The sequence below is a fragment of the Mobula hypostoma genome, chromosome 18 (genome assembly GCF_963921235.1).
Source record: "Mobula hypostoma chromosome 18, sMobHyp1.1, whole genome shotgun sequence".
Taxonomy (NCBI): Eukaryota; Metazoa; Chordata; class Chondrichthyes; order Myliobatiformes; family Myliobatidae; genus Mobula; species Mobula hypostoma.
Window position 1 is genome coordinate 52,210,850 of NC_086114.1, and position 135,871 is coordinate 52,346,720.

Sequence of the window (135,871 nt, forward strand, 5' to 3'; positions counted from 1 at the left end):
TCTAAACTTTGACAAACTTCCATAAATGTGTGGTGTAAAGTATAGTGACTGGTTGCATCACAGTCTGGGATGGAAATACTAATGCCCTTGAATGGAAAATCCTACAAAAAGTACTGGATACGGCCTATAGTCTATCAAGGGTAATGCCCTCTACATGAGCACATCTACATGAAGTGTTGATGCAGGACAGGAGCATCCCATTATCAGGGACCCCCGCCATCCACGTCATGTTCTCTTCCTGCTGCTGCTATCAGAAAAAAGGTACAGGAGCCTCAGGATTCAAAACACCAGCTTCAGGAATAGATATTACCCCTCAAATATTAGACTATTGAACCAAATTGGATACTTCACTCAACTTCACATGACCCATCATAGAAATTTGTTAGAGTTCTTTGAGAAAGTAACAAGCAGGGTGGACAAAGGAGAGACAGTAGATATCAGTTACTTGGATTTTTAGAGGGATTTGTGAAGGTGCCACACGAGACTGCTTAACAAGAAAAAAATCGATGGTGTGACAGGAAAGATACTGGCATGGATAGAGGAATGGCTGACAGGCAGGAGGCAGTGAGCGGGAATAAAAGGGGCCTTTTCTGGTTGGCTGCCAGTAACTAGTGGAGTTCTTCAGGGATCAGTATTGGAACCTCTACCTTTCACATTGTCTGTCAATGATTTCGATAATGGAATGGTTGGCTTTGTAGCAAAGTTTTGTGGATGATATGAAGAGAGGTGGATCACAACGGAACTTCGACAAGTTGCAAGAATAGACAAAAAAGTGACAGATAGGTTGTGCTGTTGGGAAATGTATGATAATGCATTTTGGTAAAAGGAACAATCGTGCAGACTATTATCTAAATGGGGAGAAAATTCAAACATCAGAGGTGCAGAGGGACTTAGGAATCCTTGTGCAAAACCCCCAAAAGGTTAATTTACAGGTTGAGTCTGAAGTAAAGAAGGTAAATGCAATGTTGGCATTCATTTCAAGGGGAATAGAATATAAAATCAAAGAGATAATGCTGAGGCTTTATAAGACATTAGTCAGGCCACACAATTGTCAACAATTTTGGGCCCCGTATCTCAGAAAGAATGTGTCGTCATTGGAAAGGGTCCAAAGGAGGTTCATTAGGATGATTCCGGGAATGAAGGAGTTAACATATGAGGAGCATTTGTCAGCTTTGGACCTGTATTCACCGGAATTTGGAAGAATGCTAAGGGGATCTCATTGAAACCTATCGAATGTTGAAAGGACTAGATAAGTGGATGTGGAGAGGATGTTTCCTAGGGTGGGGGTATCCAAAACTAGAGGGCACAACCTCAAAATTGAGAGGTGACCTTTTACTACAGACAGTAGTGAATCTGCAGAATGCTCTGCCACAGACTGTGGTGGAGGCCAAGTTCATGGTTATATTTAAAGCGGAAGTTGATCGTTTCCTGATTGGTCAGGGCATCAAAGGATATGGTGAGAAGGCAGGGGCATTGGGTTGAGTGGGATCCAGGATCAGCCATGATAGAATGGCAGAGCAGACTTGAGGGACTGAATGACCTAATTCTGCTCTTATGGTCATATGGGGCCTCCTAACAAGATAAGAGCTCATGGTGTTACAGGGAAGTACCAGCATGGATAGAAGATTAGCTGACAGGCAGGAGAAAAAGCTAGGCTGCCGGTGACTAGTGTTGTTCAACAGGAGTTGGTATCGGGACTGTTCCTTTTCACATTATATGTCAATGATTTGTATGGTGGAATTGATAGCTTGGTGGCTGAGTTTGCTTATGATACAAAGATAGGTGGAGTGGCAGATAGTGTTGAGGAAGTAGGGGTCTGCAGAAGGACTGAGACAGACTGGGAGAATGGGCAAAGAAGTGGCTGATGGAATAAAGTGCAGGAATGTATGGTCATACACTTTGGAGAAGGAATAAATGTGTAGACTATTTTGTAAATGGGGAGAAAATTCAAAAATCATTGGGGCAAAGGAACTTGGGAGTCCTTGTGCAGGATTCCCTAAAGGGTAACTTGCAGGTTGAGTCGCTGGTAAGGAAGGCAAATGCATTATTAACATTCCTTTCAGGTGGACTAGAATATAGGAGTAGGGTTGTAATGCTGAGGCTTTATAAGGCATTGGTCAGACTGCACATGGAGCATTATGAGCGGCCGCTTATCTAAGAAAAGATGTGCTGACATTAGAAAGGGTCCAGAGGAAGTTCATCAGAACAATTCTGGGAATGAAAGGGTTAATGTATGAGGAGTATTTAATGTCTCTGGGTCTGTACTCACTGGAGTTTAAAAGAATGGGAGGGGAACTGATTGAAACCTATCATGGGTGAGTCTAGGACCAGAAGCCACAGGCTCAGAATTAGACGGATGTTGATTTGAAACAGAGCTGAGAAGGAATTTCTTTACCAGAGGTTGATGAATCTGTGGAATTCATTGCCATGGACGGCTGTGGAGGCCAAGTCATTGAGTATACTTAAATTTGGAGGTTGATATTTTCTTGTTGAGTAAGGTATCAAAGGTTACAGAGAGAAGGCAAAAGAATGGGATTGAGGGGGATAATAAATCAGCCATGATGGAATGGGGGATCAGCCTTGATGGGCTGAATGGCCTAACTCTGCTCCTATGTCTAATGATTTTACGGTCTTAGTGCATTACCACTTCCTCATGTGCAGCTAAGAGTAGGAAATAAATTTTAGTTTTGCCAGTAACACCCAGATTCCCAGAATTAACACATACAAGAAAAAAGTCATGTTCAAGTGTCGCTTAAAGAGAGAGAGAGAGAGACAGAGAGAGAGATAAGCTTTATTTGTCACATGTACTTCAAAACATATAGTGAAATGACTCATTTCCACCAGCAACCAGCACAGTCTGAGATTTGCTGGGGTCATCATGCCTCTGGCACCCACAGAGAATGCCCACAACACACTAACCCCAAACTATTCACATCTTTGGAATTTGGAAGGCAAGCAGGGCATCCGGAAGAAACCTGCCCTGTCAAGGAATGTAAAATCTCCTTACAAACAGTGGCTGGAATTCAACTCCAGTCGTATAGCTGGAGCTGTAAACCATTATGCTAACCACTCTGCCACCGTGCCATCACTTGCTTGTCAGTCAGTTTGACAACAATCTACTTTTATTGTAACTGTTAAAAACTAGCCTCACTTCCATGGACCCTGTCTACATTTTGCACAGCCTTAGGAAAACAGCCAACATTGTCAAAGGTCCCTCCCACCCCAGTCACTTCCCCATTGGGCAAAAGTTTGGAACACCTACCACCAGCCCAAGGACATCTTCCACCCCTCTGTTAAAAGACTCTTGAACAGGTCTTTTATACGATAAAAACAAACTCTTCATCAGTCAGTCTTCCTCATCATGGCCTTGCAACAAAAACCAGCCTCCAGACTAATTCCAAATTTAACTTATAAGCAGTAATCAGTTTTTAAATTATAAAGATGTCGACCAAAAAAATATCTGTCAGTACGTATGAATACTCACAATGGATTTTACATAAAGCTATCGGTTAACTGATTGGACGTCAATCAATAAATGAAGTCTTGGGTTTTAGAACCAGGCATTGGGACTTGTAAACTACAGATATGAGACTTAGTATTCAGGTACTGTGTCTCTCCACATTTGTAATTCCTGCACATTTTGTTTTGTCATTTCCACTATTTGGGAAATTTTCAGTGTGCTCTCAAAAGGCAGACTGGCCACTAATGGAAACTGTCTCTGAATTCAGACATCACTGATTCTATGTCTGTTCCTATCATGCGACAGATATGTGTTGAGTTAACCACTATCTTGTGATAACTTCCTAAATTCAGCCATTTTTTATTAGGGTTTTCTTAGGAGGAGGGAGGGAACATGAGAGGCCTGCGTCAGGTGTTTTCATGCCTTACAAGGCGCAGTTTTCTTAACCATCAATTAAACTTATATAAGTAACTTACTTATTAACATTAACTTAACTTAGATAATTAACAAATTTATATAATAAACCAAAAACAGTAACTTAATCCTGCCGAAATGTCTTGGTCCAAAATATTGCCTGTTCACTCTTTTCCACAGATGCTGCCCGGCCTGTGAGTTCCTCCAGCATTTTGTGTGTTAGCCTTGGATTTCCAGCATCTGCAGATTTTCTCACGTTTGTGACTTAAAACTTCTGCACGGCTTGGCTTGGCTTTGGGTGAAACTGTTTATTTAACAGATCTACTAATTCCTTAATATTTATATTGAGAAGCTTCTCTGAAGTTTCAGGGGATGATGTGAGAAGAGGGGGGAATAGCTGGAAGAGGTAAAGTGCTCTCCTAGTATCTTACTTCACTCCCTGTCACCCATTTCTCACCTTCCCCCTCACCTTGTCTCACCTATCACCTGCCAGCTCATCCCCCCCCCCCCAACACCTTCTTACTCAGGTTTCGGCTCCCTTCCTTACCGGATCTGATTTAGGATCTCGGCCCAAAATATTAACTGTGTATCTCCCTCCATAGGTGCTGCCTGACCCGCTAAGCTCCTTATGACAGTCCACATTGATTAAATTTACCTAAACACGTCTGGCCAGGAGCCTTAACTTAAAAGCAGCTCATTTTCACTATGGTGGGGATAGTAGGCTCCCAGCTCATCTCGGTGAAGGTCCCAGCATTTTTTTTCAGCTTGGAACTTACTTTTCGTTCCTTCTGATACCAGCATCATGCCCAGCAGGCAGCTGGCTGCAATATGTCCATGTGCTTCACCGTCCCTTTGGAGGCTTCGGTATCAGTTTCCCAGCATTAAACCCCCACATTCCAAATGTGCACAGAGACAGAGACAGACTCCACTGCTCTTTCCTTCCACAGACACCTTCTCAGAAGGGATGACCCCTTAAGATACTGTGGTGACCACTGCTCCCTCTAAGCTGCGTGGGTGCACAGTCGCGCAGTTACTGAAATGCTCCCATGCACATAGCCTTTGTTGCCATACAGCTGGACTTTTCCTTTATATAATGTTAATATAAAGTGCCGTGCAGTTTTCAGGCCATGTAATTGATCCACAAAGCTGTAAAAAAAGAATTAGGAACATTGGTGGCGATAAACTGACACCAAATAAGTTTATTGTAAGGAGGTCAACTGACTGAGCTCATCTTCCCTTTAAGATGTCCTGACTAAAACACTTCCTATATTAATAATCTTTAGCTATCTAACTAAATTGACTGAGGTAATTGTCCATGAATACTTTGGACGTCTTATGAAGAGATATGTGTAAAATACAGCCAAATCATAATGATATTGTCCATCACTACAGCTCTGGTGAGCTAAATTTCACAACTATTTGTAAGTACTTCTAGGTAAGCGACAGAAGCGTTTAATAATTAATCAGCAAAGCGTGGCCCATGCAGTATGTTACATTGCTTATGCTTTTGTGATTCAACCTACGAACCAAAACAGATGATATTGTCCTGCTGTTGTGGGAGACAGCTGTAAGTTTTCTTGCATTACAACAGGGAGGATGGATGAATGAACGCTTAATTGATTGTTGGATTACCGTATGTTCTGAGAACCACTGTAAGCTGATGTTTACCTTTTTTTATAACTGCTGTAGTCTGCTGTGATTATGACAATTAATGTCTTCTGATAGCCTTTGAGTTACCAAATCAGCTAAATATTTATTTTTCTGTTTGCTGAGAATCTGTCTCACCTTGTCATTTAAGCCAAAAGGCAGCATTTCTGTTCCTTCTATGTGGGACACACTTTACACATGGAGAGGATGCAAGCTCACCTTGTTACATACACCTGTTAGGTTGCATTTTCCAGTTACCTTATAAGGTAACCATAGCCTTCAGCCAGGAGCAGATGTCATCAGGTGGTTCCCAACCTTCACAGAGTGTTTCGACCCTTAACCATGACACTCTCCAGTTGGTGGGCCGGCGGTGGTGGCCAAATCACTGCCCATCTACTCCTGGCTTCCAGCTCCCCTCCTCTCGCCTACTCCAAATCCAACAAGAGGCTCGTTCTGCCTTTTCCACCATCCTACAAGCTGCTTGTTTTTTGCTCCTTTCATCCAGGCCCAGATCAGACAACAACCGCCATGCTGATTTGGCTGGGAAACCTCTGCAGCCGCTCTCCACAGGGAGCAACCATGCCTGCCATCCCTCGTCTTTACACTCTTGCACTAAGGGCCAGATTAGAGTGGTGCAATTAATGAGCATTTCCTGAGGTTTTGTCCAGATAGTCACTCTGGTTCGATGGTATTCAAGGTTTCCTGGTTTTCAGTGAGAAGCTCAGATTCCAATGTCAGGTTAATGCTTTCAAAACTCTGTTTAGAGCTTTTGCCATGGATTACAGTCCTGACTGGCTCTGTTACCAGAGCTTTGTGTAGAGGATTCCTGGAATAGTGGGCTTGTCCCACAAGGAGATACCAACCACACTAAACCTTACTCTTTAGAGATTGGAAGAATGAGAGAGCATCTCATCAAAAGGTATGACGTTCTTCAGGGGCTTGGAGGGGTAGATGTGGATTTAGTGTTTCTCTGGCTGGTTTGACTAGAACCAAGAATCAATGCCCAAAAAAAAGGGATGCCCAGATGAGGAAGCATTTCCTCCATCAAAGAGTGAAGAACCTTTGGAACTTTTTGTCCAAAGGGGCTATGGGAAATCAGTCATGGCATAGATTGATAGACCTCCATACATAAGGGGTTAGTGCAGGGAACCTATACAGAGGTCAAAGATCAGCTACAATCTCAATAAATTACTTAAGGGGCCGAATGTCTGACTCCTGCTGCCACTTTTGTGTTTTTATCCATGGGTTCTGACCTAATGGGGTCACTTTGCATCGTTTCATAAAGGAAGTGGAATGAAACAGCTTTTACCAATGGGAAGGTCATTAACCAAAAAGTGCAGTTGACAACAATTGAGAAAAGAACCTGAGGCAAAATGTAAAGTATTATCTTTGTGAAGGGTTAATTAGAATCTGGATGGAGGTTTATTGGCAAAAGAATTGGATGTCTACTTGTTATCATGAATGTAAGAGAAGTGTATGCGAGTTGGGATTCATTAGAACTTTCAAAGAGTCAGGATCAGCACAATGTAAGGAATAGCTAAGGGAATCATTGAATCTATAAATTGGAATCTGTCCAGTATATAGAAGATCACTCCTCACTCCATCCGAAAAAAAGGAGGGGGAGCTTGCTATTCCTCCAGGAGTAAATCGCAACTTTCCGGTGTGCTCGACAAAGAGTCATTGGTCTTTTTATGGGATACCCTTTACTGTCTGGACTCCCATCTCTCATCCTCTACATCTAGTCATTCAGCTGCCTGCCCTTGACTCAATTACGGGGCTTTCCGTCTATTCATTGACTGTCTGGATGTGGGGAGTGGGGATTGCTGCTGGAGTCAGCATTTATTGCCTGTCCCCAAGGAAACAGAGCGGCTTGCTAGGACATTTCAGGGTGCATTTAAGATCCAACCACGTTGGTGGTCTCGTGTGCCGTATGAGCCAGACCAGGTGAGTGCGGTAGATTTCCTCCCTCAATGGACGTTAGTGAGCCAGGTGGGTTTTAATGACACCCAGTCTATATTGCAAGTTCAAGTTTAAATTTATTGTTGTCATAGGCAGGGTGTAACTGTCAGGAAAATTGAATGGGATGAGAGAGAGTGGGTTGAGTTTGACATCCATTTCAAGGACAATGCTGCCTTATCAGAACCATGGAGAACCTGAGTTTTATTTCTGAAGGAATAACAATTCGTTAATTAGGTGTTGGGGGAAAGGAGAGAATAAACTCACTGTGAACAAACAGACCATTATCAAAATGCAAATTCAAGCCCAGCTTTCCTGGAATTCACTAAATTTTGGCTCTTGGAACTTGAATTTTCAGACCCTGAGATGCCAGGAGATCATTACAGCAAGATCACATGGTTCTCTTAGGGGTGGGCGTTAACAGTTTTGTTAGCAGGCATTCCAAAAATGGACTGATTCCTGAGATAAGTAGTTCTCCCAGAGAGACGTTGAACGGAATGGGCTTTTATGAAGGTGATGTAGCCTATGGGAGGTCATTAACATTATAAAAGTGGCTGTGATTGTGAGGAACGAGGCTACATTCTCAGGAGAAGTCAGTCATTTCATTCTGGGTGAAGAAGAATTTCACGGGTAAGTGTTATTAAACTGAGAAACTGATTAACCCAAACTAAATGAATTCCCAGCAGAGGTTAATGGAAGTTTAGTGGCTTCGACTGAGTGGATTGTATGGAATCTGAGAGAAAAGATTGCCCATAATGCTGTAGAGCAGGGCAGGCTGATGGGCTAAGTGGTCTCCTCTTTCCTCTATAATTCTTCTATGCAAAATCTGATTCCATGAAATTGTGAGGCAGCGAACTAAAATGAAAATAGTTAACGTACAAAGATTTGCATTCTGTCAGTGTGCATGCTGTGGCAAGATTATAATGAATAATAAACCCAGCCAGTCTGATGATTGTAACAAACTGTACAAGCCACTTCATCTTTACATGGCTCAGAAGACTGGACCACTTCCAGTGGTGCAGTGAATTTGAAGTAATTAGGTGACACTCCAGGCACAGCCTCGCATCTGCTGACTATCAGCTACCTCATTTTGCACTAATGCTATCCTAGCCTATTTTGTTCTTCCCACATTCTCAACAACTATTGTACCTCCATTTTCCTCACTCACCTCACACATTCAGGGCAATTAATCTACCAACCAGCATATCTTTGGGATGTGAGAGGAAACTAAAACACCCACAGGAAACCTGTGGGGTCACATGGAGAATATGCAAACTCCACGCAGACGGCATCACTATATTTCAGTACATGCGACAATGATAAGCCAATACCTGGGCTCAGGATCGAACCCAGCTAGAGCTACTCTGGCATGCCACCCGGCAGCTGGTGGCAGACAGGGAGGACTTCGGCCTCTTTAACTCCTTTGTAAGATTTGGCTCACAGATGCTGCTGGAGTAAAGAGCAAGTATAATCCCATGCCATCACTCCGTTCCCAATTCTGCTCTAATCCACTCCAGTATCTGTAATCTCTCCTCATAATTCGCACCCAGTGCCCAGGTATCAGTCTAACTAATCAGGGCCGACATACTCTCTGCATTTGGACAGGTTGTATGGATAGGAAAGGTTTAGAGGGATTTGGGACAATTAGGGACAGATGGGACTAACTTCATTGGGCATGTTGGTCAGCATAGACAAGTTGGGCCGAAGGGCCTTTTTCCTTGCTATTACTCTTCCATTCCCTGTCTCTATGACCCTATGACCACGACTCTATCTCCTTTCTAAGGAATACTCAGGAGTGCTCACAGTACTTCCACTTATCCATCGAATTTGTCTAACTTTCCTGTCACCCATTTACCCTGTTGGAAGTTTACAGTAGCAACTTAACCTACCCATATGTATTTGCAATTGAGAAAAAAATCCACATAGTTACAAGAAGAGCAAGTAAAATCCAGAGAAACAGTGACAGAGATCAGGATGGAAGCCGAACCACGCACTTATAACATTATACAGTAAATGGCAGGAGTATTGAGATAGTGTATTGATGAATCGAGGCAGTGGGGCCCAGACCGAGAGTGAGGAATGAGCCAATGCTGGAAAGGGCCCAGAGCCAACTATAAGCAGCAAGTACAAGGTGAGGCAGAGTTCAAGTGACAGGGCCTGGGTTCAAGAGTGTGGAACAAGCCAATAATTGACCGGCCAGATTGGAAAGATCAGGTGTGGGCCGAATCAAGGTGGCAGAGCCTGGGCCCGAGAATATATCGAAGCAGCAGGGCCCTGATCTGAGAGCAAGGAACAACCCGAGGTTTGGCCAATTTAAGCACTGGGCCAGATTGAAGAGGTCAGGCGAGAGATGGGCCAGTGTTCAGCTTGCTACGTGGCGGGGTTTACTCATCTCTGCACTGAACTGAGGCTGTGACTAGCAGCTAACAGGCCCACGACTGTGCAGCAATACACAGCTCGAATCACATCATCAAGTTGGCCGATGATACGACCACAGTGGGTCTCATCAGCAAGAACGACGAGTCAGAGAGGAGGTGCAGCGGCTAACGGACTGGTGCAGAGCCACAACCTGTCTCTGAATGTGAACAAAACAAAAGAGATGGTTGTTGACTTCAGGAGAGCTCGGAGTGACCACTCTCCGCTGAACATTGACGGCTCCTCCGTTGAGATCGTTATAAGCACCAAATTTCTTGGTGTTCACCTGGCGGAGAATCTCACCTGGTCCCTCAACATCAGCTTCATAGCCAAGAAAGCCCAGCAGCGTCTCTACTTTCTGCGAAGGCTGAGAAAAACCCATCTCCCACCACCCCCCATCCTCACCACATTCTACAGAGGTTGTATTGAGAGCATCCTGAGCAGCTGCATCACGGCCTGGTTCAGGAATTGCACCGTCTCGGATCGCAAGACCCTGCAGCAGATAGTGAGGTCAGCTGAGAAGATCATCGGGGTCTCTCTTCCCGCCATTACAGACATTTACACCACACGCTGCACCCGTAAAGCCAACAGTATTGTGAAGGACCCCACGCACCCCTCATATAAACCCTTCTCCCTCCTGCCATCTGGCAAAAGGTACCGAAGCATTCGGGCTGTCACGACCAGACTGTGCAACAGTTTCTTCCCCCAAGCCATCAGACTCCTCAATACTCAGAGTCTAGACTGACATCTACATCATTTATTATTATATTGTAATTTGTCCTCTATTGTGCCTATTATCTTGTTTATTATTTATTGTACTGCCCTGCACTGTTTTGTGCACTTTATGTAGTCCTGTGTAGGTCTGTAGTCTAGTGTAGTTTTTGTGTTGTTTTACATAGTCTAGTGTAGCCTTGTGCTGTCTCACATAGTCTAGTGTAGTTTTGTGTTGTTTCATGTAGCACCATGGTCCTGGAGAAATATTATTTCGTTTTTACTCTGTACTATACCAGCAACTTATGGTCGAAATGACAATAAAAAGCGTCTTGACTTGACTTGACTTAACTGGACTTGACTGTCTTCATGGCTGTGAACTCACTTTCATGAACTTCAGTTCTGAGCATAATTTGCTTACTTTTAATTGTTTGTATGATTTTATTTTTTCTGCACATTGGGTGTTTGATGGTCTTTTTTAATGGGTTCTATTGGGTTTCCTTGTTTCATGGCTGTCTGTAAGGAGTCAAATCTCAAGGTTGTATATAGTACACATATTTTAATAATAAGTATACTTTCAGCTTTGAATTTTGAGAGGGATCTTGGAGTCTAAGTTCATAGCTCGCTGAAAGTGGCCAAGCAAGTGGGTAGGATGGTAAAGAAGACAGAGACCATACTTGCCTTCATCAGTTAAGAATTTGAGTATAAAAATTGTGTGTTATGTTGCAACTCTATTTAAAACTTTGGTGAGACCACATTTCACATGCTGTGTGCAGTTCTGGTTGCCACACTACAGGAAGGATGCAGAAGCTTTGGAGAGGGTGCCGAAGAGCCTCTCCAGGATGTTTCCTGGATTAGAGAGAGTAAGGTACAAGGAGAGGATGGACAGACTTGGGTTGTTTACTCTGGACCATCACCGCCTGAGGCATTACCTGATAGAAGACGACAAAATTGTGAGAGGCGATAAGTAGTCAGAGTCCTTTCCCAAGGTTGCAATTGTCAAGTGCTAGTGAGCACAGGTTCAAAGCGAGAGGGGAAATGTTTAAAGGGGATTTATGAGGCAACATTTTTACACAGAGAGTGGTAGGTGGAGCAAGCAGGAATGATAACCGTGCTTTAGGTGGACAGATGAGCAGGCAGGCAATGGAGGGTTAGAGGAATATAGACCATGTGCAGGCAGGTTTACAGTTTAAGTCAGCATCATGGTCAGCACGGACATCATGGGCAGAAAGGCCTGTTCCTGTGTTGTATTGTTCTGTGTCCTTCTGTATGTCTCTGATTTATCCTGAAGTGCATCATTGCCTGGTAGAAGATGCATTTGTATTTCTGTGTTATATTGACTATCCTGTTGAACATAATATTTATTTTAAATTACCATAAATTGCACATTGCACATTTAGACAGAGATGTAACATAAAGATTTTTACTCATGTATATGAAGGACGTAAGTAATAAAGTCAATCTAATTCAATTCAGTTTCATCATCGACATGCATACACAGTCCATCAGCTTCTGACACATCTTCAGCCTCCTCTGGAACTTGTTTCCAACACTTCCAAGTCATATGCAAATCTGCACAGCCAGGAATAAATCATTAACTCATTAACTTATATTAACAAAACCAGTGTTGCTGACACTGACCAAATATTCTCTAGTGTGGAAAACAGTCATTAACTACAACCCTCTCCTTTCTGCACCTGAACTTGGTCCTCACCAGGTTGCTGCTGGTCTTTGAATTCCACAGGCCGCAGTATTACCAACCTCATTTTGGTCTGGAACTTTAGCAATATGCTGCTTTCTCGGTGTCACATCTTCACCTCTGTTACTTTGCTATTTTGATGAGACGTTGGTTCGTATTAGCTCTCTGGGGAAGTGCGAGATGATCTGCTGTAACCTCTGATGAAAAGCAAATATGCCCAACCTTTTCAAAGTGCAGTCTCACTCACAACAGCCCATAAGACATTTAGGAGCAGAATTAGGCCATTCAGCCCATCGAGTCTGATCCGCTATTGTATCAGGACTGATTTATTATCCCTCTCAACCCTTTTCTTCTGTCTTTTCCCTGTAAACCCTTGACACGCTTACTGATCAAAAACCTAACAACCTCTACTGAGGCAATGAATTCCACAGATTTTCCATCCTCTGGTAAAAAAGAAATCCTCCTCACTTCTGTTCTAAAGGGATGTGCTTCTATTCTGAGGCTCTGGTTCTAGACTCTCCCCCACTATAGGAAACATCTTCTCCACGTATACACTATCTAGGCCTTTCAATTTTCAATAGGTGCCAATGACAACCGCACCACCACCACCCCCCCGCCACCTCAACCTTCATTCTTCAAAACACCAATGAGTACAATCCAAGAGCCATCAAATGCTCCTCATGCATTAATCGTTTAATTCCAGGGATCATAAGACCATAAGATATAGGAGCAGAAGTAGACCATTTGGCCCATCGAGTCTATTCTGCCATTCAAACATGGGCTGATCCTATTCTTCCAGTCATCCCCACTCCCCTGCTTTCACCCCATACCCTTTGATGCCCTGGCTAATCAAGAACCTATCTATCTCTGCCTTAAATACACCCAATGACTTGACCTGCACAGCCGCTCATGGCAACAAATTCCACAGATTTACCACCCTCTGACTAAAGTAATTTCTCCATGTCTCAGTTCTAAAAGGACGTCCTTCAGTCCTGAAGTCATGCCCTCTTGTCCTAGAATCCCCTACCATGGGAAATAACTTTGCCATATCTAATCTGTTCAGGCCTTTTAATATTTGGAATGTTTATATGAGATCCACCCTTATTCTCCTGAACTCCAGGGAATACAGCCCAAGAGCTGCCAGACGTTCCTCATACGGTAACCCTTTCATTCCTGGAATCATTCTCGTGAATCTTCTCAGAACTCTCTCCAGTGTCAGTATATCCTTTCTAAAATAAGGAGCTCAAAACTGCACACAATACTCCAAGTGTGGTCTCACGAGTGCCTTATAGAGCCTCAACATCACATCCCTGCTCTTATATTCTATACCTCTAGAAATGAATGCCAACATTGCATTCGCCTTCTTCACCACTGACTCAACCTGGAGGTTAACCTTTAGTGTATCCTGCACAAGGACTCCCAAGTCCCTTTGCATCTCTGTATTTTGAATTCTCTCCCCATCTAAATAATAGTCTGCCCATTTATTTCTTCCAGCAAAGTGCATGACCATACACTTTCCAACATCTGTATTTCATTTGCCACTTCTTTGCCCATTCCCCTAAACTATCTAAGTCTCTCTGCAGGCTCTCTGTTTCCTCAACGCTACCCACTCCTTGCCCTATCTTTGTACCATTGGCAAATTTAGCCACAGATCCATTAATATCGTTGTCCAAATCATTGACATATATCGTAAAAAGCAGTGGTCCGAACACCGACCCTATGGAACTCCATTGGTAACCAGCAGCCATCCAGAATAGGATCCTTTTATTCCCACTCTCTGTTTTCTGCCGACCAGCCAATGCTTCACCCACGCTAGTAACTTCCCTGCAATTCCATGTGCTCCTATCTTGCTAAGCAGCCTCATGTACGGCACCTTATCAAAAGCTTTCTGAAAATTCAAGTACACAACATCTACTGTATCTCCTTTGTCTACCCTGCTTGTAATTTCCTAAAAGAATTGCAGTAGGTTTGTCAGGTAGGATTTTCCTCTCAGGAAACCATGCTGGCTTTGGCCTATCTTGTCATGTGCTCCATAATCCAGGTACTCCATAATCTCATCCCTAACAATCGATTCCAACAACTTCCCAACCACTGATGTCAGGTTAACAGGTCTATAGTTTCCTTTCTGCTGTCTCCCACCCTTCTTAAATAGTGGAGTAAGATTTGCAATTTTCCAGTCACCCAGTCCAATGTCAAAATCTATCGATTCCTTAAAGATCATTGTTAATGCCTCTGCAATCTCTCCAGCTACTTCCTTCAGAACCCAAGGGTGCATTCCATCAGGTCCAGGAGATTTATCCACCCTCAGACCATTAAGCTTCCTGAGCACCTTCTCAGTCATAATTTTCACTGTACAAACTTCACTCCCCTGACACTCTTGAATGTCCGGTATACTACAGACATCTTCCACTGTGAAGACTGATGCAAAATACGCATTCAGTTCCTCTGCCATCTCTGCATCTCTCATTACAATATCTCCAGTGTCATTTTATCTATATCTACATCTACATCATACCTAGATCATTCTGTTAAACCTACTCTACCAGTAATTCTTTAAGGAGTCCAAAACTACTCACAATACTCCAGTAAAGGGTAATGTAGCAACCTTTTTAATCCACAGTGAGATAATGGCAAAAGCTGGTCAGTGGCGTTGGTCGAGGGCTAATCACTCCTGCTCCTTTGGCATATTATACCTCAACAGTGGAATGAGAGGAATTTTCTTCATTCAGAAGGTGGTGTGCCTTTGGAATTCTCTATCCTGAAGGTTTTTGGAGACCCCATAATTGAATGCGGTGCTTGGCGGGTTTCTGGATATTGATGGGTCAACGACATTGAGGAGGTTCACAATGCTCCTGATGAGAGGCAGAACAGATCAAAGGAGCTGAATGGCCTCCCCTCCTACTGCTTGTTCTTACAATGAATGCGAAAGGCAGCACTCTTCCAGACCAACATGAATGTACCGGCCCGGATTACAGTGCATGTCACTGATGCAGTATCTTAAAATACACAGGGGATTGCAACGGCTTGCCCAAGCCCTAACAGACAGAGTAGCAAAGGGTCTCAGTGACAGTCAATGCTGCAAGGTTCAATTCAGTGGAAGGCCAGTGTAATTCTCCAAAAGCATGGCACAGGCAGATGGACAGTTTAGCCATCAGTGGAGGTGGGTCTATCCCAGGGAGTCCCAGGATACCTCTCAGAGTCCAGGACTTCAGTTCCATTTCACTGCTGTGCTCTGGGTACCAGGGGTACTGACATTGACCGTTGTCAACCATTCTCCTGGCTACAGCAACCAGTGACCACAACTGGAGACACAGGAGGCTGGAGCTGCTGAAATCTGGAGCAACACAAAGAGCACTGGAGGAACTCAGCAGGCCAGGCACCATCTATAGAGGGAGATGAGTTGTCTGCTTACCTCTGTAGATGTTGCCTGATCTGATGAGGTCTCCCAGTATTGCATTAAATACGACTCTGTCCTTTCTCTGTGAGAGCTACTTCCTTTCCAGGCTGATCCTCGTACTTTGATTCCATGGATCCTGAGGTTGCCCACCATTGGCAACCAAGGCTCTGGTTCTGGGAGGGCAGAAACCATATTGTGGGAAGTGAAAGCAGACTCCCTTCCCCCCCCCCACCCCACCGGAAAAGGATACCTCACATCCCATAAGCCAAGTGACCTCAGGCAGTTCCCTTCCATATTACTCTCTGTAGAGTCACACAGCACACAAGCAGGCCCTTCAGCCCTTTGTGCCCATGCTAACCATCATGCACCTACCTGTACTAATCCCATTTGCCCATCATCTTCAATGCCTTGGCGATAGAAGTGATCAACGAGATGCCTATGAAATATTGAGAGAATCTCTGCCTCCATCACCTTCTCAAGCAGTGAGTTCCAGTTTGCTATACCCCCCCAGGTAAAAAAATATTCTTCCTCAGGTCTTCTCTAAGCTTTTCACTCCTCCTCTCAAACTCTGCTCTCTGGTCTTGGATGCCTGTGGCATGGAGAGAAGTTTTTTTTTCCTGTCTAGCCATCTATGCCCCTCGCAAAATTTCTATATCTCCATCAAGTCCCATTCTGGGCCTCTTTCACTCCAGGGAAAATAAACCTGGCTTAACCAGTCTCTTCTTGTAACTGTAACATTCCTTCCCAGGCAACATCCTGATGAATCTCTCTACATCAGAGGTTCCCAAACTGGGGTTCACAGGCCCCTTGCTTAACGGTATTGGCCCATGGCATAAAAATGGTTGGGACCTCCTGCTCTACACCCTTTCCAATGTAACCACATCTGTCCTCTAATGTATTAAGCAGGCTGCATTCCATTCTCCAGCTGAAGCCTAAACAATGTTTTATAAAGTTGTAGCAAGACCTCCTTGCTCTTCTACACTATTCCCTGGCTAATCAAACCATAAAACATAGGAGGAGAATTAAGCCACTCTGAGTCTGATCTGCCATTCCACCTTGGCTGATCCCAGATCCCACTCAACCACATAATGAAGGCAAGCATCCCGTATGCCTCCTTCACCACTCTGTCTACAAATGTTGCCATCTTCTGGACCCTTGGACCGATGCTGTGTGATCTATCACTGGGCTGAAAGTTGGCCTGGCTTTATCTGGTGCACTTTACTGGGTGGAGGACCAAAAATGGCCTTCGTCAAAGGAACACCCAAATTTCAACTCTGTCAAACAAAACGTGATGCATTGCTATGCTATATATTTTTTTCGCTGTGGCTCATTGGTAAATGTACTAATTCAACTGAGGGTGTGGACTGGCATCCAAAAAATAGAAGGACAAATATCAAGTAGATTACAGCCGACACATATCCATTCCAGGAAATGATCATTGGATCTTGATATGAGTTTGGAGATAATTCTGGAAAAAAGGAAAAGAAAAAAATTACCTTTTTTAAAGTAACTTTTACCAAGGAGGGGAGAATAAAGAGTGGGATTGGTGTAGCATTAATGTACACACAGTGGCACTTTATTAGGTACACCTGCTGGTTAATGCAAATATCTAATCAGCAAATCATGTGGCAGCAACTCAGTGCATAAGGACATGCAAGCAAGGTCAAGAGGTTCAGTTGTTGTCAGACCAAACATCTGAATGGGGAAGAAATGAGATCTAAGTGACTTTGATCGTGGAATGATTGCTGGTGCCAGATGGGATGGTTTGAGTATCTCAGAAACTTCTGATCTCCCGGGATTTTCACACACAGCAGATCTAGAGTTTATGGAGAATGGTGCGAGAAACAAAAAGCATCCAGTGAGCAGCAGTTCTGTAGGTGAAAGTACCTTGCTAATGAGAGGTCTGAGGAGAATGGACAGACTGGTTCAAGCTGACAGGAAGGTGACATGGCAGAAGTATTAATAAGTTAAGGAAGCTGATGACCATTTTAAACACAGCAATCCCCCATGAGCAAAATTTAAGCAACACACATCAAAGTTGCTGGTGAACGCAGCAGGCCAAGCAGCATCTATAGGAAGAGGCGCAGTCGACGTTTCAGGCCGAGACCCTTCGTCAGGACTAACTGAAGGAAGAGTGAGTAAGGGATTTGAAAGCTGGAGGGGGAGGGGGAGATGCAAAATGATAGGAGAAGACAGGAGGGGGAGGGATAGAGCCGAGAGCTGGACAGGTGATAGGCAAAAGGGGATACGAGAGGATCATGGGACAGGAGATCCGGGAAGAAAGACGGGGGGGGGTGACCCAGAGGATGGGCAAGAGGTATATTCAGAGGGACAGAGGGAGAAAAAGGAGAGTGAGAGAAAGAATGTGTGCATAAAAATGAGTAACAGATGGGGTACGAGGGGGAGGTGGGGCCTAGCGGAAGTTAGAGAAGTCAATGTTCATGCCATCAGGTTGGAGGCTACCCAGACGGAATATAAGGTGTTGTTCCTCCAACCTGAGTGTGGTTTCATCTTTACAGTAGAGGAGGCCGTGGATAGACATGTCAGAATGGGAATGGGATGTGGAATTAAAATGTGTGGCCACTGGGAGATCCTGCTTTCTCTGGCGGACAGAGCGTAGATGTTCAGCAAAGCGGTCTCCCAGTCTGCGTCGGGTCTCACCAATATATAAAAGGCCACATCGGGAGCACCGGACGCAGTATATCACCCCAGTCGACTCACAGGTGAAGTGATGCCTCACCTGGAAGGACTGTTTGGGGCCCTGAATGGTGGTAAGGGAGGAAGTGTAAGGGCATGTGTAGCACTTGTTCCGCTTACACGGATAAGTGCCAGGAGGGAGATCAGTGGGGAGGGATGGGGGGGACGAATGGACAAGGGAGTTGTGTAGGGAGCGATCCCTGCGGAATGCAGAGAGAGGGGGGAGGGAAAGATGTGCTTGGTGGTGGGATCCCGTTGGAGGTGGCGGAAGTTACGGAGAATAATATGTTGGACCCGGAGGCTGGTGGGGTGGTAGGTGAGGACCAGGGGAACCCTATTCCTAGTGGGGTGGTGGGAGGATGGAGTGAGAGCAGATGTACGTGAAATGGGGGAGATGCGTTTAAGAGCAGAGTTGATAGTGGAGGAAGGGAAGCCCCTTTCTTTAAAAAATGAAGGCATCTCCCTCGTCCTAGAATGAAAAGCCTCATCCTGAGAGCAGATGCGGCGGAGACAGAGGAATTGCGAGAAGGGGATGGCGTTTTTGCAAGAGACAGGGTGAGAAGAGGAATAGTCCAGATAGCTGTGAGAGTCAGTAGGCTTATAGTAGACATCAGTGGATAAGCTGTCTCCAGAGACAGAGACAGAAGGATCTAGAAAGGGGAGGGAGGTGTCGGAAATGGACCAGGTAAACTTGAGGGCAGGGTGAAAGTTGGAGGCAAAGTTAATAAAGTCAACGAGTTCTGCATGCGTGCAGGAAGCAGCGCCAATGCAGTCGTCGATGTAGCGAAGGAAAAGTGGGGGACAGATACCAGAATAGGCACGGAACATAGATTGTTCCACAAACCCAACAAAAAGGCAGGCATAGCTAGGACCCATACGGGTGCCCATAGCTACACCTTTAGTTTGGAGGAAGTGGGAGGAGCCAAAGGAGAAATTATTAAGAGTAAGGACTAATTCCGCTAGACAGAGCAGAGTGGTGGTAGAGGGGAACTGATTAGGTCTGGAATCCAAAAAGAAGCGTAGAGCTTTGAGACCTTCCTGATGGGGGATGGAAGTATATAAGGACTGGACATCCATGGTGAAAATAAAGCGGTGGGGGCCAGGGAACTTAAAATCATCGAAAAGTTTAAGAGCGTGAGCAAAATTTACATCACAGCGAGGTGATCTATTTGAGTGAATCTCTACTGGGAGAGCACTTGACAAGACATCAACAGCTTTTGCCCTTCTTTGGGAAAATTTTATACACACTTGAGATCCTAACTCATAAGCACAGTGGCAGAGCTGACAGAGCCATTGCCTTACAGTGCCAGAGACCTGGGTTCAAACCTGACTTCTGTTGCTGAGATTGCGCAGTTTCCACTTTCTCCCTGTGACCACATAGGTTTTCCTTGGGTCCTCCAGTCTCCCCCACATACAAAGAAAGACATGGAGACTTGTAGATTAATTGGCTGCTGTAATTTCCACCCTTGCGTTTAGGTGAGTGGTCGAGTCTGGGGGGAAGTGATGAGAATAAAAATGGGATTGACATAAGATTTGGAGTTAATGGGCGGTTGATAGTCAGCATGGGCTCAGTGAGCTAAAGGTCCTATTTCTGTGCTGGATCCCTCTATGAAGAGGCAGCCCCTCCAACAGTGAGAAATTGAGATAGGTGAATAAAGTGGCCACAATTTTGGACATCCCCAATTGTAGTGCATGTCGAAAGTTGTTCTACTGGACCTCATCAGACCCCAGGGACATTCTCCCCGGACCATCCATGAAAAGCTGGTGGAACTAGTCTACAAGCTTCTGCACACCAGCTGGGCCAAGAGCTGTAGAATTGTGGGCTAATTGCATGCTCAGGTCTCTGTGGTGGGACAATCAATTCTTCCACCAACCAAAACCACAGGAGACGCTGAGCCGATTGAATTCTAATTAAACAATAAGCAATGTCAATCTAATCACTGCTGGGTTAGTGAGATTATCATAGACCACAGAATGACACATATCAGGAAAGAGTAATTGCTTCTGTATCTAATGATATTTGTATATCAAACAACATTAGCAACAAGTGAAAGCCCATTTGAATTGGAAGTGGCTGGGAAATGTACATTGAATAAACAAATGTATTCATTTATTCTTTGACAGGATGTTTACTGTTGTTTTAAAGGGCCTGGAAACTGGTTGAGAAGTTTTTTTGATCAGGTTAATTATTGGCTAGGATGGCTTCCACTGTTGTAAAAAGTTTAAAGTGCAGGGTTTGAAATCTGGTCCTCCACTCTCCAGGAACCAGGATCAGAATCAGGTTTAATATCACCAGCATATGCCCTGAAATTTGCTGTCTTTGCAGCAGCAGTACAATGCAATACATAATATTAGAAAAGAAAAACTGTGGATTACTGTAAGTATATATATATTAAATAGTTAAATTATATAAGTAGTGCAAAACAAATAAACATTGCAGTAGCGTTCACGGGTTCAATGTTCATTCAGAGATCGGATGGCAGAGGCGAAGAAGCTGTTCCTGAATTGCTGAGTGTGTGCCACCAGGCTTCTGTACCTCCTTCCTGATGTAGAAATGAGAAGAGGGGACATCCTGGGTGATGGGGTCCTGAATGATGGATGCCTCCTTTTTGAGATAATGGTCTTTGAAGATATCCTAAATGCTGAGGAGGGTGGTGCCTATGTTGAAGCTGACTGAGTTCACAACTTTCTGAGTTTCTTTCAATTCTGCTCAGTATACACCCACCCCCAACCACCACCCCCCCCATACCAGATGGTGATGCAGCCAGTTAAAATGCTCTCCACAGTATATCTGTAGAGATTTATGAGTGTCTTTGGTGATATACCAAATCTCCTCAAACTCCTAATGAAATATGCAGTGCCTTCTTCGCTACTGCATCGATAGTTGGGCCCAGGATAGTTCCCCAGAGATGTTGACACCCAGGAACTTGAAATTGCTCATTCTTTCCATTTCTGACCCCTCGATGAGGATTGGTGTGTCTTCCCTCATCTTACCCTTTGTAAAGTCCATAATCAGCTCATTGGTTTTACTGGCGTTGAGTGCATTGTTGTTGTTGCTGTGACACAGCTCAACCAGCTGATATATTGTGCTCCTGTACGCCCTCTCATCATCTTCTTAAATTCTGCCAACAATAGTTGTGTCATCAGCAAATCTATAGATGGCATTTGAGCTGTGCCTAGCCACACAGTCGTGGGTGTAGAGAGAGTCGAGCAGTGGGCTAAGCACACATCCCTGAGGTGCGCCAGTGTTGATCGTCAGTGAGGTGGAGATGTTATTCCTGATCTGCACAGATTGTGGCCTTCCAGTGAGGAAGTCATCAATCCAGTTTCAAAGGGAGATACAGAGGCCCCGGCTGTGAAGCCTTTTAATTAGAACTGGCTGTATGATTGTGTTGAATGTTGAGTTGTATCCCAAGATAAGTATTAATATTATCCAGGTGATCCAAGGCTGTGTGGAGCATTGAGATCACATCCGTTGTAGACCTACTGTGTGATAGGCACATTGCAGTGGGTCCATATCCTTGTTGAGAGAGAGGAGTTATTTCTATTCATAACCAACCTCTCAAAGCACTTCATCACATTAGATGCGAGTGCGACTGGACTATAGTTGTTAAGGCAGCTTACCCTGCTCTTCTTGGGCACTGGTATGATGGCCATTGGGCCCTGAAAGGAAAGTAAGAAATTCCTGGGTATCTGCTGCTGAGCCTCCCCAACTCACACCACCTACCTCAATCTCCCTCCTCCCACCCCAATTCACATCACCTTGCCTGAAATATTCAATTCCGGGAGGGGGTTTGAGGTGGGGGGGGGAGAGGAAGTGAAGTTTATGGAAGTGGGGTGACGGGAGTATCTGAAAAAGCTGAGTCACATGGGGCAGTTTACGGAACATGCCCTTCCTGAATTGATCGGGTGGAGCAACACACGAGGCAGCTCTTATAAACAGGGGATCCAGGCATCTTGGAGAACCAAAGGGGGAAATCCCCATGCTCAGAGACAGCTGCGACGACCATGTGCCACGACTGGACTCGTGGCACGTTAGTGAGACCGGAACTGAATTGTTCCCCACCACATTGGCAAATGAAAGCTTGGATCTTCCACTTAGATGGACACCAAAAGGACCACAACAATGAAGTCACTCCCTGTGCAATGTTCCATTTGAAGCAATGGAAGGATCTGTGTACTGTGTTATCTGAGAGATGATGGTTATGAGGCACAGCTGGGGTAACATGGCCTTCATATTGCAACACAGAGCTAGAAGGCCTTTGAAGTGAATGAAATACATCTAAGTCCCTGTCTCACCCTTACCACACATTAAATGTCCCCAATATCCTCTATCTCTAAGTAATTCCATCAGGACCCTGTCAGCCTGCAGGACTCTCCAACCTACAATTTCCCCCCATCCCAGGATTCCTATTGGGTCCCAGTTGAGGAATCCCTTTAGCCCCATTTCCCTTTTCATCTCTCTCCAGCCCTGCAACTTACTCTCTCTCTCACACACATGCCTATCATCTCCCCTTTGGTTCTTTTTGGTTCTTTAGTCATCGGAGAAACAGAAGCACCCAGTGGAAGTTTGGGGGGTGGGAAGACTATGCAAACTCTACATCTCCAACACCCACCGCTCCCCCCATTATCCCCAGCCTCCAGCTGCTTCCTCCACCAGCCACAAATGCTGGTCGCTAAGGAACCAAGTCAAGTTGATAGTCACGTGAGGTGCAGGTGAAAAATGTGCTTGCAGCATCATCCCAGGCACTAGATAAAGGTGACTCACCAAATATGAATTGTACAGTACGTAGGTTATACATGAAGTCATCCCATCCAGTGAAAAACATGTTTATGCAAAAGCAGATAAAGAAACAAGGACACAGAGCCAAGTCTGTGGTGGTGAAAGAGGTGGTCCATGGTGTCCCGTTGCTGAGGTAGGGTTAGGGTTACACAAGTCAGTTCAAGAACCTGATGGTTGCAGGGTATTAACTGTTCCTGCACACAGTGGCATGGAACTTTAGACTTCTGTAGCTCCTGACCAATGGTCGCAGTGAGAAGAGGGTGCTGAGGATCCTTCTTTATAAATGCCACCTTTTTGAGGCAGTGCCTCCAGTAGATGCTGTCAGTGGTGGAGAGGGATTTGCCCATGATGGACCAGGATGTGACCATTACTCTCTGCAGCCTCTTGCATTCCTGTGCAGTGGGATTTCTGTTCCAAGCCACAATGGAACCATTCCAACCCTCTCCATCACACCCACCCCACCAACGCCACCATCTCCGCTCCAAACTATCTGGGCCTCCAACACACAGCCCCACCTGGAGACCAAAAGAGAAATGTGAATCACTCTTCTCATTGGCAATGCTAACCTCTGATGGAACAAGAGAATGACCCAAGTAATTGTCCCACCACATCTGCACCATAATGAATCCTTTGGAGAACATCAGAACCCCAGCATCATTAAAGTCACCACTGTTCCATTTTGTAGCTTCAAAACATTAAATTAATTAGAAGAAAAAACAAGAGAGCCGGGAGATAAGCTGTGTGCCTCATTTCCACTTTAAGCAAGGGACACACATATCACATGGTAGCTGCATGATGTATGGAATTCATGTATTTTTACACATAACCCATAATAAATTATTTAAAAAAAACAAGAGTGCTTAAAGAAATATTTACAATATTACCAAATTATGATTCAAATATTGTTAAAATATTAAATGCACAACACTCCTCCCTGCTTAGCTATAAAATCCAACTCAACAGAGAATGTATCTCAACAATATACACGATATACTATACAATACAACTACTATACAACCGTCCTCAGCATTATACATTTTAAACAGTAGTTTTGTACCATCAAAGTCAATCCTATGGCCAATATTCTGCTACCACCGATTTCTCTGGGTAACCCAAACCTCCTGTCCTTTTTGATGCAGGGTTCTATCATGCGTCCTATCTGGCTGATACAAACTGCTCTGCATTCACAGGGAATCCTGTAAACTATAGCCACCCTGAGTCCCAGGTCATCTTTGACCCTCATAAGCTGTGATTTGAGCTTCCTTACAGGTTTGTGGATGGTATCAATACATTAGATTCTAAAAGCACTAGACCCTTTTGCTTTCTCAGATATGTTACCAACAAAAACTGTTGTAACTTGACCAATGTTTCTTTCACTTTCACGATTCCTCTGAGCATCATGGTCCTTTCTTGGTCCAATATGCTTTCCAACCTGATGGCACCAATACCTGTTCGCCCTCTGTTGGGCAATGGTTCATGGTGTACAGCATAGAGACAGTTGTGGCATCATCCAGTATCTCTCTTAATTCACTTTCAGTTAACTTTATTGCAGGGGATGTGATATTCAAATGATGGTTGGATTTCCAATCAAGTTGTTGTCTCGGCCACTCATGCCCCACAATGCCGGCTCTCCTGTTTTTACCACATACAAGCTCAATTTGGCTTGTCAGCTGCTGTATTTCACTGTTACAAATCTCATTCCCACAGGAGTTATCTTTTCTACAGTATAAGTTCTTAGCTGGATATCTGCAGCCTTCAGTTTATTATGTTTGAAATACTGTTCAATTTCATTTTGTGGAATGACTGAAACAGCCAAGCCAGTGTCCAATTCCATTTTAATTAATTTGCTGTTCACTTGTGGTGTAAGCCTCACTGCTTGTCTATTGTTAGCTTTCTCATTGTAAATTTCAAGGCTAGCCAGTTCTGTGGTACTCTCATCATTATCTGATTTTTCATCAACAGCATGCAGATTCATGCTGTTTGAAACTGCAACGTGACTTTTTATCGTTTTCTCTTCCATGTGAAGTCCATTTATTTTTGTCTGCCTGACATGCTCTTTGTGTGAGTCCTATTTTGTTGTATTTTCTGCAGTTTCGGCTTTAAACCTGCATTGGTCTGGTGTCACAACGGTAACAAATGTCTTTGGCCAGGCTGGTTTACAATTTTGTTCATGAACACTTTCATTGCTGACTGCAACTCCATTGCATCTGTCTGCTGTTTCCATTGACACAGCTATTTCCACGGCTTTTTTTAATTGTAATTTGCACATCAGTTAGAAGCAATTTTTTAATGCTTTCTTGTAGGATTCCAAAACTAAACATTCTCTCAGTGCATCAGAAAGCCCATTACCGAACTGACAATTCTCAGACAATCACTTCAATTCAGCCTTTTGATTCCACTTATGAAACCTAAAGTGTTCGGCATTCAACAATAGCTTTGTTTCTAAATGTTTCTGCTGGCTTGGTTGGAGAAATCAATCTTTGAAGCAAACCATATGTCTTTAAACCCAAATGTACTCAGCAAAATTGATATTCGTTTCTCATTGGCCATTTCATTTGCCTCAAAATACTGTTCAATTAGCTCAATATACATGAGCCAGTTACTTATTGAGCAATGAAACATTCAGTCCTTCTGATGTTGCCAGCCATTTCTGCCTTTTTTAAACAATTATTATCATCTGGTACCCACTGTTTATGAACCCATGAATTTATCTGTTTTCTGTCTTTTTTTAACTTGACCGTGTCCTCCCTTCTGAAAAACACATGCTGCACTGCTTTTTTTTTAAACTCGATTGTTCCTCACTGCACTTTCTTTAATCGAATACTTTGCTACAACAGGTCGGTAGGCGTCACGGGTTTGTTTCAAAATCAATTCATTGCCACTGTTAAATTTTGTAATGTCAAAAAACATTAAACTAATTAGAAGAGAAACAAGAGAGCCAGGAGATAAATCGTGTACTTCATATCCACTTTAAGCAAGGCTTGCACATGTCATGTGGTAGCATCATGACATATGCAATTCACGTTTTTTACATATAACCCATAATGAAATATTCAGATAAAGAATGCTTAATCAAACAACATATTTACAATATTACTTAAATATTAAATACACAACACCCTACCCTGGAGAAAAGACTGTGACCACCTCATTTATGCCCTTCATGATTTTATGAAACTCTGTAAGTTCCATTCATTGATGATTTAAAACAGATGATCTGGCCGTGGTCATGCTGATATTTGTGGGAGTTTGTTTTAAACAAATTAGCCACTGTGTTTTCTATACTGCAACAGTAACTTCACTTCAGAACTAAGTGATCTTTGCAAAGTTTTTTTGGGGACAATCCAAGACTGTGGAAGGGGAAACATAATTTCAAATCTCTTCCCTCTTCAGCTCCTAACATGATTTAGCAACACCAGTCATGAATCATAAAGACACAAATCTTGTTCAGTCATTTGATTATGTAATCACCAAACTTGGCATAAGACTCAGGATAAGACTGGCAGGTAAATAATCCTGGTTATCTATACCTGAAGAAATAATTACTCATGTGCCGGAAGTGAATGTGGAGTTACCCTTTGAGAAGGACAGAGGCAGGTTGTTTTCAGAGGTGACGACAAGAGGACGGTCACATTATCTCAAACCAAGTAAGTACTGTGAGAAAGCGTTCCTGCCTTTTTGCTTTTGTACCTGTTTGAACAGGGATGCAGCCAGCTCGTGCTTAAGCAGAGCCACAGAGCACAACTTCACAGAAACTATTAAATCTTCCTGCTCTGGAATGGCTTTGTACATTGGCAGGAGAGGCTTTGATGAAGCTGACACTCCAGGTAAGTAAAGGCCCGTGGCCTAACGGTGACTAGAGCTGTTCCAGAGGGGTCTGTGTTGGGACCGCTTCTTTTTACAGAATGTCACTGACTTGGATGACAAATAGAATTGTTGGCTTTATGGCTAGCTTTGCGGACGATAGCAAGATAGGTGGAGGGGCAGGTAGTTTTGAGGAGGCAGACAGGCTGCAGAAAAACTTAGACAAATTAAGAGAATGGGCAAAGAAGGGAAATACTGTGTCAAGAGGTGTATGGTCATGCACTTTGGCAGGAGAAGTAAAAGGGTAGACTATTTTCTAAACGTTCAAAGTTCAAAGTAAAATTTATTATCAGAGTACATACATGTCACCACATACAGCCCTGAGCTTCTTTTTCTCCAGGCATAGTTAGCAAATATATAGAACAGTAACTGTAAACTGTAAACATCAGGAACTGTAAACTAAGCAAACTTTGCAAATGCAAATAAAAATCAATAGCAATAAATGCCAAGCACTGTCATGCTTTCTTCGCAATAATGTTTATAAGATGGATCCAGGACAGGTCCTCTGAGATAGTGACACCCAGGAATTTATAGCTACTGATCCTCTCCACTTCTGACTCTCCAATGATTACTGGCTTATGGACCCCTGGTTTCCCTCTCCTGAAGTCTACTATCAGTTCCTTGGTCTTATTGACATTGAGTGAGAGGTTGTTGTAATTACATCACTTAACCAAGTTTTCAGTCTCCCTCCTGTATGCTGATTCATCACTCCTTTTGATAGCCCATAACAGTGGTTTCATCAGCAAACTTGTATATAGTGTTGGTGCTGTACTTAGCCAATTCAAAAATTCTAAAATCTGAGGTGCAAAGGGACCTGCGAGTCCTCGCGCAGATTCCCTAAAGGTTAAATTGCCGGTTGAGTCGGTGTAGAGGAAGGTGTGCCTCAGGGATCTGTACTGGGTCCAATGTAATATATATTAATGATCTGGATGATGGGGTGGTAAATTGGATTAGTAAGTATGCAGATGATACTAAGATAGGTGGTGTTGTGGATGATGAGGTAGGTTTTCAAAACTTGCAGAGAGATTTAGATCAGTTTGAAGAGTGGGCTGAAAGATGGCAGATGGAGTTTAATGCTGAAAAATGTGAGGTGCTACATTTTGGTAGAACTAATCAAAATAGGACATACATGGTAAATGGCAGGGCATTAGAGAATGCTTTAGAACAGAGGGATCTAGGAATAATGGTGCATAGTTCCCTGAAGATGGAATCTCATGTGGACAGGGTGATGAAGAAAGCTTTTGGTTTGCTGACCTTTATTAATCACAGCATTGAGTATAGGAGTTGGGATGTAATGCTGAATTTGTATAAGGCATTGGTAAGGCCAAACCTGGAGTACTGTGTACAGTTCTGGTCACCGAATTATAGGAAGGATACCAATAAAATTGAGAGAGTACAGAGTAGGTTTACTAAACTGTTGCCTGGGTTTCATCTCCTAAGTTACAGAGAAAGGTCGAACAAGTTAGGTCTTTATTCTTTGGAGCGTAGGAGGTTGAGGGGAGACTTGATTGAGGTGTTTAAAATTATGAGGGGGATTCATAGAGTTGACGTGGTTAGACTTTTTCCACTGAGAGTGGGGAAGATTCAAACAAGAGGACATGGGTTGAGAATTGGAGGACAAAAGTTTAGGGGTAACATGAGGGGGAACTTCTTTACTCAGAGAGTGGTAGTTGTATGGAATGAGCTTCCAGCAGAAGTGGTTGAGGCAGGTTCTATGTTGTCGTTTAAAGTTAAATTAGATAGATATATGGACAGGAAAGGAATGGAGGGTTATGGGCTGAGTGCAGGTCGGTGGGAATAGGATAGGGTAAGAGTTCGGCACGGACTAGAAGGGCCGAGATGGCCTGTTTCTGTGCTGTAATTGTTATATGGTTATATGGTTAAATGCAATGTTGGCATTCATTTTGAGAGGGCTAGAATCTAAAACCAAGGATGCAATGTTGAAGCTTTATAAAGCACTGGTGAGGTCTCACTTGGAGTATGGTGAGCAGTTTTGGGCCCGTTACCTAAGAAAGGATGTGCTGACATTGGAGAGGGTTTAAAGGAGGTTTACAAAAATGAATCCAGGATTGAAAGGCTTGTCACATGGGGAGTGTTTGATAGCTCTGGGGCTCTGCTCACTGGAGTTCAATTGATTGAGGGACAATCTCATTGAAACCTATCGAATGTTGAAAGGCCTCGATAGAGTGGATGTGGAGAGGATGTTTCCTATGGTGGGGGAATATAAGACCAGAGGACACAGCCTCAAAATAGAGGGGTGCCCTTTAAGAATGGAGATAACATGGAATTTCTTTAGCCAGAGAATGGTGAATCTGTGGAATTCATTGCCACAGGCAGCTGTGGAGGCAAAGTCATAGGGTACATGACTAGAGGCTAGAACTTGCAGGTGTGAATTGGGATGATGTTTTTGCAGGGAAATGTACTATGGACATGTGGTCGATGTTTAGAGATCTCTTGCGGGATGCAAGGGATATATTTGTCCCGGTGAGGAAGATAAAGAATAGTAGGGTGAAGGAACCATGGGTGACAAGTGAGGTGGAAAATCTAGTCAGGTGGAAGAAGGCAGCATACATGAGCTTTAGGAAGCAAGGATCAGATGGGTCTATTGAGGAATATAGGGAAGCAAGAAAGGAGCTTAAGAAGGGGCTGAGAAGAGCAAGAAGGGGGCATGAGAAGGCCTTGGCGAGTAGGATAAAGGAAAACCCCAAGGCATTCTTCAATTATGTGAAGAAAAAAGGATGACAGGAGTGAAGGTAGGACCGATTAGAGATAAAGGTGGAAAGATGTGCCTGGGGGCTGTAGAAGTGAGCGAGGTCCTCAATGAATACTTTTCTTCGGTATTCACCAATGAGAGGGAACTTGATGATGGTGAGGACAATATGAGTGAGGTTGATGTTTTGGAGCATGTTGATATTAAGGGAGAGGAGGTGTTGGAGTTGTTAAAATACATTAAGACAGATAAGTCCCCGGGATCTGACGGAATATTCCCCAGGCTGCTCCACGAGGCGAGATAAGAGATTGCTGAGCCTCTGGCTAGGATCTTTATGTCCTCGTTGTCCACAGGAATGGTACCGGAGGATTGGAGGGAGGCGAATGTTGTCCCCTTGTTCAAAAAAGGTAGTAGGGATAGTCCGGGTAATTATAGACCAGTGAGCCTTACGTCTGTGGTGGGAAAGCTGTTGGAAAAGATTCTTAGAGATAGGATCTATAGACATTTAGAGAATCATGGTCTGATCAGGGACAGTCAGCATGGCTTTGTGAAGGGCAGATCGTGTCTAACAAGCCTGATAGAGTTCTTTGAGGAGGTGACCAGGCATATAGATGAGGGTAGTGCAGAGGATGTGATCTATATGGATTTTAGTAAGGCATTTGACAAGGTTCCACACGGTAGGCTTTTTCAGAAAGTTAGAAGGCATGGGATCCAGGGAAGTTTGGCCAGGTGGATTCAGAATCCGCTTGCCTGCAGAAGGCAGAGGGTGGTGGTGGAGGGAGTACATTCAGATTGGAGGATTGTGACTAGTGGTGTCCCACAAGGATCTGTTCTGGGACCTCTACTTTTCATGATTTTTATTAACAACCTGGATGTGGGGGTAGAAGGGTGGGTTGGCAAGTTTGCAGACGACACAAAGGTTGGTGGTGTTGTAGATAGTGTAGAGGATTGTCAAAGATTGCAGAGAGACATCGATAGGATGCAGAAGTGGGCTGAGAAGTGGCAGATGGAGTTCAACCCGGAGAAGTGTGAGGTGGTACACTTTGGAAGGACAAACTCCAAGGCAGAGTACAAAGTAAATGGCAGGATACTTGGTAGTGTGGAGGAGCAGAGGGATCTGGGGGTACATGTCCACAGATCCCTGAAAGTTGTCTCACAGGTAGATAGGGTAGTTAAGAAAGCTTATGGGGTGTTAGCTTTCATAAGTCGAGGGAAAGAGTTTAAGAGTCGCGATGTAATGATGCAGCTCTATAAAACTCTGGTTAGGCCACACTTGGAGTACTGTGTCTAGTTCTGGTCACCTCACTATAGGAAGGATGTGGAAGCATTGGAAAGGGTACAGAGGAGATTTACCAGGATGCTGCCTGGTTTAGAAAGTATGCATTATGATCAGAGATTAAGGGAGCTAGGGCTTTACTCTTTGGAGAGAAGGATGATGAGAGGAGACATGATAGAGGTGTACAAGATAATAAGAGGAATAGATAGAGTGGATAGCCAGCGCCTCTTCCCCAGGGCACCACTGCTCAATACAAGAGGACATGGCTTTAAGGTAAGGGGTGGGAAATCCAAGGGGGATATTAGAGGAAGGTTTTTTACTCAGAGGGTGGTTGGTGCGTGGAATGCACTGCCTGAGTCAGTGGTGGAGACAGATACACTAGTGAAGTTTAAGAGACTACTAGACAGGTATATGGAGGAATTTAAGGTGGGGGTTATATGGGAGGCAGGGTTTGAGGGTCGGCACAACATTGTGGGCTGAAGGGCCTGTACTGTGCTGTACTATTCTATGTTCTATGTTCTATGTTCTATATTTAAGGCAGAGCTTGATAGATTCTTGATTGGTCAGAGTATGAAAGGATACAGGGAGAAGGCAGGAGATTGAGAGCTGAGAGGGAAAATGGATCAGCCATGATGAAATGGCAGAGCAGACTCAATGGGCCAAATGGCCTAATTCTGCTCTGGTATCTTATGGCCTTGTGGTCTGATGTCACATCAAGTCATTTTGATTACACTGTGTAGATGGTTGCAATAGTTCCTTGGTTGAGATGCCATCTTCTCACTGCTACCATCAGGCAAAAGGTACAGAAGCCCGAAGTCCCACACCACCAGGTTCAAGAACAGCTGTTGCCCTTCAACTATTTGGTCCCTGAACCAGGCTGCAGAACCCTAATCACTACCTCAGTACAGCAACACCGTGACCACTTTGCACCTCAATGGGTTATGTTGTTTTTGTTCTAATTGTGCTCATTCTTGATTTTTGAGGTAATTTATAGTTAACCTATGTTTTTTTCTTGTCAATATTGTGTGTTGTAATACTATGTGCCTATGCAGCAGCTTCAAGTAAGTTTTTCATTTTACTTGGGCAATATGACAATAAGCTCAGCAGTGACGTTGACTTTGATTTTGGAGACACTAGAGGCTGCAGGTGTTGGAATTGGGAGCTAAAAGGAGGCACTGGAAGAATTCATGAGTCAAGCAGCGAATTTAGTCCTGTTGGACTAAAGCAACTGTTGAAGTTTTGGGTAAAGGCTCTGCATCAATCCTGTTTTACTGCTCCAAAGCTTTATGGTTTCCCAATTACTCCGCATAACAGAACATTTTAGGGGCAGAACATGAATTTAAGGGTTGTCCCACTCCCTTCCTGTAATCTTCTCTTGACCTTTACTCCTATTGGTACTCTCACTGAGCATTCCACTCCCACACTGCTCACATTTCAGTGGATGGATAATGAGGAGTCTTGGATGCTTTAACACTTAAATGCCTTCTCTGAGCAACTGATGTCAAGACTGCATCTTCACAGCGTGTTCAAAAACCTTGACTTAATTTATGATTTTTTTTTGTCTGGTCCTCAGTCAGGAGGCATCTATGAAGAAGAATAAAGTCAACATTTAGGGCCAAGTCATAGGCAGAGTTTGATAGATTCTTGATTGGTCAGGGTATGAAAGGATACAGGGAGAAGGCAGGCGACTGGGAGCTGAGAGGGAAATGATGAAGGATCTCAACCCTATACATTGACTCTTCATTCCTCTCCACAGACGCTACCCGACCTGCTAAGTTCCTTCAGTATTTTGTGTGTGTTACTCTAGATTTCAGCATCTGTGGAATCTCTTGTGTTTGGTCTAGTCCTGTTACTTCTTCCAGACCACTGACACTGCCAGTTTAAAAATAAACTCGAAACTGCAAATTAATATGCTTCAGACAATAAACTATGTGAACAGGCAGCACAGAACCAGGCCCTTTATCCCCCTAAGTCAATGCTGACCAGTGACCATATAAAACTTTGTTTAGGTTGCAGTTGGAGCACTGGATACAATCCTGATCGCCCTGTTACAGAAAGGCTGCCCCACACCACCAAGACAGCCATTATAGGCTTTGCAAAGAGTGCAGAAGGGGTTTACCAGGATGCTGCCTGGATTACTATGAGCTATAAGGAGAAGTTGGACAAATTTGAGTTGCTTTCTCTGGTGCAGCAGAGGCTCAGGAGAGACATGATGGAAGCTGAAAAATTATGAGGGGCAACGATAGGGCAGACAGTCAGAGTCTTTAACCCAAGCTGAAAATATCAAATACTAGAGAACATGCATTTAAGATGAGAGGGGGAAAGTTTAAAGGAGATGTGTGGAGCAAAAGGTTTTTTTATACAGAGAGTGGGTAAGTGCCAAGACCAGGCTGACAGGAATGGTCATGGAAGTAGATATTAAAGAGGGGTTAGATGCTTGAGGGGAATTTCAGAGATGTTAGATGGATATGCAGTGGGAAGGGAGGGAGATAGGCAGAAAAGATTTAGTTTAATTTGGCATTATGTTCAGCACAGACACCACCGATTGAACGCCTGTTACTGCACTGTATTGTTCTATGTTCCATGTTCAAGGAGAGCCATGCTGGAGAAAAAAGAAAGTTGTTTATGTTATTCAACATATTTGCATTTTAGTATTTTTACTGAAGATGATTAAAGCAAATGAACAAATTCAGATTGTCACCTAAAAATAGACAACAGATTCTCTCCAGCTGCCAGGATAATAGTCTGGATTTGGTCAGTGGCCAGAGACCAAAAAATGTGACTACAAGACAGGTAGAATTGCTGCCAACAGATTGTACAGAGATAGACTTTCCCTAAACAATGATACACCGTGTAAACATTGATCTCTTTTCTGAGTCTTATTTCATAGATATTAATCATCAAAGTACTGTGTACTCTTCAGAGCATCGATGACTGTATTGGTCTGACTCCAGCAGCTCTTTGTTCTTCCCATTTCTTCTCCACCCTCTCTTCAACATTAATTAACTTGCCTTTGCTCTTTCCCAGCTCTGATGAAGGGCCCTTGGCCAGAAATATTAACTTTGATTCTCTTAGTACAGCACGATACTCAAAGTTCAAAGTAAAATTTATTATCAGAGTACATACACGTCACCACATACAAACCTGACTTTCTTTTCCTGTGGGCATAGTTAGCAAATTTATAGAACAGTAGCTGTAAACAGGACCAATGGACAGCAAACTATGCAAATGCAGATATAAATAAATAGCAATAAATAATGAGCATGAAATAACAAGATAAAGGAGTCCTTAAACATATGTAGTTATCCACATTCTGTTCAGATCCCTGATGATTGAGGGTAGTGACTCTTCCTGAACCTGGTGATGTGAGTCCTGAGACACCTGTACCTGTCACCTGATGGCAGCAGTGAGAAAAGAGCATGGCCTGGGTGGTGAGGATCTTTGATGATTGATGCTGCTTTTCTACGGCCATGTTTCATGTAGATGCACTCAACTGTTGGGGGTATTTCCCGTGACGTGCTGGGTCAAATCCATTACCTTTTGTAGGATTTTCCGCTCAAAGGCATCGGTGTTCCTATACCAGGCCGTAACGCAGCCAGTCATCACACGTTCCACCACACATCTGTCGAGGTTTGCCCAAATTTTTGATGACATGGCGAATCTCCACAACTCCTGAGGATGTATCTAACCCTTCCCTCCTATGCAGCCCATTTTTCTATCATCCATGCACCTAAGTAAGATTCTCTTAAATGTCCCTCATGCATCTCTACCTCTGCCTCTGCCCCCGCCCCTGGCAGCCTATTCCAGGCACTTGCTATTCTCTATGTAAAAATGCCTCCTCGGACATCTCCCCTTGCACTAGCCCCTGCTGCCTTGGGAAGAAGGAGCCGGCTGTCTTCTTTATCTATTACTTACTGCCTGTTATGCCACTGGCATTTGGGGTGGCAAAGAAGGTCCTCCACCTCAGGTAGTGTTCAAGACTTCCTTCATCACGCCTGGGGTTTCCCAGATTTCACTACTGTCAGAAATACCATCATACTCAGATGTAAAAGGATTCTTCATTGCTGTTCCTGTAATAATTTATTTTACCGGTCAGGATTGTTAGCCCTGAGCTGAACCTCTGAACCTGGAGGACGGTGTCTATTCTTATAATCTCATTAAGTCACCGCTCATCCTTTATAGTTCCAAAGAGAAAAGTCCAAGTTCACTCAACCTTTCCTCACAAGGCATGTTCTCTAATCCAGACAGCATCTTGGTAAATATCCGTTGCATTTTCTCTAAAGCTTCAAATCTTATAATGAGGTGGTCAAAAGTGAAAACAATACTCTACAAGTGTGGTCGAATGTAAATTAGAGAAAATCTGCAGATGCTGGAAATTCAAGCAACACACATCAACGTTGCTGGTGAACGCAGCAGGCCAGGCAGCATTAAGAGAAAGAAGTACAGCTGACGTTTCGGGTCGAGACCCTTTGTCAGGTCTAACCAGAGTTTTATACTGAAAAACTGCAACATTATCTCATGGCTCTTGAGCCCTCCAACTAATAAAGACCAACGCACTATACACCTTTTTAACCCATCAGCTTGTGCGGCAACTTTGATGGATCTATGGACTTGGACCTCAAGATCTCTCTGTTCCTCTACACCCTCCAAAGTGTATCTCTTCATACTTTTCCAGATTTAACCGTATCTGCCACTTCTCAGCCCAGATCCGCATTCTCTACATGTCCTATTGTAACGTATAACAACCTTCTACGCTACCACAATACCACTGACCTTCAGGCCATCTGCAAGCTTACTAACCCACCCTTCCACTTCCTCATCCAAGTCATTTATAAAAATTACAAAGAGCCTGGGTCACAGAACATATCCCTGCAGAAAATCACTCGTCACCAACATCCAGGTAGAATATGCTTGATCTACTACCACTCTCTGCCTTCTGTGGGCTAGCCAGTTCTGAATCCATGCTGATATGTTTCCATGCCTCATGGTTTTCCAGTTGAGCCTTCCCTGGGTACCTTGTTAAACACCTTACTAAAACCTATATGCTCCACATCTACCACTCTACCTTCAACAATTTGTTTTGTCACTTTCTTAAAAAAGTCAATCAGGCTCATGAGGTATGAACTTCCCCTCACAAACATGCTAACTATCCCTAATCGGACTCTGCTTCTCCAAATGCTCATAAATCCTGTCCCTAAGAATTCTCTCCATTAGTTTACCCTCCCGTGACGGAAGACTCACTGATCTAGAATTCCCAGGATGATCCCTATTACCCTCCTTGAACAAACCTATAACGCTTACCATCTCTAACCATCTGGTAGCACACCTGTGACCAGGAAGGACATAAAGATCATCTTCAATGCCCCAGTATTCTCTTCCTTGCTTCCTGTAGTAACTTGGAGTATATCCTGTCTGGCCCCAACGACTTATCTTCAAAAGGACAGCTCTGTCTCTTCCTTAACCTCAACATGCTGCAGCATATTAATCTGTTCTATGCTGACCCCACATTCATCAAGGTCCCTCTCTCAAGTGAATACTGATGTATGCGTACCTTAAGGACCACCCCCTATCTCCTCCAATGCCAGGTACACATCTCCTCTTTGATCACGTATGTGTAGAATGCTTTTGGGGTTTTCCTTATTCCTACTTGCCAAGCCTTCTCATGCCTCCTTCTAGCTTTCTAAATACCTTCCTAAGCTCTTTGCTGGCAACCTTATAATTCACAAGAGCCGTCTGATCTTTGCATCCTAAACCTTAAGAATGCTTGCTTCTTCTTCTTGACTAATAATTCCACCTCTCCTGTCAACCACGGTTCCTTCAACCTACCACCTTTTCTTTGCCTCAGTATGACAAGCACTCATAACCAATTGCAAGTGCTCCCTAAACAACCTCCACATTTTCACTGTGCATTTCCCTGAGAACATCCTACTCCTGAATTACATTCCCACGTTCCTTCCTAATATCCTTGTAATTAGCCCTCTCCCAAATTAAACACTTTCCCATGCCATCTACTTCTATTCTTGTCCACAGCTACGCTTAAAGCCAGGGACTTTTGATCACCATCTCCGAAATTCTCGCCCACCCAGAGATCTGAACCCGACCTGGTTCAATGCCTAAATCAGATCCAGTAGGACCTCTACTCTATTCAGCTGGTTTCACATCTTGTCAGGAATCCTTCCCGGACACATCTAACAAATTCTGCCCCCATCAAAACCTTTTGCATTAAGGAGGTGCAAATCAGTATTAAGGAAATTGAAGTCACCCATGACAACAACCCTGTTATTTCTGCACCTTTCCAAGTTCTACCTCCCGATCTGTTCCTCAGTGCCTCTGTTGCTATTGTGTGTGTGTGTGTGTGTGTGTGTGTGTGTCGGTGGGGGGGGGGGGGGTGTCTATAGAGTATTCGTAATAGAGTGATTTCCTCCTTCCCACTTCTGACTTCCGCAAACTCTGACTCTAGGCATTTCTTCACACCGTATTCCCTTCCTGTAGCTGTGATAATATCCCTGATTAGTAATTCCACTCCTCCACCCCTTTTACCTATTTCCTTCCCCTTTTGAAACAGCAAAACCCTAGAATGTCCAGCAGCCACCCATGCCCGTAAAGCAGCCAAATCTCAGTATTGAACACACTGTAATTCCACTTACTTATTCAGCTGCGAAGTTCATCACCCTTATTCTTAAAACTTCTTGCCTCAAAGTAAAGAAAGACATTTTAACCCATCCACTGACAGCACATATGTCTGATCATTTATGTAGATCTTCCTGAGCTGCCGAGAGTTGGCTGAGTTTTCAGTTTATACTCTCCTCTGAGGATCTTCTCTGCTGTAATAATATTTGCATAACCCATTCGAAATCCAGATCGTTCACCTCTCTCCAGCAGCAACAGCTCTGATACCAGCAGGTACCCAACAGGTGTTGACATTCAAAGTTTAAGTTTCAAACTATATTTATTATCAAAGTACATGTACATCACCATATACCACCCCGAGATCTAGCGGACATACTCAGTAAGACCATAGAATAATAACCATAACTGTACCAACTATGGCGTTCAGTCACTGTGCAAAAGACAACAAACTGTGCAAACACGAAAAGAAAGAATCAAGAATAATAAATAAATAATAAATATCAAGAACATGAGGTGAAGAGTCCTTGAAAGTGAGTCCATAGGTTGTGGGAACATCTTAGGCAAGTGAAATTATCCCTTTGGTTCAAGAGCCAGATAGTTAAGGGGTATCAACTATTCCTGAACCTGGTGGTGTGAGACCTGAGGCCCCCGTACCTTCTTCTTGATAGCAGCAGCGAAAAGAGAGGTTGGACTGGGGGGTGGGATCCCTGATGATGGATGCTGCTTTCCTGCAACAGTGCTCCATGTAGATATGTTGAATGATGGGGATGGTTTTACCCGTGATGGACTGGGCTGTATTCACTGCTTTTTGGTAAGATTTTCCATTCAAAGGCATTAGTGTTCCTTGAATTCAGATTCAGATTCATTTATTGAAAAAGACAGTGAAATCTGCCATTTGAGTTAACAAATAACACAACCTAAGGATGTGCTGGGAGCAGGCCGCAAGTATTTGCCATACAACCATGCACCAGTAGAGCATGCCCAGAATTTCACAGAACAGACAAGCAACAACAGCAAAACAAACCCTTTATCTTCCTACCACCCATGGACAAGCACAAAGAGTCCTCTAACCCCAGGACCGGCCTTCTCTAGGCTTCCAGCCTCCAGTGGACTCAGACATGCAGACATTGAGCCTCCAACTTCTCCAGTGGATTGCAGAGTCTCACAGACTCAGGCGACACAGGCAAGCAGTTTGCCCTCCTCCAAGGCTTTGCAGACGCACCGTTTTTATTCTAACTCTACTTATTTACAAGAGACTTTAAACTTAGTTTTACCCTGATAACCAAACATTAACCACAGTTATTTGACTTACCCCTGAGCATTGGACACAATTGCTCCAGATACTTTGTCTAGAAATTGTGTACGTAATACTGCATTTATCACTTTATCCCTGGTCTTATCATGCACTTTTTACCCCTGTAATACAGGAATACATCAAAGTTTTTTCTGAATTTTCCATATGTACAGTATATACACAGTAGCTACTGTGACTTAAGACTTCTGTGCCTAAGACTTTTGCACAGTACTGTAGTAATTTTATGTATTGAACTGTACTGCTACCATACAAAAAAAAACAAATTTCATGGCATACGTATATTGATGATGAGAAACCTAATTCTGATATGGGTCTCCAATGTGGACTGAAAATGGGAGGGGGCAGGGAGAGGGGAGGGAGCGGGATGAACCAGAGAGACATTCTGTAATGATCAATAAACAAATTATTTAGAATGAAATGACCTTGCCTGGTGTCTCAGGGTTGGGTGTGTCTGCACTTGTCCCACACCACCCCCACCAGTCATCCTTCTCTGCCACCTGTCCCACACCCCCCCATGGGGTGCCCCACTCACCATTCCCAGCATCCTTTGCTTCTGCTAAATTTACAAACTTGCTCTCCACTCCACATTGACAGATATAGTACTGTGCAAAATTTATATATACCTAAGGTTTTTGTACAGTACCGTATAATAATATTCTATCCTGTTCCTTCTCAAAATAGTCTGATAACTCATAGGTCTGGCAACTTAAAGACAAGCACACAGCGTCAGAGAGCATTCAAACTGCAGCTTCTGCCGACAGAGGCAGACTGACCTGAGAGAAGTTTGTTAAAATTATGAGAGGTATAGATAGACTATACCATCAGAATCTTTTTCCAATGTCCAACCCTCCACAGCTGGCATCACTTGTTACTAGTAACATCTTAGTAAATATATCCCATATTTCTCGCATTGTGATGGCAAATCATGAATTTTGTTCCTGTTGTTCAGTTCACAAAATATTTACTTTTGTACAATACGACAACAACCAAATTGAAACCAATATTTTGAATCTGTTGTGAAGTCATTCAGCTCTATCATAGACACTAACCTGCCCAGTATCCTGTACGTCTTCAAGGAGTGCTGTTTCAAAAAGACAGCATCCATCGTTAAGGAGCACCAGCACCCAGAACATGCCCTCTTCTCATTGCTACCATCAGGGAGGAGGTACAAGAGCCTAATTCAAATTGTTCAAATTGTTCAACAATTTAGGAACAGCTTCTTTCCCTCTGCCATCAGATTTCTGAGTGGGCATTGACCCCATGAACACTACCTCATACTTTTTTCTCTCTTTTTGCACTATTTATTTCACTCTTAATATATGTATACACTTACTGTAATTTACAGTTTTTCTTATTATGTGTTGCATTGTACTGCTGCCACATAACAACAAATTTCATGACCTATGCCGGGGTGATATTAAACCTGATTCAGATTCGGATTTGATCTGCAGAGTTTGCTGGTAAGCTGGTGAATTTAGCGGGGAACGTGCTATCAGGAAGTTATAGAGTCATTGAGCACGGAAACGGCTCTGTATCCACACCAGCCATTGAACACAAATCCTGCATCTTTATTTTCCCCACATTCCCAACTCTCTTGCCTCAGATTCTAGCACTTACCTACACACTAAGGGAATTTACTTTATTAACAGTTAATTTTTTAAAAAGTTAACTTTCTAATCCACGTACTTCTGTGAAGTGTGAGGGAAACCAGAACGGCTGGATGAAATCTGCATCGTCAAAGGGAGAAACTTGCAAACTCTAGGTTTCACCAGAGGGCAATATTGAACCCAGGTGCCCATGGGGCAGCGGCTGTACTGGCTGCACCAGTTGGCTGGAAACACTTTGCAAAGCCAATCGTAAAAGATCCTGTGACAATATTTAAAAGGAAGTATCTCCTTACAGCCCTGACCAATCTTTCTCACTCAGTAAATGTTACCAAAAGCTGGAGCAGCCGTGTTTTAGTTGTCTGAACCCCTTCCAGCATTATGAACCAATCTCCATACGTCAAAAGTACGTATGTCAGGTTTCCATACAAAACCATTCAGGTTTTCATTTCAAAATACAAATGTACAGAAGATGCACAAACTCAGTATCAAGGATGTGACAAGATCAAAATATTAGTTTTATCTGTTACATGAAATGCATTGGACCAACACAGTCCAAATATGCGCTGGGGGCAGACTGCAAGTGTTGCATGCACCTATCTCCAGTCATAATATGCCCACAACTTACTACCCCTAACTAGAGCAATCAGAGGAAATCCACCTGTACGATCTCCCCACTAGGTCCTGGGGAGAACATACAAACTCCCGGCAGACAGGAGCAGGAACTGAACCCCAAATGCTGGCACGGTAAAGTTTTATGCTAGCCACTACGCTAACAAAATCAAACCTTAATTAGGCAAATTCATCATGGTTTTATGCAAAGAAAATCATGTTTGATAAATAGAGTGAAGAGAGAAAATGAGGACAGCAAGTCTATAAAGAATACAAGCCAGTGGCAAGGGAAGTATCAGATGGAGGGGGGTGGGAGGATTGGGAAATTATCCACATACTAGAAACTAGAAGAGCAGATTGTCTTTTAAAGGTAAGAAATTAATTTGTGTTAATGGTAGGAGAGATCTTGGTGCTGGTGTGAGTGGTGTGGAAAGCAGACAGCAGGCAAATGGTGTGTTGGCCTTTATTTCAAGGGTCTGGAATACAAAGGTACAGAAATCTTGTTACAACTACAAGATTTTGGCGAGAACACTCTTAGGCGTTGTTTGAGTTTCTATATACATAATTAGTGCAGCATTCATTCACTGGGGGTAAAGAACTTGTCCGTTGAGATGAAATTAAAGTTGTACAGTATAGAAAGAGACAATTCGGTCCACAGCAACCAGTCTGACCATCATGCCTATCTATACCAATCCAACTTGCGTGCATTGGGTCCATATCCTCCATGTCGTGCTCAATTACGTACCTGCCAAGCTGCCTCTTAAGTGTTATCTCCAAGTTTGTGGATGACACGAAGCTGGGCGGCAGTGTTAGCAGTGAGGAGGATGCTAAGAGGATGCAGGGTGACTTGGATAGGTTGGGTGAGTGGGCAAACTCATGGCAGATGCAATTTAATGTGGATAAATGTGAAGTTATCCACTTTGGTGGCAAAAATAGGAAAACAGATTATTATCTGAATGGTGGCTGATTAGGAAAAGGGGAGGTGCAACGAGACCTGGGTGTCATTATACACCAGTCATTGAAAGTGGGCATGCAGGTACAGCAGGCGGTGAAAAAGGCGAATGGTATGCTGGCATTTATAGCGAGAGGATTCGAGTACAGGAGCAGGGAGGTACTACTGCAGTTGTACAAGGCCTTGGTGAGACCACACCTGGAGTATTGTGTGCAGTTTTGGTCCCCTAATCTGAGGAAAGACATCTTTGCCATAGAGGGAGTACAAAGAAGGTTCACCAGATTGATTCCTGGGATGGCAGGACTTTCATATGAAGAAAGACTGGATGAACTGGGCTTGTACTCGTTGGAATTTAGAAGATTGAGGGGGGATCTGATTGAAACGTATAAGATCCTAAAGGGATTGGACAGGCTAGATGCAGGAAGATTGTTCCCGATGTTGGGGAAGTCCAGAATGAGGGGTCACAGTTTGAGGATAGAGGGGAAGCCTTTTAGGACCGAGATTAGGAAAAACTTCTTCACACAGAGAGTGGTGAATCTGTGGAATTCTCTGCCACAGCAAACTGTTGAGGCCAGTTCATTGGCTATGTTTAAGAGGGAGTTAGATATGGCCCTTGTGGCTACAGGGGTCAGGGGGTATGGAGGGAAGGCTGGGGCGGGGTTCTGAGTTGGATGATCAGCCATGATCATAATAAATGGCGGTGCAGGCTCGAAGGGCCGAATGGCCTACTCCTGCACCTATTTTCTATGCTTCTATGTTTCTATGTTACTGACTGTGCCTCAGTCACCTCCTTTAGCAACTTCCAGATACGAACTACTCTTAGAGTGAAAAACATGCCCTTTAAACCATCCTCTCATCTCGAATCCGTGCCTTCTAGTTTTAGACAACCCTACCAAGAGATATAGTCTCTGACAATCTACCCTATCTCTGCTTTCCATAATTTTATATCCTATGATATCACCTCACAGCCTTCTTTGGTATGGGGAAAACAAACTCAGCCTATCCAATCACTGCTAGTATCTCATGTCCTCCTAGCCAGGCAACATCCTTGTGAAGTAACACACAGCCTGCTGGAGAAACTCAGAACATCAGGCAGTTTCTGTGGGGGAGGAGACTGTCAATGTTTCAGGATGAAAGCCTGTATTGAGACTGAATCCACTTCTTCCAGCAGACTTTGTTATTCCAGATTCCTGTATCTATAGTTTCTTGTGTCTTCAACATCTTTGTGAATCTTTTTTTTTAGATTATAAGAACACTCAGTCCTCTTTTATTGTCATTTAGAAATGCATACATGCATTAAGAAATGATACAATGTTTCACCTGAGTGATATCACAGAAAACAGGACAAACCAAAGACTAACACTGACAGAACCACATAATTATAACACATAGTTACAGCAGTGCAAAGCAATACCATAATTTGATGAAGAACAAACCATGCACACGGTAAAAAAATTTCAAAGTTCCCGAGTCGATCAACTCCCGAGTCCCTGATAGCAGACGGCAAAAGGGAGAAACTCTCTGCCATAAACCTGCAGGCACCGTCAAATTGCCGATGCCTTGGAAGCAGCCGACCACAGCCGACACTGAGTCCGTCCGTCCGAAAACTTCGAACCTCCGACCAGCCCCTCCGATACAGCCTCCCGAGCGCCATCCTCTGCTGAGCGCCCTCGACCTCGCCCTGGCTGCTGAAACAAGCGAAGCCGAGGATTCGGGGCCTTCTGCTCCGGAGATTCCGGTTACCACACAGTAGCAGCAGCAGTGAAGCGGGTATTTCAGAAGTTTTCCAGATGTTCCTCTGTACTGTCATGTCCGTCTCCATCTAATCAGAATTGTGCACGGTCCCCTACTTGACAGATTACAGATATCATTCACCGGAGAGGCCGCGCGCGCTGCCATCGCGCCGCCATCTTCTCCTCCTTCTGCATCATCTTTCAATCAATTGCATCTTTTCTATTAAGCGGTGACAAGAACTGCACACAATACTCCAAAGGTAGCCTGACCCGCATTTTGTGCAATCATATCCCAACGCAATATTCAAATCAATTAAGATTTCTCCAAAATGAGAAAAAAAACTTTGACTCAGAATGAGAATGAGGTTTATTAACCCTTACATATGTCATGATTTTTTTGTTTTACAATAGCAGCACAGTGCAAAACATTAAAATTACTCTGTGGATAGATAGTGCAAAAGAGGAAAAGTGAGGTAGAGTTCTTGTGTCCATGGGCTGTTCAGAAATCTGATGGCAGAAGGGAAGAAAACATTTCCTAAAACTGTCCCTAAACTATTCAATGTGGGTTCTCAGGCTCCTGGACCTTTTTCCTGATGGTAAAAGTGAGAAGAGGTTGGAGAGGGTGGTTAATAGTGGATGCTGCCTTTTGAAGATGTCCTCGACAATGGGGAGACTTGTGCCTCTGATGGAGCTGACTGAATCTACAAATCTCTGCGGCCTCGTTCGACACTGCCCACTGGAGCCTCCACACCAGGCAGTGATGCAACCAGTCAGAATGCTCTCCACCGTACATTTTTACAGTCTTTGTTGACATACCAAATCTCCTTTAAACTCCTAATGAAGTATATCCCGTGGCATGCCTTCTTTGTGATCACATCAATGTGTTGAACCCATGACAGATCCTATGGGACGTTGACATCCAGGAATTTGAAGCTGCTCACTCTTTCCACCTCTGACCTTTCAATGCAGATGGGTGTGTGTCCTCCTGACTTCCCCCTATTGAAGTCTGCAACCAATTCCTTGTTCCTTCTGACATTAGGTGCAAGGGTTATTGTTGCAACAGCGCTCGGTTAGCCAATATATCTCCTCATCACAATCTGAGAATCTGCCAACAACAGTTGTGTCATTGCCAGATTCATAGATGGCATATGAGCTGTGTCTTGCCAAACAGTCATGACGATAGAGAGTCAAGCAGCAGGCTATATCATTGAGCCATACCTGTGTTAATGTCAGCCAAGAGGAGTTGTTGTTACCAATCCGCTCTGTCTGTGGTCTGCTAATGAGGAAGTCAAGGATCCAGTTGCAGAGGGAGGGGCAGAGACCCAGGTTTTGAAGCTTGGTGATTAGTACTGAGAAGATGATTGTTATAGATCTTGGGAATTCTCCACCCCAGAGCACTGAGGATGTTCTGTCATGGAATATATTTAAGCAGAAGATTGATACTCTAAGGAAGTCAAATAATGGGAAGATCTGGCAGGAGGTTGAAGTGGATCAGAAGATTGGCCATGATCATATTGATTGGCAGAGCAGACTTGTCCATGGCCCACTCCTTCCAATTTGTTTTATCTCATTAAATTGAAGAGAAGTAGACAGGATCAAGGAAGAATAGTTCAGGATGGTCTCAGCAAAGGAATAGAAAACACTGACCAGCTTCCCCCAATGTCCAAGGGATATTCACCAGATTGATACCTGGGATGAGAGGGTTGTCCTGTCAAGAAAGGCCGTATACTTTCAGTCTGTATACTTTGGGGTTTAAACAATGGTTGAGGGGCAGTGACCTTATTTAGACATGTAGGAGCCTAAGAAGGTTTAACGAGGTAGATACTGATATGTTTTCCATTGTGGGAGAGTCTTGAACAAAGGCACATTGTTATAAAATGAGGACTGGTCATTCCAAGTGTGACTGTGCAGGAATTTCTTTCACATAGAGTGGAAATCTTTGGAACTCTCCAACCCAAAGGAATACAGAGGCTAGAAATATTTCAGTAGGAGGGTGAGCAGTTTTAGAAGGTTTGAAAAATTCAGAGTTTCAGGGGCTAGCACAGAAGAGGAGACAAAGACTGGGGCAGATCAGCCGTGGTCATATTGAATGACGCTACCTTTGAGGGGCCGAGTGGCCGTCTCCTTGGGTTCTTCTGTTGCCACAAGACGTGCAGGGGCTGAAGGCCAATAAGACTTTAAAACTGAATACAAAATGTTTTCATTGGGTAAGGATGGGCAAGGTTACGAGTTAGAAACAAACTTCAAAGTTCAAAACAAATTTATTATCAAAGTACATAAATGTCACTACCCTGAGATACATTTTCTTGCAGGCGTTCAGTAGAACAAAGAAATACAATAAAATCAATGAAAAACTACACACAAACAAGTACTAACAAACAACCAATGTGCAAAAGAAAACAAACTGTGAAAATACAAAGTGAAAACTAATGTATGAACAAATAAGTGAATAATACTGAGAACATAAGTAGCAGAGCCCTTGAAAATAAGTCCATAGATGGTGGAGTCAGTTCAGCGTTGGAGTGAGTGAAGTTATTCATGCTGATTCAGGATCCTGATGGCTACAGAAGTAAAGGGGGTAGGTGGTAGGGGGTAGATTCTAGCATTGTACCGGATGACTGGAAAATTGCAAAAGTTACTCCGCTATTTAAGAAGGTTGGGAGGCAGCAGAAAGGAAATTATAGACCTGTTAGTCTGACATCAGTGGTTGAGAAGTTGTTGGAATAGATTGTTAGGGATGAGATTACAGAGTACCTGGAGGCTCATGATAAGACGGGCCAAAGCCAGCATGGTTTCCTAAAAGGAAAATTCTGCATGACAAACCTACTGCAATTCTTTGAGGAAATTACAAGCAGGGTAGACAAAGGAGATGAAAGGAGATGCAGTAGGCATGGTGTATTTGGATCTTTGAGAAGGTGCCGCACATGAGGCTGCTTAGCAAGATGTGAGCCCATGGAATTAGAGGAAAGTTACTAGCATGGGTTGTCAGGACGCTGAAGCAGGGACTCAATTGCAGACCAAGTACTTTGCGCACGGTGATATTTATTGAGTAGCAAATCCAGAGAGGCAACAAAGTCAGCGTCAAAGTTCAGGCAGAGATCAAAAATTCCAGAGAAATCCAAAAACCAGAATCAGGAAACGGGCAGAGTCAATATTCAGACGGACAGAGTTCGGATACAAATGCTGGAAAGGCTCAGGAAAACTCACTGGCACAATCTGACAACAAACAGGTGAAAACACAGGACTGAAATACACTGAGCAATAAACAGAGAGGCAGATGATAGGTGGAGCACAATGAAACACAGGTGGGAGCAAAACAAGTGAGAGGTGGAGTACTCAGTAATACAGGGGCCGGAGTAGAGCAGGAGTGGGGACAGGAGCACATCAGGCATGAAAACAAACAAGAGCACATGGCAATACAAAACCACAGACTGACGGCTAGGGGGAAAACACACAAAAAGACAGAGTTCAACTGGAGGTACTGACATGGGTACTGACATTGGCTGGTCGGCAGAAAACAGAGAGTGGGAATAAAGGAATCCTATTCTGGCTGGCTGCCGGTTACCAGCGGAGTTCCACAAGGGTTGGTGTTGGGACCACTGCTTTTTATGATGTATGTCAATGATTTGGACTACGGTATTAATGGATTTGTGGCTAAATTTGCCGATGATACAAAGATATGTAGAGGAGCAGGTCATGTTGAGGAAACAGAGAGCCTGCAGAGAGACTTAGATAGTTTAGGGGAATAGGCAAAGAAGTGGCAAATGAAATACTATGTTGGCAAGTGTATGGTCATGCACTTTGGTAGAAGAAATAAATGGGCAGACTATTATTTAGATGGGGAGAGAATTCAAAATGCAGAGATGCAAAGGGACTTGGGAGTCCTTGTGCAAGATACCCTAAAGGTTAACCTTCAGGTTGCGTCAGTTGTGAAAAAGGCGAATGCAATGTTGGCATTCATTTCTAGAGGTACAGAATATAAGAGCAGGGATGTGATGTTGAGGCTCTATAAGGCACTCATGAGACCACACTTGGAGTATTGTGTGCAGTTTTGAGCTCCTTATTTTAGGAAGGATATACTGACATTGGAGAGGGTTCCGAGAAGATTCACAAGAATGATTCCAGGATTGAAAGGGTTTCTGTATGAGGAATGTCTGGCAGCTCTTGGGCTGTATTCCCTGGAGTTCAGGAGAATGAGGGGGGAGTCTCATGGAAACATTCCAAATGTTAAAAGGCCTGAACAGATTAGATATGGCAAAGTTATTTCCCATGGTAGGGGATTCTAGACAAGAGGGCATGACTTCAGGATTGAAGGACGTCCTTTTAGAACTGAGACACAGAAATTACTTTAGTCAGAGGGTGGTACATCTGTGAAATTTGTTGACACGAGCGGCTGTGGGGGCCAAGTCATTGGGTACATTTAAGGCAGAGATAGATAGGTTCTTGATTAGCCAGGGCATCAAAGGGTATGGGGTGAAGGCTGGGGAGTGGTGATGACTAGAAGAATTGGATCAACCCATGATTGAATGGTGAAGCAGACTTGATGGGCCGAATGGCCTATTTCTGCTCCTATATCTTATGGTCTTATGGTCTTACAGGTGGAGATAAGGTGGGCTGAATGGCCTGATGAACTTCCCACCTTCTTGATGAACAGTCAGAGAAACCATAGAAGTTCTTACTGAAGAACACTAGAAAGGGATGGAGAAGGAGGACACATATCCTCCAGTTCTACTCTGTTATTCAATGCCATCATGGATCTCCTCACCCAGAGATCAGCAAGGGACTCGGGGAACATTCCTGCATTCAGCACAACCTGACAATAATCTAAATATCTTTTCAGAGAGTAGTGAATCTTCAGGATTCTCTAATGTGGAGGCCCATTGAGGATAGATCTTGAGAAATATTTGAGGAGGGAAATGAGGTTTTGAGAGATTGAGCAATTCAGGGTTATCAGGAATTGGGAAAGAAGTGGTAATTTTTGCGACCTTGTTCTCAGAATAGAGATCATTTTATCAACTTCCATGCATTTTATTCTTGTGTGGCAGACTGAGAACACAAAGGAACGTCCATAAATCAGGCAACACACATAAAGGTTGCTGGTGAACACAGCCGGCCAGGCAGCATCTCTAGGAAGGGTTTCAGGCCGAGACCCTTCGTCAGGACTAACTGAAGGAAGAGTGAGTAAGGAATTTGAAAGTTGGAGGGGGAGGGGGAGATCCAAAATGATAGGAGAAGACAGGAGGGGGAGGGATGGAGCCAAGAGCTAGACAGGTGATAGGCAACAGGGATATGAGAGGATCATGGAACAGGAGGTCTGGGAAGAAAGAGAAGGCGGGGGGGGAACGCAGAGGATGGGCAAGGGGTATATTCAGAGGGACAGAGGAAGAAAAAGGAGAGTGAGAGAAAGAATGTGTGTATAAAAATAAGTAACAGATGGGGTACGAGGGGCAGGGGGTGGGGCATTAGCGGAAGTTAGAGAAGTCGATGTTCATGCCATCAGGTTGGAGGCTACCCAGACGGAATATAAGGTGTTGTTCCTCCAACCTGAGTGTGGCTTCATCTTTACAGTAGAGGAGGCCGTGGATAGACATGTCAGAATGGGAATGGGATGTGGAATTAAAATGTGTGGCCACTGGGAGATCCTGCTTTCTCTGGCGGACAGAGCGTAGGTGTTCAGCAAAGCGGTCTCCCAGTCTGCGTCTGGTCTCGCCAATATATAAAAGGCCACATCAGGAGCACCAGACGCAGTATATCACCCCAGCCGACTCACAGGTGAGGTGTTGCCTCACCTGGAAGGACTGTTTGGGGCCCTGAATGGTGGTAAGGGAGGAAGTGTAAGGGCATGTGTAGCACTTGTTCCGCTTACACGGATAAGTGCCAGGAGGGAGATCAGTAGGGAGGGATAGGGGGGACGAATGGACAAGGGAGTCGCGTAGGGAGCGATCCCTGCGGAATGCAGAGAGAGGCGGGGAGGGAAAGATGTGCTTAGTGGTGGGATCCCGTTGGAGGTGGCGGAAGTTACGGAGAATAATATGTTGGGGACCCGGAGGCTGGTGGGGTGGTAGGTGAGGACCAGGGGAACCCTATTCCTAGTGGGGTGGCGGGAGGATGGAGTGAGAGCAGATGTGCGTGAAATGGGGGAGATGCGTTTGAGAGCAGAGTTGATGGTGGAGGAAGGGAAGCCCCTTTCTTTAAAAAAGGAAGACATCTCCCTCATCCTAGAATGAAAAGCCTCATCCTGAGAGCAGATGCGGCGGAGACAGAGGAATTGCGAGAAGGGGATGGCGTTTTTGCAAGAGACAGGGTGAGAAGAGGAATAGTCCAGATAGCTATGAGAGTCAGTAGGCTTATAGTAGACATCAGTGGATAAGCTGTCTCCAGAGACAGAGACAGAAAGATCTAGAAAGGGGAGGGAGGTGTCAGAAATGGACCAGGTAAACTTCAGGGCAGGATGAAAGTTGGAGGCAAAGTTAATAAAGTCAACGAGTTCTGCATGCGTGCAGGAAGCAGTGCCAATGCAGTCGTCGATGTAGCGAAGGAAAAGTGGGGGACAGATAAATCCATAAATCAGTCCCTTTTGTTTTGTGACTTTGTTTATTTTAAGGTCATGAGGCAGCGGCATGGTGGCGAAATCTTCCAAATCTTGGTGGGCCAGTCTAAGGCGATCTACCTGAATACATTCAGGTTTACCCTCCTATCCTTTCGCTCCGTTCCAAAATGTGGGCCTAAGGGGATGTTGGTGTGCATCATGGTGGACGAAAACAAACACGGAGTGTAGGTCAACAGGAACCCAAGAGAGCTTACACCATAATGGGAGGTAGAAGTAGGTGAAAAGTTTACTGAGGAGGGCGGAACGCTGCTGAGAGGCCGACCAGGAAGTTGTGACATCAGGAATAAAACCACCTGGCACTCGTAAACAACCCAGCTACGGATGACTGCAGGTCCTCCTTACTGGTCGTTCTGAGCCACAGCCGGACCCACAGGAGACAAACATGACAACACTCATCCATCAGGGAAGGCCTTAGAGCAGCCTTCAAGCAGCGGTGAAATCACTCACACAGAACATTGGACTGCAGGTGATATGTCGTGGTGTGTCATAGCCTAACGCCAAGGTTCTGGGCCATCACATCTGGGGACCACAGTCAGAGGAAATATCAGACGGGGTGCCAAACTGAGCAACCCAAGTGCTGATGAATGACCTCTGGCCACCTGGTGATGGGGACCACCATGGTAAGGAGGTGCGTGAAACTGCGGGAGGGGGGAAGCGGACGAACAAGGTCCACATTGACAGGTTCAAGCCTTCGCTCAGAGACCTCAAAAGGTGCCAATGGCACCTAAACATTACGGTTAATTTTTGCCTGCTGGCACTCCACACAGGCAGCACTCCAATTGCGTATGTCCTTTCTAAGTCCTTGCCACACAATCTTTAGTGCAACCAGTTTCTGTGAGGCCTTCTGGGCTAGATGCAAGAGGCTGTGAATGGAGTTAAAAACCATATGCCACCAGTTTGTGGGCACGATGGGGCAAGGGTGACCGGTTAGGACATTGCAAAGGAGAGAAATCCCAGCTTAATGTCAGCCAACCACAGGCCCATAACTTCTGTTTAGTTAGCCTAGACCTCTGGGTCAGTAGCTTGGTGGCTGCCATGCCAGCATAGTCAACCCCTCTGTGTATGGCCTCAACGGCTGGCCATGAGAGGCAATCAGCCATGGCATTATCTTTCCCCTTGATATGTTGTATACCGGTAGTGACCTCTGATACGTAGGACAGTTGATGTTGCTGATGTGCAGAAGAAGGGTTCGATATTTTGGCCATCGCTCGCACAAAGGGTTTGTGGTCAATGGACACTGTGAAATGGGAAACAAATATAGCAGGAAACAAAATGGCAGACAAAAATACGAAACAAAAATGGCAGACAGCCAGGTAGAAGCTGGCGGTCAAACGTGCTGGACTTCCTTTCGAGGGGATGGAGCTGCTGTCCGAAGAAGGCAAGAAGCTGCCACATGCCTCTAACCAATTGTTCGTGCACAGCACACAAAGCATAGTGTGAAGTATCAGTAGTAACGGCTATGGGTGCATTGGGGATCAGGTGCACCAGTAGGGTTGCGTTGGAAAAAGTTTGTTGGGTCTCATGTCCGCTGAGCAGTCATGTGTGTGATTCGGGCATTGCCTTTAAGAGCACTGTACAAGGGGAGCGTTAGTTCAGCAGCTCACGGAATGAAGTGGTGATAGAAATTCACCATACCTAAAAATTCTTGTAGTTTCTTAGTAGTGCAGGGCAGTGGGAAATCCATGATAGCGGTGACTTTTGAAGGGAGGGGTTTCATACATTCTGCGGAGATGTGATTGCTGAGAAAGTCAATGGTTGACACACTAACTGGCATTTAGCAGGAATAATAATCAACCCCTGTTGACTTAGGCCTCGGAAAATATGGGGAGATGTGATATGTATTTGGATTTGAATGCCTTGGCGACAGGTGTGTCATCGAGGTAAACAAAAAGAAAATCTAAGTCTTTTAATACAAAGTCCATCAGCTGTTGCAAAGTCCAAACTGCATTTTTCAGCCCAAACAGCATGCACAGAAATATAAAGAGGCCAAATTGAATTGAACTGACTTTATTTCTTACATCCTTCACATATATGAGGAGTAAAAATCTTTACATTACATCTCCGTCTAAATGTGCAATGTGGAATCGTAGTAATTTATAATAATTTATAATAAATAGAACAGTCAATCTAACATTGAAATGCACTCACATCAGTGTGAGTTCCTCAGTCTGATAGCCTGGTGGAAGAAGCTGTCTCAGAGCCTGTTGGTCCTGGCTTTTATGCTGTGGTACTGTTTCCCATTTGGTAGCAACTGGAATAGATTGTGGTTGGGATGACTCGGGTCCCCAGTGATCCTTCGGGCCCTTTTTTCACAACTGTCTTTGTAAACGTCCTGAATCGTAGGAAGTTCAGAACTACAGATGTGCTGGGCTGTCCGCACCACTCTCTGCAGAAATAGGGCTTATCACAGCCATTATGGAAATGTCCTCCAAGCATACAGGCAAGCTGATGGTAGCCCCTAACTAAGTCAACTTTAGGAAAAGATTTCTTTCTGGCTAAAAGTGCTGAAAAGTCTTGGATGTGTGGGATAGGGTAATGATTAAGGATGGTGGCCTCATTAAGGCCTCGGTAATTGCCACATAGGCATCAACCACCATTGGGCCTAGGGACCACATAGAGGGGCAAAGCCCAGGGGCTATTAAACCTGTGTACAATACCAAGCCTTTTCACGTTGGCAAACTCAGCCTCCTCAGTGACCAGCTTTTCTGGGTCCAGCTTACACGCTGCCACAGACCAGCAGGCCAGTTGTGGAAAGCGGTGCTCAAACCAATGTTTTGTGACTGTAGTTGAGAATGTGTGCTCGGCCAGGTTTGGGAATTCGCCCAGCAGTTGAGTGAACTCACATGCGGGGGTGCCTGTGCTTGGCAGAGTCACTGTGGGGAACTTACTGGGGGAGCAGGGTAATAACCCAAAGTCCACAAGCCAGCAGTTCTTACGATTAACTAACAGTTCTTGGGCACACAGGAAATCTGCACTGAGTAGAGATCTAGCCACTTTAGCCAGGATGAAGACCCATGTGTAACGTTGCCCGCTGAAGCAGAGTGTCACCTGTCCAAGTTTGGATCCAACTGCTGTTGGCAGCCTCCAGCGAGGTTTCATCGCTCTTCGCCTTATGATCAACGGGTGATCCTGGCAGCACGCTCACTGGAGCACCCGTGTCACACAGGATGCGTCATCCTGAAAGGGTGTCTATAATGAACAGTAGATGACCTTGGCAGCCGGAACCCACGGTGCTCACAGACCTCTGATGTCCCAATGTGCTGACACTGCCAATCTGCAAGGTGGTCAGCACTTCCTGGTGTTTGTACACCAAGCGTGGTAAAAGCTCAGACCTGGCAGCGTCTGTTTCGCAGTCGCAGGCGTACACATGTTAGAAGCCCTACTGACCGGGCTTATTGATGCAGGGAAAGGAGGAGGAATGATGCACCGCAGCCAGGCTGAGTGTAGACTATCAGCCATTTTAGCAAGCTCCCTATAGTCCATTACGGGTGCATTAGTGAGGGCTATGTGAACTTGATCGGGCATTTGCTGCATGAAGAGTTCTTTAAAAATAAAATGAGGGTGGTGATTTCCCAGGAGAGACAGCGTGTGGTCCATTAGCTCTGAAGGCCTGGCATCCCCCAGGCTGGGCAAGAAGAGCAACTGTTTGGCTCGCTCAGACCCCGATAATCCACAAGTCTGTAATAGGTGACTTTCCAGCATTCCGCATTTATAACATGCAGGCAGGTGTTCTAGCAGGCTCACCACTCTCACTGCTGTGGAACTACTGAGTGACACTACTATGTGGTAATATCTGGTGTCAGCTGCAGAGACTTCTCGTAGCACAAACTGAGCTTTGGCTTTTACAAACCAAATCACAACATTTTGCTCCCAAAACTCCCGCAGTTTCAAAGCAACAGCGTTGGCCAACATGTTGAATGACCCTGGAATCATCCTAGAGCATCAAGTTCACCAATGTATAGTCTTTGGTAAATAAAATGACAGAGGCGTTTTAAGTTTAAAGAAAACCGTAACAAGTTCCTTTTATCGTCAAACACGGAACATAAAGCACAGTAAAAATCTTCACATTGTTAAGTCATCACGTCAGTGGAGCCTCTTAAAGTGAACCACAACTCAATGTCAGTGGTTGTGAATTATGCATATATTTCCTCCCCTTACATTACCCTACAACCTCCTGCTGGTTCCCCTCCAAGTCACTAACTGTCCTGACCTCAAAATACGTTGCCAATCTTTTATTACTGTGTCTATATTCTGGAACTGCTTCCACAAGGGCACTGTGGCTGCACCTTCACAGGAAGAACTATATCAATTCAAGAAGACCTTTCTCAAGAGTAGTTAGGATGAGCAAAAAAATGCCAGCCTGACTAATAATACCCAGGTCTTGAAATGATTTATTAATTTATTGAGCTACAGCCCTTCTGGCCCTTCGAGCTGTGCAGTCCAGCAACCCGATTTAACCCTAGCTTAATCACGCGATGATTTACAATGACCAATTAACCTACCTAACGGTACATCTTTGGACTGTGGGCGGAAATCAGAGCACTTGGAGGAAACCCACACAGTCACAGGCATTTCATACAAACTCCTTACAAACAGCGGCAGGATTTGAACCCTGGTCGCTGGTACTGTAAAGCGTTGTGCTAACCTCTACGCTACTGTGCTGCCCTTTAAAAATAAAGCCAGGGAACTAAGCCAGAGTTGCAGATTAATACAACACTGAAACAGCGGCTTCAGGTCAATTCATCCATGCCGACCTAGATGCCTTTTAAATTAGTCCCATTTGTCTGCATTTGACTCATATCCTTCTAAGCATTTCCTATCCACGCACAGTCCAAATATCTTTTTAACATTGCTGACGTACCTGCCTCAATAACTCCCCCCTCTCAGGTTCCTATTAAATCTTTCACCCCCTTACCATAAACCTATGCCCCCTCTATCTTGATTTCCCATCCCTCGGAACAAGACCAAGGGCATTCACCCTATCCATGCCTCTTGTAACTTCTATAAGATCATCCTCAGTCTCCAATACTTGGAACAAAGTCCTCGCCTAATCTCCTTATAACCTAGTCCCTTGAGTTCTGCCAACCTCCTCTTAAATCTTTTCTGAGCTCTTTCCTGCTTAATGAATTTGAACAGAATGTTCCAAGAGCGAGCAGCCTTAGTAATGTCTTGCACAATTGCAACATAACATCTAGATTTCTATACTCAGTGCTGCAACTATTGGAAGCCAGCATGCCAAAAGCTTTATTCGTCATCCTGTCTACCCGTGACGCCAGTTTCAGGGAATAGTTGCAGAAACTGCAGAGCAACACACACAAAACTCACTAGGCCAGGCGGCATCTATGGAAAAGAGTACAGTCAACGTTTCAGGCCAAAATCCGTTAGCAGGACTGGAGGGAAAAAGGTGAGGAGTGGATTTTAAAGGTGGGGGCAGGGGAGAGAAAAATGCAAGGTGATAGGTGAAACCTGGAGGGGGAGGGATGAAGTAAAGAGCTGGGAAGTTGACTGCTGAAAGAGACAGAAGGCCATGGAAGAAAGACAAGGGGGAGAGGACCACCAGAGGGAGGCGATGGGCAGACAAGGAGATAAAGTGAGAGAGGGAAAGGGGATGGGAAATGGTGAAGGAGGGGGATGGAGGGCATCAAAGAAAAGGGCTTCCTTTCTTACACCATCAACACTGCCCTGAACCACATCTTTTCCATTTTACGCACGTCCATTCTTACTCCATCCTCCCACCACCCTACCAGGGATAGGATTCCTCTTGTCCTCACCTACCACCCCACCAGCCTTCGCATCCAACACATAATTCTCCGGAACTTCCGCCACCTCAATGAGATCCCACCACCAAGCACATCTTTCCCTCCGCTTCGACTTTCTGCTGTCCGCAGCGATCACTCCCTACACGACTCCCTTGTCTATCTGTCCCTCCCCATTGACCTCCCTCCTGGCACTTATCCTTGCAAGTGGAACAGGTGCTACACCTGCCCTACACCTCTTTCCTCAGTACCATTCAGGGCCTCAAACAGTCCTTCCAGGTGAGGCGACATTTCACCTTTGAGACTGTTGGGGTCATATACTGTGTGCGGTGCTCCCGGTGTGACTTCCTGTATATCAGTAAGACCCGACGTAGATTGAGAGTCCGCGTCACCGAGCACCTTTGCTTCATCTGCCAGAAAAAGCAGGATCTCTTGGTGGACACCCATTTTAATCCCACTTCCCATTCCCATTACGATATATCCATCCATGGCCTCCTCCACTGTCCTGATGAAGCCATACTTAGATTGGAGGAACAACACCTCATATTCCATCTGGGTAGCCTCCAACCTGATGGCATGAACATTGATTTCTCAAACTTCCAGTAATACCTCCCACACTCTCCCTTTCACCATTTCCCATCCCTTTTTCCCTCTCTCATGTTATCTCCTTGCCCGCCCATCACCCCCCCCCAGTGCTCCTCCCCCCTTTTCTTTCTTCCATGGCCTTCTGTTCCTTTCACTAATCAACTTCCCAGCTCTTTACTTCATCCCTCCCCCTTTAGGTTTCACCTATCGCCTTGTGTTTCTACCCCCCCCCACCCCCCACCTTTTAAATCCATTCCTCAGCTTTTTTTCCTCCAGTCCTGCCGAAGGGTTTCAGTCCAAAACGTCAACTGTACCCTTTTCCATCGATGCTGCCTGGCCTGCTGAGCTCCTCCAGCATGTTGTGTGTGTTGCTCGGATTTCCAGCACCTGCAGATTTTCTCTCGTTTGTGACAGAAACTGCTGACTTAGTTGGGAAAACAAGGATGGTCAAGGCCGACTTCAGCTACTCCAACCTGAGTGTGGCCTCACTGCATTAGTAGAGGAGGCCACGGACTGACCTGTCGGAATGGGAGTGGGAAGTAAAATTGAAATAGAATTGAAATAGAGTTGAATGTCATGTTTGAAACATTACATTGTGTTCATTACTGATAGGATACAACATAAATTCTTTGTTTAAATATGCGTACCATTAGAGTAACTAATGAAACGAAAGAATTGCTGTGAATGTACATAGGCAACATGATATAGCTAGTTACGGATAGCTTCTGGTTTAGGGAGGAGTCAATGTATCAACAATTCTCGGGAACAGAGACTTTATGTAACTGGAAAAAACAACCAGTAATCGGAAAGTAATGGGTAACAGATGGGAGGGAAAAGATTCTCCAAAAACAGTGCTCTATGCACCCAAGTTAAATGGTTTCCAATGCTTTTTTATAATGTACTTGGGAATTCACATCAGGGAGACCGTACAGAGCACTGGAAAGTGTTCAGTTCATGTGCGTGGAGTACAGTATTTGGACCATCACACCCCTGAAGTGAATTTCCAGGTACGTTCCCAGAGCAATGTCCCAGGGGTGGAAGTAGACTCAAGGTAGTTTTTTTTGGGATCTTGTATAGGTCCTCTTAATAGAAGGCAATGAAAGGCCATGACTGAACTGCCCCGCTGTCTCTGCTCCTGGGTCAGCCACTAGTCTGGTTCTGCCTGGCTCAGTGGTCACAGTGACATCTCAGAGCCCAGTATGTGTAAAATGGAGATTAGTACTGTTGCAATTACCCTCAGCCATACTTGGCTTGGGGACAGGAAGAAACTATAAGACCATAAGACATAGGAGCACAATTGAGTCTTCTCCACTATTCCATCATGGCTGGTTTATTGTCCCTCTCAACCCCATTCTCCTGCCTTCTCCCTGTAACCTTTGACACCCTTACTAATCAAGACCCCACCAACCTCCACTTTAAATATACCCAATGACTTGGCCTCCACGGCCGATTCACCACCCTATGGCTAAAGAAATTCCTCCTTATCTCTGTTCTAAAGGGATGTGCTTGTATTCCGAGGCTGTGCCTTCTGGCCCTGACTCTCCCACTATAGGAAGCATCCTCTCCACACCCACTCTCTCTAGGCTTTCCAAAATTCATTGGCCTTCACTATAATGGAATCCGTCCATTTATTATCTGGCTGTATAAATCAGCTGCAGTGGTACAGTGGAGGCGAAGGGTTAAAGTACTGCCCCTGGTTTCAATCCTGCTCAGAGGTGAGTGTTTGACGAGGGAATTTAAGACCGGAATGTCCAGGGTTAATCTGTCAAACTACAAGAAACACAATTACTGCAACTGTTAAGTCTTGAAATGTTACCAAGCAAATGAGATGTAAAGGTATGACAAGAATTCTGCGAACAATGGAGGGCTTATCCCTGTTCAGCTGATTAAAAGTCTAGAGGTGTAAGTTCCGTGAATTGAATTCATCCTTAAATTATTCATATCCTAAAATGTGATTTCTCCCCCTTTATTTACAGGCAGTTTTGTTTTAGAAGGATTGGTGAATCCAGGAAAGGGGAAACACAATGTCTTCACCTGAAAACATTTATTGCATGGACAATCTAGGATTTGAAATAGAGGTAATTTTTCAAATATATTTGGCACAGCCCAGTCAACGTGAGGCAGCCAATTCCACTGGATTCCTTCAACTTATTCTTTATACTGCAGGAAGACACACCATCCAAAGATAAAAATGAAGAACCCACCAGCTCTTCCAGAACGAAACAGAAACCCAAGATTGTGAGGTACAGGTCTATAAGGATTAACATTTCTTTTTTCATCAAGGCACCAGTCTCTCACCTGGTTCTTTCTCAAAGATATACGACAAATCAGAATGTCAGGAATGGGAACAACTCACTGCTGGTTAATTATTCAATTAGATTACAACTGATCCAAAATGTTTTTTTTTATTCCTCCTCTCCTCCATCTTCCATGAGATCCTTCCAAACTATGCAAGCTATAAGGTGATGCAGCACAGAAATGTCAGCCCACCATTTCCAGTCAGATAACCATGACTATCTGTTCTATTTCCTTTTACCAGCACATACTCTGTAGCCTGCTCCTTCTTGGCAATTCAAACATGTCCTGATTTTTCTCACAAAGTTGTCAGTCTCCTCCTCCTCCACCCTCTCAGGCAGTACATTCTAGACTTCAGTCACCCTCTGTGTGAATACATTCTCCCCAAGGTCCTCTCCAAATCTCTTAACCCTAACGCAAATTTATTCCTCTAGTTTTACCTGCCTCTGTCATAAGCTCACATTGCTCAATATCCACTCAATCCACTCATAATTATGCATTAGATCCCCCTTCAGCTTTCTTCACTGCAAGCTTATACTGTCTCTTCCTCTTCTCATAAGTAAAAGGTCCCTATCTACAACTGTAAATGGCCCATATCCCTTTAAACCATTCCTGCCCATGGACCTGCCAAGATGGCTCTTAAACATTGTAATTAATCTTGCCTCTAACACTGTCTGGCAGCTTGTTCCACATACCCACCACCATCTATGTGTGAAAAGCTTGTCCTTCAGAACCCCTTTAAATCTTTCCTCTGTCACTTCAAGCCCACGTGCTCTAGTTTTAGATCTCCCTACCCTGGGAAAAGTATTGTGACTCTCCACCCTGTCTGTGCCCCTCATAATTTTATAAATATCTAGGCACAGAAAGGGAAGCAAACTGCAACCTTTATGAACATTAATGCACCCTATCCTTCCCCTGTTACACTTGCACTTACTATATTTTAAATTGCCTTGGGATTGTCCTTACTCTTGTCTGTCAGAGATACTCTTGGCTCCTATTTGCTCTCTTTATTTCTGTTCTAAGATCCCTTGTACTCATACTGAATTCCTGAAGGGCATCAATATTCTCAGTTCTCTATACCTAGGTTTCATTTATCAAACCTTCAACATCTCTTGACATCCAAAGTTCCCTGGGATTGTTTTCCTACCTTTCATCCCTAGAGGAGCACACTGACCCTGAGCTCTCAGTATCTCTTTGCTAAAAGACCCCCTATTCTCAAAAGTAGATTTAGCTGCTCCCAATCAGCTTTTACCAGGTCCTGTTTTATGATGTAGAAATTGGCCTTCCCCTTACTCAGGACTTTAATTTCTAGAACAACTTTATCCCTTTCCATAGTTACTTTGAAACTTACAGTAATGGATAATTGCTTAAAATGCTCACCCACAGACACTTCAACAGTATTATTCCAATAATCAGCTGTTTAGTTCATCATAAACCCCAAAGGTTCTGCATCTGGTTCACCAGATGATGGTCGCCATGTTTCTTTCTCACTCTCCAGGACTCCAGTTCCTGCTCTCCCTTCATACTCACCAGGCCCCACTTCTATGTCGTTCCCCCAGACTCCTGCCCTCCCTTTAAACTCACCAGGTTCTCAGGAAAAATTATTATATGACTGTTTAACATTTAAAACAAGTGAATTAAAAGTGTGCCGGAACACAAGATGGTTGAGGAACTCAGAGCGCCAAGCAGTAGTCTACTCTGCAAATCTGGCACCACCTAAGTCCCATGCATGTCAGATTCATGAATTTTACGGGACTTGCCTCAGAGTAGGCCCATCACTGTCCCATTCTCTGGGAAGGGTATCAAGGACAGAGTACGAGAAATAGAGATGTGGGTGAGGGCTCCACCTACAGCAGTGGGTGGGGGTAGGCTCAGATTTCTGAGAAAGGAGGACATTTCAGATGTGCTGGAGAAGAGAGCTTCATTATGAGAGCAGATGTGGTGGAGACAGAGGAACTGAGAAAAAGGAACTTTAGAAGCGGTAGGAGTCAGTGGGTTTCTCATATAAAATCAAAGGATCATCTGTCATTTGAAAATGATACACAAAGACCATGGGGAGAGAGTGGTTAGAAATGGACCAAGAGATTCTGAGGGTGGGGGAGGAAGCTGGAAATGAAGTTGATAAAACTGATGAAATCTGCAAGTGGCACCCAGGCAGTGGAGAGTGAGTAGATGAATGGTGTGGAACATGGACTGTTCCATGGGCCCAAAAAAAAGGCGACATTGCTAGGGCCTATATGGGTGCTCATGGTCTGGAGAAAGTGTTCGGAGCCAAAAGTGAAATTGTTAAGGAACAGCAGAAGTTCTGCCAGACAGCGGGTGGTGGTGGTAGAAGGGAACTGTTTAGGTGTTTCTTCCAGAAAGAAACAAAGAGTCCTAAGGCCTTTCTAATGGGGGACAAAGAGTACAGGGACTAAATGTGCACAGTGAAAATGAGGTGGTCAAGGCCAGGGAATTGAAACTTGTTGAAGTGGTGGTGTGGATGTGAGGTGTCAATGGGAAGACACTGGACCAGGGGGAACAGGATGGAGACAAGACACAAGGAGATGAGTTCATTTGGGTGGGAGCAAACAGAAACAATGGGCCTACCCAGGGCAGTCTTGTTTGTGAATCCTAGTAAGAGGTAGAAACAGGGTTGGGGAGCAATCTAGTTGGAGGGTGAGGTGGAGAGATCTCTGAAGGTGATGAAGTCTGTGATGATGTTGGAGATGGTGGTCTGATTATTGTTAGTGAGGTCCTGGTCCAGGGGTAAGTAGAAGAAGGAGTCTGAAAGCTGTCATTTGGCCTCTCCAAATTTGACGTCAGTCCACCTCACTACAGTAGCACTACCTTTCTGTGGGTTTGATGACGAGTTGGTGCAGAGCAAGTGGGGAGTAATACATTCAGAGCGAGTGAAGTTGGAGGAAGTAAGAGGAATGGAGAAGTCAAGATGGTTAGGCACATGGATGAAAAAATGGTGGGTTATGGGTTGTGTAGGAGGAAGAGGTTAGATTGATGACGGAGAAGGTTTATATAGGTCAGCATGCAAAATTGTGGGCTGAGAGGCCCATATTGTTCATTACTGTTCTATGTTCTATGGTTGATGTCCTTTTGGCAGTTGCAAATGAAAAGAGCGAGCAAAAGGCTTGAGTGAGGTGTGCAAGAGGTGGAGGAGAGTTTGAGGTGGGAGAAGGGGTCATTAGTGGGGGGAGGGCAGAGTATCCTTGCCGAAGAGCCAGGATTTGATGCAAACGTGATGGAAGAAGAGCTCGGTGTCATGGCAGGAACTCAATGATGTGCAGGCACAGGGGTACAAAAGTGAAACCTCTGCTCAGTATAGACCACTCTGTTTCAGAGTGAGGGGGTGGGAAAGACATGACAGGGTTTGGAGCTGGGGTCACGTGGGGGTTCAGAGGAGGGCAGTGGGGTTGAGTATGGGACTCGGGGGACATGAGGTGGGGGCAAGAGGAGGACTTAGAGAAGTAAAGTGAGATTGAGAGGCTGGGGATTGGCGTGAGAGACCAGGGTAGGGAGGGGAGTGGCGGAGGGATGTGTAGTAAAGAGGAACAGCACTGGAGGCCGGGGCAGAGGTGGGGAATGGCGGCAGTGATTCCAGCATCTGCAGTCTGCTGTGTTTCCAATTCAATTCACATGCCTAGTTACTGACTCTACTTATCTTTGAAATTGCATACCAAACCACGAAATGTTTTCCTCTGAATGATGAGTTGAAAGCTTATAAACACAAAAATGCTAGAGGAACTCCACAGGTCAGGCCACATCTCTGGAAATGAACAAACAGTCGATGTTTCAGGCCGAGATCCTTCTTCAGGATTGGAAAGGAAGGGGGTAGAAGCCAGGAATAAGAAAGTGGTGGGAGCGGAAGGAGTACAAGTTAAAACATGATGGGTGGGAGGGGTGGGGATGAAGTAAGAAACTGGAAGGTGGTAGGTGGAAAAGGGATAGGGGTGGAGATTAATGAATCTGATAGGACCATGAGAGAAAGGAAAGGAGGAGGGGCACCAGAGGGAGGTAATAGGCAGGTGAAGAACACAGAAAAGGTAAGGGCGAGGTCCAAGCATGAAACTAAGAAGAGGGAAGGGGGAGGGGGGAAAGTACCAGAAGTTGGTGAAATCAACTTTTTCCCTTATTAGGGAGAGAGAGAGAGAGCCTGTGGTATGTTGAATTATTGGGTACTGCAAGTCTGTGTGTTTATTGATGCTTTGCTGCACACTTGAGTGCTCGGTGGGGGGCATTGATGCTTTTTTTCTTTCTTTTCTTTTTAAATCTTTTTATTGAATTAGTACACAGAAGGTAAACCATATAGGCACTAATACACAGTTAGAATATAATATATTACAGGAACTATTAATACAGAAAAAATTAATACAAACAGTGCAATTTAAACATAAAATAACAAGGTAATATAATAGTATACTAATTTTTATACATATCAATAGAAAAAGAAAAAAAAACCCAAAAAAAACCACCGTGCAACTAAACTAAAAAGCAAAACAAAGCAATGGGCTAACTAGGAAACAAGTAGAGTTAAAGAACTTAAAATCACGTCCTCAAACCCGACCTCCATTAAAAACAGTTAAAAAAAAAACAAGGGAATATAAATATGGACCGAGAGAAAAAAAAATTACATTAAATGAAAATGTTGAATAAAAGATCTCCAGGTCTGATCGAATTTAACTGAAGAATCATAAAGATTACTTCTAATTTTCTCCAAATTTAAGCATAATATCGTCTGGGAAAACCAAAAAAACGTAGTTGGAGCATTAGTCTCTTTCCAATGTTGTAAAATACATCTTTTCGCCATTAAAGCAAGAAATGCAATCATTCTACGGGCTGAAAGAGAAAGATTACTGGAAATTTTAGGTAATCCAAAGATAGCAGTAATAGGATGAGGAGAGATATCTATATTCAATACCTTTGAGATAATATCAAAAATGTCTCTCCAGAAAGTTTCCAGAGTAGGACAGGACCAAAAATTAGTGTGCAAACTTAAAGCACACGGTATTGGGGGTAAGGTATTGGTGTGGGTGGAGAATTGGTTAGCAGACAGGAAGCCAAGAGTGGGAATAAACGGGACCTTTTCAGAATGGCAGGCAGTGACTAGTGGGGTACCGCAAGGCTCAGTGCTGGGACCCCAGTTGTTTACAATATATATTAATGACTTGGATGAGGGAATTAAATGCAGCATCTCCAAGATTGCGGATGACACGAAGCTGGGTGGCAGTGTTAGCAGTGAGGAGGATGCTAAGAGGATGCAGGGTGACTTGGATAGGTTGGGTGAGTGGGCAAATTCATGGCAGATGCAATTTAATGTGGATAAATGTGAAGTTATCCACTTTGGTGGCAAAAATAGGAAAACAGATTATTATCTGAATGGTGGCTGATTAGGAAAAGGGGAGGTGCAACGAGACCTGGGTGTCATTATACACCAGTCATTGAAAGTGGGCATGCAGGTACAGCAGGCGGTGAAAAAGGCGAATGGTATGCTGGCATTTATAGCGAGAGGATTCGAGTACAGGAGCAGGGAGGTACTACTGCAGTTGTACAAGGCCTTGGTGAGACCACACCTGGAGTATTGTGTGTAGTTTTGGTCCCCTAATCTGAGGAAAGACATCTTTGCCATAGAGGGAGTACAAAGAAGGTTCACCAGATTGATTCCTGGGATGGCAGGACTTTCATATGAAGAAAGACTGGATGAACTGGGCTTGTACTCGTTGGAATTTAGAAGATTGAGGGGGGATCTGATTGAAATGTATAAGATCCTAAAGGGATTGGACAGGCTAGATGCAGGAAGATTGTTCCCGATGTTGGGGAAGTCCAGAACGAGGGGTCACAGTTTGAGGATAGAGGGGAAGCCTTTTAGGACCGAGATTAGGAAAAACTTCTTCACACAGAGAGTGGTGAATCTGTGGAATTCTCTGCCACAGGAAACAGTTGAGGCCAGTTCATTGGCTATATTTAGAAGGGAGTTAGATATGGCCCTTGTGGCTACGGGGGTCAGGGGGTATGGAGGGAAGGTTGGGGCGGGGTTCTGAGTTGGATGATCAGCCATGATCATAATAAATGGCGGTGCAGGCTCGATGGGCCGAATGGCCTACTCCTGCACCTATTTTCTATGTTTCTATGTTTCTAAAACATATGAGTTAAAGAGGCTATCTGCCCCTGATATCTATCACAAAAAGGATTAATATGAGAATAGAAACGAGTTAATTTATCTTTGGACATAGGTGCTCTATGGACAACTTTAAATTGAATTTAGCACAGATAGAGGAAGTATTGACTAGTTGTAAAATCTGCACCCATTCATCCGCCAAAATAATAAAACCCAATTCCTGTTCCCAATCTGACCTAATCTTATCAAATGGAGCTTTCCTAAGTTTCATAATAATATTATAAATAATAGCCGTTGCACCTTTCTGACATGGATTAAGGTTAATTATAGTATCTAAAATATATGTAGGAGGGAGCATTGGAAAGGAAGAAAGTATAGTACTTAGGAAATTTCTAACTTGGAGATATCTAAAAAAATGTATTCTTGGTAAGCTATATTTATTAGATAATTGTTCAAAAGACATAAGGGAATCATCTAAAAATAAATCCAAAAACCGTGAAATACCCTTAGTCTTCCAAATTTGAAAAGCACGATCCGTGAAAGAGGGAGGAAAAAATGTTACCTAAAATAGGGATCGCTAGCCCAAATTGGTTAAGATCGAAAAATTTTCTGAATTGAAACCAAATACATAAGGTATATTTAACTATCGGGTTACAGACCTGTTTGTGGCATTTCAAATCAAAAGGAAGAGAAGAACCTAAAATAGAGCCAAGTGCATAACCTTGAGCAGATTGTAATTCCAATGCTACTCATTTAGGAATGGATAGTGTATCTTGGTCAAGTAACCAAAATTTCATGTGTCGAATATTAATTGCCCAATAATAGAATCTAAAGTTAGGTAATGCTAAACCTCCATCTCTCTTAGCTTTCTGTAAATGTATTTTACCCAAAATGTATTTTGCTTTTTTTACTGGTGTGGGAAAGGAATTCATTGCTTGCTGCTGCTTATGCGTAGGTGGGGGGAGCTGGGGGTGACCCTTGGGGTTCTAACATTTAACTGCCATTCATCCTTTGGGGCACTTGTCTGTTTTTGTGGATGGTTGTGAAGTGAAAGAATTTCAGGATGTATATTGTATATGTTTCTCTGACATTAAATGTACCTTTGAAACCTTTGAAACTGATGGTCATTCCTTAAGGTTGGAGGCTACCCAGATGGAATATGAGGTGTTGCACCTCCAACCTGAGAGTGGCCTCATTATGGCAGCAGAGGAGGCCATGGGCCAACATGTCAGAATGGGAATGGGGATTGGAATTAAAATCGTTGACTACCGGGAAATCCTGCTTTTTGCAGATAGAGAGAAGGTGCTTGAGAAAGCCATCCCCCAGTCTACGTTGGTTCTCACCAATAAAGAGGAGGCTGCATAAGGAGCTCTGGATACAGTAGATGATCTCAAAAGATTCCCAGGCAAATTGTTGCCTCACCTGGAAGGACTGTTTGAGGCTCTGAATGGAAGTGAGGGAGGAGGAGATAAATGGGCAGGTGTAGTACTTCCTCCATTTGCCTGATAAATGCCAGGAGGGAGATTAGTGGGAAGGGACAGATGAACAAGGGAATCACAGAGGGAGCAATCCCTGTGGAAAGCAGAGATTGGGGGAAGGTAAAGATGTGTTTGGTGATAGTTCTCGTTGAAGATGGTGGAGAATGATATACTGGATGTAGAGGCTCGTGTGGTAGGAGAGGACAAGAGGAACTCTATCCCTGTTAAGGCAGCAGGAAGATGGGGTGAGGGCGGATGTTTGGGAAATGGAGGAGTTTCCCTTCCACCATTGATGCTGCCCTCACCCACATCTCCTCCACTTCCTGGACATCCACCCTCATCGTATCTTCCTGTTGCCTTAACAGTGATATAGTTCCTCTTGTCCTCACCTACCACCCCATGAGCCTCCACATCATCCTCCACAACTTCTGCCATCTTCAACAGGATCCTACCACCAAACACATCATTACCTCACCCCTCCCACTCTTCACTTTCCACAGGGATCACCCACTCCATGATTCCAATGTACATTCGTCCCTCCCCACTATTCTCCCTGCTGGCACTTAACCCTGCCAAATAAGTGCGACACCTGCCCATTCACCTCCTCCCTCACCTCCATTCAGGCCACAAACGGTCTTTCCAGGTGAGGCAACACTTCACCTGCAAATGTGTTGGGGTCATCTACTGTATCTGGTGCTCCCAATGCAGTCTCCTCTACATTGGTGAGACCCTGCGTAGATTGGGGGACTGCCTTGTTGAGCAGGGGGGACTGCCTTGTTGAGCACATTTGCTCTACCTGCAAAAAGCAAAATTTCCCAGTAGGCAACCATTCCAACTCCAATCCCCATTCCCATATCGGTCCACGTCCTCCTGTACTGCCACATGGAGGTTGTTCTCAGTTTGGAAGAACAACACCTCGTATTCCTCCTGAGGAGCCTCAAACCTTATGGCATGAACACCAATTTCTCCAACTTATGGTGATTTTCCCCCCTCATCCTTTCCCTTTTCTTCAGTTCCCCACTCCAGCACCCCCCCATCTCTTTTCTTCTCCTCAAAGTACAAAGTAAGCTTATTATCAAAGTACATGCAGAATATATCTATATACAACCCCGAGATTCATTTTCTTGTGGGCATACTCAATAGATCCAATAACCATAAGAAAATCAGTGAAAGACCACACCAACAAGGTGGACAGCCAATGTGCAAAAGAGAGCAAACTGTGCAAATACAAAAATTAAAAAAGAAATAATAATAATAATAATAATAATAATAAATAAGCAATAAATATTGAGAACATGAGATGAAGAGTCCTTAAAAGTGTGTCCAGACATTATCAGAACAGTTCAGTAATGGAGCGAGTGAAGCTGAGTGAAGTTATCCCCTCTGGTTCAACAGCCTGATGATTGAGGGGTAGTAATTGCTCCTGAACTTGGTGGTGTGTGTCCTGAGGCTCCTGTATCTTCTTCCTGATGGCAGCAGTGAGAAGAGAGCATGGCCTGGGTGGTGGGGTTCCTGATAATAGATGCTGCTTTCCTGAAAAAACACTTGGGGTAGATGTGCTCAATAGTGGGGAGGGCTTTACCCATAATGGACTGGGAAAAACGCTACTTTTTGTAGGATTTTCCAATCAAGTACATTGGTGTTTCCATACCAGACTATGATGCAGCCTGCCTATCACCTACACCCAGGTGCCCCCCCCACCATTTTCTTTCTCCCATGGCCCACTCTCCTCTCCTATCAGATTCCCTCTTCTCCAGCCCTTTGCCTTTTCTACCTCCCAGCTTCTTACTACATCCTCCTCCCCCACCCACCAGTCTTCACCTGTCACCTTCTATCTTGTACTCAGTCCCCTCCCCCAACTTTCTTATTCCAGCTTTTACCCTCTCTTTTTCCAGTCCTGATGGAAGGGCTTGGCCTGAAATGTCGACTATTTATTTATTTCCATAGTTACTGTCTGATCTGCAGAGAGCCTCCTTTTCGTGTGTGTTGCTCTGGATTTGCAGCATCTGCAGACTCTCTTGAGTTGAAAGTTTATGTGCTTGTCTTTTGCAGAAAAATAATCCAGGGTGCTTCTACAGTAAAGTTGGCATACAACACCCACTCCACAATGATTAAACGATTGATCCTCGGCTTGTTGAGTGCAGGTAACAGTAACTATCAGGTAAAGCTGGCTGGTGTAGTGCAGCATCAGTCACATGTGTGTCCTGAGTTCAAATCCTGCTCCCGCAGGTGAGCTGCGAGCGACCCTTCCAGCTGTATTCTGTACAACCTTCACACCTTTACCAGGATAACCTGCCCCACACTGGGATAAAAATTCCAGCCCATGGGACACATTGGAATGAAAAACCAATGTGTGGACTGGTGTCACAGGGCCTGATTCTGCACTGTATAGCTCTGACTCACACTCAACCTCTGTGTGTGTCAGAGTCATACAATAGAGAAGCAGGCCCTTTGACTTATCAAGTCCATGCTGACTATCGTGCGCCTATCCATATTAATTCCACTTATCCGCATCTGATTTGTAATATTTGTGCCCTGGTGATTCAGTTGCTTGACCACATATTTTTAAATGCAGTGGGCGTACCTGCCTCTACCTTCCACCCAGCCAGTATTGTCCTAAAAATTCTTCCTCAGACCCACTCTTCCTCCTTTCCTTATACGTTACGCTATGTGGGAAGGTTTTCAACTGTGGGGTCTTCCTGGGAAATAAATGAGCTCCACCTTTACAGATGTCATGGAGTCATAGAGGATGGGAAAAGGTCTTTCGGCCCCTCGTGTTGGCCAAGATTCCAATCTGAGCTAGTCCCATTTACCAGCATGTAGTCCATATCCCTCTAAACCTTTCCTATTCACATATCTGCTCTCAAGTGCCTTTTAAATGTTTTTAATGCACCTGCCTCAACTACTTCCTCTGGCAGTTCATTCAAACTCCAGGTGAGAAATTTTTCCCCTCAGTTCCAATTAAATCTTACTCTTCTCTCCTTAAACCTCGGCCCTCTAGCTCTTGATTCCCCAACCCTGGGAACAAGACTGTGTGTATTCACCCTATCCATACCCCTCATAATTTATGCAATTCCATAAGATCATCCCTCATTTTCCTGCACTTCAGTGATTAAAGTCCCAACTTGCTCTACCTCTCTCTATGACTCAGTTCCTCGTGTCCCAGCAACATCCTTGTACATACTTTATACTTTATTGTCACCAAACAATTGGTACTGGAACGTACAATCATCACAGCGTTATTTGATTCTGCGTTTCACACTCCCTGGATGACAAATATTAAATATTAAAATACTAAAAATAGTTAAAATTAGTAAATATTAAAAATTTAAATTATAAATCATAAATAGAAAATAGAAAAATGGGAAGTAAGGTAGTGCAAAAAAACCGAGAGGCAGGTCTGGATATTTGAAGGGTAGGGCCCAGATCCGGGTCAGGATCCGTTCAGCAGTCTTATCACAGTTGGAAAGAAGCTGTTCCCAAATCTGGCCGTACGAGTCTTCAAGCTCCTGAACCTTCTCCCGGAGGGAAGAGGGACGAAAAATGTGTTGGCTGGGTGGGTCGTGTCCTTGTTTATCCTGGCAGCACTGCTCCGACAGCGTGTGGTGTAAAGTGAGTCCGCGGACGGAAGATTGGTTGTGTGTGATGTGCTGCGCCGTGTTCACGATCTTCTGCAGCTTCTTTCGGTCTTGGACAGGACAACTTCCATACCAGGTTGTGATGCACCCTAGAAGAATGCTTTCTACAGTGCATCTATAAAAATTAGTGAGGGTTTTAGGGGACAGGCCAAATTTCTTTAGTTTCCTCAGGAAGTAAAGGCGCTGGTGGGCCTTCTTGGCATCTCCTGCGCAGTCTTTCCAGCTTCATGCTATCTTTCCTGTAGGAAGGTAACCAAAACCCAACACAATACTTCAAGGCAGTCTCACCAATATCCTGTGCAACTGCAACATAATACCCCAATTTGCGTACCAAAAGCCTTCTTCACCTCCCTGTCTACCTGCTTCACAACTTTCAGAGAATCATGCACTCCTGTTCCTAGTTCCCCCTGTCCAATAACACTCTTCAGGGCTCTACTATTCCCTGTGAATGTCCAACCCTCATTTGGCTTTCCAAAATGTATCACCTCACACCTATCTATGCATGTCCCTAAGTCAACTTAGTCTGTGAGTCAAAAAGTACACAGAAGTCACTCAATGTGACAACTCGGCTCCACATGTTATAGTGAACTGCAACAAAAGTAGCTGATAAGGAAGAACAATTACTAAAAGTGGAGAGAAGAAACTGATTCTGCTATTCTTAGGTACGACCATACAGTATGCACTGTATGTTTCTTGGACTATTAAATTTAATAATATCATGGAAAGTCGTTAATCAAAGTCAAAAGTGAAAGTCACATAAGTACAAGTGATTCTAAGTTAGGTACTTGTAGTATTAGACATCTCAGCCCCGGGAAACAGATACTCCCTGTCTACTCTATCATTGCCTCTCATAGTCTTATAAACCTCTGTCAGATCTCCCCCCAGCCTCTGACACTCCAGATAAAACAACCCAAGTTCATCCAGTCTCGCATGATAGCACGTGCCCTCTAAACCAGCCAGCATCCTGATAACCATCTTCTGCACCCCTCTCCAAAGCTTCAACGGCCTTCTTGTAGTAGGGCAACCAGACTGTACGCAATACTCCAGATGTGGCTGAACCAGAGTTTTATAAGTTTGCAGCACAACCTCTTGACTAATGAGAGAAACAACTTCATCCTGCACCTCCCTTTTCTACCTCCTATCACAAACAAGAGAAAATCTGCAGATGCTGGAAATCCAGGCAACACACACAAAATACGGGAGGAACTCAGCAGGCCAAGCAACATCTATGAAAAAGAGTAAACAACCAACGTTTCGGGCCGAGACCCTTCATTGTTCCATAATCCTTCTTAACAACCTTGTCGACCTTTGTACCCACATTCAAGGAGCTATGAACTTGGATCCCAAAATCTCCCTGCTCAGCAATACCACTAAGGATCTTGCCCTTAACAGTGTACTGTCTCCTTGCATTTGCCCTACCAAGGTGCAACACTTCACATTTCCCTGGGTTCACCTCTATCTGCCATTTATCTGCCCATATCTGCAACTGATCTATATCACACTATATTTGAAGCCAGTCTTCTACACTGTCCACAACTCCATCAATCTTGGTATCATCCGCAAATTTACTAACCCACCCATCTACATTTTCATCCAGGTCATTTATATACGTTACAAGCAACAGAGGTCCCAGCACAGATCCACTAATTACAGACCTCCAGCTTGAATAAGTCCCTTCAACCACTACCCTTTGTCTTCTATGTGCAAGCCAGTTCTGAATCCAAGCAGCCAATTTGCCATGGACCCCATGCACCTTAATCTTCTGGATTAGCCTCCCATGAGGGACTTTGTCAAACATTTCACTAAAATCCATGTAGACAACATCCACTGCCCTACACTCATCAATCTTTCTCACCACCTTAACAAAAAACTCATAACTCATTAAGGTTGGTAAGGCACGACCTGCCCCACAAAAAGCCATGCTGTCTTCTCCCTCATTAGGCTATGGGTTTCCAAATGCTCATATATCCTATCCCTAAGTATCTTCACCAGCAATTTCCCTTCAACTGACATAAGACTCGTCAGTCTAGAGTTCTCATGATTTTTCCTTCTTTCCTTCTTAAATAGAAGTACAACAGGACCTCACCTGTGGCCAGAGACAACACAAAGATAGCGGTCAAAGACCCAGCAATCTTGTCTCTTGCCTTCTTCAATAACCTGGGGTAAATTCCATCAGGCACTAAGGGCTTATCCACCTTAATACTCATTAGGGGGCCCAACACTTCCTTCTCTTTGTCTTCTTCAACACCCTAATATATACACTCATGACTGATCTCTGGTCCCTCCATATCCTTTTCCTTGGTAAATACTGAAGCAAAGTACTCGTTTACTACCTCACTCACATTCTCCTCATCCAAGCAAATGTTCTGCCTCCTTTATTCTTGAGTGGTCCTACCCTGTCCTTAGTTATCCTTTTGCTCTTGATATATGTATAGAATACTTTGACGTTCACCTTAATCCTACCTGCCAAGGACTTTTCATGGCCCTTCCTGATTTTCCTACTTCCCCTCTTTAGTTCTTTTCTGGCATCTTTATGCTCCTCGTGTGCTTTGTTTGATCCTAACTTCTAAAGCTTTACATAGTTTTCATTTTTCTTTTTGACTAAATTCATCAATTCTCTGGACATCCAAGGTTTTCTAATCTTTCCATCCCTGTCCTTCCTTCTAACAGGAACATACCTTTCCTGTAATCTGTGCAATTGATCTTTAAGCACCCTCCACATGTCTGACGTGGACTTGCCAGAAAAAAGGTTTTCCCAATGAACGCTTCTTAGTTCCTGCCAAATGCCCTCATAATTTTCCCTACCCCAACTTAAAACTCTCCTGCAAGGACTATACCTATCCTTATCTATAGTTATCCTGAAAGTTAAGGAGTTGTTGTCTCTGCTCACTCCCTGTTCACCAACAGAAAGATCAGTCACCTGGTCAGGCTCATTACCCAACACCAGGCCCAGTACAGCCCCTCCTCTCGTTGGACCATCTACATATTGATTTAGGAAACTTTCCTGGGTACGCTTAACAAATTCTGCCCCATCTAAACCCCTTGCACTAAGAAGGTCCCAGTTTATATTAGGAAGGTTGAAATCCCCCATTATACATCTTTATTATTATTACACATTTCTTTAATCTGATTACATATCTGTTCCTCAATGTCCCAGTGGCTATGGGGGACAGAGGGGAGGGACGTCTATAGTACAATCCCACTAGTGTGATTGCACCCTTCCTATTCCTGAGTTCTACCAAAATGGACTCAGTGTCTGGCCCCTCCATTATGTCTTCCGTGAATGCAATTGTGATATTGACCCTGATTACTAGTGCAAATCCCCCCACCCCTTTTACCTCCTTCTCTATCTTTCCTAAAACTTCAAAAACTTGGGACATTAATCACCCATTCCTGCCCCTCTCTCAACCAAGTTTCAGTAATGGCTACAGTATTGTAGTACCATGTACTGATCCATGCTCTAAGTTCATCTCCTTTACCCATAATACTCCTAGCACACATCAGACTATCTGACCTATCATATCTGGTATTTTAATACTTTCCCAGACATCTACCTTTCAGTCTGATCCTTCCCTCACTGACCTGGTGCTCCAGTTCCCAGCCCCCTGAAAAACTAATTTAAACTCTCCCGAGTAGCATTAGCAATCTTCCCGGCCAGGATATTGGTTCTCCGTCATTTCATGTGCAACCTGGCCCTCTTGCACAGGGCACCCCTTCCCCAGAAAAAGTTCCATTGATCGTAGAACCTGAATCCCTGTCCCCTGAACCATTTCCTCAGCCACTCATTCATCCATGCTATCACCCCATTCCAACCTGCACTAACCCACGGCACCAGGAGTAATCCAGAAATTACTACCCTTCTCTTTAGCCTCTTTCCTAACACTATATACTCACTGTGTAGGGCCTCTTTCCATTTTCTGTCTATTGTTCTGTAGTTGAAAACTATATCTCCTATATTCACATCCAACAACCAGTGAGGACCTCAGTATCAATCCTCATAGATCCCTTGGGTGCTCTAGTTTCCTCCCACATACCAAGGATGTTCTGGCAGCTTAAGCCACTTGTAAAATAACACTTTGTGTTGCTAAGTGGCAAGAGAACCTGAGGGGAGTTGTGAAAGAGAATAAGATTCAGGGATATAGGCAAGAAAGGAGAGTGGGATTGGGGGTAATGGGATTGTTCTTCAGGGAGTTGGCAAGGGCCCAACAAGCCAAATGTACTCCTTCTGCATTGTACTAAATCAAAAATAAGCAGGACCTAGAGGGATATGCAGGTGATTTAAATATATCAATTAACTTTGATCTTCTCTAGGTCAGTAAGGACACTTTAGGCCTTTATTCCATATCATCTCCAGAACCATTTGTGGAAACACCTGGTATTCAAATCATGAATCAGAGACCATCATTACTGTTCTGGCTCTCTAACAAAGCTATCAATTGTCTCATGTTCCCTCCCTTTCTCCACTCTGCTGAAAATTCTTCAAGTATATACCCAATTCCCTTTGGAATGCCACTCTTGATTCTTCCAGATTTTAATAAGGTGACAAAACACAGCCTTTCTTCACGTTGCCTTTTAATTACGAACATCAGGAATTTATAAACACCCAGATTCAGTAACAGGAGTATTAAAGCTTCTGGACTGTTGTAAACTTTATCCGGTTCACTGGGGTTATGATCTGTTTAAAATCACCTGCCTGCATCTCATTTGGTCCCCAAAACTCCACTGGCTGTTCTCTCCCAGTATGGAAGCTGTCTGTCTTTTATTTAGTACAATGCAGAAGGACTACATTTGGCAATTTTGCCCCTTGCCAACTCCCTGCAGAGTAATCTCATCAGGCCCATTCCCACTCTCCTTTCCTACCTGTATTCCTGAAACTTACCCTCTTTTATATGACCTTCACCTCCCCTCGGATTCTTCTGCCAATTAGCAACACCGAGAGGGTATTTTACAATGACCTAGTAACCTATCCATACATCTCTGGAGAGGAAATTTCCCATCCTTACCAGGTCTGGCCTACATATAACTCCAGACCCAACAATGTACCTGACTTGTAACCGCCTCATCAGCTTATGAGCGATTAAGGATTGTGGACACAGCTCAATCCACTGTGAAAACCAGCCTTCTCTCCACAGATTCTGTCAACACTTCTCACTGTCTCAGAAAAGCAGTCAGAGATCCCTCCCACCCGAACATTTTCTACCCCTCTTATCAGGCAGAAGATACAAAACCTTGAAAACATACATCACCAGTCTCAAAGACAGCATCTCTCCCATCTTGTATATTGAAGATAAAGTCTTAATCTAACAATCAGCCTCATTATGACCCTTGTACCTTATTATCTACCAGCACTGCACGTTCTCGCTAATGGTAACACTATGGTTTGCATTCTGTAATTTATATGTTTCTAAGAACTTTTGTTTTGAAATGATCTGTCTGGATGGCTTTTAAAACTAAGCTTCTTACTGTAATTCTGCACATGTGACAGTAAAAACCTGTATCAATGCCAATACCACCGCTGAGCACATCTACATGGACTGCTGTCACAGGAAAGCAGCATCCACTCTCAGGAACCCCCACCACCCAGGTTCAGGAACAATTCTTACCTCTTAACCCTCAGGCTGTTGAACCAGAGGGGTAACTTCACTTAGCTTCACTTGCCCAATCACTAAACTGCTCCCACAACCTATGGACTCACTTTTAGGGACTCTTCATCTCCTGTTCTTGATACTTATTGCTTATTTATTTATTATTATTATTTGTACTTTTTCTCAGCTCTAGCTGGGAAAACCTTAGGTATGGGCATAGCCAATCACACTCATTTTCAACTGCTAGGAACTTTCGGACTATTCTAGTGTTGTTTAGTATTGTGGCTTTCTGGATATTTACATGAATATTGCCATGTAGGCCTAATTGTTCAATGCTATTATTTAAAGCTATTATTATTATTATTATTTCTATTTTTTTCTTTTTTGTATTTGCACAGTTTGTTGTCTTTTGCACACTGGTTGTCCGCCCTGTTGGTGTGGTCTTTCACTGATCCTGTTCTGATTATTGGATCTATTGAGTATGCCCTTAAGAAAATTAATGTCCGGGTTCTATATGGTGACATATATGTACTTTGATAGTAAATGTACTTTGAACTGTGAAATGCTGGTATTACTAGTGACGTCCAAATCCTTTGTCTAATTAAAAGTACTCTTCTACCTTGCCTAGTCCAACGTTTGTCTCCATTGCAATATTTTTGCCTGTTATATCAATCTATTACCCAATAAATGAAACTAAAATTAGCTGACCATTTGTTTGTTTCCTCCTAACACAGCCTTTTTGGGGTTTCTTATCGCCGCATGCAACCTTAATCTTCAGCGAGCTCTCGCCCTCCTCATCATGACGTGCGTAGTGGTTTTCTTTACGGTTTACGAGCTTGTGAAAAAGTTGCTGGGGGAACAGATCATGAATTTCTTCGCGCCTGTGAGTTTCTTCCTACAGAAGTACAGCAAGTGGTTTAAATGGTAGGTCATTTGTACCTGATCTACATGGTGAAGCTGCTTATTCTTTGTGCCTTGCAAAACTTAATACTTGCTGCACCAATGCAAAGCATTAATGAGAGAAAGGGATAAAATTTCTTTATGTTTTAGCTCTATTCAGGGCTGATGACCTGCATTATTCCAGAACCTCTCTGGGCTGAGGGATTAACACTGGGCAGAAAATCAGAGAGAACCCCTTGATCCTCTACCGATCTATTACAACCTCTTGAGAGAACTGATCTATTTGCTCATCCAAACACTGCTCTTCCAACAGTGCAGAACTCCCACAGTACATTAGCCTAGACTAGAGTGAGGTGTCGAACCCACGACAATCGGCGCGTAAGCGAAATACAAGCACCTTGTAAAGCCATTTAGTGAACTCCTCACATCCCACTTCAACCTTATTAACTGTCAAAGTAATACCAGATGAAAGGTCTAATGGTTTGGGGTTTCTTCCTGCCAGGACTGTTGCTTTTTTGGCTGTGGTGGGATTAATTATTTGGATTGGCGTTGATACTTCAAAAAGACCCGAGCAGTTAATTTCCTTCGGAGGATTGTGTATACTCATCTTCCTGCTCTTTATCTTCTCTACAAAGCCTCTGGCGGTGAGTTCACTCTCTTCCATCTTCTAACCCGGTTCATGTATCTGCAACAAACGCACCCAGACAATCTTCCCCATAAGTGAAAATCAAAATCCTGAAGATGCTGGAAATCTAAAATAAAAGACTATCAGACCATAAGGTATAGAATCAGAACCAGGCTATTCAGCCCATCGAGTCAGCTTCATCATTCAATATCGTTACTTTCTCCAGTACCATTTCTCCCCATAACTGTTAACTCCCTTATCAATCAAGAACCTATCAATCACTGCCTTAAATACACCCATGGACTTAAATCCACTCCCAGGGCTCTCTCTTTGATTGTGAATGTGTTACCCTGATTTGTCTTCTCAAACGACAAGACATTACACTCATCCTAAATGTATGATATAGGAGCAGAATTGGGCTACCTAGCCCACTGGGTCTGCTCCACCATTCAATCATGGCTGATTTTTTTCTCAACCCCACTCTCCCGCCTTCTCCCCATAACTTTTAATCCCTTGCCAATCAGAAACCTATTAATTTCTGCCTCAAATTCACCAAAAAGCTTGGCCTCCACAAGCCCCCTATGTTGATGAATTCCACAGATTAACCACCCTCTGGCTGGAAAATATCCTCCTCATCTCCATTCTAACAGGACATCCTTTTATTCTGAGGTTGTACCCTTGGGGCCTAGAATCTCCTACCATCTCCCATCAACCCTCCACCTCTATCCAGGCTTCTCAGTATCCGACAGTTCCAATAAGATCCACCCGTGTCCTTCCAAACTCCCTGAGACATTAAATGTTCATCATAGGTAAGCCTTTCATTCCCGAGAACAATCTTTTTGATCTCCTCTGGAACCACATCATGGCCGTCACATCTTTCTTCTTGAGATGGGAAAAGAAGAAAATACTAGAGGTACTCAGCAGGCCAGGCAGCATTTGTGGAAAAAAAACTGAGTTTACATTTCAGGTTGGTGACCATTCATCAGAGTCATAGCATTCCAGTGTTGAACAGATAGAGCACTTGGCTTGTTGAAGAAGGTAAATGTTTGACATTTCTTGAACTGTTCACGTCAATGGTAGTGAAGGTGATGAGTGCCCAGAGCTGGATATTAACCATCCAAATGACGTGCTCACAACTGCTTTGATTTAACCCCTAAATAACTGTCGGTTGTGCTGCTTCATGGCTCATCATAGCGGGAGGATTGTGTGCACATCTGAAACACTTCTGGGTTAATGAAGATTGGAAGCTGGTTCCACCAGACAATGCTAGATCCCAGTACTGAAGGAGACTTACTTTCCTACCAGGATCGGGCTTAGATCTTGTCTCCCTATTTTTAGGACCACCTGAAGATTAGTTCAAGTGGGCCAAAAGCAGCCAATGAGCAGACACATTTTTTCCCTCCAAATTCTAAATGTCAGTCATCCATTATTGCTGGGAAAACGGGAAATCAGACAAGTACGTTGATGAATGATGTCAGGATAAGATCCTAAAACACTCAAGCATCCATAGGTTTGTATAGGTACATCAGCTTAAGGAAATGCGACACTTCTATTAAATGATTTCATAGTCATCAGCCAGTTCTGAGCATCACTCTCATAGACAAATCCCAGAGGGTGGTGGGGAGATTTGTTTGAAAGGCACCAGTGATGAAGTTTCAGCATGTGGACAGACTGGACAAATTATAGCTGTTCCCTTTCAACCAGAGTGGTCAAGGGAAGAATCAATGAATTGGGAATTGTGAGAGGCAGTGATCATTCAAGAAGAAACTAGATCTATTGGCAGTAGGTTTAACCTGGCTTAGTTCTCAAAAGACATTTTGAAATTGAGATAGGGACATATGTTTTTTTTGAAAAAACTGGTTATCATTCAGGGTTAATAGAGAGCTTGGTAATGCTCAAAAAAGAAAATATTGCAAGGCTGTGAGCAGTTGTGAGTTAATAGAGACATAATGGGCTGTGTCAATCTGTTCACCAATAAGATCATTAATAAAATTTCCTGCAAAACAACAAACATTGTCAGCACACCACTCCATCCTCAAATGTTTAAAATAGTTCAGCCAACTAAGTTTGTGTGTATGTCTCAATGAGAATTTTGCAATAATTCCATTCAGTGACATTGCCTAAGTGTGTACTAACTGCCACTTCCCACCTCCCAGGTATCCTGCCGAGCACTGTTTGTGGGACTGGGCTTACAGTTTGTCCTTGGCATCTTTATCATCAGGACGGAACCTGGCTTACAGGTGTTTGATTGGCTTGGAACCCAGGTTCAGGTGAGGTCAGAGGGAAGGAATCTCACTCAGGTGTGGGTGTCATCCACTAGCAATGCGATGTTATTGTTGGTACCTTAATAGTTCCATATCATTTTAGCATTTTCATTGCTCAGTGTTATCTCCTAAAAACAGGAGTCACAGTATTACTGGACAATCCACTTCCTGGTCCCATAATTTAACACTTCCATTGTACACTGTTGTCTGCTAAATGAAGGAGGTACAAGATTAATGTGTGATCAAATTTCTGGGCTCATACTTTGTGATAGATTAATTGAAATAGTAAGAGGAGAAAAAATTAGTCAGACAATCATCATCATTATGTGCTGCGTCATATGACGTGGGCGATCATGGTCTTTCCATGACCATAATTGTTCTTGCCAAATTTTTCTACAAAAGTGGTTTGCCATTGCCTTCTTCTATGCAGTGTCTTTACAAGACGGGCGACCCAGCCATTATCAATACTCTTCAGAGATTGTCTGTGGTTGCATAACTAGGACTAGCGATATGCACCAGCCGCTCATATGACCATCCACCAACTTCTCCCTTGGTTTCACGTGACCCCGATCAGGGGAGGCACTAAACAGATGCCCAAGGGTGACCTGCAGGCTAGCAGAGGGAAGGAGAGCCTTACACCTCCTTTGGCAGAGACGTATCTCTAACCCACCTCTGGAGTAAGACAATATAAGATACAAATATTGGGCTGAGGAAAGATAAGTGCAAAAGCCAGGTTCTGCATTGTTTTCAGCTTGTTCATGCTTGTATGAACATTCTCTCCTCCCACTAACAATATATTGGATGTGTTCATCACTAAATATCAGCAATGAACCCACCAAAGCATCTTTATCAGTGTTTAGTAAACCTGCGGCCTCAGTTAATTAGAAAAGCAAGACCAATTTATCAATGGAAATACTGCCACTCCAAACCTCACACCTTGTTGACTCAGAAATGTAGTCTATCGCCATTCATTCCATTCACTGGGTCTAAGCCCCAAGAATCCTTATCCAATACAGTGCGAGATTACTTTCTACCACAAGGAAAGTGGTGGGCACAGAGGCGGGATGGCCGTGATCTCCTCAGCAGGTAGTCAGCTGGTGATGTTAGCTCTGACGAACAAACAAAGGAAGGTTTCTCTCCTGAACAGAACTGTTCCACTTTATCTATTGTTATTTTGAGAAGAGTTCTGAAGCAACATCAACACTGAAAGCCTTACAGCTGTAACAATAACTTGCTTTGTTTTCCTTGCAGACCTTTCTGAATTATACAATTGCAGGGTCCAGCTTCCTGTTTGGAAATGAGTTGATCAATGGCCTTTTTGCCTTTCAGGTCAGTTTTCTACTTCCTCTTATTCTGGTGAATGAACTATTGCCTCTGGTCTAAGTTTTACAACATTATAGACAACAAGTTGGTCCCTAAATTGTAATGAAGGACACAACTGCAGGGTAACCCAAGAAAATATTTAACGCAGAGTTACCTACTCAAGGAGGGAATCTGAGGGAAGAAATTGATACAGATTTGAGCAAATTGTAACTGGACACGGATTGCAGTTCCATGTGATTGCAGTTTTGAAAGAATGCGTATATAAGTAAAGGCTGTAAACACTATGGAAGTTCTGATAGTTTCAGACCAATATTTCAGGCCAACAACTTTACTCATCAGCTTAAATACTGGGTATTCACATGATCGGGTTAATGTGCTTGGGTCAGGGAACTAGGTTTGTTCTAGGTGAAACAGACAAAAAGCTGGAGGAACTCAATGGCTAAGGCAGGAAAGGACAGTCTACGTTTCGTGTCAAGACCCTTTATCTGGACTGAAAGACAGATCAGAGAGAGGTATAAACAGGTGGAGCAAGAACTAGCAAAATGATAGGCACATCCTGGTGAAGGGAACTCTTGTTCCACCATTTTCCCCTCACCACTTGATACCAGCTCTCTCTCCTCTACATTTCAGCACAGATGAATGATTTGAACTTGAAATGTCAACTGTCCAATTCCCTCCACAGATGCTGCCTGACCCATGAGTTCCTCCAGTGTTTTGTTTGTTGCTCCAGGTTGTTTCAGCATCTGCACTTTCTTGAGTCCCCATTTGTTCCAGGTGACTTGGAAATAAAGTCTTAAGAGTCATGGAGACATAGAGTTACACAGTGCACAAACAGGCCCTTTGTCTGAGTTGCCTAATTAAAATAGTCCCATATGCCCTCATTTGACCGTTCCCGTTCTCGGTCAATGGTAGGGGTCCATGGCATAAAAAAGTTTGGGAACCCCTGCCCTAAATCTTTCCTATCCACGACCCTGTCCTAATGCCTTTTAAATGTTGTAATTTTGCCTGCCTGGAGCAATTCAGGATGTAAAGATCAGATGGAATTTCCATAAGACCATAAAACATAGAAGCAGAATTAGGCCATTTGGCCCATTGAGCCTGCTCTGCCATTCAATCATGGCTGATTTATTATCCCTCTCAAATCCATTCACCTGTCTTCTAACCATAATCTTTTACACCCTTACTAATCAAGAACCAGTCAACCCCAGCTTTCAATATACCCAAAGACCTGACCTCCACAACCATCTGTGGCAATGAATTCCGCAGATTCACCACCTGTTGGGTAAAAAAATTATTCCTCATCTCTGCTCTAAAGGGACATCCTTGTATTCTGAGGCTATGCCCCTGGTCCGAGACTCCCCCAGTATTGGAAACATCCTTTCCATATCCACCCTATCTAGGCTTTTCAACATTTGGTAGGTTTCAATGAGATCCCCTTTTATTCTTCTATCCTCCACACATTGAGGTCTGAATGTGGAGCAAGCACTGACAAACTGCAGTGGGCAGAAGCTGAGGGAAGCTGTGAAGAGGCTGAACTACGTGTCATCATCAAATCAGCAGAATCTTACAACATATCTCTGCACGGCGTGGCTGAGAAATTGAGTGATGGGGGGGGGGGGAGGTGGAGGAAGGGAGAACCAAAGAGGGAAATCAGGAAGAGAAGTCATTGCAGGGGATTGTTCAATTACAACTTAATTGACAAGTGCAATATCATCTAGGAGCAGTGTGACCTCAGACTCAGCACTGGGACTGAACCTATCTCAAAGCAAAGCAACAAGTTGAGAAAGATCAGAACAAGTCATTAACCAAGGTCACTCACCATCACAGAGGGTGGTCAGTCGAAATTTCGATTAAAGCCTCTTCAGTTCTGTGATGAAGATAAGAATTTGATTATGGAGAATCGATCACAGGGCTTCATAAATGAGGGGATGGGTTACTCTGTTTTGGGAACAGAAGAGACTGCAGATGCTGGAATCTGGAGCCAAAATCCAGCTCCTCCTCCTTTATTTGGTCCCAGACTCCACATTCCTCCATAGTCAGATTCCACCAGCCTTCATCGCCTCCACCTCAAACCTCACAGTCTCTGTCACGATCATGACTCCTCCCTCCTCCATTCTCCTATCGCACCTCCTCACCTGGATCCACCCGTTGCTGGCCAGATTTTTCAAAACCCTTTCCCCTCACTGCTTTTTTCTGGCCACCTCTCCACTACTTTTCATTCCAAATAGAGAGTCTCAACCCCAAAATTCAACTGTCCATTTCCCAGCATGTTATTTTTGAACCTGTTTTGGTGTTGCTTGGCGACAAACATTGGCCAGGTCACTCAGAGATACCCTTCTACTGACACGCTGTGAGACCTGTAACATCTCCTTGAATGCTGGACAGTTGCAAGGCCTTGGTTTTTAAAATATTGGCAGAATTCCCCCAGTCCAGGAGGGTCAGCCTTGGCCAGTTGCATCCTTGAATCATTGCATTCACTCCTTCAGGATTTTATTCAATGTTTTGTCTCTTTGTCCACAGGCATTGCCAATCATTGTCTTCTTCAGTTCTGTGATGTCCGTTCTGTACTACGTTGGCGCTATGCAGTGGCTAATTCTTAAGGTAGTAAACATATATCCCTGGTAGGTACTGCTGAACTTATGATGCTGTAACATTAGTGCATTACATTCTGCTTCCCCAAATCATTCCATTAACTTCAATAGGATACTCTTCGGAGGCAGAGCAAATGTAAAGCTTGAAAGTTACTTGCCTCTCCTTGTGCTTCCCTCTCTGTGCCTCCATACCATTCCACCACCATCGCACACCTCCCCTTGCTTTGATTTTCCATGGATGTATCACCGTTGCACTCAGCTGTTTTGCTGCATGTGGTCAGTGTGAAATCTGGTGTTGTTTTCAGATCGCGTGGTTGATGCAGGTTTCAATGGGTACATCCGCAACAGAGACTCTGAGTGTTGCTGGCAACATCTTTGTGGGGCAGGTAGGTAGATAATTAAAGATAACTTCTGTTAAGTTTTGTCAATCCAGAAATTAATCAAAAGAACAACATGAGACCAAGATAAATGTATGTTCGAGATCCGTTCTTTACTTTTATTGGCATATATAACATAGTGGCATAATGACATTCGCCATTCTCGTACTTTTATATACAGTATAACTCATAATGAATTATGTAAACAACAACAAATGCTTAATCAAACAATATATTTACAATATTACTCAAGTATTACTGAACTATTAAATACACTACACTCATCCCTGCTTAGCTATAAACTCCAACTCAACAGAGAATGCATTTTAATTCAAATATGTAACGTATTGCTCTCTAGTCATCTTGCTTGTGGAAGGGCATCTTTCCTGACAGTGGTGGTGGGGCGGTGGGTCACTCTGCTTGGCAGGTGAGACTGGTGGCTGTGAAACAATCTCAGGTTCTGGGGCCTCCTCCGTGGTGGTTGTAGGAGTTGGCTCTGGAACAACAGGAAATGGTTCTGTCAGCTCTGGACACCTTCCTTACGGATGTGAACAGTGCACGGCAAGCTGCTCCACCTGCCGATCTTTCCCGGGCCACCGGACAAAGCTTCAAGCCTGGCTTTCATTTTGACCACACCTAGATGACCAGCTCCTCCAACATTTTAGTTCTCAGCTTGGATGGTACAACAACTGTTAATCCCCACACAAGGCAACCTCTGTCAAGGGCAAGTCCCCCTTGGTGCTGGTAGAATGTGGGAACTGGAAATTCTGATGCAAATTCCAGCCATTTTGGGTAGTCAAGTGGACCTGAGATGGTGTGGGGCCTTTTCTGGTTTCCCTGTGGATCATCGGTGCCATAATAGGGAGAATGTCGATTTGCATTATGAAGAATATGTCAAAAGGAGTGTCCTCTTTTGTAAATGTCTCAGGTACTTGTTTCCTTTTCCAAAGGTAAATAGAACAATCCATCAGCATTTTCATGATTAATTGTCCTCTTGAATTAAATCTTGTAATTGTGTCCCCCAAGAAGCTGAGCCCATTTCTGCATTCATGCTGCTGCTTTCAGTGGAACACCCTTCTGTAGATTGAAAATGGACACCAGTGTTTGATGTCAGTAATGAGGGTAAACTTTCTCCCATACAAGTACTGGTTGAAACATTTTACACCTCAAACCAGACTCAAGGTGTGACGAGAGTCCCTGCCCATAAGACCATAAGACATAGGAGCAGAATTAGGCCATCTGGCCCATCAAGTCTGCTCCACCATTCAATCATGGCTGATTCTTTTTTTCTGTCTCCTCTTCAACCCCAGTTCCCAGCCTTCTCCCCGTAATCTTTGATGTCATGTCCAATCGAGAACCTATCAACCTCTGCCATAAGTACACCCAATGACTTGGCCTCCACAGCTGCATGTGGCAAAAAATTTCACAAGTTCACTATCCTTTGGCTAAAGAAATTTCTCTGCATCTCTGTTTTGAAAGGGCGCCCTTTTATCCTGTCTAGGCCTTTCAACATTCAAAAGATTTCAATGAGATCCCCCCCTTATCCTTCTGAATTCCAGTGAGTACAGACCCAGAGTCATCAAACGTACCTCGTATGATAACCCTTTCATTCCTGGAATCATCCTTGTGAACCTCCTCTGGATCCTCTCCAATGCCAGCACATCACATCTTTTCTAGGATGAGGGGCCCAAAACTGTTCACAATACTCAAGGTGAGGCCTCACCAGTGTCTTATAAAGCCACAGCCTCACATCCTTGCTCTTGTATTCTAGACCTCTTGAAATGAATGCTAACATGGCATTTGCCTTCCTCACCACCAACTCAACCTGCAAGGTAACCTTCAGAGTATTCTGCACAAGGACTCCCAAGTCCCTCTGCATCTCAGACTCCTCGATTTTCTCCCCTTTTAGAAAATAGTCCGAACATTTATTTCTACTACCAAAGTGCATGACCATGCACTTGACAAAGATGGTTTGGACTCAAATACTGGAGTTTGCAAAGCAAGGGACGAGACATGGTACCAAACTGGATCAAGAACTGAGCACAAACCAAATGCTAGACGATATCACTAGTAGGGCTTACAATTGAGTTCTGAGGCTCCATTCAGGTGCTCTTTAAATACTCAATTCTTGGCACCCAAAACATGACTGGCAATTAACGGGCCGATCTTGAACCCTCATGTGTCTGTGCCAGTTATCCATATATGGTGAGACAGTGTCTAAACTCTGGAAGCTGGAACAGATGACTATGATGACAGTCTTCACTTGGATGGTGAATAATCCATGACAAAGTCCATGCTCTTTCTAGAACAGCTAGGGTGTGGAGGAAGCCCTGAGGTCAGGTACAGGTCTCCTTGTTCCGGGCGTACGCCTCGTATGCCTGCATGTACTGCCGGATATTTTTCATCAATTCAGACCACTAATATGATGCCTTGATAAACTCAAAGGTCCTGGCAATCCCTGGGAGAGTGGTTATTCTCTATGGATGTCCCCATTGGAAGACCTGAGATGAGATGGAACTTGGACCCAGAGGACTGTGCTTTGGAATCTCCCCTTGTGCTTGGGCCTTGCAAACAAGAGCGTCAATTCCCCAGTGAATTAGCACTACCTCCTTGGCTTGGAGCTCAATGGTGGTAGGCTGCTCCTCTCCTGTGGGTTCATCAAACTGACAGGACAAGCCATCGCATTTCTGGTTCTTTGTCCCCGGTCAATAAGTCAGGATGAATTTAAAGCGGTTAAAGAACAAAGACCACCTGGCCTGCCTGGAATCCAGTCTCTTGGCCTCCTGAATATAAGCCAGGTTCTTGTGGTCTTCCAGACGATTAAAGGGTTCTTGGCCCCCTCCAGCCAGTGACGTCATTCCTCCAAAGCTAACTTAACTGCAAGATGTTCCCAATTCCTGATGTCATAGTTTCGCTCTGCCGGGGATAGTCGCCTGGAGAGGAACGTACATGGATGCAGTTTATTGTCCGATGGTGTCTGTTGAGACATCACTGCATCCATTCCAAAGTCTGAGGCGTCCACCTCCATGACGAAGCGAAGGTCCGGGTTAGGAGAAACCAAGATGGGAGCTGATGTGAACGGCTGTTTAACTCTACAAAAGCAGCCTCCGCTTCGATAGTCCAGACAAGGGGGACCATGGATCTCTTTGTTAGCGCTCTCAGTGGGGCTGCCTCTAAGCTGAAGTTCCTGATGAACTTCTGGTAAAAGTTTGCAAATCCCCAGGAATCACTGGGTTTGTTTCACACTAGATGGTTGTGGCCAGTCTCTGACTGCCTGGGTCTTAATAGGGTCCATCTTTAGGTTGCCATTAGAGATGAAAAAAAACAAAAATGAAAAGGCGGCCATGTGAAATTCAGACTTCTCCAGTTTAACATAAAGTCCATGTTTTCAAAGCCTCTTTAAGATGTCCCTGATGTCAGCAACGTGCTCCTCCTTGGACTTTGCGAAGATTAGGAGATCATCCACATTGACAAAAGTGTACTTATGGAGAGCATCAGGAGCACATCACTTTTGAAGGCCTGAAAAACAGCTGGAGCATTCACAAGACCGAAGGGCATAACCAGGTACTCGTAGTGACCTGTCAGTGTATTGAATTCAGTTTTCCACTCATCGTTCTCCTTAATACGGATCACGTTCTATGCACTCCACAGGTCTTGCTTCGTGAATACTCTTGCCCTTGCCTTCACCCTTGAAAGCCGCATTCTTGAGTGGGGGGTAGCGATTATTGGCCATTATGAGGTTTAAACACCTATGATCAATGCATGACCATCTTTCCTTCGTATGGAGAAGAACCTGCGGGTGAAGTGGAGGGCTGAATGAAGCCCATGGCAACAGCCTCCTTTATATTCACCTCCATTGTGTTTCTCTCTGGACCCGAGAGCGCGTACAATCGAGAGCTGTCGGCTGGATTTCTTAGTCTTCAGCTCAGGTTTTCCAGACTGCTTGGGCATCTCCTTGGTCTTCTCCTGAACTAGAGGTTCTTTCTCTCGAGTTCATGACAGTCCCAGCTAGACAAGGTCGTAGCACACACAGTCCTGTTGGCCGGGACCATCTAGTCTATCCTTGAGGGCAGGACTAGGTCTCCCAAAGGCCTCAGGTTACCTCACACTGAAGGGTGTCCCCTTGTTGGTCATTGGTCTCGGGAGAGTCTAGGGGTCAGAACACCAGGCTGCAAACAAACCCTCTTACAATGACTGGACCAGGGAATTATTCTCCCCTCCCTTCTGACCATGGATGAGTTATGCTGGGACAGTTAGGGGTACCTGACAAACAGGGATATGAGTGGAGAGTCAGTGATGTAAAAACTAATGTCTTCCACATGATCCCCTCTCCTCATCTGCCCGGAACCTAGCGGGCAGCCATCCAAGACAACTGCAGGCATAGACCAGCTCAACTCTCACAGCGGTATGTCGAGCTGACGGGCGGTTCAGAAAATTACCCCCTGCCCCAGAGTCCACAAAAGCCATCTGCCTCAGGTTCTTACCCCAAGTGAGTTCTGCCTTCAGCGCGAAACCAGAATCCATGGGATCGGGAGTAGTGTCTGCTACTGACACAGTCCTCCTGACACTGGACAGTCTCAGCACTTTCCCGATAGGTGCAGCCTGAAACACTCGGCCCGCAGGTGACCTGCTTCCCCGCAGTAGAAACAGCTCCCTTGACTCTGACACCAGGACCTCTCATCGACAGAGAGTCTAGTGCAGCTGATCTGCATGGATTCAACAGGATCTTGAGCAGGAGACAGACTAGTCATGGTCCAAGGTTGTGGAGCAGAACTGCCATATGTTGGGACTAGCACTCTTTGACCTTCTGAAGTAGTCCCTCAATCACTCTATCAGGCATTTATCAAGACAAATGGACTTGTCAACCAGAATCTCTAAGCTCTGTGCTGATTCTCCCAAGGCAGGGCATCCTTCAGTTCACCTTGGAGTCCATGGCAGTATAGCGTGGCCAAGGCCTCCCTGTTCCAACCACTCTTAGGCCAAGGTCTGAAACTCGATCGCATAGTCAGCCACTGACCGTCCACCCTGTCGAATCTTCATCAGACGGTCCGAAGCTCAGTCTGCTCTGGTGGGATAATAGAACACCTTCCTCATGGCGGCCCTGAATTCCTGCGAATCTGGGCAAATCTCTGACCTGCATTCCCAACGCGCGGTGGCCCAGGCCAGGGTTCTCCTGGTCAGAAGAGAGATAACGAAGGCCGCCTTTCCGTGCACCGAAGGGAACCGGAGCAGCTGGAGTTCAAACACTAATGAGCATTGAATGGGGAAGCTGCAGCAGGGATCGGGCTACTGTCCAATCTCTCCGGGGTTGGAAGATGTATTGACTCTGCAGAGCAACCAGCTGCCTCCCCCAAGCGACTCTGACCTCCCTCTTGCGAAAGTTGACAAACGGCTACCTGGAGGTCGTGTAGCTCCAGGCTCTGTCTGGAAATCCTCTTGCTGTGGCTGGTCACAGCGGATGAAAGACTCTGATACCCTGACCCTGCTGGGTCCATGGTATTGTGACGAGAGTCCTTGACGAGGATGGTTTGGACACAAATGCTGGAGTATCTGAAGCAAGGACTGAGACATGGTTTGAAACTGGATTGAGAACTGAGCACAAAACAAACACTAGATGATATCAGTAGTAGGGCTTACTATTGAGCATCAAGGCTCTATTCAGGTGCTCTTTAAATGCGCGATTCTCGGTGCCTAAAATGTGGTTGGCAATTAGCAGAATTGTCCTGACGCTTAAAGGGACCGTTCCAGCTAAACCCTGGAATCTGTGGAATCACCTCTCTGTCAATCTGTGCGTAACGATTCTCTGCAGCAGTAAGGGAACGGGATGCAAAGGCCATGGGCATTCACTTCCATCACTCATAGCATGTGACATGACTGCACCTACACCATAAAAGGAGGTGTCACAGGCAAGCTTCACTGGTTGTTGTGGATCATAATGTTGAGTACAGTGTCTGATGTCACCATTTCCTTTGTCTTTCGGAAAGCCATCTGCACTGCTACGTCCATTTCCATTTCTTCCCAATCTGTAGTAATAAGTTCAAGGAGTTCAGCACAGTAGCCAGGTTCTGGCAGGAATTCGTAATAGTAATTGACAAATAGTAAAATGGACTGCAACTGTGACACGTCCTTTAGCCTTGAGGCACCCATCACTGCTTGAATTTTCTCAACACTTTTAGTAACCCTTGTGCGTCGATGGTCTAAGCACAGTAAGTGATGCTTGGTTTAAAGAATTCACTCTTGTTGCATTGTGATCTGAGCCGATAATCTTCTAATATTTTTAACACTACCTTGGTATTTTGGAGATGTTCTTTGTCATCCTTACTGATAACAATGACGTCATCCAGGTTACACTGAGCGCCTGGGCAGCCTCGCAGCTCCTGGTCCATAGCTTTCTGCCAGAGTGCAGGTGCAGAAGCTACTCCAAAAATAAGCCTATTATAGTGATAAAGCTCTTTGTGAGTGTTTATGGTGAGAAACACCTTGGAGTCTCCTTCCATCTCCATCTGTAGGTAGGCCTCAGCTGAGTCCACTTTGCTAAAGTGTTATCCTCCAGAAAAGTTTGCAAAGATATCCTCTATCCTGAGCAGATGGTATTGATCTACTTTTAGTTGATTGTGACCTTAAAATCACCACAGATCCTGACAGACACATTCTTCTTGCCTACTGGGATCACTGGTGTTGCCCATGGACTCCATTCAAACTTGGAAAGAATTCCTTCATCCTCCATGCGCTCTCACTCACTGGCTACTTTATCATGGATAGTATAAGGAACAAGATGGCCTTTATAAGACTTCGGGTTTAGCATTTTCATTTGACCTCAATGTGTTTGAGTTTTCTAATGCCGTCAATCTGCTGAGGGTAGCAGACACCAACAGAATCAACAAACTCATTCGTAAGGCCAGTGATGTTGTGGGGATGGAACTGGACTCTCTCACGGTGGTTGCTGAAAAGAAGATGCTGTCCAAGTTGCATGCCGTCTTGGTCAATGTCTCCCATCCACTACATAATGTACTGGGTGGGCACAGGAGTACATTCAGCCAGAGACTCATTCCACCGAGATGCAACACAGAGCGTCATAGGAAGTCATTCCTGCCTGTGGCCATCAAACTTTACAACTCCTCCCTTGGAGGGTCAGACACCCTGAACCAATAGGCTGGTCCTGGACTTATTTCCTGGCATAATTTACATATTGCTATTTAACTATTTATGGTTTGATTCGTATTTAACTATTTATGGTGCAACTGTAACGAAAACCAATTTCCCTCGGGATCAATAAAGTATGACTATGACTATGACTATGAACACTGCTTTGGCATCATCCAGTATATTTCTTAATTCGCTTTCAGCTGACCCTATTGCAGGCGGTGTGGCATGCAAACGGTGGATGGACCTCCTATCAAGTTGTAGTTGTCTCAGCCAATCACATCCTCACAATGCTGGTCCATCTGCTTTTACCACATATGGCTTGTTGGTTGTTGTATTTCACTGGTACAAATGTCATGCTCACAGGAGTTATCTTTTCTCCATTATAAGTTCTTAATCGGGTATCTATAGGCTTCAGTTCAGTATCTTTGAAATGTCATTCAAACTCATTTTGTGGAATGACTTGAACAGCCAAGCCAGTGTCCATTTCAGAGTTAATTAATTTGCTGTTTTTTATGTGTAGTAACTTCAAAACGTAAAGACTAATGGCAATAAAAAGACAGGAGTCCAGGAGAATGGGCCTTAGTTTGTTCTTTACTTTAGCAAGACATGCTAAAGTAAATGACATCCCGTTGGTGGTGGGAGGAGAAGATGGCAACGCGACGCAGCGCCCGCAGCTCTCCGGTGAAATTATATCGTATTTGTTAAGTAGGATGCCGTACACAATTCTGATTTGATGGAGACAGACGTGAGAAGCAGAAGAACATCTGGAGAAATTTCTGAAATGCCCGGTTCGTTGCCGCTGCTACTGTGCGATCGACAATCTCCAGAGGGAAGGCCCCAAAATCCCTGGCTTTGCCTGCTGCTGGTGACCGAGGCTGTGGTCAAAGCATTCAGCAGAGATGGTGCTCGGTACTCGGTGTCGGAGGGCTGATCAGAGCTCGAAGTTTTCGGACGACTCAGAATGAGACTGTGGTCGGGCATGGCAGGGAGAGTTTTCTTCCTTCTGCCATCTGCGTGAGATGTGGGACTTTCAAGAGACTTTGAACTTTTTTACTGTGCCATGGCCTGTTCTTCATCAAGTTATGGTATTGTTGCACTGTTGTAACTATATGTTATGATTCTGTGGTTTTTGTTAGTTTTTCGGTCTTGGTCTGTCCTGTGTTTTCTGTGATATCACACCGGAGGAATATTGTATCTTTCTTAGTGCATGCATTACTAAATGACAATAAAAGAGGACTGCGCGTCCTCATTATCTAATCTAAACATGCACTTATCATGTGGTAGTACTGTGACATATCCAATTCATATATTTTTACATATAACCCATAATGAATTATTTAAATGAAAAATAATGCTTAATCAAACAATATATTTACATTATTACTCAAATACTATTGAAATATTAAATACACAATACCGTTCACTTCTGGTGTAAAACCTGACGAAGGGTCTCGGCCTGAAACGTCGACTGCGCCTCTTCCTATAGATGCTGCCTGGCCTGCTGCGTTCACCAGCAACTTTGATGTGTGTTGCTTGAATTTCCAGCATCTGCAGAATTCCTGTTGTTTGTCTATTGTTAATTTCCACATTGTAAATCTCAAGGTTACCTAGTTCTGTGTCACTCTTATCATTATCAGATTTTTCATCAATGGCATGCAGATTTGTCCTCTTTTTGAAACTGCAACTTGACTTTTTAGCTTTTCCTTTTCCCAATACAGTCCATTTATTTTTGTCTGCCCAAAATGTTCTTTATTTGTGTCCTACTCTGTTGCATTTTCTGCAAGTTACACCTCGAAACCTGGCTGGTGTATGTGAGCCCCTGCCACCATGATAGCACAAATTGTTCTGCCAGATCACTTTCTGTTTAGATGTTGCAATTTTGTTCACGCTCACTTTTATTCCTGACTACAACTCAATTGCGCCTTTAACTGTGGTTTCCATTGATACAGTGATTTCAACTGCTCTTTTAAATGTGAGTTGTGCTTCAGTTAGGAGCTGTTTTTGAATGCTTTCTTGTAAGATTCCACAGACTAAATGGTCTCTCAGTGCATCATTGAGCCCACCACTGAACTCCAATGCTCAGACAATCTCTTCAATGCAGCCACAGGTGGCTGGGGAGGCCAACGTCATTGGGTATACTTAAAGCAGATTAAAGTTGATAGGTTCTTGATTAGTCAGGACATTAAAGATTATGGGGATAAGACAGAAGAATGAGGTTGACAGGGATAATAAATCATCCAGGATGGAATCGTGGAGCAGACTCAATGGTCAAATGGCCTAATTCTGCTCCTATGTTTTATGATCTTATGGTCTAACAGGGGGTTGTACCTTCACTCACCCCAATCTTCTTTGGTTTTACCAACACAATCTCCCATTCTTGAAATCATCATTGATCTGCCACAAGACTTCCATGCCACTGGATGTCAGTCAGGAACAACAAAGCAATATTTGCAAAAATCACTGATATGATATGATCAGTTAGGTAATAAATCTTATAGGACATACTGCAAACAGAACCCTTCATCCAAACAGCTATCTTGCAACAACTATGAGGGAATATTTCTTTTCAGACAGAGGCACCTCTTCTCATCCGGCCTTACTTGTCAGAAATGACCAAGTCAGAGATACATTCTGTTATGACTGGAGGATTTGCCACCATCGCTGGCAGTGTTCTGGGAGCCTACATCTCCTTTGGGGTAAGTATGTGTCAGTTTGAAGCTCCTTTTTTTGCATTAATTCCCATCAATCCTTGTCCCTTTCTCTCAAACCTTTCATAGATGCGACAGCAGAAATCTGGAAGTCACTGCCCAAAAACATGTTCAATTCCACAGGACAAAACTGCGTAGCTTCTTGGTTCCTGATGCAAAGGGTTAGGAAATAAAGGCAGGTAGACAGAGTGAACGAGTATTTTAAGATTAATTAGTCTGGTCAAAATTTAAATGAAAGAACAGACATGAAAGGTTGGATAGCCCCACATCCAACTAGGAGAGTAGATTATTATCTTACCTATGGGCTGTTCATTAGAGTACTTATTTCCCCACCACTCACCGCTCACTATTATTTCTGACGACTGTAAAACAAAATGATTCTTGCTAACGATACATAAATGCAGAGAAGATTTGTGAGAATGTTACCAGAATTCAAGGGCCTAAGTTATAGCTAGGGGCTGGGGAGGCTTGCTTTCTATTCCTTTGAGCATAGGACACAGAGGGGTGACCATACAGAGGTCTGTAAAATCATAAGGACCATAAATAGGATGATCGCACACCACCTTTTTACCTAGAGAAAGTGACTCAAAGACTAGAGGACACAGGTTTAAGGTGCGAGGGGAAAGGTTTAAAAGGGGCCTGAGAATAGCTTCTTCATGACATATTCTTTAAAAAAGCCCATTCTCTGCTTCCAAATGCAGGAATTCCTCGTGGAGTCTGCAGAATTCTTCCCAACTCGCAAGTAAATCTACTTAATTACCCCGAAGAGCAACTTCATCATGCAGAGGGTGGTGTGCATAGGAAAGAGGTGCCAGAGAAAGTAGTTGTAGTTGTAGTAGTTTTAAGAGACCGCTTGTTCCTTATCTGCTGTGTCGTATGACGTGGGTGATCATGGTCTTTCCATGACCATGATTATTCTTGGCAAATTTTTCTACAGAAATGAAGAGATGGTTAGGGAAGTTTTAAAGAGATACAGGACAAACTTGGGCAAATGGGATTAGCCTGGGTGGTCGTGTTGGTTGGTATGATCGAGTTGTTTCCATGATTCCATCTCTCCAAATTACTGTCATTAATATGAATTAGGATCACAAGAGGAAAAGGATGATAGGGATATTATAAAACAATCAATCAAATGAGCTTGTAAGAGCTTTAACACTTTTTATTCCTGTGTGTATTTGTTATAGAGTGCAAGAGTTGGGGATGTGGTATTTGCTCATATACCAAGACAACATTCCAGCTCACATGTAGTCGCAACAAGGACTATTGTTCTTGGAGCACGGGAGAGTCAGGGGTGATGTTATGGCCTCATAAAAGTCATAGGTAGGGCAATTGTACTCAGTCTTTTTCCAAGGGAAAGGGACTCAAAAACTAGTGGGCACAGGTTTAAAGTGAGAGGAAGATTTAAAAGGGACCCAAAGGGCAATTTCATTCTCTGCCTCCAAATACAGGAATTCCTTGTGGAGTCCGTAGAACTCCCAAGTAGATCTACTTAATTACCCTCATCTGGCTAAGGGTTCAACTTCCCAAGAGGTCCCTTGGATATACTGTGGGTAGCACCAAACTTTGTAACATTGAATAGTAGGGTACTCATGGATATACTTGTGAACATAAAGTTTTGGAGAGTTAATAAATACTTCTCATGTGTGAAGAATTATCCTAGAACGTATCTTTCAAGAAATTGCCTTGGACTTTTTTATGTTAGTTGCTCTTCTCGATGAACTGCTTCAGTCAGCTGACATTCTCACCTTGTATTCCAGATTAATGCATCCAATCTGATCGCAGCCTCTGTGATGGCAGCACCATGTGCACTCGCCCTTTCAAAACTCAGCTACCCTGAGCTGGAAGAATCCAAGTTCAAGACCGAAGAGGGAATAAAACTTGATAAGAGGTATGTAAGATCAGCCCTGCACTGAATGTGCTCAGAACCTTCATTTCATGATCAAAATCCTCCAGAATAACACATCACAATACCAGGTTTAGGATGGAGTGGGCTATAGGTTTAATTCTTGACATTAAACCTGGTCTAGCCCGGTTTTGTTTTTTTTTCTTGGGTTTTTTTTCTCTTTTTCTTTTGGGGTTTTTTTTGTTTATATACTTTTTTTTCTTTTTATTTCTTTTTTAATGTTTAATCTTATTATGAGTTTGGAAGTCTTTTATATCTATGTTACTTAAAATTCATTTTATATATGCTGATGAACATTTTTCCAATCTCTTTGTACCAACTTTGTTATTGAGTTTATAATTTTGAAAAATTAATAAAAAGATTTAAAAAGAAAGAAAGACATTAAACCAAGTCCAGGCTGCCTGACATGGTTTAAAGTCAAGACACCTCAGAGTAAGATTGCTGCAGGGATTCTCCTGACTTATCACCTTAATGTGATTGTATAATGCTCCTTTCCTATTGATGTCAAAGTGGGACATGAGAAAAACCCTCTGCAGAAATTCCACCCACCGTCCATGAGCCCAAAGAAAACCACAAATGGGAATCTGGGTTAAACTGGAGAGGTTAACCAGGATGGGCCTATCCTGATATTACCAGTACTACCTGTCTCGGGTCGGGTTGTCGGCAGCTCAACCGGCACACCCCCTGGTGCACTTCGGTTAACCAGGGAGGAGGGTGTGTAGGCACCCAGCAGGACTGAAAACAAAACCTGTCAAAGGGTGGATGAACTCTTTGTGAGTCAACGGCTACCTACTGTCTGTGTGAGGAGAGGCACGCCACACAGTCTTTCATTTCGCGCCTTGTAAGGCATTATGATGACAGACAAGCCAACAAACCCTATACTTCCAGAGCTGGGAGTGCTCAGGAACTCTGCGGAACGCCCAGACCCTGGTCGAGACAGGCAGTATGAAGGTGCAACCTCAAACCCCACGGGGAGGGTTGAGTCCGACAAGGGGGCTGAGCGAACTGCGCCTCTTTTGCGTTGTAAGGTAAAAACAATCGTCTCAACCTTCAACGCAAACACCATCCGCCTCTTGCCCCGATGCACAGAGTTGGCATCACTGGCAAGCAGCTACAAGATCTCCATCCTGGGGATCCAAGAACACCGTCATGTACACCCTGACAAAGAGATAAGATTCACCAAGGTAGAGGGGATGCACCTCATCACCTCGTCCGCATGGGGAGAGCCGACGACGACTTCAGCACAAGGTGAAGTAGGGCTGATGTTGAACAGCAAGGCGAAGAAGGCACTGAGGGGCGTAGTCTCAGTCAGTGACAGAATCCTTACTGCGGAATTCGACGGAAACCCAGTGACTTCTGTCATCATCTGTTACTCCCTGCACAACTGCAGCGAGGAGAAGGAGGTGGAGACCTTCTACAGTAAACTTCACGAAGCTGTCACTTCAATACCGGCACATAACTTCCTGGCTGTGCTCGGCGATTTTAATGCCCAGGTCGGACAGGAAGATGTTCCATACTTATACCAAGACTTCACCAACAGAAATGGACAATATCTAGTTGATTTCATCCAGGAACACAGTCTCATTGCCGCCAACACACAATTCAAGAAGCGAGCTGGTAAAGTGTGGACATATGAAAACAGAGCCTCCATCTACAGGAAACAGCTCGATTACATCCTCGTAAGAACAAAATGGCGTAATTGTGTGATCAACACAGAAGCCTACAGCACCTTCAACTCGGTCAGTTCTGACCATAGAGTAGTGTCAATGCAAGTGAGGCTGAGCCTGCGGCAACCCAAAGCCACAGGTCCCAAGGCAAAGGTAGACTGGAAGGCATTCTCCTCACAACCTATTCTTCAAGCCCAGTACACAGTGGAGGTGAGAAATCGCTTCGGCCCACTGGAAAGGGGGGAGGAAGAGACTGCCACCGACCGCTATCAACGGCTCATAGACGCACACACAGATGCAACAAAGAGTTTGCCTACTGTGAAGTGAATCAGGAAGAGCCGGATCTCGAAACATCCTGACGTCGTCGCAGCAAGAAGTGTGGTCAATGCTTGTCATGCCGAACTTAGAAGGAGCGAAACGGAAGAGCTAAGAGACAAGTTCAAGACAGCAAAGAAGAATTTCTTTGCCACTGACGACCGACTGAAGGAAGAGGAACTAACTGAGAGGATTAGAGAGATAGAGGATGCAAATGAAGACAAGCAGCATGGAGAAGCATGGCGCCTAGTCAATGAGATCAGTAGACAGAAGAAGTCCCCATCAGGTCAAATAAGTGGTAAAACAGCAGAGGACCATGTCCAGACATGGTTTACCCACTTTAAGAGCCTGCTGGGAAGCCCTCCAATGATATCAGAAGAAGAAGAGGACATACCCACGTTGATATCGATGACAGCCTATTCACCATTGAGGAACTGAAGAAGGCCAAATATGCACTCAAACAGGGCGGGAGCACTGGACCAGATGGGACACCACCAGATGTCCTGAAGAACTGCGACCTGGACGACATCTTGCTGGACATATGTAATACAGCACTGATAAAAGGCAGCAAACCAGAACAGTGGTCACTCTCAAACATTACCCCAGTCCCCAAGTCTGGATCCCTCATAAAGACAGATAGCTACCGCGGTATCAGCTTGACCTGCATCTTAGCAAAGTTATACAATCGGATGATTTTGAACAGGATTCACACCGCCATTGACCCTAAGCTAAGATTCAATCAGAATGGTTTTCAGCAGAAGCGCAAATACTTGCTCTCTGTAGGATCTTCGAGGAAGTCAAGAAGAACAACCTACCAGCCATGCTTACTTACATCGATTTTCGCAAAGCTTTTGACTCCATTCACCAAGGTAAAATGCTGAAGATCCTGAAAGCTTACTGAGTGCCAGACCATCTACTGAGAGCAATAGAGTCCAGCTATACCAAAACCATGGCGAAAGCTATATCACCAGACGGAGAAACAGCAGTGTTCGAGCTCCTAGCTGCTGTGCTGCAAGGAGACACTCTGGCACCGTACATCTTTATAATCGTCCTTGATTACGCTCTGCGTCAAGCTACCAAAGATCATGACAAGCTTGGTTTTACCATAAAACCAGGACGAACAAAAAGGGTCAGACCAGTTACGCTCACAGATCTCAATTTTGCAGATGACATAGTCCTGCTCTCTGACCAGATGGAGGAAGCACAGCAGCTACTGACAAAAGTGGAAATTGAGTGCAATAAAGGTGGACTTCACCTAAACGCTAAAAAGACAGAGTACTTGGTGTTTAACTGCAATGAAGGTACTCTGAAGACTGATTTCCAGACCATAAGCTTTCACCTTGCACCTGGCTAATACAGCTTTAAGTTAACAATAGGGAGGAGATTTCAACGTGCTCTCTCCAGCACTGGAGTTAAAACCAAGTCTGCAGACTTGCTACTCACTTACTGGCTCAAGCAGCAGCTTCCTAAGTAGAGGAGGTGCCCAAAAGAAATCCAGGAAGAAGCTCAGACGCTGGAAGACGGAAATGAAAACAGGAAATGCTGAAGTACTTAGTCTCTGAAGAAAAAGAAATAGACTAAAGGCTCAGTCTACATATTCCAATGGATTGTCTTTGGCTTCAAATTTAAATCTCTCTCTACAGATACTATCTGACCTGCTGAGTGTTTCCAGCATTTTCTTTTCTTTTATTTTCGATAAAACACCTTCCCAGCTCAGAGTCAACTCACTTTGTGTTTAATAATGAGAGGAGCAGACAGCCTGACTGAAACTCCTTCCATCAGTGGAAGGCACGCCTGAACTGCTCGACATTTCTGTTTGTATTTCAGGCCTTTGCTGGTGTTACAATCTGCTGCAGAAGCTCAATGAGTCAGGGAGCATCCATGAGATGAAAGAAGCTGCCAGTGTTTGGGGATGAAACCTTGCATCAAGACTGATACAGGGTTTTGACCCTCCTTCCCCCCACTGATACTGCCCAATCTACAGCAAATTACGTGTTCAGATTCCAACATCTGCAGCCTCTTGTGTTTCATTTCTTGATGTTGTTCTGGGTTTTATTAGTTAGAAATTGTAAAATCCAAGCCCAATAACATACTAAGTGTTGCCAAGAGGCTCGACAGAACTGAAGCTGTAGATTTGAGGTGTGAGGACTAAAGAAAGGGCCCCAGAGAAAGGGAAAGGAACCGAGTCTGACAGTGGCTAGTATCATTATGAAAGGCTGAAGAAATTCCTTTCAATTTACCGATTTTCCATTGTTTCATTTTCTATGCTCTTTAATCTAAAATGAGAGTAACCATTTTTTTTTTATTTATTCCTCTTCAGCGAAGAACAGAATGTTCTAGAAGCTGCAAGTAATGGTGCCTCTGCCTCTGTTGGTCTGATTGCTAACATTGCTGTGAACCTACTTGCATTTTTAGCTATTCTGGCGTTTTTGAATGCAGCACTCTCCTGGTTTGGAGGAATGGTGGACTATCCCCAGCTCAGTTTCCAGGTATGGTCCAACCTTCCACCTAAGGCCATCTGACAATGAATCCGACTGGTCCGCCCACACAGACTCCGCCTTCGACCACATGTCACAGAGCGACAACTTCACTCAGTCCGATCCGATGGGAACACAGCTACAGCAAGTAATGGAGACACACAGTAAACTGACCCACCACATAAACAGGCCCTTCAGCCCAACTGGTCTATGCTGACCAAGATTCCCATCTAATCTAGTCCCACTTGCCCTGTATTTGGCCTTTAACCCTCCAAGCTTTCTCTATCCATGTACCTGTCCAACCAGCTTTCTAAATGTTGATAATGTACAACCCTCTCTCAACCACTTCCTCTGGCAGCTCATTCCAAATAAAGACCACCCTTTAGGGCAGGGGTTCCCAACCTGGGATCCACATAGTCCTTGGTTAATGGTAGGTGTCCATGGCATTAAAGAGGTTGGGAACCCCTGCTTTAGGTGAAAAAGTTGCCCTTCAGGTTCCAACTAAATCTCTCCCTTTTCATCCTAAACCTATACCCTGTATTTTTGATTCCCCAGTCCTGGGAAAAAGACTATGTGCATTCACCATACCTATGCCCCTCATCATTTTTTGTACATTTCTATAAGATCACTACTCATTCTACTGTCCAATGAAAGAACTCTCCGTAACTCAGTCCCTCAAGTCCCGGCAACATCCTCGTAAGTATTCTTTGCACTCTTTCCAGCTTGATAGCATCTTTCCTATAGCAGGGTAATCAAACTGAACACATTATTCCAAATATGTCCTCACTAACGTCTTGTACAGCTCAATATACAGTAACAACCCAACTTCCATTCTGGATGCCTTGAATGATAAAGGGCAGCATGCCAAGAAGCCTTCACCAGCCTGTCTACTTGCAATGCACTTTCAGTGAACCATGTACACGTACTCCTAGGTTCCTCTATTCTTCAACGCTCCCGAGGACCCTCCCATTGACTGACTTTCTAGAACCTTGTTTCAGACTACTGGTTGCAGTGCATTCACAGAGCAATTGTTCACATGCTACATCCTCTGAAAGGGTGCATACTACGTCACATGAGCCACAACATTCATTACCCATGTCACATTAGACACAACAGATTTAAAAAGGACATGCACCTGGATAGGAAAGATTCAAAGGGATAAGGGCCAACTCAGAAAAGTGGGTCTGGCTCAGTTGAGCAACTTGGTCAGCCTGGATGAGTTGGGCCGAAGGGCCTGTTTCTGAAGTGCATGACTCTAATTCCTGATTTCTTTTGGAAATTAAAGATATAAAGGATGACATCTTACTGAACAGGAAAGCAGAGTCATGAGCACTACAAGCATTACCAGCTGCTATTTCTTATTTATTTATTTAGAGAGACAGCACTGTAACATGCACCTTCCAGCCCAAAGAGCCTGTGCCACTCAATTACACCCATGTGACCAATTAAACTACCAAAGGTGTACATCTTTGGAATGTGAGAGGAAACCAGAGCACCCAGAGGCAACCCACGTGGTCATGGGGAGAACATACAAACTCCTTACAGACAGCGGGGGTATTCGATCTGGGTTGTTGGCATTGTCACAGCGTTAAACCAACTGCTATGCTACCAGGCTGCCCTAAGTGCCAGGCTAATGCCCGTATGATTCCATTCAGTGGCACTTGCTATAAGCACTCTGGCATCCCAGTGCCATTCCTACCTCAGTGTTATCCACTGTACCTCTCTCCCAGATGCATCCGTTATACTGGCTTCACCCTCCCCCAGTGGCAGCGAGTTGCACTTCCTAATCACTCTTTGGAACACAGAACGTAGAACAGTACAACACAGAATATTGTGCCAACCTTTCAATCTACACCACAATCAACCCAACCCTTCCCTCCTACACAGCCTAAAACCCTCCATTTTTCTTTCATCCATGTTCCTATGCAACAGTCCCTTAAATGTTCCCAGTTTATCAGCATTCACCACCGCCGTCAGACAATTACCACTCTCTGTGTAAAATACCATACCTCTGACATCTCTTCCTAAACCTTCCTCTGCTCCCCTTAAAGGGATGTCCCCTGATATTAGTCATTAGTCATTGTCGCCCAGGGAAAAAGATGCTGACCGTCCGCTCTATGTATGCATCGTATAATCTCATACACCTCTATTAGGTTGCTTCTCATCCTCCTTTGCTCCAAAGAGAAAAGTCCTAGCTCGCTCAGCCTTTTGGTTAAGAGTCCATTCCTGAAATCCCTCCTGCATTTTTATTTACTGCCTCACATGTATCAACACTTGGCTTCCTCCAAGTGGGAGCAGCTTCTTTCATCTACTCTACCAAACTTTTTCAGAACTTCAAAGGCTTCCCACTGCCACTTTTCTGAAGAAGAGAGCCACAGCCATCCCTGATAAGTCGCCAGAAAGTTCTGCTTTAAACCAGGAAGACCACTTCCCCTAATTGAACTGTGAACTCTCTTAGTTTGAGTCTCTGGCTCAGGATGTGGGACACTTTAGTGAGGACTGTTTTGTACTGTTTATGCAGAACATATGCTCCTACATCTTCATGCCAATCGCCTTCATAATGGGAGCAGACTGGAACGACTCCTTCCTTGTGGCTGAGTTGATTGGAACCAAACTCTTTCTCAACGAGTTTGTGGCTTACCAGCATCTTGCCGAGTACAAGACCAGACGCTTGGCAGGTGTACCTGAATTTATTGATGGCCAAAAGCAGTGGATTTCAGTGAGTATGGACCATGTGCAATGTTAAATTTCAGCCAACAAGTAGCCAGGCCCCAAGGAGTTGTTGACACCCAACAGGTTGAGGAAAACTTCATCTCATGGATCTGCCTCCAGGAGGTCACATTAACTCAAGGTGCCCGCCAATCCTAACATAACTTCTTTAATGCAATGACAATGATGGTGGGAAGTTTACTAAAGGGTGAAAGTTTTGGGAAGTAGGGAGAGTATGGGTACCTGGTGATGGAGGGGTGGGCAACTAGAATCAGAAGCAGACTTGTTATCACTGTCTACCGTATATGACATGAAATTTGTTGTTTTTCAATGGCATTTTAGTGCAGAGACATAAAATTATTGTAAATTACAGAAATAATTACAATTAGAATTAGAATTTATTTAAATCTTACATCCATCCCACAATGTGAAGGAGTAAAAATCTTTGCAGTATGACTCCATCACAATGTACGGACATTTGAATTTGAACGTCTAATGGCTTGTAGAAAGAAGCTGCCCCGTAGCTTGTTGGTCCTGGCTTTAATGCTGCGGTACTGTTTGCCAGACAGAAGCAGCTGAAAGACTTTATGGCTGGGGTGACTGGTGTCCTTGATTATCTTCCAGGCCTTCTTTACACACCTGCTGCTGTAAATGTCCTCAATGGAGGGAAGCTCACATCCATAGATGCACTGGGCTGTTTATAACACTCTCCACAGCGTCCAGCAATCAAGATCGGTGCAGTTCCTGTACCAGGCGGTGATACAGCCAATCAGTATGCTCTCAATGGTGCCCCTGTAGGTCTTGAGGAATAATGCTAAAAAGGAATAATAAGGTAGTACTAATGGATTTGTGGGCCTTTCAGAAATATAACAGTGGCGGGGATGAAAATGCTTCTAAAACATTGAGTGTGGATTCAGTACCTCTTCACTATAGTAATGTCCGTGTCCCAGATGGCAGTGGCCCTCAGTGAAGGAAACCACCCTAACACTAACCCTAAGGCACCAACTATTGAAGATGCCCCTGATGGTGGGGATGGTTGTGGCTGTACAACCTTCTGGGTGTCCAACCATCTGCAGCCTTTTGTATTCCTGTGCATTGGAGCCTCCATATCAGGCTTAGCCAATACCTTAGCCAATTTGAGCCTGTGCAGGAGTTCTCAAAAACATATTAGCATGCAGCTTTTTTATCATTGTAACATCAATAACCGGAGTATAACTGTAGCAAAGTTATAATATTAATCATCTATTTGTGGTGTGACCATGTAATTCCCAGAGCTCGTGTGCCTCTTCACCGTGGCGTGGGTGTCAGGTCACCCAGTCGTTTTGCACGGTGACTTCCACTGAGGAGACCAGGTGAAGTTTCATTTAGTTTCAACATGTTGGTAACACTTCAGTCCAGGCTGAATTTGTATTCGGGTTACTTGGCTCAGATCCAAATCGCCACAAACTCTATTGCCCAAAATGTAAGCAGCATGTATTGTTAAATTAAAAGTGACATTCATTCAAACACACGGTTAAAACTAAAGCTTTAGGGTAAGGGTGGTGTTGGTGGGAGGAACTGAGGAGGAAAGCTTTTATGCAGAGCTTGATTAGAATCTGCCTGAGGAGCTGTTGAAGGCAGGAAATCTCACGACATTTGGATGGGTACTTGAGTCACTGAGGCACAGAAGTTACAGACCAAGTATTGGTAAATAAGATTGGTGTAGGTCGGTACTTGAAGACTGGTACAGACAAGGTGGGCAGAAGGGCCTGTGGTGTATGACTCTGTAACTAAGTAGGAACTTTAATTAGAACATCTAAACCAGGGGATCCCAACCATTTTTTGCCATGGATGCCTACTATTAACTGAGGGGTCCATGGACCTCAGGTTGGGAACCCCTGTTCTAAGAAATCAAAGTGGTGAATGGAGAAGGTTTGATTCCTGTTTTATTTTTGTAGCTCAGAGCAGAAACAATATCCACATATGCCCTTTGTGGCTTTGCTAACTTCTCTTCAATCGGTATCATGCTCGGAGGACTCTGTAAGTAGCCAATCACTGTCTATGTGCTTATGGCTCCTCAATGTAACAAGTCAATCTTCTGTAAGCTTTAGCTGCTCTAAATTGCATCATCAAACCATGCTCGCATATTTTACCTTAAACTTTTTTGTTCTAACAGTCTTAATTTCTGTCCAATTCAATTGCTTTGGGGCAATCTGAGGTTGTAGCGGAGCTTGTGAAAGTTCTCTTTCTTTCCACGTAAGTCCAACAGATGTATTTTCCCTCCTGGTTGGGCTTCTTCACCCACAGACAATTTCCATGGGTGGCCCCTGGATAAGATGTGGCTGATTTGCAGACACCATGTTCCTGGAACAGGTGGAAGTGGCAAGAATGTGTCACTGGGGAGCTAATGGATTTGTTTGAAGAACATGTTGCTGGGATACAGGGAAATAAGGAGTGAAAATGGATCTGTTGGGAGTCTGCTGTTGGAAGCTGACATGAACTGCTATCACTAAGGAATGGAGTAATAGTGTTTGATTTACACAAGGCAAACAGTAATGGCCGGGTTATCTATTGCTATTGTAATCAGAGTAAGAAATGTTGGCCAAGATACCAGGAGAAACTCTCTGCTCCCTTTTACATAGTGTCATGGGATCACTTACATCCAGCTTGATGGAACAAGGAACCTTGATTAAAACTCTCATCCAAAACATAACACCCCTCAATGTGGCACCTGTTTGGGAGGTGGCCCAAATTTTAAGTTTGAGCCTTGAAGGTGAACAGTAGAAAGGGCTTCGACTTGCTCGAACTTGGCAAAGGGCTTCTTCAGGAATGGAACTGATTTAAATTTCTTTTAGTATAGCAACACCATCCTTTTGGATTCAATAAAAGAATTATGTAGAAGATCAAGTGTCAATATTCCCAGTGTGAAATGTCCATCTCCGAATCAGTAGCTCGTAGACTAATGTTCCACTCTGTAAACCTGAGCAGTTAACTCAAGCCAGCTCAACAGTTCAATTCCATTCGCAGCTCCTCAGGAATGAAGCAGTCCAATTCGTGTATGTAGCAGGACTTGGACAATGTCCACGCCTGGCTGGAAAATACCACGTAACACTCGTACTACAGAAGGGCCAAGTAATTACTGTGTCCACCACTTTCCCCTGAAGTACAATATGACATCATCAACTCCCCCAAGCATTGACCAGCAACAACACTGCCAGCCATATAAACACCATGCTACAAGAGCAGTCAGACTGGATATCCTGCAGTGAGTGACTCACTTCCATGTGCTGTCCACTCTCAGGAACTGGGTATGTTCCTTGTAGGGAAGCATGAGAGCTTAGCAGTTAGTATAATGCTTTTCCTCTGCATGCTCTGGCATCCTCACACATTCCAAAGACATATAAGCTAGGGTTAGTAAGTTGTAGGCATGATATGTTGGCGCCAAAAGCTTAGCGACATGTGCAGATTATCCCCCAGCATATGACGAACTACATTGGTCATAGAACATAAAACATAGAAATCTACAACATATTACCAGTCCTTTGGCCCACAATGCTGTGCTGACATGTAGCCTACTCTAAAAACTGCCTAGAATTTCCTTAGCGCACAACCCTCTAGTTTTCTAAGCTCCATGTACCTAAGAGACTCTTAAAAGACCCTATTGTATCCGCCTCCACCACCATCACCAGCAATGCATTCCACGTACCCACCGCTCTGTGTGAAAAACTTACCTCTGACATCCCCTCAATACCTGTTTCCAAGCACCTTAAAACTATACTCCCTTGTGTTAGCCATTTCAGTCCTGGGAAAAAGCCTCTGGCTATCCACATGATCAATGCTCCTCATCATCTCATACGCCTCTGCCAGGTCACCTCTCATCCTCCATCACTCCAAGCAGATAAGGCCAAGTCACTCAACCTATCCTCATAAAGTACGCCCTCCAATCCAGGCAATATCCTTGTAAATCTCCCCTGCACTCCTCTATAGTATCCACATCCTTCCTGTGGTGAGGTGAGAAGAACTGAACACAGTACTCCAAGTGAGGTCTGACCAAGATCTTATTTAGCTGTAACATTACCTCTCAGCTCTTGAACTCAATCCCACGGTTAATGAAGGCTAACACACCATACACTTTCTTAACAACACTGTCAACCAGCGCAGCAGCTTTAAGTGTCCTGTTGACACAGACCCCAAGTTCTCTCAGATCCTCCACACTGCTAAGAGTCTTCCCATTAATATTACTTTCTGATTTAGTCGTTGATGCAAACAGCACATTTCACTTTATGTTTTGATGCTTCCACGTACATGTGACAAATAACACTGACCTTGATGAAATACATTCCCCTACACAAGTACAACTCTCAGTGAGTACTACACCATCCAGGACTAAAGCAGCTCACCTGAGCCGCATCCCGTCCATCATCATAAAAATTAATTTCCTGCACTGCTGGCACACATTGGCCACGGTGTGCACCACCTGTCCTGGTGCAGTCTGGCCAAAGTTTGCATCTTCCCAATGGACTGCTCTGGGAGTTCCAGTTTCCTCCCACATTCCAAAACTGTGCAAGCTGATAGGTTACTTGGCCACTGTAAATTGCCCCTTGTGTGTAGGTGTAAGGTAGAATCTGTGTGGGGGGGGTGGTGTTGATGGGAATGTGGGATGAATTGGGATTAGTGTAAAAATGGGAACTTGATATTTGGCACAAACTCAATGAGCCCAAGGGTCTGATTCTAAACTGAATCTCTCAATGACTCTCCAACTATAAATTCCACTGCCATTACTCACCCTCCCAAGTCCATGACATCTACTGCCAAGAAGGACAATACAAGCTGAAGATATAGAAGCAGAATTCGGCCATTTTGGCCCATCCAGTCTGCTCTGCCATTTCATCATGGCTAATCCAATTTTCCCTCTCAGCCCCAATTTCCTGCCTTCTTCCCATATCCCTCCATGCCCTGACCAATCAAAACTCTATCAACCACTGCCTTAAATATATGTAATGACTTGGCCTCTACAGCTACCTGTGGCAACAAATTCCACAGATCCACTACTCTCTGGCTAAAGAAATTCCTCCTCATCTCCGGACACTCTTCTATTCTGAGGCTGTGTCCTCTGGTCCTTTGTTCTCCCACCATAGGAAACATCTCCACATCCATTCTATCAAGGCCTTTCACATTCGATAGGTTTCAATAAGGTCATTCTTCTGAATTCTAGTGCATACAGGCCAGAGCCATCAAACACTCTTCATATGACAAGCCATTGAATCCTGGAATCATTTTCATGAACCTTCTTTGAACCTGGCAATATGGTCTAATGACCCCACCACTTGTAGGTTGCCCTTCAAGTCACTCAACATTGTCACTTGGAAATATATTGTTGGTCATTCTTTGCCACTAGGTCTAAATCCTGAAACACTCTCCTTAACAACACCAGAAGGACTGCAGTGGTTCGAGAAGGTAGATATCTTTCTCAGGGGCAAGTAGAGACTTGCAATAAATGATGGCCTTGCTCCAAAAAAAAGAATCTTATAAAGAGTGCCAAGGTCACACTATGCTGTAAGAGTGGAGACACAAGAGGGATAGCAGATAATGTAAATTTGTAGCAACACACAAAATACCAGGAAGAACTCAACAGGTCAGGCAGCATCTATGGAGGGAAATGAACAGTTGACGTTTCAGGTCAAGACCTTGTCAGAGATGTTTTCCGGATGATACTTTAAATCAAGTAATACACCCAAAATGATGGAGGAACTCAGCAGGTCAAGCGCACCTGCGGAGAGGGAAAAACAGTCAGCATTTCAGGCCACGACCCCTCATCAGGACTGGAAGGGAAGGGGGAAGGAGCCAGAACAAGAGGGTGGGGGGAGGGGGAGGAGCACAAGTTGGAGGCCAGGTGAAAAGGGAGATGGGTGGGTGAAGGAGGGGGTATGAAGTAGGAAGCAGGGAGGAGACAGGTGGAAAAGGTAAAGGGCTGAAGAAGAAGAAATCTAATAGGAGAGGGCAGTGGACCATGGAGGAAAGGGAAGGAGGAGGACCAGAAGGTGGGTGAGGCGAAGAGAAGGGGTGAGTGGGTATCCAGTCTGGGGCAAGGAAGAAGAGGGAAGGAGGGAGGGGAGAGAAATTACTAGAAGTTAGAGAAATCGATGTTCATCCCTTCAGGTTGGAGGCTACCCAGACAGAACATGAGCCAAGGCTCTCTCTGTCCTCTTAGCTGAATAGAAAAGATGCCTTGCACTGTTTAAAAAGACAGAGTGTTCTTTTCATATCCTGGTCAATATTTATCCCTCAAAGAAATAACTAAAGCTGATTATCTAATTACCAGAGGCCATTCTTTAAAAATCACTAAAAATTCTATAATGTGCTGTAATTATGCCAAGTTCTTTGGTGTAAATTCACGTGTTCTACACATGCTCTCTCCACCATCCCCTTGTCCTGCCCTCCGCAGCTGCCATGGCCCCAAACCGCAAGAATGACTTTGCGGAGGTGGTTATCCGAGCTCTCATCACCGGGTTCGTCACCTCGCTGGTGAATGCATGCGTCGCAGGTATTCAGCCATGAACTTCCACACTGCAGGTCTATCCCCACCCGACAAAACAAAAGGAATGAAAATCAAATTTCACAGAAAGGACAAAATGCTAAAGATACTATACAGGGTGGGCAGCATCTGTGGAGTCGAAAGAGGTTTTGGGTCGATGACCTTCCATCAGAACTAGATGGAAGTCAAACCTGCTTTGAGCTGTGGGGTGGGAAGGTAGAGAGCAAGAAGGACAAGGGGTGGAGTGAGTGGGAGGGCTGTGGAGGTTTGTTAATCACAGCTGATCTGTCTGAGGGAGAGGGGAATGGGGACAGAGGAGAGGGAAAAGACAAAAGCCGGGATAGAAATGTTGGATACATTCAACAGGCCACATAGCAAGTATGGAGAGAGAAACAGTTGATGTTTCAGACTGAAGACTCTGAGAAAGAAAAAAAATTCCTGCTGGAAATAGAAACAAGGATTTACTGGAAACCTGAATGAGATTAGACTAGATTATGAAGGCACACAGTCCTCTTTTTATTGTCATTTAGTAATGCATGCATTAAGAAATGATACAATATTTCCTGCGGTGTGATATCACAAAACACAGGACAGACCAAGACTGAAAAATTAAAAGAGAATGTTGGAAATAACTAGCAAGTCAGGCAGCATCTGTGGAGAGAAAAAAAAACTGAGTTAAAACTGATTACTTATTTGGTGCAGGATTCATCTTTACTTTCTGTCTTTTAGGGATCTTGTTTGTGCCCAGGGAGACTTTGGACTGCATAAGTTACCTCAATAGCAGCTCCTTTAATGGGACAAGTGTGAACCTCCAAAACTGCTGTCAGGATCTCTTTGACAGGTGAGTTCCATCGCTGTTTAAAGAGGAAAGTGGCCAGAGGCGTGCAGATGGATAAATCAAATCAAAGCAAAGCAAATACTCATTCTACACCGCTTTTCAATGTCTTTAGCAAAGACCACTTTGAAAGAACACCAATATAAAACAGTCAACTTGAAATCCGTTATAGAATTCAGAAGAAACTGTTTATACCAAGTGGGGAGACAATGGAACTTGGTCATGTTGGGAATGGCGTGGATTCATTGAAGGGGATATGAGGCTATACTCACACACAATGCCGAAAGTACAAAAAGGAAGTCAAGCAGCATCAATTCAGGGGACTAAGCAGTCGATGTTTTGTGCGAGACCCTTTATCAGGACAGGAAAGAATGCCAGAATAAGGAGGAGGGGAAGGTTAAGGAATACAAGCTGGCATGTGATAGATGCAACCAGGTGAGGGGGATGGTGTCTGTGTGAGGGAGGGGTGAAGTAAGAAGTTGGGGGATAATAGGTGGAAGAGGTCAAGTGCTGAGGAAGAATAAATCTGGTAGGGGAGAAAAGCAGAAGATAGGAGAAAGGGAATGAAGCGGGGTACCGGAGGGAGGTGATGGGATGGCGAGGAGAAGGGGTGAGAGGGGAACCAGAATGTGGAATGGAAAAGGAGAAGGGGGGAAGAGGGAGAAATTACTGTAGGTTAGAGAAATTGATGTTCATGCCATCAGGTTGGTGAACCCCACGCACCCGTCTCCCCTTCACCTAGTTTCATGAACCCAGACGGAAGATGAAATGTTGCTCCTCCAACCTGAGTGTGGCCTCATCATAGAGGAGGCCATGGGCTGACATGTCAGAAAGAGAATGGGAAGTCAAATGAAATGGCTGGTGACTGGGAAATCCCTCCTTTTGTGGCAAATGAAGCGAAGGTGCTTGGTGAAGCGGTTCCACCAATTTACATGGAGTCTCATTGGCGTAGCAAAGGCCTCACAGGGAGCCTCTGCTGCAGTAGATGACCCTGGCCTTTGACAGGTGAAGTGCCACCTCACTATGCTGATGGATTCAAAGAAACATAGGCGGAGGCTTAAGTGGAGCATAAACCGTGGTTCAGACTGGAAGGGCCAAATGGCTTATTTTTATGTTGTCAGTTCTATTAAGTTTCACCCCCTTCTTAATTATCCTTCCAGTTCAGCAGGAAGTTTACTCTGGAGGCTGGCTACAAGCAGTTATTTACTCAGCTCAAGCCCTTGGGCCTAAACAGTGAAGTGTTTTTTCTCATACCCCATCAGACACAAAGGTTGGTGGTGTTGTAGATAGTGTAGAGGATTGTCAAAGATTGCAGAGTGACATTGATAGATGCAGAAGTGGGCTGAGAAGTGGCAGATGGAGTTCAACCCGGAGAAGTGTGAGGTGGTACACTTTGGAAGGACAAACTCCATGGTAGGGTACAAAGTAAATGGCAGGATACTTGGTAGTGTGGAGGAGCAGAGGGATCTGGGGGTACATGTCCACAGATCCCTGAAAGTTGCCTCACAGGTGGATAAGAAAGCTTATAGTGTGTTAGCTTTCATAAGTCGAGGGAAAGAGTTCAAGAGTCGCGATGTAATGATGCAGCTCTATAAAACCCTGGTTAGGCCACACTTGGGGTACTGTGTCCAGTTCTGGTCGCCTCACTATAGGAAGGATGTGGAAGGATTGGAAAGGGTACAGAGGAGATTTACCAGGATACTGCCTGGTTTAGAGAGTATGCATTATGATCAGAGATTAAGGGAGCTAGGGCTTTACTCTTTGGAGAGAAGGAGGATGAGAGGAGACATGATAGAGGTGTACAAGATAATAAGAGGAATAGATAGAGTGGATAGCCAGCGCCTCTTCCCCAGGGCACCACTGCTCAAGACAAGAGGACATGGCTTTAAGGTAAGGGGTGGGAAGTTCAAGGGGGATATTAGAGGAAGGTTTTTTACTCAGAGAATAGTTGGTGCGCGGAATGCACTGCCTGAGTCAGTGGTGGAGGCAGATACACTAGTGAAGTTTAAGAGACTACTAGACAGGTATATGGAGGAATTTAAGGTGGGGGGTTATATGGGAGGCAGGGTTTGAGGGTCAGCACAACATTGTGGGCTGAAGGGCCTGTACTGGGCTGTACTATTCTATGAGTCTATGAAATGTTTCAGATAAGGCAAGACTGCAGGGAATGCCAGGGCATTTGGGGAATGGAAAGACGCAAACAGAAGGATTTAACTTCTGTAGATGTTGCAGAGAATGGTAGATAGTTACACAAAAATAACATGCAAAAGATAAATCCCAGTCATTTTCAGCAGTGCGGTCACCGAGCTCGGTTGACAGAGGGGTGACCTAGAGCTCTCTAGTCTGTTAATGGAACTAACATTCTCTTCAGTCACAAACAATTGGGAAAGAAGTCCAAGAAGATGTGGCAGTAATTCATCATCCAACACTCCCCAGTGGGAGCTTACCTGGAAAAAATTCTGACTCACACAGCAGTGGACTTCAACATTTTAATGTATGGCTGTTTTTAAGATACATGACTCGCTGAACCCACTCTTTCACGCATCTTCTAACAGATCTCCAACTCCTTCCATTGGAATGAATCAACACAGATTTGGCTTTTGAAATATGGTCTTATTATAAAAAAATAAGTATTTTATTCATGTTTCTCAACATCATAGTGCTAAAAAATTTTAAAGTAAAAGTGTGATAAGAATGAAGACCGAAACACCCGAACCCAGTGCCCACTAACTCATCTCCATTCCCTCCCCATTTAATTCAGCCTGTGGGTGGGTATCTAGATCAGTTTGTTATGTCCCATGCAGACAGCCGCCTCCCAAAAACAGCCTTTTGTTGTTGCTTTCTTTCTGCATCATTGTGAGCAATTTCAAGACCCATGATTTACAGTTTTGCACATCTCCCAATGCACCCAAAACAACAACCTGATTCCTATTGAACACCACAAATAACCTGACCATTTAAATATTACATGGCAGAAAGAAGCCTTGATCAAAGGAAGATCATTGTTTCTACCTAAGCAACGAGTTAATATTGTGTGGGGTTAGAAAACTGTTGACTGGTTTATTCATGTGTTGGTCTATAATTCTTTGTGATCTGATTTGTCACTACAACATTATCCATCAGAACTGATTCCATCCCACTACTATTTCTTTCCACAGTGTGGTGTCCACCAGAAATCAAACCTTTGTTTTTGAAGGACAGTGGTCGAAAGTCAATCAGAGTTATTCTTTCTTTCAAGACTGCTGCAAACTCTATAACAACATTGAACCATGTAAACACCACTTCTAACAAATTTGTAAATAGATTTTTAAAAAATTTGTTGTCCAGTCGTCATGTTATTGTAAAGATGGAGATTACCCCAACCAATTGTCTACAAAACAAGGAATAAAGTTGCTGGCTTTGTCATGTACACATGCTGTTGTATGAATTAATTGTGTCCACAGACATGCACTTCGTAGAACATTTCCCTTTATTCCCTATGTGTAACAAACTTGACTGTATATTGCAACATCATCACAGTGTGACCACATTCCGAGTATTTAGCCATGTGGTGGGAAGAAGGGAGTGAAAAGTCTAAATTAAAATTGACCACAGTTTGTGGTGGCGACATCATTGCTGACGACCAATGGGCTGTGCCACTGGTAAACATGTGACTGACATGGTGACAGTGAAGAACAGTGGGGATTGCGACTTCCACTTGATCATTCCTGTTGAAACACAAGGAGGAGGAACGCCTACTGCTTTGGTCATTTCTGTTTATTATACAAGAACATTAAATGTGATTTGCTAAATTCTTTCAATCTGTATTTTTTTCCCTCTTCAAACATTTAGAAAAATAATGACATCTACACAGTGGCACTTTATTACATACTCCGCAAACTAATAAAGTGGCCACGGAGTTTATGTTTGTGGTCTTCTGCTGCTCGTAGCCCATCCACTTCAAGGATTGACATGTTATGCATTCAGAGATGCTCTTCTGCACACCACTATTGTAATGTGTGGTTATTTGAGTTACTGTCAACTTCCTGTCAGCATGAACCAGTCTGGCCATTCTCCTCTGACCTCTCTCATCAACAAAGTGCTTTTGCCCACAGTACTGCCACTCACTGGATGTTTCTCCCTGTTTTTTGCACCATTCTCCGTAAACTCTAGAGACTGCTGAGCGTGAAAATCTCAGCAGGTCAGCAGTTTCTGAAATACTCAAACCACCCTGTCTGGTACCAACAATCATTCCACAATCAAAGTCACTTAGATCACATTTCCTTCCCATTGATATGTTTGGTCCAAACAACAACTGAACCTCTTGACCATGCCTGCATGCTTTTGTGAATTCAGTTGCTGCCACATGATTGGCTGATTAGATGTTTGCATTAACAAGCAGGTGTACGGGTGTACCTAATAAAGTGAGTGGATTTCTCAACTTTGGATTGGAACCGTCTACCTATAACTTCCTATTCTTCCACTCTGTAAGAATGTTTTATTATCCGGACGGTTGTTTGCCCTTATCATTATAAGTCTAATGAAAAGGCTTAAAGTACAGCACTTTTTGAACAGTGATCATTGTTTTGATGCAAAGAAATCATGATGTGTTATGGTAACTATTCACAAAAATCTACAGGAGAAAATTGAAGTGCCTTATGCCAGCAAGGGATAGAGAAAGTAAATACTGTACAGGCTTTCGGCTGAACTGGTTAATTATTGTCCCATCTATTGAGAATAATTGTTTTGTATGCTACCCATACAGATCATTTCATTGCATCAGTGCAGATAGTAAATGGAAAGTGATAACAGAATGCAAAATATAAAGTTACAGTCACAGCAGAAGTGCAGTGCAGGCAGACAATAATGTGCAAGACCATATCAAGGAAGCTTGTGAGGTCAGGAGACCATTTTATACTACGAGATTGTTCTTACAGCAGTCTTTTCACAGTGGGATTGAAACTGTCTTTGAGCCTCGTGGCATGTGTTTTCAGGCTTTTGTATCTTCTGCCTGATGGGGGGAGGGTGAGAAGACAGAATATTCAGAGCCAGGGGGGGGGGGGTCTTGTTGGCGCTTTACTGAGGCAGTTGAGAAGTGTAGGCAGCATCCGTGGAGGGGAGAGGCTGGTTTCTGTGATGTGCCGAGCTACGTCCACAACTCTCTGCAGTTTCTTGTAGTCACAGACAGACTAAGCCGAGATGCATCCAGACAGGTCCCTCGATAAGAGTCAGTGAGGGTCAAAGAAGAGATGTCAAGTTTGTTTATAGCCAGGGTGGAATGTCCCTGTGTCTTTCATTCAGGTTGAATATTCTACATTTATTATTCAGAGGAGCAGTAATACTTCTGGTTTTAACTCATCAGTTGGGAACTAGAGCTTTATTCCCTGTGACTGAGCTCATGCAGTGAACATGTAGAAGCTCAAAGCTGGTGGTTAGGATTCACACAACACTGGTTGTACCTTTGTCACTAATTTCCATGTCATCCTCTTTCAGGGCTCCATGGTTATCTTCTTGGTTATCATTCCAATTTTAGTTCATGTGCTGATGAGCCTGCTCCTCAGAAAGCTCTAGAAGGCTCAACAGAACTGAAAGCCTGACCAAATATCAAGGTGTGATATCAGCTATTAAATACTGAGTCCATAAGAACATTTATAACTCATGCAAAGCAGGGATACCCCCATATCATTCAAAAATTTGCATCCATTGTCATGTTAAGTTTATCCTGTTATGAACCAGCAGCAATGGATATGAAACTGTCAGGTTTTTATAAATAAACAACGAAATTTATTAACCTCTACTCAAAACATCGAAAAATAAACGAACGACTAACTTAAATGGAAGTTAACAGTTAGGCGGCTATATCAAACAAACAGTCAACCTTATAAACTGTTCTTAATGAGTTCTCATCCAAGCACAGCCTTAGTGGTAAATTCAAAAGCCCAAGTGACTTATACAGTTATTAAGGAGAGACTTCCTCGGAACAACAATTCCTTCAAAGTAATGATGAATCTGCCGATCACAGCCGAGGGATGCCTTGTCCGAAGAAATCACGAAGAAATAAAGTGTCCTAAAGGAACTGACCTTTTGGCTGGAGGGTGGTCACTGCACAAGCCTTCCTGACCTTGCAGGGGCTTAACTCAAATGTGCATGCCACAATTCCCTAATGAAAATTCAAAAAGATCGATCATTCCCAAGACACCAAACGACATTAACTTTACCCAATCCTTTGGGTTCGGATAACGCTGGTGATGTCTTCACTCTCTGATACTGGACTGTAAAGGGAAAATAAACGTGCAACAAACAAATCCGGTGGCATCCCCAAACCATCCGACCAGCAACAACAACACTGCACTAAAAATAAAAATGAGAACTGCGTCACTGTCTGTCTGTATCTTGTTTTACGACGGTTGGCATCCAGCTTAATGGTGCATTACCGCCGCCCTCTGCTCCAGAATGTGCACTAGACATATAATCTAAATCCCTTCACCCAATCTCTCTCACACACACACACACACACATATATACAAACCTACACTTCACCCTCCCATCTTTGACCATCCTAGTATCCTATTCCTGTTTATTCGTCATATTCTATAAAAAAACCCTGTACCCCTTAAAAATGCTAAAAATACCTGGACTTGTGCTCTCTCACCCATGCCCAGCAACCCTTTTAATGTGAATTCCTGCATCCCCAACTCCCTTAATTTATTTCTCATCATCTCTCTCTGTATCCCATACTTCCTGCAACACAAAACTACATGTTCTACTGACTCCTCTTCCTGACATTCCTCACACAATCCTGTCTGGTGTTTCCCTATCATTTTCAATGTTTTGTTTAATGCACAGTGCCCCAGCCTTAACCTAGTCCACACAATTTCCTCTCTTCTGTTTCCATTACCTACCCTAGTACCTGCAACACTCTTTTGTATTTGATATAAATGCCTCCCTTTCCCCTCCCTGTCCCATCTTTCTTGCCACATTCAGTTGACTTTTTCCCAGATTACACACTTAACCTCTGCTTTACTGATACTAATGTGCATTTCCACATTTTCTTTCTTTAACGCCCTCTTTGCCAACTCATCCACCCTCTCATTCCCCTTCACCCCTACATGTGCTGGAACCCATAGAAATTTTACCTGACCTCCCTGATTTGCAATCCTTGTAACTAACTGAAGGACTTCATAAAGTACATCTTGCCGATTGTTTGTGTGAAAAGGACCTTAAACTTGCTAGAACTGAGGATGAATCTGAACATATCAATGCTTTGACTTGTCTGGCTTTCTGCACCCATTGCAACGCAACCAACACTGCCAGCATCTCCACTGTAAACACCCCTAACTTATTAGATGTTCTTCTGCTGATTCCAATTTCTTTTGCTGGTATGACCGCCCCAAACCCTGTCACTCCTATTTCAGGTTCCTTCGCACCATCTGTATAAATGTGAGTATAATCACTATACTTTTCCATCACATGACAGTTAAATGCATTTACCAAATCTGTTTTATATCTTTCTTTCCTTTTTACCTCTAACAAATGCCAGTCTATGTCAGGCCATACAAGCTTCCATGGAGCTACAACCGGATAAACTACTGAAGGATTTATCCTCAGATCAAATACTCCACATTCTTTCGCGATATCATTCCCTACCCGACTAAAGGTATCCCTCTGAAACCTCCCATTTTCCCAGCACTCCTGCAACACTCCTTTAGTAGGGTGAGAATCATTGTGCCCCTGCAAGTTAGCCCAGTAGTTTGCCATCAGTTGCATCCATCTTAGTTCCAAAGGCATTATTCCCATTTCTACCTGTAGGGCTGACACTGGTGATGTTTTAAAAGCCCCACTGCACACTCTCAAGGCCTGAGCCTGAATCACATCCAGTTTCCTTGTAAGAGACCTAGCTGCTGATCCATATACTATATTTCCATAATCCAATGCAGATCTTACTAAAGCCATACATTCTCTTCAAAGCTGAACAACTTGCTCCCCATTCCCTACCAGTCAAACATCTCATCACATTTATTACTTTTTTACATTTCTCCTCAACTTTCCTGATATGGTCTGCCCATGTTAATCGTGAATCAAATATAACTCCCAGAAATTTAAATGATGCAACCCTTTCTAATTCAACCCCATACATCCTTAACTTCTTCCCTACCTCAACCCTTTTCCTGGTAAAAAATACAGATTGAGTTTTGTCTACTGAAAATCTACATCCCCAATCATAACCCCACTCCACCACTTCATCAATTGCTTCTTGTAGTTTCCTGATTATATGGTCCATGTTCCTGCCTCTTTTCCACAAGGCCCCATCATCCGCAAACAGTGACTTACCTATATCCACTGGTACCTTTGTGAAGACATCATTGATCATAATCATGAAAAGTAATGGGCTAATCACACTACCTTGAGGTGTGCCATTTTCCACTATGTACTGTTGTGATAATTCTGATCCAATCTGAACTTGAATTTTTCTACCAAACAAAAAATCTTTAATCCAATTAAAAACTCTCCCACCAACCCCCATCTTGTGCAGTTTAATTAATAATCCTTCCTTCCACATCATATCATAGGCTTTCTCAATGTCAAAGAACACTGCCACTACTGACTCTCTATTTGCCTGGGTCTTCCTTATTTCAGTCTCTAACATAATCACTGAGTCCATGGAATTCCTTCCCTTTCTAAAACCACTCTGATAACTTGCCAGCATTCCCCTTTTCTCAAGCTCATATGATTACCTTTCTGTTATCATCCTTTCCATTATCTTACATATACTTGATGTTAATGCAATTGGTCTGTGGCTAGTGAGTTTTGACAGATCCTTGCCAGGCTTCCTTATTGGAATTACTACTGCTTCTTTCCATGCACTTGGTAATCTTCCCTCCTCCCACACTCTGTTATAAAAATGCAGCAACTTCAAGAGCGCTCCTTCTCCTAGATTTTTTAGCATCATAGAGCATATCAGATCTTTCCCTGGGGAGGCTGGTCTCGATCTCTTTATTGCTCTCACCATTTCTGCTAATGTAAATGGATCATCAATTATATCATCTGTTCCTTCCCTCCCGCTTAACACACCTGGGTGTTGGCTCATTATTCTTTCCCTTCTTCTTCTCCCTTCTTCAGACAAATTTTCTGAACTGTGTATCAGTACATGACCTCAGCCTTATCCCTACTGGAGACTGCAGTTTCCTCCTCAGATATCATTACTGGATATTCCCATTCCCTTCTATCTCCTCCCATCCTCTTAATCATTCCCCATATCTCTCCCACAGGTGTTGTTCTTCCTACCTTGTCGCAAAAACTCCTCCAACTTGCCCTTCTAGCTTGACGTATAGTTCTTCTCACTACTGCCTGTGCTTTCTTATATTGAACCAAATGCTGCATATTATGGGTTCTTTTAACTAGCCTGAATGCTCTATTTCTGTTTTTTACAGCCTGACAACATTCCTCTGTCCACCATGGTACCAGTTTTCTATTCATCCTATTTTTACTCCTAGGTATAGATCCTTCTGCTGCCATGATAATTGCTGAAGTCACCTGACTGTTTAATTCATCTACATCTCCAGAAATATCAATCTTTGTCAACCCTTCTTCACTCAACTTCTGGAACTTACCCCAATCAGCTTTTTCAAACACCCACTTTGGGGTTCCGCCACCTGGTCTTACTTCAACTCTTTCACCCTCTGAACACAAAACTGGGTAGTGATCACTGCCTACTGTTGAAGCAGTCCAAACTCCCCAGTTACTAATGCCAGCCAAGGTATTAGACACTAACGTAATATCTAACACTGACTCAGTTCCTGTTGTTATATCTATCCTTGTTCCTCTACCATCATTCATACACACCAAATCCCTTTCTTCCATCAAATCTTCAATTACCTTTCCATTTGGATCTGTAATCTGATCCCCCCATATTGTGCTATGAGCATTGAAATCTGCACACCACACTACTTTATGTCTGTTTTGTCCTTGTATCTTTAATAGGCTGTCCAAATCCAACCTTTTACATGGATTGTAGTAGTTAATTATAACCACTCCCTCCCCTCTCTCCCACACTTCCACCACTATGTATTCCTGATCATCTCCTTTTTCCAGTACCCTATATGGTATACCTGCTTGATTAACATAGCACAACCCCCTCCTCCCCCTAGATTTCTATCTTTCCTTATCATTGTATACCCATATACCACAAAGTCTAAAGTTGGTTTTAACCAAGTTTCCTGAATACACACTACATCCGGTTTTACAACCATTTCTTTAATAAAGTGCTTGAATTCCTGGCTATTGGCCAGTAAGCTCCTTGCATTCCATTATAAAAGAATCACTATAATTAGTATTAACCAACACATGACACTTCCTGGTTTGTCTGATTACTGAGGTTCTCCCTCACTTCCTCCCATGTCAGTCCTACTAACCCTAAATGGTTTACTGCTGCTTTTACCACAAGCTGAATTTTGTCACTTTTTGACTTTACCTCAGCCGTACTATTAATCACTCCTGCAATGAATGTTACTAGAGCCTTTTTGTCTACATAAATCCTGTCATTTCTTCTTTGTTGCGTCTCTCGTATCCCTATTGCTCCCTGTTCATTAGGAACATTATTCTGTTCTCTTGACATTCTTACAGCTTCTGCATAAGTGATCTTTCTTTTCACTCTTATTTCTTGAATTTTAGTCTCCCGTCTGACAACCTCACACCCACTGTATGCAACAGTATGGGCTCCTCCACAATTGCAGCATTTTGGTTGAACTCCTGTTCCGCACTTTCCATATTCATGATCACCCCCACATCTAGCACATCTCCTCTGCCTTTTACAGTTTTTAGCCACGTGTCCAAACCTTTGACAATTATAGCACCTCAGTGGCTTTGGCACATACACCCTTACTGGGTAACTCATGAAACCCAGGAACACCTTCCTTGGCACTCTTTCTTCTTCAAATTCAATCAATACTGATTCACTTTCCTTTTTCACTCCCTCCTTTGTTGTTTTCAGTCTTTGAACATTCATTACTTTCCCTCCTTTGATATTCCTCTATCTCATCCATATTTATACTCATTGGTATCTCCGTGATCACTCCTTTACAACCACTGTTTTGTGCTCCCACCCTCCCAGTGTATTCCACCTTGCATTTTCCTATCTCTTTTAGCTTGAGTGCTTTCTCAAGTTGTTCCTCATTCGCACATCTTACCAATAAGTTGCCATCATTAAGGACTTTTGCAAATACTATTTCCCCTACCTTATTTGTCAGAGTTGTTGTTAGCACAAACGGGTTAATTTTCTTCATATGTCCCTGAGCCTTCTCATTAAACCTAATTATGACAACACCTCCTCTCTGAGCTTGTTCATCTTCCTCACTTTCAGAGCTTTCTCCACTATCATTTCTTATTCTTTTATTCCCTTTGTCTTGTTTTCTATTCATCCGACCCCTCACTACCTCCTCATTCCCTTTATTTTTCCCTTCACAATAATCCACCTCTCCCCAGCTGCCTACCTCTGGTCCCAAGTCTCTATCCCTCTCCTTCTCCACTTTCTTTCCCTCAACCCCGCCTCTTATCTTGTCCGCCATTACCGGACGCACACGACCCCCTCCCAGCAATTTCCATTCCTTCCCCACTCTCTTTCCCTCAGCAGGTTCCAAAACACATTCACGCATCAAGCAAAACACAGCCAGCTTCCAGTCGAGCCAACTCAGGACTCAGAACTGCATCACAGTGGCGGGCTTTTCTTTTATACTACGCCATCACGTGACATCACATCACCCGTTATCATAAGACAATTACATCATGCCCATCACGAGATAATGACAATGCTCACAAGATAATTACAACAAGCTCACAAGATAATTACATCATATTCACGGGATATGTAACAATCCTTCCAAACGGTAGGTCACTGTGAGTCTTTGGAATTCTCCACCCAGATAGCTACTCATGCATTCAACATACTTAAGCTTGAGATTTGGAAAGTTTAAAAAAAAAGGATGTGTGAATAGGGAAGGAAAGCTGGTTGGTGTGAATATTCAGAATCAGGTTTATTATCACTGACAGATGTTGTGAAATATGGTGTCTTGTGCTTAAAAAACTACTATGTTATAATAAAAAATAATAAATAATAAATAAATAAATAGATAGATAGATAGATAAATAAATAACGCATAAATAAATAAAAGGAATAGTGAGGTAATGTTCATGGGTTCAAGGACTGTTCGGAAATCTGATGGCAGGGGGCAAGAACCTGTTCCTAAAACACTCAGCATGTGTCTCCATACTCTTGTACCTCCTCTCTGAAGGATAGTCATGTCAAGAAGGCAGGTCATGTTTGGTGAGGGTCCTTATTGATGGATACTGTCTTGAGGCACCACTTTTTGAAGACCCCCTCCCCCCGAGGGTGGGGTATGTGCCCGTGATGGAGCTGTCTGAGTCTATAACGCTCTACTGTTCACACATTCAATGGTTGAAGTGTGTGGCCAACACCTTCTCCTATTTTTTTTACATCCTGCTTTCTGCCAGTTTCTTTGTCCTTCCTTCAAAATCTAAACTTCAAGCCTCCAATAGCACTGATCCCAGCACTTTATCAATTCTTTTTCTCCCAGACAGCAGCCATGGTATTATACCTTTATAGGATTGTTCCTTAGGACTGTCTGCTGCTCAAACCCATCAATTAATCTGCATGTTGAGGTCTAACAGATTTAATTCTGGACAAATTCACTCATTATTCTAGCTACTGACTCTGCCGAATAATCTGACCATGGTTCAGGCTTAAATATTGTCTGAGAATCCTTGATTTGTGCAGGTGGGGTTTCAGAAGAACATAAACACAGGGTTCTGCAGGTGCTGGAAATCCAGAACAAAACACACAAAATGCTGGAGGAACTCAGTAGGCCAAGTGGCATCTATGGAGGGGAATAAACAGTCGATGTTTTGCGCCGAGACCCTTCATCAGGACAGGAAAGGAAGGAGGTACAAACCAGAATAAGATTGAGGGAAGGGAATAACAGCTTAGGGTGCTCTGTCAAGGGAGTGCTCTCTTATTAATATCCTGGAGTCAGTCTAGATTATGTGCTCAAAACCCAGGAGTGACACTTGAACCACAACATTCAGACTCTGAGTCAGATCTGTTATCCACTGAGCCACACCTAGCTGTGTTTGTAGATAATACAGCCATGTGAAGTATGTTCAAAATAGTACAAGAAGCAGCCATAAAGTTTATGCGAACCAATAGAACTCTTCCAACTTTGGTGACAAGTTCTGCTTGCAAACAGAACAAATAATCAGAACTGAAATATCCTTCCATAAAAGAGGGATTATTTCTCCAGGCACAAGCAGTGAGGGGAAAGATGGTTCCATAATACAAATGATGAGCTCATAGTTAATTCCAATTACTTTATTCCGTCCAATCTCCAAACCTGACTGGTGAGGGAACTTTCTGGCAGATGTCAGCCAAACCTAAATTAGAAAACATCTCCTGTACAATGGTGACGTTCCGGTGTTATTCTCCGTCAGTCTGTCACTGATGCCTTACCTGCTGAAATCTGGGTGCATCTAATGTCCTCAGCAAAACTGTAAATGGGGGCAATTGGATATTGTTGTAGCAGTGATGACTGATGCATTCGAAGAGAAATGTGGAATTTTAGCTTCATTGTGACATTCACCAAAACAGCTGGTGTCCCATCGATCAAGAAGTATTTAAAAAGATTTGGAACAAACCATCTCCTGTGTGGCCAGACTCCAGCACCTGCAGTAGCTTGGGTCTCCATCTTAATGATTCAAGGTGTGTGTTCACTTGTGCCCCAGAAGCGTCAAGCTGTCATTTCAAGATGCATCAATTTCTGTATATTTTATTACATCACATGCCCCTCTACACCTATTTTTGCCTAAACAGCTCACCGCGCCCAGGGGCAACTTTACCAACTGATCAGTTTCTCAACTTCAATTCAACCATCCTTTTCCCCATCAGAATTTGCTTATACAATAAGTGAAAAGAATTAAATGAACCGATTAACAAAGAACCCTTAAATCTGCTGGAGCGATTCTTTCTCACGAGAGACTCCAGAACAGTGAACACAAAATACTCTGCAGATGCTGGGGTCAAAGCAACACTCACAACACGCTAGAGGAACTCAGCAGGTTGGGCAGCATCCATGGAAACGATCAGTCAACATTTCGGGCCCAAACCCTTCGTCAGGACTGAAGCGGGAAGGGGCAGAGACCCTATAAAGAAGGTCGGGGGGAGGGTGGGAAAGAGAAGGCTGGTAGGTTCCAGGTGAAGAACCAGTAAGGGGAAAGATAAAGGGGTGGGGGGAGGAGAAGCAGGGAGGTGATAGGCAGGAAAGGTGAAGAAGGAATAAAGGAAAACACAATGGGTAGTAGAAGGAGGCAGAACCATGAGGGAGGTGATAGGCAGCTGGAGGAGGGGGCAGAGTGAAATAGGGATAGGGGAAGGGAGGGGGAGGGAATTACCAGAAGTTGGAGAATTCTATATTCATACTAAGGAGCTGGAACAAGGGACTCCAGAACAGTCCTGGAGGCCCAGCAACCCAGCAATGTGCATTACACAACCATCAGTTTCTCATAGAAACTGCTTTTAGTTTTTAACTGCAAAATAACCAACAAGGAGTTTCCAGGAATGTGCTGCATGAAATCTTTGAACATCTGTCAAAAGGGAGGAAAACTGATTGGGGAAGTTGGAGGCAGCACTCTCCAATGTTAGCACAACTCACAAGTGATTCCAGTTCCTGGTTAACACTCCGCTACACAAATGTGAGCTGAAATAAGCCTCTTCAGCACTGAATGCTCCACCTGAGGTTTCACTGACCATTCTCCCTTGGCTGATGACTCAGTGTTCCAGCTATGAACAGGAGACGGGCAAGGTCCTCAATGTCTACTTCTCCTCTGCTTTTTCTGCTGGGAAACACATGAAGACTTCAGAACTTGAGGTAGTTAGTGGAGACGTCTTGGGTGCAGTCCATATTGCAGCAGGGAAAGTACTGGATGTCATGAAGATATAAAAAACTATAGGACCCAAGAAAATTGTGAGAAGCTGGAAAAGAAATTGTGGGAGACCTGGTTGAGATGCATCCATCATTGTTAGTGATGGGTGTGGTGCTGGAAAACTGGAGAATGGCTAATGTTGGGTCTTTACTTAAGGAGGGCTGTAAAGGTAAACCTGGGAACTCCAGACCAAAAGCCAAACATCTGTGGTGGGTAACCTACCAGAGGAAATTCTGACAGATAAGATATACATTAATTTGGAAAGGTAGGGATGGATTAGCAAAAGTCAGCATGGTTTTGTCCCTGAAAGGCCATGTATCACAAATTCAACTGAGTTTATTGAATATGTAACCAAGAAGGTCGATGGGGGCAGAGTAGTAGATGTAGTCTATGCGGACTTCATTAAGACCTTTGATAAGGATCCTCATAGCAGGCTGCTTTGGAAAGTTAGATCACATGGGATTCAGGGAGAACTAATTGGATACACAATTGGCTTAATGTTAGGAAGCAGAAGGCAATGGTGGAAGGCTGAATTTGGACTGGAAGCCTGTGACTAGTTATGTGTTAAATTTGCACATTGCTATTTGGTACATCAATGATTTGGATGAGAATATAAAAGGCATAATTAATAAGCTTGCAGATGGTATTACAATAGGTGGTGATAAAGATGGTTATCATGAATAGCCATGGGATCTTGATCAGCAGGTAAGTGGGCCAAGGGATGGCAAATGGAGTTTAATTTAGATAAATGTGAGGTGTTGTATTTTGGGAATACTAATAAGGAAAAGACTTTCATTAATGGGGAGTGTTGTGTAACAGAAAGACCCAAGAGGATAAGTGCATGATTCCTCAAAAGTGGCATCTAGTTACACAGGATGGTGAAGAATGCTTTTGGCATGCAGGCCTACATCAGTCAGGATTCTGAATATAGAAGCTGGGGTGATGTGTTGCAGTTGTGCAAGATGATGGCGAGGTCACATTTGGAATGTAGTGTTCAGGTTGGGGTCACCCTGCTATAGGAAAGATGTCACTCAGTGGAAAGAGTGCACATGAGATTTACAAAGTTGTTGCCTGAACTCGAGGAACTGAGTTATGGGGAGAGGTGATCAGGTTGGGACTTCATTCACTGGAGGGTGATGGTTGATCGTATGGAGGTATGAAAAATCATGAAGTGAATAGATGGGGTGAATGCAGAGTCTTTTACCCAGGGTTGGGAATAAAGAATGCATGACGTGTGTTTAGGGTGATTTAATAAGAGCCTGAGGGGCAACTTTTTCACACAGAGGGTGGTATGTATATGGATACAGTTGTCAGAGGAAGTGGCTGAAGCAGACACATTAACAACATTTAAAAGGTACTTGGACAAGTGCATGGAGAGGAATGTTTTAGATCTGGACACGTGGGGCTTAGAAGGAATCGTAATTGGCATGGGCTAGTTGTGCCAAAGGTCCTGTTTCCATGCAGTAAGACTCTATAACTGAATCAAACGAGCACAGAACCATTTATCAGGTTCTGCATACCTAGTGGTACCTGCTCAGGAATGGTGGTAGACAATTACAAAGCTACCTGAAGTATCTCCAGGAACAATTCCGTTTCTCAATCATAGCAAAAATCCAGCCAAAGGCAGAGCAGGAGCATTTGCACAATTGCCAAGAGAACATGTCATCCCAGCTTCTTTCTGAGGTCCCCTTAACTTCAACCGATCTTCAACTTAGTTTGACTCACTCTTGGTGATACCAATGAAGAGCACTGAACCAGTCAGGATGCTATTTGCAGTGTTAAAGTTGTTATGGTCCGTAGTTTTTTAAGCCTCGAGCAGATAGAGATATAACATTAGCAGGCAAATAAACAATGTGGAAGATGCCACTTGTCAGCATCTCCAAGCTATAATAATAATAATAATAATAATAAGTACTTTATTGATCCTGAGTCAGCTACAACCACCATAATCAATGATTGTGAAAGCAATGAAACATATCATCAACACTGCCATAAACTAGTCCACACACCCAAGATCTATTCACCAATGTTCTGTTCAGTTTACCAGGAACCCTTAACTCCAGCTTCAATAGAACTGCCGTCCAAATGTGGAAAAAAGAACCCGAATCAGGTTTATTATCACTGGCATCTGACATGAAATTTGTTAACTTAGCAGCAGCAGTTCAATGCAATACATAATCTAGCAGAGAAATAAAAATAATAATAAATAAAATTTTAAAAGATAATAAATAAACAAGTAAATCAATTACACTTATTGAATAGATTTTTAAAAATGCAAAACCAGAAATCCTGTATATTAAAAAAAAAGTGAGGTAGTGTCCAAAGCTTCAATATCCATTTAGGAATCAGATGGCAGAGGGGAAGAAGCTGTTCCTGAATTGCCGAGTGTGTGCCTTCAGGCTTCTGTAACTCCTACCTGATGGTAGCAGTGAGAAAAGGGCATACCCTGGGTGCTGGAAGTCCTTAATAATGAATGCTGCCTTTCTGAGACACTGCTCCCTAGCGACGTCCTGGGTACTTTGTAGACTAGTACCCAAGATGGAGCTGACTAGATTTACAACCTTCTGCAGCTTCTTTCGGTCCTGTGCAGTAGCCCTTCCATACCAGACAGTGATGCAGCCTGTCAGAATGCTCTCCACAGTACATCTATAGAAGTTTTTGAGTGTATTTGTTGACATGCCAAATCTCCTCAAACTCCTAATGAAGCATAGCCACTGTCTTGCTTTCTTTATAACTACATCGATATGCTGGGACCAGGTTAGATCCTCAGAGATCTTGACACCCAGGAACTTGAAGCTGCTCACTCTCTCCACTTCTGATCCCTCTATGAGGATTGGTATGTGTTCCTTTGTCTTACCCTTCCTGAAGTCACAATCAGCTCTTTCATCTTACTGATGTTGAGTGCCAGGTTGTTGCTGTGGCACCACTCCACTAGTTGGCATATCTCACTCCTGTACACCCTCTTGTCACCATCTGAGATTCTACGAAAAATGGTTGTATCGTCAGCAAATTTAAAGATGGTATTTGAACTATGTCTAGCCACACAGTCATGTGTATATAGAGAGTAGAGCAGTGGGTTTAGCACACACCCCTGAGGTGCACCAGTGTTGATCATCAGCAAGGAGGATATGTTATCACCAATCCACACAGACTGTGGTCTTCTAGTTAGGAAGCTGAGGATCTAATTGCAGAGGGAGGTACAGAGGCCCAGGTTCTGCAACTTCTCAATCAGGATTGTGAGAATGATGGTATTAAATGCTGAGCTACAGTCGATGAACAGCAGGTACCTAATGTAGGTATTTGTGTTGTCCAGGTGGTCTAAAGCCGTGTGGAGAGCCATTGAGATTATGTCTGCCATTGACCTATTGTGACAAAAGGCAAATTGCAATGGGTCCAGGTCCTTGCTGAGGCAGGAGTTCAGTCTAGTCATGTCCAACCTCTCAAAGCATTTCATCACTGTCGATGTGAGTGCTACCAGGCAACTGTCATTAAGGCAGCCCACATTATTCTTCTTAGGCACTGGTATAATTGTTGCCTTTTTGAAGCAAGGGGGAACTCCACCCGTAGCAGTGAGAGGTTGAAAATGTCCTTGAACAATCCTGCTAGTTGGTTGGCACAGGTTTTCGGAGCCTTACCAGGTACTCCATCGGGGTGTTCAGCTTTGCGAGGTCCTGATGGAGTACCTGGAGTACTCCCTTTAAAATCAGTCTAACATCGGCCTCTGAGATGGAGATCACAGGGTCATCAGATGCAGCAGGAATCTTCACAGCTGTAGTTGTGTTCTCCCTTTCAAAGCGTGCATAGAAGGCGTTGAGTTCATCTGGTAGTGAAAGCATCGCTGCCATTCATGCTATTGGGTTTTGCTTTGTAGGAAGTAATGTCTTGCAGACCCTGCCAGAGTTGCCATGCATCCAGTGTCGCCTCCAACCTCGTTCAAAATTGTCTCTTCGCCCTTGAAATAGCCCTCTGCAAATCATAGCTGGTTTTCTGGTACAGGCCTGGGTTGCCCAACTCGAACACCACAGATCTGGCCTTCAGCAGACGACGTAGCTCCTGGTTCATCCACGGCTTTTGATTTGAGAATGTACAGTAAGTCTTTGTGGGCACATACTCATCCACACAGGTTTTAATGAAGTTGGTAACAACTGTAGCATACTCATCCAGGTTCGAAGATGAATCTCTGAATACAGTCCAGTTCACCGATTCAAAGCAGTCCTGTAGGCGCTCTCGTGCATCCCTTGTCCATACCTTCTTTGACCTCAACTGCTGGTGCTGCAGTCTTCAGTCTCTGCCTGTACTCATGGAATAGACGTACAGCCAGGTGATCAGGCTTCCTGAAGTGAGGGCGTGGAATAGCACAGTAGGCATTCTTGATGGTGGTGTAGCAATGGTCCAGTGTGTTGTTTCCTCCGGTGTTGCAAGTGATCTGTTGATGGTAGTTGCTTAGTGATTTTTTTCAGACTGGCCTGGTTAAAATCTCCCAAAACGATGGTGAAGGCATTAGGGTGCACTGTTCTGTGCATGTTGATCCCATTACTCAGATCATCTAAAGCCTGCTTGACATTGGCCTGAGGTGGAATGTATACTGTTACCAAAATGACCCCGGAGAACTCCCATAGTAGGTTAAAAAAAAAGACGGCACTTTACTGCTAGATATTCCAGGTCTGGTGAGCAGAATTGGGACAGCACTGATAAACTTGTGCACCAGGAAGGGTTGATCATGATAGCTCAATTTCCAGGAGTGAAGCAGGAGTAAAAGCACAGAAACATTTGATTGAGCTTTGCACCAGGGTGAGACTGATGCATTTGCAACTATCTTCAGCCACAACTGCCAAGAGAACATTCCATCTCAGCTTCTTTCTGAGGTCCCCCTGACATCAACCAGTCTTCAATGTAGTTTGACTCACTCCTTGTGATACCAATGAAGACTATGGGAAAAGCCCTCCAGCAGAAAGAATCACTCCAACAGCAGTAGAAGGTGGCTGTGGTTATTGAAGTTAATCAGCTCAAGCTCCAGGATGCTCCTACAGGAGTTTCTCAAGGCAATACCTTGGCTCCTGTGAGACAAGGGGCCAAGAGCAGAGTTACTCACTGATGACATCACAATATTTTACAACAGCTCCAACACATTATTATTTTTATTTATTGAGATACAGTACGGAATAGCTCTTTCTAGCCCTTGGAGCTATGCTGCTCAGCAATTCCGCCACCCCCCCCCCAATCTATTTTAATCCTAGCCCGATCGCAGGACAATTTGCAATGACCAATTAACCTCCCAACCAGTATGCCTGTGGACTGTGGAAGGAAATTGGAGCACCCGGAGGAAACCCACACAGTCACCGGGAGAATGTACAAACTCATTACAGGCAGCAGTGAGGATATTTAACTCCAGTTCTGACACATCAGATAATGAAACACTCCATGCGTCGAAGTCAGAAAACTTGGACAACATTCGGGCACGGACTGACAAGTGACCAGAAACATTTGCACTGTGAAATCTCCAGCTCCTACAAGACAGTCTTATTATCTGCCTTTGCTATTCAACACAATTATAGTCACTAAATATCCCAGGTTCAGGTGATGAGGAGGAAAGGGAAACGACCAGAAACTGAACCTGAACTTGACAGAACTTTTTACAAACACTGTGACTACAAGAACAAGGCAAATACTGGGTCTACTTCGTCAAGTGGCTTGCCTCCTTGTTTCCCAAATCTTAGCCAAGTTCTACAAGTCACGAGATCGGAGTATGTTAGCTCATGCTACAATTTCTTGGACGTGTACAGCACCAAAAAATATTCATCCTCCAGGGCAAAGCTGGCTGCTCGAGGCACCAGAACATTTGCTTCCTCACCATTGGTCAATTACTTCTGCAATGTGTACCACTGCTCGCAGTTCCAGGTGGCACGGGATACCCCATTCAGTGGCAATTTTGGATATGCAATATATGCTTGCCAGCTTTGGCCATATCCCCATAAATAATTCACAAAAACTCTTAATCCAAGGTACAAGCTATCAAATGAAATCAGACAAGATCCCCAGAGCTCTAGATTAGTGAAACCCAAAGCTATATTTCACTAGACTTTTCAGTCAATAAAAGATTATATTGACAATTAATTTTTTTTTAATTAATCACGATATGTAGTTAATCATTAATGGATTTTAAAACAAGTTATTTTGGTTGCCTGGAACAATCAATAGAATAGTTAATGTTTCCTCAACTATGGCATACAGCTGATAAATATCAAGTACTTTCAATTATCTTTAGCCTCAAGTGCAATGAAAGCTTCCATCCGTAGTCTTATTGATTGATTGAAATACAGCACGGTATAGTGTTACGTACTGTAACGTTTTAGAAATAAACCAGCAGCAAGCGATTTCACACTGAGTCAGGTTTTAATGTTAAAACCACTATCTTTATTAGTATCTACTTAGTAACTTAGCCAAGATAAACAAATGTTAACAGTGTTATGTGTATATATGTGTGTAATAAAGCTCCCAAACTAAGTTAAGCTTGGGGAAACAAGCTTAGAGTCTTGAGATGGTAAAGTAGGAAAGTTCAGTTCATCCACAGAAGGAATGATAGGAGAGAGATACTCGTAATCCAGGGTGAAACGTAGAGAGAAGGCAATTACGTTGAATTCCACAGGTTCCACAATGGTAATTAATAAATATCAGTTGTTGAAGATCCTCTGTTGAGCCGGTCCAAATCCACATACAAATTACCACCAGCGTGATCTGTCACAGGGTTGTTGTCTTCAAGGGGTTAACACATAACATACCCAGGCGGGGGTTAACTTCAAGTTGTCACTGATTGATCCTTCTCTCTCCCCCTCTCTCCTTCCCTCTCCCTCCCTCTCCCTCCTCTCTTTCTCTCTCCCTCTCTCTCCCTCTCCCACTCCCCCCTCCCTCCCTCTCCCTCTCTCTCCCTCTCTCCCACTCCCTCTCCCTCTCCCTCCCTCTCCCTCTCTCTCTCCCTCTCGCTCCCTCCCTCTCCCTCTCTCTCTCTCCCACTCCCCCACTCCCTCTCCCTCCCTCCCCTCCCTCTCCCCAGTCCCTCTCCCTCTCCCTCCCCCTCCCTCTCCCCAGTCCCTCTCCCTCTCCCTCCCTCCCTCTCCCTCTCTCTCCCTCTCTCTCCCTCCCTTCTCTCCCCTCCCCACCCCCCACCCCCCGACTTCTGACTGTGACTGCCTGTGTCCTTGTTTTAAAGGTAAACAAGCTGCAAGTCAGTCAGTGAACAACATCATAGTCCTGCCTCACTGAAGCGCTCTTTTAAAGTGACAGTCCACAGTAAACGAAACCTGTGGGTTCGTAACAATGGCCCTTCCTGCCCGTTGAGCCACACCACATAGCAACCCACCAATTTCACATCAGCCTAATCATGGGACAATTTACAATGATCAGTTAACCTACCAACAGGTACGTCTTTGGACTGTGGGAAGAAACCGGAGCACCAGAGAAAACCCGCATGGTCACAGAGAGAACGTACAAACTCCTTACAGTCAGTGTCGGGAAGTGAACACGGGTTGCTTACGCAGTAAAGCATTGTGCCTGCCACGATGATACCATGCTGCCCCGTAGTCTCTCATTTCATAAGCTAAATTTGATTCACTTCACAAATAGTTGAGAGGCTGCTGAAAGGATTGGATGCAACAAAGACTGTGGGACCAAACGACATCCCCATTGTAATGCTGAAGGGTTGTGCTCAGAACTAACATCTCTCCCCAAGTGTTCCACCATGGGTACAAAGTAGTCAACTGACTGGCATTACCAGCTGTGTGGAAGATTGTCCAGGTATGTGCTGCCAACAAGAAACAGGGCAAATCCAATCCAACTAACAACAACCCTACAAGTCCATTCTCAACATCAGTCAAATAATAGGTTTGCATAATGCTCCCGATTTGAACATACTTGTTAATAACTTGCATGGGAATGTTCAGGTTAGTTTTTGCCCTGACCACTTGGCTCCAGATCCTTTGACTTTAACTCCTTGGGTAAGGTTCATGTAGCTGCCTTTGGAATATTTGACCAAGAATGATGTCAAGAATTCCTTGAAGGAAACCTGGTCAATGGGAATCAAATTGTGCACTGTACCTCACGAAAGGAAAATTGTTGGACTTCATTTCTTTCCAAGGATGTTACTGGGACAGGAGGTGTTGAGTTACTGTATAAAGGATGACTGGACAGGCCCAAGGCTTTTTTCCTGGAGTGTAGGAGGCTGAGTGGTGATCTCTATATAACAAACACAAGGGGCATTAATAAGGAGGACGGCCACAGTCTTTCTCCCGGCGTAGAGGAGTTTAAAACTGGAAGGCAAGAGGGGAAAATGTTAAAGGGGACCTAAGAGGCAATTCTTTTCCCAAAGAGGAAAACGTGTATGTAGAGCGAACGGACAGATGAAGCAGTAGAGGCTGTTAAGGTTACAACATTGATGAGCCCAACCTATTGGTGCAGCTACAAAGAAGACAAGACAGTGGTCATATCCATTGGGAGTTTGAGGAGATTTGGCTTGTCACCTAAACAATCACGAATTTGTACAGTTGTACCATGGAGAGCATTCTGAGTGGCTGCATCACTGTCTGGTATGGGGAGGAGAGGGCTACTGCAGAGGATCAAAGTAAGCTTCAGAGAGTTGTAAAATTAGTCATCTCCATCGTGGGTACTAGCCTCCGTAGTATCCAAGACATCTTCAAGGAGCGGTGCCTCAAGAAGGCAGCATCCATGATTAAGGACCCCCACCACTCCGGATGTGCCCTCTTCTCACTGTTACCATCAGGATGGAGGAACAGAAGCCTGAAGGCACACACTCAATGATTCAGGAACAGCTTCTTCCCTCTGTCATCCGATTTCTAAACAGACATTGAACCCATGAACACTACCTACTTTTTTTGCACGATTTAATATATACGTATACATTATCATGCATTGCATTATACTGCTGCTGCTAAGTCAACAAATTTCACAACCAGTGCCAGTGATATTAGACTTGATTCTGAAATATGGACAGTAATTTGAATAGGAAAGGTTTAGAACAATATGGGACAAACATAGGCAAGACAGACAACTCAGGTAAGATAATTGGTTGACATTGTCAAGCTGGGCCAAAGGACCTGTTTTATATATACATCAGACATCCCACCTCTTCCGGAACTTCCGGGAGTCTCCCGCATATTAATAGTGGCTCCCTGATGCCCGCAAATTATATACAATATCCCGGAAATCAACTTTTTTGAGAGCAAGCGAGTGAGAGAGCGCGAGAGTAACCACGAGAGAGAGCGAGAGCAAGCAAGCGAGAGAGAGAGAGAGAGAGAGAGTGAGAGAGCGAGAGAGAGCGAGAGAGAAAGAGAGAGAGAGAGCGAGAGCGAGAGAGCGAGAGAGCGAGAGAGAGAGAGCGAGCGAGAGAGAGCGAGAGAGAGCGAGAGAGCGAGAGAGCGAGAGAGCGAGAGAGCGAGAGAGAGAGAGCGAGTGAGAGAGTGAGCAACAGAGAGCAAGAGAGAGAGCGAGAGAGCGAGAGAGAGAGAGCGAGCGAGAGAGTGAGCAACAGAGAGAGAGCGAGAGACAGCGAGCGAGAGAGAAAGCGTGCCATGGGAGAGTGTTCCAAAAAAAAAGAAAATATAAAACGTACGTCACCTCAGACTACACTAAAGTGTACCCCTGCCCAATAGGGGTCAAAATAATGACAGTGTTGCTCGCTGCACTGTTTGCAACAGTGACTTTTCAATTGCCCATGGTGGGTTAAGACTGTAAAAGACATGTTGAGGTGAGTTTAACAGGTGTCATTCGTTCATTAGCATAGCTAACGTTATTTAAACTAGGGGGCTAGCTGCTAAGGAGCTACTCTATTGCAGACATCCCACCTCTCCCAGAACTCTCCCACAAATTGATGCTGCTACCTCCCTGAAATGAGTTTTTGCAGGATGGGATGTCTGATATATATATAAAATACTATGACACCAGATGCAGAAATAAATAAGGACCTTAAATATCAGATCAAATATTAAACATTAAACAAGTAGGTTTTCTTTAATTTATTTTCTTCCTTTCTTAGTTCCTGCAGAACCTCGCTCACCTGCCCAACTCCTCGAATTGTCTCCACCAGGTAGGAGGTAGGGTTGTTGTGGAATGGTCGGCATTCGCCTGGAGGAGTACCCTTCAACAACATCAACAGGAAGGCAGCTGACCTGGTCAACACTCACCCTGTCATCCTGAGCACCCACTCCCTCTACCACCAGTGAAAGGTGCCTGCAGTGTGCACTGTCTACAAAATGCTTTGCTGTCACTTAACTGCCCACTTCCCAAACCCATGATGTCTTGCACCAGAATTAACAAGAGCAGCAGGTGGGTGGGAACACCACTGCCTATTGCTTCCCTTCTGAGTCACGTGTCATCCTGACCTAGAAGTTTATCACTGGTCCTTTAGCATTACTGGGCTCAAATCCTGCGCCCCACTGGCCAAGAGTATTCTGGGATTGTATACGCAGAGGGATTGCCCCAAACCCCACTTTGAGCTGTGGCATGCAGCAACCCCTGATAACCTTAATTTAACCCTAACCTAATCACGGGACAATTTACAATCACCAATTTGCCTACTGGGTACACCTTTGGACTGTGAGAGGAAGCCA

At 44.0% G+C, this 135,871-nt stretch overlaps 1 protein-coding gene across 4 annotated transcripts; it reads left to right on the forward strand.

Moving 5' to 3' along the window:
- The first annotated feature begins 26,707 nt into the window (after positions 1-26,707).
- Positions 26,708-113,694, forward strand: slc28a1 (solute carrier family 28 member 1). 4 transcript variants are annotated; one of them, XM_063070862.1, is made up of 18 exons: positions 26,708-26,826; positions 58,803-58,904; positions 58,993-59,069; positions 68,761-68,852; positions 76,666-76,855; positions 77,334-77,475; positions 79,613-79,726; positions 80,972-81,049; positions 83,564-83,644; positions 83,940-84,020; positions 93,728-93,853; positions 95,623-95,753; positions 100,071-100,239; positions 102,749-102,946; positions 104,874-104,955; positions 109,361-109,459; positions 110,180-110,291; positions 113,444-113,694. In XM_063070862.1, exons 2-18 carry the CDS (start codon positions 58,851-58,853, stop codon positions 113,571-113,573), a joined length of 1,956 nt encoding a protein of 651 aa, XP_062926932.1. In that variant the 5' UTR covers positions 26,708-26,826; positions 58,803-58,850; the 3' UTR covers positions 113,574-113,694. The 4 variants fall into 4 exon arrangements, with proteins under 4 accessions (XP_062926932.1, XP_062926933.1, XP_062926934.1 ...); XM_063070863.1 differs by lacking the exon at positions 26,708-26,826 and adding an exon at positions 26,867-27,006; XM_063070864.1 differs by lacking the exon at positions 26,708-26,826 and adding an exon at positions 53,246-53,255.
- Positions 113,695-135,871: the final 22,177 nt, after the last annotated feature.

Coding starts and splice junctions, on each gene's coding strand:
- slc28a1 (XM_063070862.1), top strand. CDS start 58,851: ATGTCTTCACCTGAAAACATTTATTGCATGGACAATCTAGGATTTGAA. Junction 68,853..76,665: donor CCTCGGCTTGTTGAGTGCAG/GTAACAGTAACT, acceptor CTCCTAACACAG/CCTTTTTGGGGTTTCTTATC. Junction 104,956..109,360: donor TATCATGCTCGGAGGACTCT/GTAAGTAGCCAA, acceptor TGCCCTCCGCAG/CTGCCATGGCCCCAAACCGC.